The sequence below is a fragment of the Perognathus longimembris genome, chromosome 7 (assembly GCF_023159225.1).
Source record: "Perognathus longimembris pacificus isolate PPM17 chromosome 7, ASM2315922v1, whole genome shotgun sequence".
In the NCBI taxonomy this organism is placed as follows: domain Eukaryota; kingdom Metazoa; phylum Chordata; class Mammalia; order Rodentia; family Heteromyidae; genus Perognathus; species Perognathus longimembris.
The window spans coordinates 65,752,113-65,896,291 of NC_063167.1; the positions used below are offsets into that span (position 1 = coordinate 65,752,113).

Genomic DNA, 144,179 nt, shown 5'->3' on the forward strand with positions numbered 1-144,179 from the left:
TTTCAAAAGTTAATCAAAGCCGGGAAGTCCTAGAAGAATAGTTCGTAAGCATGCCTTACTAATGCCCATGTCTGTGTACTGGGCAGGAACCTGCCAGTCATCTGTGATAGTGGTTAGTAAGGGTGAGTTTGTCAAATGAGAGGATAGTTTAAAATCCCAACTCCCACATCTACTCAAAGCTCTGACTGGCAGTGAGAATTTTAAGCTGATACATCTATTCAGGAAAGAACGCTTGTAGACCTGAGATTGTGTCTTTATTGAGATCTGTTAAAGGCCTGCAAAGGTAATTTTTTTTAGGTCATCAGAGATCAGTTCCCCAGCCAGTCAGGAAAAAGTTTTACAAACTAGAATGTTAAAAGGCACAAATTTGTAAACCTGAAGTCACCTATCTGGGCTTCATATTAAAAGAGGGCAAGTGTTGGCTGTCAGATGCATGTAAAGAGAATGTGCTGAAAATCCCTGTGCCTAAGTCAGCCAGACAAGTCAGAGTTCCTGGGAACAGCAGGTTTTTGCCGGCTGTGGATACCTGGGTTCGCTGAGATGGCCAAGCTTCTATATGAAGTCACCAAAAACCTCCCAGAATTTCATTGGACTGAGCAGATGCAAAAAGCCTTTGAGGCAATCTAGAGAAGCCTTCTGGAAGCCCCTGCCTTAGGCCTACTTGACATGAATACCAAGAGAGGGGGCTACTGACAGCCGAAGGAAAGGCCATTAGAAACAAGCAGGAGATTTTAAGCCTCATCCGGGCCCTATGGGAACCAGCAAAGATTGCCATTATGCACTGTCAGGGTCATCAAAAGGGAGTTGATTCAGTGACTAGAGGGAATAATCTGGCCAACCAGGCAGCTAAGGAAGCAGCCCTTCAGCCCAGAGAAGTATTGACTCTAGTAGACCGAGAGCCACGAGCTTTGCCTCCTGTGCCCCAGTATTCCCAAGAAGACTTGGAGTGGATAAAGAAAATGCCCATGGCCCACAAACCCCTGGACAGAGAAGGAAACAATGACTGGTGGAAAATTTGTGAAGGGAAACTTATCTTGCCACAAGGGCTGGGTAAGGGGATCCTTAAGAGAATCCACCGAGCTTCTCACATGGGAACCCGAAGAATGCAGGACTTGCTCCGACACTCCAAAGTGAAAATTACAAAGGAGATCAACTTATTGAAAATATTGTTAAAAATCGTAAGGCCTTCCATTATTGGGAATAATTAGTACAGGTTTAGGCAAGTGATAGCAGAACATCACAAGGCCCAATAGCTATACCCTTATGAACACATAAGATGATGCTAAGTGAAATGAACTCCATGTTATGGAAACAATTGTTATATCACAGTTGTAACTACTTTCAACGTCCTATGTGTATGTGTAGTTTCTATTATTGATGATGTTCTTGTATCACCTTCCTGTGGTTGTACCTACACTATCTCTGTAATCTTATCTGAGTATATTGGAAACCGTGTTTACTGGTATTGGAAGTAGGAAATTCAAAGGGAATACCAAATTTGAGAGACACAGGGTAAAAAAAGAGAAACAACTACAAAAGCAATACTTGCAAAACTGTTTGGTGTAAGTGAACTGAACACCTGGGGGGGGGCGGGGCAGGGAAAGGGGAGGAGGGAGGGGGGCATGAGGGACAAGGTAACAAACAGTACAAGAAATGTATCCAATGCCTAACTTATGAAACTGTAACCTCTCTGTACATCAGTTTGATAATAAAAATTTGAATAAAAAAAAATTGTAAGGCCTGTCAGCTCACCAACGCCCCCAATCAACCAGTGACTAAAGGAGCTCGCCTCCATGGGGATAGGCCAGGCGTGTATTGGGGAGTAGATTTCACAGAAATTAAACCTGGAAAATTTGGATACAAATATTTGCTAGTCTTTGTAGACACCTTTTCAGGATGGGTTGAAACCTATCTAACAAAGCATGAGACTGAGAATGTAGTGGCTAAGAAGATCCTGGAAGAAAATCTACCCAGGTATGGCTTCCCATCCACCATTGGGTCGGGTCGGACAACGGACCAGGATTCGTCTCAAAAATAAGTCAGGGAATAGCCGCTGCACTGGGGATGGATTGGAAATTGCATTGTGCTTATAGATCCCAGAGTTCAGGACAGGTAGAGAGAATGAATAGGACTCTAAAAGAGACCTTAACTAAATTGCCTTAGAGACTGGCACAGACTGGGTGTCACTCCTTCCTTTTGCTCTGCTTAGAGTAAGAAATTCTCCCTATCAGCTTGGCTTTACTCCTTTTGAAATAATGTATGGGTACCCCCCACCCTTATCCCTAGCCTTCAGACTGAGTTGCTTGCTGATTTAGATGATGCTGAATTTTTGTGTAAACTCGATTATTTTCAGCTCGTGCACAAGAATATGTGGTCCCAACTTAAGGCATATGATTCTGCTTCTGTCCCTACCCCCCATTTATTCAGAACAGGGGACTGGGTGTTCGTCCAAAGGCATAACCCCAAATCCTTAGAACCATGGTGGAAGGGACCCTACATAGTGCTACTGACTACTCCCACTGCCCTCAAGGTAGACAGCATCGCCACTTGGGTCCATTGCTCCCACGCCAGGCTAGCTGACCCCTTTGTCCTGGACGACGACTACCGTGGTGGAACATGGAAGGTCTCCAAGCACCCAACTCAGCCGCTTTGCCTTCGCCTCAAGAAAAGAAAGTACTACTGAATATTGTTATAATTTTCTTTTTGCCTTATTTCCTTGCTACCCTGGCTAATGTTGATGTTATTTTGGCAGCTCACTCCAAAGTGGGGTGACCCCATTATTTTAGCAACTAGCAGGAGTCCTGTAAAGTCCCATGCAAGCAAGAAGGCATTGGTAGTTTTGGGCTTGCTCAGGAATACGGGTATATTTTCCAGTTTGGAGTAAAGCTCCTAAGGGACATCTGATTCTGCAGTCCCTTGGTAAAGTATAGGTTCCTGGGTAGGTAAGGTCAACGTCCCTCAGTCAGCCTGAAGAAGCTACAAAAGATGGATGATCTTCACCCATCAGCCCCCCTTTAAAACCAAGGGACCAGAGTTGTTTTAGGTTACTCCTTTGGGCCCTATTGGCCCATGCCTTATCTCTATATCATCCCCTAGACATGCAAGCCATTGAAATGGACAGAATGGAGCCATGATTGGCTCCCAAGGTACCAAAGAGAAAAGGGGGAAATGAAGTGCCAGACTTTGAGGTCAGGCCCCACTTTACCATGCGAACCCCACTTTACCATGTGAACCTGAGATAAGCAGGTCCTGTGAGCAAACCCAGGACAAGCTTATTAGGGCCCAGTCGGCCAAAAACTCTAACCACTGGGAATGCTTAACTCTAACTGCCCCCAGAATGCCGAGCCTTGAGCCAATCAGATTTGTACCTGTGTCCTAATCTTGCTTGAGCACCTAATTGTTGTAACTTTGTTTTTTGCCTTTAAAATCCCTGTGTAATCGCAGCTCCGGGCTCCCTCCTAACCTCTGCTGTGTCGGTGGGTAGGACGAGGCCTGAGTTGCAGCTCGCTTGAATAAAGCCTTTGCCTTGCTTTTGCATTTCAGAACGTCTGAGTCTTGGTGGCCTTCTTGGTGGTTGTTTTGCAACTTGGAACAACAGTAGGTTCCTGGTTAGGTAAGGTCAACACCCTCAGCCAGCCTGAAGTTACAGAAGATGAATATCTTTGCCCATCAGCAAAAGATGAGGCAGGATAAAGTAGGGAGCCCCCTTCTCCTCCTGCTGTACTCCCACTTGACCCTTCCTTCTCAAAGAAGCCTCAGGCACTAGATGTCCTTTTCCCCACTGAATTCTTTGGCAGGTAGGGAGTGGCTAAAGGTATCACCAGGGTCTTTTGGGGGGGTCTCTGGGCCACCAGAAAGTGCCCAATCAATTTGTCTAAGGTGCTAGCTTTTGTAGACACTTTTTCAGGGTGGACGGAAGCTTTCCCAACCAAGTGGAAACAGCACAAACAGTAGTGAAGAAGCTGCTAGAGGAGATAATTCCCAGGTTTGGACTCCCAGTAGCCATAGGCTCAGACAATAGCCCCTCTTTTCATCACTCAGGTAATGCAGCTAATAGGTAAATCATTGGGGATTATTTGGAAATTACATTGTGCCTATCACCCCCAAAGTTCAGGTCAGGTAGAGAGGAAAAGAGACCTTAACCAAATTAGCCCTTGAGACTGGTGAAAACTGGACAGCCCTCCTACACCATACTTTAAGGGCATTACACCTTATAAAATAATGTTCAGGAGGCCTCCTCCCTTATGCCCTAAGCTTGGTTCTGAAGCAATAGCTGAATTGTCTAACCAACATTTGCTAAAAGGCAACCAGGAAAATATTAGGAGATTTCACTAGTCAGGCCTTAGGATAAAATTCTTTAACCAGTCTATGCAGAAAGTTGCAGGCAAACCAGCAGAAGGTGTGACATTCTACTGGAGCCACTGGGAGATGCTGCTGCCTGTTGCTGCCACATCCCCTCCCATACCATTTGAGTTAAGATCAAAGACGGCCTGACAGTCATCTGGAGTCATCTATAAACTTCTCACTGCTCAAGTAGATTTGGACATCAGGGAATACATGCATCCATTGATAAGCTGAAAGCATGGGATGATATGAGTCGTTGTTTAACTGGTCCCCTTGGCTGACATTGTTAATAACCTCAGTAGCAGGACCTTTGATGTTGGTAATATTTATTTTAATGGTTGGTCCTTGTATTCTTAACAGGATCACTACATTTGTAAGAGATTGTGTCAGTATGGTACAGCTAATGATGCTCAGGTCTCAGTATCAGCCCCTGGACATGGAAGACATAGAAATGTAAGATAATGAGGCCATGATTGGCCCCCTCAGTAACCAGTAGAAGAGGAGGGAATGTAAGGGCTGACCTAAAAACTGGAGTAACTAAATATAAGTTTTAGTGTTAAAATTATAACAGTTTCTAAACTCTGGTGATGACTCCATGATAGAGGGCTGCACCCCCACCCGTGAGACTAGTTTCTTATAGTTTGACATTTAAAAATGTAGAGAGCACTTTTTCTATACCTCTATACCTGGGTAACAACCATGGTAACAGACAGTAAAAAATGATCTTAGTCATAGACTATAGAAATAGCCATAGTAGTAGTAGAAATGCCATGGTAACTGTTGGGTTGGTTTACTTATGATTGAGTACTGGATTGTTTTAGCCTGCTCAAGCTTGCTTAGTGGTAATGGGGAAACTGAAGGACGGAATGAAGAGTTAAAGTAAACCCCAATTTCAGGCAGCCCCCGTTTTGTCTGTTTAAACTATGAGCAAACCCAGGGCAAGCTTATTAGGGCCCAACCGGTCAAGAAGTCTAACCGCCTGGGAATGCTTAACTCTAACCGCCCCCAGAATGCCTCGAGCCCTGAGCCAATCAGATTTGTACCCGTATCCTAATCTTGCTTGTTTGAACACCTGATTGCTGTAACTTTGTTTTTTGTCTTGCTTGAACACCTATTAGCTGTAACTTTGTTTTTTGCCTTTATAAGCCCTGTGCAATCGCAGCTCGGGGCTTCCGCCTAACCTCTGCTGTGTCGGTGGGTAGGACGAGGCCCGGGCTGCGGCCCGCTTGAATAAAGCCTTGCCTTGCTTTTGCATTTTGGAATGTCTGGCTCTCGGTGGTCTTCTTGGTGGTCGTTTCGCAACTTGGCATAACAGAAACATGGTCGTAATTGTTAAAATAAAGTTGGTACTAGGTCAGCCTGACCACATATTCTGCTTCTGTAAACGGCTTGCTTAACCCATTTGTGACTTGCTCTACCCCCTGCATTAACCCCCTGCATTAATCCCCTGCATCAGCGCTATGTGACCACCTGTTGTCAATTCCTGATATTGAGGCCAATTCCTGATATCATAGCCAAAATACATTACTGAAAGCGTAGATAGCCAATAGAAATAGGACAAGACTTGCTTGCTAAATACCATCCAATCAAGTATCTGCCAAGTTGGAAATACCCTGCCCCTGTTGTAATCACAATAAAAACCCTGCCTATCTGAGGGTCGGGGCTCTCAATCCAGATCCACTGTGTCGGTGACAGTTGGGAGTCCAAGCTCGTGCTTGCAATAAAGACTCTCATGGGTTTGCATCAGTATCGGCTCCTTGGTGGTCTTTGGGGACCGGAAATCTGGCATAACAGTTCCAGAATAATGTAATATAGGTTATACTTGAAATTAGTATGAATTTAGTCTGGTTTGCTCTTAAATAACCAAAGTGTAATAGATCAGACTTTAAATCACTTTTATTTGCATCAAAAATATTTACAGGTGAGGTGACACATACTTTTAATTCCAGCACTCTGAAACAGTAGCAGAAACAGTGTGAATTGAGGCCAACCTGGACTGCGAAGGAAGACAGGACCTTAAACAGATTTTTTTTTTTTTTTTTTTGGTCAGTCCTGGGGCTTGAACTCAGGGCCTGAGCACTGCCCTTGGCTTTATTTTGCTCAAGGCTAGCACTCTACCAGTTGAGCCACAATGTCACTTCTGGCTTTTTCTATACATGTGGTGCTGAGGAATCGAACCCAGGGTTTCATGTATGCAAGGCAAGCACTCTACCACTAGGCCATATTACCAGCCCCTTAAACAATTTTTTAAATGAATTTATTAATATGAAAATACAGGCTAAACATTCCTAATCCGAAATCTTAAAGACAAAGTACTTCAAAATTGGAAACTTTTAGAATGCCAAAGTGACACTGCATGGAGAAAATTCCACATCAGAAGACTTTTTTTCTAACATAAAATTATTAAAATATTATATAATATTAACTTCAGGTATATAGAAAACAGAAATGAATATTTTCTTTAGACTTGTTTAGATTTTTTGTACTGTCTCCAGGATATCTTATTTATATGAAAATATATCAAAATTTGAAAAAGCCAAAATGTTAACTGTAATAGGTCAGATCTGGCCAGCCCCATCATTGACTGTGGAGGGCATCGGATTGACTTCAGCTCAGATTAGAGCAGAAGCCAACTCCATCTTCACAAAGATCTCCACCCTATCCACAGAAGTTCCCCTTTATTATGATAAGTTATGTAAATTGACCACCTGAGGCCTGGAAGGTTCAAGGGAACCTGAGCCCTCCCATGAGTAAGTGTATCCACCTGACCTCAGATCCATGCACCAATTCTAACTAGAATGATAGGTTGGTCCAAACAGATACTATGAGGCAGACTGTAACTCTATTGGCCACCTGCGTGTGGCCTAGCATACTCTGTAAGTGCTGCAGCCTCACTGGCCACCTGTGTGTGGCAAGTTTGATTGTGATGTTTGCCTTATAACCAGGCTGGAAGGCCACACCTGGGAGCAGTTCCAGCTCCTGAGTCTGGGCTGTAACCAAGGCCAGTCAGTTCGCTTTTTGTTTGCTTTTTACTTCCCCAATAAATCCATCTTTTTATCATCTTGTAGCTGGAGACTGTGTGGTGGACTCTTGAGGGAACCAGGAATCCCCTCCCTGGGGAGAGGGGATCCCCGTTTCATTGTAGCGAACCCCACTTCATTAACTACTTCTTGTTCCAAGCATTTTGGATAAAGGATGAACAATCTGCATATTTTTTTCATTTAATTGGTTATGAAATAAGTTAAAGGAAAGGTTAGGTTACTTCTTAAGATAACATTAAAGAGGTTGGGAATATGGCCTAGTGGTAAAGTGCTCGCCTTGTATACATGAAGCCCTGGGTTCGATTCCCCAGCACCACATATATAAAAAATAACCAGAAGTGGCACTGTGGCTCAAGTGGCAGAGTGCTAGCCTTGATCAAAAAGAAACCAGGGATAATGCTCAGGCCCTGAGTTCAATCCCCAGGACTGGCAGAAAAACAAGGGCTGGGAATATGGCCTAGTGGCAAGAGTGTCTGCCTCCTATACATGAAGCCCTGGGTTCGATTCCCCAGTACCACATATATAGAAAAGGGCCAGAAGTGGCAGAGTGCTAGCCTTCAGGAAAAAAAAAAGCCAGGGGACAGTGTGCAGGCCCTGAATCCAAGAGTATATGTAATAAAAAATATCGGGAAAAAAAGATAATTCATTGAGTGTTGTAGATGGTATTACCATGTCCTGAGAGTTTAAAATTCTGAGCACATAATCTCATATTAATTTTTATATTTCAAATTCATGTAAAATGCCTCTGTATCCTTCAAATGCACTTTTATATATTTATGGTTGTTTGTTTGTTTTGCCAGTCCTGGGGTTTGAACTTGGGGCCTGGGCACTGCCCTAAGCATCTTTGTGCTCAAGGCTAGCACTCTACCACTTGAGTCACAGCACCACTTCTGGCTTTTCTGAGTAGTTTATTGGAGGTAAGAGTCTCATGGACTATCCTGCCCAGTCTGGCTTCGAAGTGTTGTATCTCAGCTTCCTGAGTAGCTAGGATTACAGGCATGAGCTGCCAGTACCTAATTTATATTCATGTTTTATTTGCACAAAAGGATCTCTTTCCATAGTGTATTCAATTTTCTTCAAGTAACAGAGCTCAACATGTTCTTTGATTAGCTAATCTCATTTATTTATACTGGCTAATTATGGAAGAATTGGCTGTTTAGAACTCTTTGCTATTATTAAAAAATGCTGTCATGAACATCTTTGTTCATATTTATGGGCGATGATATAGATTATGTGTTATATATACTAGTAGATCCATGGCACGAAAGAACATGCTCACACTACATTTGTTTACTCTGTGAAATGGCCCTCCCCCTATTAATTTATATACTTACTCCTTCCCCCCCCCTTCTTTATTGTCAAAGTGAAGTACAGAGGGGTTACAGTTTCATATTTAAGGCAAGTGCATTTTTTATCCACCTTTTTACCTCCTCCCTCGTTTTTCCCCCATCTCTCCCCTCCCCACTTTTCTCCCCCCTCCCCACTTTTCTCCCCCCTATATATGTACTCTTAACCAATAACATTCCTAGAGTTTGTTTTCCCATCTTTGGACAGAATAGATTGAGCCATCTTCTCAATATTTTTTTTTTTTTTTTTTTTTTTGGCCAGTCCTGGGCCTTGGACTCAGGGCCTGAGCACTGTCCCTGGCTTCTTCCCGCTCAAGGCTAGCACTCTGCCACTTGAGCCACAGCGCCGCTTCTGGCCGTTTTCTGTATATGTGGTGCTGGGGAATCGAACCTAGGGCCTCGTGTATCCGAGGCAGGCACTCTTGCCACTAGGCTATATCCCCAGCCCCCATCTTCTCAATATTATTTTATACCTAAAACTAAGCTCTGATTAGAAGTCCAATGTGCCATCCATTGTACTACATAGTCTGGCTCTGATTAGAAATACCTATATTGGACAAAAGGAAGTGAATATAACATTTCTTTTACCTATTAATGATCTTTATTACACTGAACAGTTAGTTTACCCATACTGGTCATATGTAATGTGAACTTTTAGCAGCAGAAGTATTGCGAAAATAAATTCAGTCTCTCTTTTGTCGTTTCATATGCCTTGTTCCTCTTCTATTTTCCTCCTTAATGAGTAGTATCTGTTGCAACTTCCACTTTTTGGTTTACTGTCTTGATTTCCTCCTCTGGGTTCTGTTGGCTATTGTATTCTTAGCACCTATGACATTGACTGGTGTACAGTAGGCTTCCAATAACTAGTTGCCAAATAAATTAATTAAAAAGCAAAATAAAATGTATCAGTACATGAACAAAAGTGAGCAGAATTCTTTCCTCTAACCCTTCAGCCATACTTATGACCACAAGTTCTACTCCTTTTCCTAAATATAACCCCTGTTATCTACAAGTGTGCATTCTTCTCTACCTATTTTTGTGGATTTATCTATGAAGAATTGTAACAAAATTACATGTTTACAATAAAAGTGCAGAATAACATTATGCATTTATTTTACATAAGATTTGCTTAAGACCGGTGAATCTGGTCAAGATGTATACATAAACTGACTCATTGAATGAAATACTCTTTGCACAACTATTTAAAGATAAGTTAAAAATGTTAAAGATATTAGTCCAAATTTTTCTCCTCAAATTATATCATGTATTTGACATATATGTAATAATTTATGTGCATACCAAAATTTCTTCCTCATTCTTTTTACTTTAAAAGATAAGGCATCTCCTGGTTTCCATTAGATAAACCAAGGGTAAAACAAAACAAATCAGAAACTTCTACCATGTTACTGAGACATGAGAATTTCATTTAACTACTGCTCTGAGAATACACATAATTACTAAATCAAGTCAATTAACTGAGAAGTTCACCTGCTGACAAACAGCTTTCTTGGGATATAACAGAGTAAGCTACAGAAACAATCAGATTTTCTAATCAATATTAATTCCATTATATTATTAACTTACTAGTTTCCTTTATAGTTATGCAATATTTATGAAAATAGTATTAAAATTTTTCATTTGTGGCAAAAATTCTCAATGTTAAGGAATGAAATAATAATTATTTGGTCCATTTCTAGTGAAAATAAGGATCCTGTCTGAAGTACTATTATCATAATTCATTAATCATCTATTAAACGTATAAACATGACATTTCAGCTGAAATTTCAGAGGTCCATATTCTAAATGTCATAACTCCATATTCTGTATAAATCTTTTTTTTTTTTTTTTTTTTGCCAGTCCTGGGCCTTGGACTCAGGGCCTGAGCACTGTCCCTGGCTTCTTCCCGCTCAAGGCTAGCACTCTGCCACTTGAGCCACAGCGCCACTTCTGGCCGTTTTCTGTATATGTGGTGCTGGGGGATTGAACCCAGGGCCTCGTGTATCCGAGGCAGGCACGCTTGCCACTAGGCCATATCCCCAGCCCTCTGTATAAATCTTGATATGATGTCATAACACTGATTATACAGTATTTCCTGTAGCATTCTGCTTACCCATACATGAGAAAGCATGAAAACTGCTCAGGTTTCTAAAATTCCTCCCTTTGGAATGTTATTCTCCCAGAAAAGCACTCATTGTACTCATGTTCCATAGTTGGAAGTGACTTTTGGTTTTGGTTTTGTTTGTTTTTGCCGGTCCTGGGGCTTCAACTCAGGGCCTGGGCACTGTCCCAGAGCTTCTTTTGTTCAAGGCTAGCACTCTACCACTTGAGCCACAGCACCAATTCTGGCCTTTTCTGGTACTAAGGAATCGAACCCAGGGCTTAATGCATGCTAAGCACTCTACCACTAAGCCACATTCCCAGGTTGTCCCTGAGCTTCTTTCTTTTTTTTTTTGGCCAGTCCTGGGGCCTAAGCACTCAGGGCCTAAGCACTGTCCCTGGCTTTTTTTTTTTTTTTTCTCAAGGCTAGTACTCTGCCACTTGAGCCACAGCGCCACTTCTGGCCGTTTTCTGTATATGTGGTGCTGAGGAATTGAACCCAGGGCTTCATGTATGTTTAGGAGGCAAGCACTCTTGCCACTAGGCCATATCCCCAGCCCCCCTGAGCTTCTTTTGCTCATTTAGCACTCTACCCCTTGAGCCACTTCCGGCTTTTTCTGTTTATGTGGTACTGAGGAATCAAATCATGCATGCAAGGCAAGCACTCTACTACTAAGCCACATTCACAGCCCTTTCTGGTGCTAAAAAAAAAAAAAAAAAAAAAAAAAAAAAAGATCATTTTGAAGAATTCACAAAACTTCTCTGCTCAAAATTCGACGACTCTGTCTCACTCACATTCAAAACCAAATTTCCCACTATGATCTTCACGTTCCCACATGATCTGAGACTCCAGGTTTTTCTTGTTTTTTGTTTTCTCCTTAGCCTTATTTCCCACTACTCTTTTTTTTCCTTCATCACTCTGACCACCCTGATTTTCTGGCAAGATCCATGGAAACCAGGCAAGCCCCAAGTTGCTTCCTTTACCCTTGTTATTCCACCATCTTGGAAGGTTTTCCTCCAGCCTCCACATGACTATCTTAGATCTTTATAGTTATTTCACTTTTCAGCTACAGCACCATTTCCAGCTTTTTGGTGGTTAATTTGAAATAAGAGCCTCATGGACTTTCCTTCCCCGGGCTAGCTTCAAACTTCAATCTTCACATGTCAGTCTCTTGAATAGCTAGGATTCATTTTTAAATTAAAAAGTAATTAAATGTAATTAATTTATAATATGTTAATTAATATATAATAGTTTTCACACTAAAAATGATGGAAAAAATTCCTGAATTTGAGAACATTTGTAATAATCTGATTTTCCCTCATTATAAATCCTACAGAGTCTCATGATCGCTTTTCATATTTTAAAAAAGACCTCTGATGGTACTCTTTTTCTGCCTCAATTCTTGTTGTTATTCAGTTGATCTTTGATCTTTCATAAGTAATACATTCATCCATTAATAACAGAAAATTCCACTATATTTGCTTTAGTAAATGGTGTTTTATTTGTCTTATTCATTATAAAACCTAAGGGTAGATACAATGCTGCATTTTCTCTCAGGGTCCCAGTCTCCTTTCATTTTTCTGCTGTGTGCTCCTTACTACAAAAACTATCACAAGCTAGTTGCAATGTAAATGCAAGATAGCTCTTTCCTCCAGGCTCCTAGGAAGGAAGATGCAAAAGGTATTTTTAGAAAACTTCACCTTTTACCCTGTCCACAAAGGAATGTTCTCAGGCACTTAGGCAATAGACAGAGAAAAAAATTAGCTTAAATAGTAAGTAGACAAAGGATATGAACATAATTGTTATTATTATGATTGTGGGAGGGCTGTGTGTAGGCTGTGACTGACTGGGACTTGAACTCTGTACTTTGTCCTCTTTTTCTGCACAATGATGGTCCTTTATCACTTGAGCCATATCTCCAGTTTAGGAGATAAGGCTGTTTATTGGAGACAAAAGTCTTGGATGTATCTGCCTGTAAACTGAGATCTTGACATCTCAGCTTTCTGAGTAACTGGAATAACAGGTACTACTGTGTGACTTCATTATTATTCTTTGATTGCCAAATCATAGTTTTGGTTATAATCTTTTTCATCCATAAAAATGTTTCATCACAACTTGCTGAGCAAAGTCACTATCTTTTATTGTGTAGCATCATGTCATCCTTCCTACTTAACTGGAAATTTATGGTTATCTTTACTTTTGCCTACCTGTCTGTATTAGTCAAACTTCTCCAGAGAAACTGAACATACTATATAGGATGTGTGTGTGTGTGTATACATGTATATATATATATATATATATATATATATATATATATATATAAAATTTTATTTATTTATTTATTGCCAGTGCTGGGGCTTGAACTCAGGGCCTGAGCACTGTCCCTGGCTTCTTTTTGCTCAAGGCTAACACTCTACCACTTGAGCCACAGTGCCACTTCTGGCTTTTTCTATATATGTGGTGCTGAGGAATCGAACCCAGGGATTCATGTATATGAGGCAAGTACTCTACCACTAGGCCATATTCCCAGCCCCCAGATATATATATATATTTTTTAAATTAAATTTTATTGACAAGGTGATGTGCAAAGGGGATAGATACAGATACATAATAAGGTAGTGAGTACATTTCTTGTCATATTTGTTACACCCTCATTTTTCTGTCCCTTCCCTAGTTCAGGTAAGCATATATACAATATCCAGTGTACCAAAATCATATACAGTAACCACATAGAGTATGCCAAAGGAAATTCACCTAGAACATTAAACGTAACAATAGAATCCTCCTGTGTTCTTCTCTTGGAGTTCTTTTTGTTTATCCTCATCTTATATAATCATGAGTACACAGCTGTTGAGCTATTGTGATCCACTGTTAGGTCTATCCTAGACCTTTTTATGTTTGTTTATTAGTTGTTTGGTTTTAGATACATAATGTAAAGTCGCTGACCCAAACATGTGGAAATACCATTTGAAAAGAAGCTTGTTATTTTGCAGACCTTGTCTCTACTGTTTTCCCCCTCCCAACAGTCATACAGATATATAGATTTTTAAAGGACTTGTTTTAAGGTTTTGGATTATTTGTTATGAAAACTACAAAATCTATAGACTGAGCCAATGGTTTGGAGACCAGGAAGAACTGATGTAGCAGTTCAAGTCTGAGAGCAGTCTACTGCAAGGTTCTGTCTTGCCAGGTCAGCCTTTTGTTCTATTCAAGCCTTTTCCTTGTTAGGTAACACTGATTCACATTTTGAAGGATACTGTTTTACTCAAAATCTATGATTTACAGGGTTAGGATGTTAATCAGTCATAAAGTGCACACTTAGGCTCACAAATAAACAAAACCCTACCAAATTGAATGGTAACCCCATCCAACAACATCCTCACATAAACATTCAGAATAATGACTAATGACATATCTGAGTGCGACTGAAATTTCATTTATATTTCAACCCTCTCCAAAATGAAATACAAAACTAGCCATTATAGGATCTAAGATAAGTACGTTTTAAGTATCAGGAAATGACATATGCTAAAGAGGCTGGAGAGTCCAGGGATCAGTTGACAAACTGAAATGAGTTCTATGCCTACATCTTTGAGGTGGAATAAATGACTGGGAAAGATGAATCTGGAAGGGGAAGCAGACTCCACTTCATATAGTATTAAAAGTCCTAATGAGGAGAGTGGCCTTCATGTGAACAACAATGAGGGAAGTAAAAAAGAGTGTTAGTTACTTATGGTGTTTACTTACCCATTTCCTCTTCTCTTCATATGTTCAATCAAAGCAATTTGTATGGAGTTGTCCTGAGATTGGTCTAAACCATTTCACTAACCCTTTTATCCATGTGGTTGAGTTAGCTTCTAACAAAGTGTCTTCTTTTGTTGCATGTGTGCGCATAACTATATGATATTCAGAAGCTGCTTCAGCTATGTTGCTACCCTGAATGTGTGTGTGTAGGAGGAACTACTGACAATAATGCTGACACACAGAAAACAAATCTGTGAGATGAGGCTTGGTGACAGAATATAATCTGAATTCTTGATCAATAATTATAATAGAAACTATATCATTCCTAAAATGTTCAACTTAGACAGAAAGCTCTCTTTCATTCATTTTATACCCACATGTATGAGGCTTTCAGTAATTTATGACATAAATATTCTTAACTAATTTATGTATCATAACTTCATTTGCATTAGAAAAATATCATTTTATCTGTAGCGATCATGGATTGAACAGTGTGAGGCAGGAAGAAGTTAGAAGTTGAAACTTGGCACTGGCCTGCACCCTGGACAGGCTGAGGGCTGACATAACCAGAGGAAATGAAGCAAGCATGAGAACAGAGGCAGGTAAGTAGAGGTTTGTTGAAGAGACTTCAGGAAGACAAGTTCTGTGAGCTTCTGTTTGCCTTTTGCTGCAGCAGATGAGGTCATCTGCAATGATTCAATTGTGCTGCTGATGGTAGCTTTAGTTGTGGGAGAAGAAGAGATTAGATTTTTTTTTTTAAATTACAGAGTGGGAGAATATTAAGAAATGCTGTTTAAATTTAGAGACTGTGTGTGTGTGTAGTTTAGGATTAGGTCTAGTTTAGGTTAATGATGTAAATTCATAGCTGCTAGAATGTGTCCAGTAGTGCAATGCTTCAGCAATATTCAGCAACTGGGGCTCAGGGATCAACTTCAGAATCTCAGGGTTGTTTTCTCTTTGGGGCCAGGTAAGTGAGTTAGAAAAAGAGGATAGTAATTCAAGACTGCAAAATATCTTGGCTGAAGTGATGGATGATGAATTCTAAGCCAGTCAAAGAAAAGGCATACAATTGAGGGCTCTCTGGATTGCAGCAGTGATTGTGCCAATCTTTCACCTGTGTAAGAATCACCCAGAAGGGACAGATCTGGAAATTATCATTAAGTAGGTCTTAGGTAAGGAACAAACTTTTTTATTTTATAAAGCATCCTAGTTGATTTTGATATCAGAGCTATGGATCATTTTTTGAGTAGTAGGTTTGAAATTGTACTAAGTTTAAGAAAATGACATCTTAAAAAACAGATGAGGAGGAAGTTGAAGAGGAGGGAGGGAGGAAGGAAGAGAGGAACAAGGATGAGGAAGAGAAGGAAGAAAAAGAGGAAGAGGAGGAGGAGGAAGAGGAGGAGAGTGCAAGCAACAAGGATAGGTCATTACAGTATAAGATGATGAGTTTATTATCTCAAAAGTGAAACATCCTCAAGGTGTGTCCAAGAGAGTGGTTGCTGAGGTGGAGTGGAGGTATGTATTGACCCAAGGTGAAGATGTCAGGTTGTCTGTGATTGCCCATGTGGACCTTAAAGCCACCCCTAAATGATGATAGCATATGAAACCGAGGCAAAACCATGAGCAAGGTCCATTGGGAGGGACTAAAAATGCACACATAAACCAAAGACATAGGTCAGAAGGTTAACTTTTTACACAGTGAAGAAATAAAACTAGCTAGCATTATCTGTGTGGTTGTATTTTGCCAGCATTTTAATATTTCTTTTTCCTTTTTATAATGACTTAGAAATTGTACCACTGAGAGGTTGTCTATTCATTTAGCACAGTTCTTACCCATTACAGTATGTTTACTGTAATAAAATGATAATGGAAAGTATTATTATTTGTTCAAATTTTTTTATTATAAAGATACAGTTCATAAGTCAGGTAAAGAGTACATTTCTTTTTGGACAATGTCTCCCCTTCCCACACTTTCTCCCAGTTTTTCCCTCCCATCCCCACCCACAAGTTGTGAAGTTTTTTTTTTTAAGCACAGTGTCTAGTGAGTACCACCACTGTATTTGTGTTATTATCATTTTGTTCCACTACTAGGCTTGAACTAAGGGTCTTCTGCTATTGCAGAGGCTGGTGCTCTATCACTTGAGCTTCACTTCCTTGTTCAGGATTTTGTTGGTTACTTTGAGGTAAGAGTCTCATTTTTCTGCCACGCTGGTTTTGATTGGAGATCAAGTAATCCTCACATCTCAGCCTCCTGAAAAGCTAAAATTACAATCATGAGACACTGGCACACGGCTTATGGAAGGTCTTTTAATACCTTTCTAGCTTAAAAATTTGGTCTCCTGACTATGTTTAGGAATGGGATTAAATTTGGAAAATTTTAAATTGCTATTTAAATTCATCTCTACCAAAAATATGTTTTCTCCAGCAGGTGGTAGCACTAAATAACAATCTCAAACTAGTCATCAGTGGAACTATATTAACCTCTACCTCTCACATCATGACTTCTGTATGTTCCATGCTTTGATGATTTCTTCAGCAGCATCCAACGTGCTGTCTTTCTGGAAATAAAATAAATAATTGTAATCATTACATACTAACACAAGTTCATGATAAAGATTTAAATATACATGATAACCATACTAGTACTAAATTTAATTAATTAGTACTAAATTTAGATTTAAGTGAATATTATCTTAGATAAAGAAAAAATTTCAGTGTAAATGGAAATATAGAACCAAAAGGTGAGAGGAGAGTTTGTCAGATTAGCCATAATTATAGAAAAAATAAATACAGAAGTGCTTAAAATTGACAAAAAAAAAATTATCAGGCCAGGCCCCAGTGGCTCATGTCTATAATCCTAGCTACTCAGGAGGCTGAGATTTAAAGAACACAGTTCAAAGCCAGCCCCAGGCAGGGAAGTCCATAAGACTCTTATCTCCAATTAAATACCAAAAAGTTGGAAGTGGAGCTATGGTTCAAGTGATAGAATGATAGCCTTGAGTGAAAAAGCGAAGGGACAGAGCCCAGATCCTGAGTTCAAGCCCCAGTACACATCTACCCAGACCCACATCCCCCCAAACACAAAACAAATCCAAACAACAATCTATTCCACCCCTCCACACTTTGCCCTATTAATTCCTCCATCTCCCAAGAAAACTTCTCATAATAAAAATGTAAATATTATGCTTATACTTTCATTTCCTTATTCCTGAACTTCATATATTAATTAGTATACTTTGCTCTGAACCAAGAAATTTCAGTTCATTCTAAACATTACTTTAATAGGAGTTTTCCTAACAAAATTTCACTATAATTACTGAAAAAAAAAACATTATTGAAAAGGATAGACGTACCTATGGTTTACAGCTAAACCAAAGGGTAAGCACTGAAAAATCTAGCCTGTCTTTCTAATTTTTCTTCTGCTTTTCTATTTCTTTTTTTCTCCTTTCCCTCTCTACCAGAATTATTTGGCACAAAAGCCAATAGGGAGGGTTACAGGAAGTGGATATCTACTTAGGGAAACTGGAAGTCTAGGCAGCCTAGCATGGAATGCTGCAGCCAGAATGGGGTGGCAAGGGAGGGTGTTTGGTATGGGTAGCAAAAGATGATGGTGGCAGAACTGGGGATATTGACTGATAAAGAGAAGCACCATTCCAGATTGAAGGGGAAATAACAACTGGCCCAGACTGATGGAGTGGCAAGATTCTTGTCTAGACCTACTTGTTATATAAATGACAGGATGGGATCAGTGATCATTTGGGTTGGATCTGAGTACAGGATGGGATAGTAACTTATCAATGCTGACTTCGTGATGATGCCAACTTGGAGAAAAATGTCTTTGCCAATGGTGAATATATAATAACATACTTGGGGTAATAGGACATCATCAATAATTAGAATGACAATTCATTCTGAAGTAGTTTCTTTAAGGTTCTTGAAACATATTGAATGTGGTACTGGGGTTTGAACTTAAGGCTTTGCCCTTGTGCTCTACCATTTGAACCATGTCTCCAGATGTTGGGATCCAGCCTTTGGACTTGACAGGGGACTTGACGCCCTTCCCCCAGCCCTGGGGAATGTGGAAGCAGGCTACGGTTCTCTGGGTCTGGAACCAGAAGAACCGGCTTTGCACCCAGCCCCCAACTCTCTCGCCAGCCCAGGCGCCTCCCTGTCTCTCCCTGGCGCGGCGCTTTCGAGTGACTTTAGCTCATGAGGGGATCATGTGACAGGTTTACAGCCTATCAGTGTCCTGGCCGGTCAGCTTTCTCCCTTCTCTTGCTATCATTAGTCCTTGTCCCCGCCTTAATAAATCAGATAGCTCTTGAAGCTTCTCCGAGACTCGCTTATGCCTGGCTTTCTTCACCGGTAAGGAGGTGGGTAAGCGTTCTCGTTAGGCCTCCCGCACGTGAGGTCAGTACTGACTCCTCCGCCCCATCCTGCCTACCTGCCAGACGGGTGACCAGGAGAGAGGATGAGAAAAGGGAGTGGTGAGAAACTGAACTGAGCCTTGAACCCCACGCCAGGGAAGGCGACCCGAGCCCGACATCCAGATTTTCTATTCTGGGTTATTTTTCAGAGATGGTCTGACAATTTTTGTTTGGGCCAGCCTTGGGCCATAACTCTCTTGAGCCAACTGGCTAATGCCTTCAATCCCAGCTACTCAGGAGGGAGAGGCTAGGAGGACTGTGGACCAAGGTCAGCACAAGCAAAAGGCGTGAGATCCTATTTGAAAATAACCGGCAAAAAAAGGAATGAAAGGTGTGGCTCAAGTAGTAGAGCACAAGCCGAGCAAAGAAAGCTGAGTGAGCTTGATGCCATGATTTTAAATTCAAGTACCACCAGAAAAAAAAGGAAGAAAAAGAAAAAGCATGAGCCACCATGCTGTGTGCATAGAAACCATTGGGTCTTTGCTTATGCTCTACCACTAAAAGGGAGTTGGTTCATGTATTTCTTGAAATGTGTCAAGCCAGAACACTGAAGAATGATTAGTTGAAATCTTGCAATGTAGAAACAATGCTCCATTGAAGAACTTTCACTATAAGTCATTTAAACTATCCAAGAAAATCCATAGGGGAAAAGTCCTAGATGTAAAATTGTTGGCTCTAAAGGTATGCAAATTTACATTTGGATGGAAACTTTCAAACTAACCACAGTAGAAATTTTACACATATACCCTACACTCAAAGTGGGAGAGTGTGTTATAAAACTCTTTAGCTATTTTGGATGTTGCCTACCTATCTAATACATGAAATAAAATATTACTGCAGTTTTAATTTTCATTAATTTTATCGTGAGTTTGAGCATCTTTTCATAACTTTGACAGCTACTGAGGATTTTATGCATAGCATTGTAGGAGCTTTTTTGCCTTTGATAGTTTCATTGTATACTGAACTCAGCTGCTTTCTTTAGCTTTCCATTACTTTAGCCTTTCTTAGAGGTGCAGATAGGTGTGTTAGTTCTCTAAGAACTTTCGGCTGTTGGCGAAGCTGTCATCCACAATTGAGTGTTGATGTGGGAATCACAGGTTACACTGGTTCCCCTTGCCCTGCCCCTGGTAACATCTTTATCATTTTGTCTAGATGCCTGCAGAACTGTTTCTTTATATTTGAAGCCTAGTATCCCAGATATATCTCTGTTCCTCAACTTTTCTTGAGACAAGGTATTCCCCTGAACCAGAGCTTGAACTCAAAGCCGCTTGCTCTTGCTCAGCTTTTTCGCTTATGGCTGGTGCACTACCACTTGAGCCTCCAGCCAATCTTTGTGCTGGTTAGTTGGAGGTAGAGTCTTGCTGCCTTTTCTTCCTGGATTGGCTTTGACATTTGATCCTCCAGGTTTCAGCCTCCTGAGTATCTAGGATTACAGGCATATACCACTGACACCTAGTGTCATTGTGTCCTTTTAAAGATTCGGAGCTGGTTCCTTTTTGATTATGAAACACTGTTGGTTGAATTCCCTTGGCAAGCTTCCAATGTACACTGCTTCTGGGTATGAGTGTGTGATCTGCTGCCCATTTATGATTGAAGATAGATTTGCCTACTTCTATATATATGTGAAGCAGTGCTAGGAGACAGTAGACATGTTTCCAGGCTCACAGTACATTTTAATGCAACTAATGTAGAAGCTAGGCTTTTAGACTTTGTTCCCTACTAATTAATGGGCTGTCTCTAATTGAATATGTCCACAATGCTTCCACACAATGTTAGCCACAATATTACAGATGAATGAGGCAATCTACAGCTAACCTGTTTCCTTTCCACTCGCCTCACACAGGCTTAGATGACATGACTGTAGGCTTCTTCCTTATTTCCTCCCTCAGCAAATTCAGGTCATTGGCAGAACCTATTGTTTATGGTGGCAATGATTATGCAAAATGTGGGCTTAGTCTGTGATTTGAAGACAGAGAAGTAGAGTCCTTTGTAAGTACCTTCCCTCTATGGTCACCTGATCTCCCCGCACCCCTTTCTTCAGACACTGGGGCATTTGTGAGATATTCAGAATTAAACTTGGGAATTGTTTCTGAACAATTTCCAAGAAGAGAATAAAGGAGGGTTGTGTTTATTTTAACACTGCAATCCAGTGTTTCTTTGTTCTTCTTCTAATTCTGTTGATAGTCTCAAATAATATATTTGTAAACACGGTCCCTGACTTTTGGTAGCTCAAGTTATGATTCTTTACCTTACAATGGCACAAAACCAAAAGCTATTCAGTAGAAAACAAGCTTTGGCATTTGATGGAGTCCTAAGCTAGCTATATGTAGCAAGAGGATGTCTCCATGAGCCAGAGCTCCAGGCCAGTGATGTGAAAACGAGGCAGAACACGGTGCCAAAGTAGGCTGCGGTGCTAAGCTTACATTAGTGACATATGAAGTGTCTGTCCATCAGGCTTATCTGCCTTGGATTTTCAATTGGGTAATTACTCTGGATCTATATGCAAGTTGAACCCCTCCCCTATCCTCCGCTACACCTCAGGAATCTTTTGTCATAGCAATTATACATTTAATTTATTGAATTTCCATGGCTTCTTTTTAGGATTCTAATTCTTGGGTTAAATCATTATGATCATATTTTCCTTTAATTTTCTGAACATATTTCCAATACTTAATTGTTAATTTCTACCTTCAGGTCATCTTTAGATTGGTTTTGTTGAATACTTAAAAATGATTAGCCTCATTTTCTTGTGTTTTCACATCTCATAATTGATAATAATATTTTAGACATTGTTACTTTCTTGCTAAGGTGTCTGTCTGGCTTATGTTGTCTTCCCTCTAGGTACACTGAGTTTTCTTCTGCTACATGCACAACTTCATGACAATAGCCTAAATATTTAAAAAATGCATATAATTTTTTTTGCCAGTCCTGGGGCCTGAGTACTATCCCTGGCTTCTTTTTGCTCAAGGCTAGCACTCTACCACTTGAGCCACAGTGCCACTTCTGGCTTTTTCTGTATATGTGGTGCTGAGGAATCAAACCCAGGGCTTCATGTACACTAGACAAGCACTCTACCACTAGGCCACATTCTCAGCCCCCGCATATGATTTTTATAAAAAAAGAAATAAAAGGTGTTCATAAACTGGAAGGATATTATAAATGCATTTCTAAATGGAAAGGAGAACTTACTTTAATGAAGCAAAATCGCACAAACTTCTCAAACTGCGATTTTGTCTCTGAATTACAGAAAGCTGAAACAGGAATGGCAGATAGTTTCTGAAAAATAAAAGGAATGATATAATAGGAAAGGTACTTGTACTGGAAATGTTAATTTTGAAACCATGGAAATAAAATGTTTTCTCAAAATCCTCCCCCTCCCCCCACAGGTACAAGTAGGACAAACACCATCTAACAAAACTATAGTTAATATTCTTCAAAGCACATTGACAAGTTTATTGGATAAAACAATAAAATTCCTTTGGTAAAAGAATAGTTTCTTTGATATAAAATTATACTGCAAAATCCATCAATATTACCTTGTGTTTAGTCATCCATTTCACAAATTTATAGTCATAAGGTTCATTGCTCTTCATATCAGAGAGATCAGCATCTGAAACAATGATGGAAATTAGGTGCTTATAAACATGTGTGACATCTATGGCAACTCAAACATTTCTCCTGATTTGAACGGTTTAGTCTTGAGCCTTCTCAGAAGACACTCACAGAATGTGCAGGAGACCACTCCTGTTTGTGAGGTGCAATATGAGAAATTCATGGGTGAGATTTCTAGATGGCCTAAGGTGATGCCACACAGACAGCTGATCACACTGTCATTGTGCACCGCCTGCACATGAACAAGCCTTTCTACCCAGAAACACAAGTCTGCCATAGTAATTAAGGAAATAACAAAAAACTCTATTCATCACTAATATTTATATCTCCAAATAGATTATGAAGGTAAAGTATCCAGTTTACAACCTGTTGTATCTTCAACTCACTGATTATTTCCTAGCATGAAGAATGAAAAGCATAATTGCTAAATGAGTAAACTAATATTGTTCTTTGTTTATAAATAGAGAATGTGTAGATCGCTTGTTATACTTATTGTAGAGTATTCCATATATTAGGCTTCTATACATTGTACTGTTTTAAATTTTAATTTGGAAAGAATCTCTTTAATTCTATATTCTTATTCTTTTTATTATTTTTTTTTTTTTACTGATCTTTCTTTAAAGTCTGGGCATGATTATTTCTCTGTATTTTACATTGTTCTAATTTATTGATTTACACTCAGACCTTTCAGAATGCCCCAAACAACTAATTCTGATGAGTACTTTAATTCACATAAATCACAATATACAATTTACTTAGTATAGATTGAAGTAGATATTCTTTCCCTCCACCTCCCTCTGCCTCTTCCTTCCTCTTCGCATTTTTCTCTTCCTTCTCCTCATCCTTCTGTGTTTCATTATGTAGCTTCAGGTTGGTCTTGAACTTGCCTCTGCCTCCTCAGAGTTGAGTTCAAACAAGTGCCACCATGCATAAGTTTATATGTTAATTTTTTTATTCACTAATTTCTAGTGCTTTTTTCCCCTTAAAATTAATAATGTAAGAGGCTTGACAATGAAGAAAGTGTATTTTCAAGTCCTAATATGTTTTTTTTGTTTTTGTTTTTTTTGGCCAGTCCTGGGCCTTGGACTCAGGGCCTGAGCACTGTCCCTGGCTTCTTCCTGCTCAAGGCTAGCACTCTGCCACTTGAGCCACAGCGCCGCTTCTGGCCGTTTTCTGTATATGTGGTGCTGGGGAATCGAACCTAGGGCCTCGTGTATCTGAGGCAGGCACTCTTGCCACTAGGCTATATCCCCAGCCCCCTAATATGTTTTTTGATGAATTTTCTTCTAGTCTCTCCTGCTTTAAGGAGGACAAAATATTCCCATATAATAATACTAATTACATACCACCATCTCCCATTCATCTCTAGAGTTGAAATCTATTTCTTTCTCCTTCCTTCCTTCCTTCCTTCCTTCCTTCCTTCCTTCCTTCCTTCCTTCCTTCCTTTTTTCCTTCTTCTCCTTCTTTCTCTCCCTCCTTCCCTTCCCTATTGATTCTTAGCTTTTTTTTTTTTTAACCAGCCCTCTTACTACTTGAGCCACAGATTCACTTCTGGATGGGTTTGGGTGGTTCATTGGAAATAAGAATATCATAAATTTTCCTGCTAAGGCTGGCTTTGAGCCAAAATCCTTAATTCACAGCTATCTGAATAGCTAGGATTACCTGCATGAGCCACTGGCACTCAGCTGTATTTTTCTTAAAATTCTTGAGACACAGATTCTCAAGAAACTAAGCAAGGCCATTCTTTGTAGTTTAAGCCAAATGTACCAGCATATTTAAGTCATCTATGAAAATCCAAATTGGCTTTTGTATCCCCACTATCTCTTTCATACTTTTGAATCTCATAATCTTAGCAGAACAATAAGAATAACCTCCATATTTGTTACCCTGTCCTTATTTGTTGTCCTGTCCTGTATATGAATGTTTTTCTTCCAAGTCCTAGAATGAAGCATATTGGTCTGGAAAAGTGGCTAGCAGAAAACACACATTCACTGGTTAGAATGTGTACCTCTGAGTTCAAAGCCTAGTTCTATTCATCAGTTGATTAACTTGCATAAATTATTTGACTGTGTCTTTAATATTTCTCATCTATTAGAATGATAGCACTAATCTCATATGGCTTTCTGAAGAATATGGCATTTGTAAGGCTCTTCATATAATACCAGGTCATAAATGTTCAATAAATATTAACCATTGAGCCACTGTTATGGGTCATAAAGGTAAATAATCTCTATGAGGATTGTGGTTTACTTTTATTCTCAAGTTTTTTACCTAGTGAAAGTTCTTGTTTTTGTCTTTAGTAAAAGTGTGTGACTAAGCTTGATAGTCAATCTCACTGAACTGAGAGGCACTTAGAATAGTAAAGGACACATTTGAGTATGTCAGTAAGGGAATTTCTAGAGATGATTATGTCATGAGGGATGTGACCTAATGAATTAATCTCTTGATGGAATCAAAGTAGGATGATATTGTTCAGAGGAAGTGAAAATTAGGAGTTGGAGGCCTAGCTGGAAGAAGTAGGTTGCTTAAATGCTTTGTTTAGGTTCAATCTTGGTTTAGCCCTCTGTCTCCATTGTCTCCATTCTGCTTCCTGTCAGTCAGGAGGAGAAAAGCTCCTCCTATGCTTCTGCTGCCTTTTGGTCTGTTTTGCTATGGGCCCAGAAACACTGAGCCAAATAACTACCAACTCAATCACCTAAAACCTTGAGCCAAAATAAATTAATTCCCCCTCTAAGTTGTTTGTGTCAGGTATTTTGTCACAGTAATGAGAAAAGCTAATACAACAGGAGAGAACCAACCTCTAGTATCTTGAAGAGGTCATACAGTGCAATGTGTTGGAATAGGTTAGTCATTGACATTTTCCCTCATGCTGAAAGAGGACTTCAAAGAAGGGACATCTTTCCCTCATTAGCAGGAGAGTTTTCCTAATCAAAAGCCTTTCTCATCATATTTTAGCCAAACTACTTCAAAGATCTAGAACCTAAACTAGTATTGGTGGACTGAGTGAAGAATGAATGAGAAGCTAACGAAGAGCTTAGTGGAATAACCTGAGTTGTTATTACTGTCCTCTCAGTAACAATGTCATGATGTAATAAATCCTTTCTAGAATTTACTATCTAGAGAACTATGGGTCCAGACAAGAATTGTTTTTATCTAAGAATTAAGCAATTGATTCCATTTTTCTATTCCCATTGCTACCATGAGTCTTAAGTCTTCAGGGAAGGGGTAGGGAGGGAGGGACTGGGAAGAATGGTGAAAGGGGTAACATGGATCAGGAAGCATTATATTCAGATATGTTGAATGTAACTCCTTTGAATAACTCTTTAAAGAGAATAATAATAACAAAGTATCTCCAGTTAATACTAATTACAGCTGTGTAAACCTAGGTAACTAAGACACTGCTTCCTCCATCTCTTCTCTGACATCATTTTTTATTTATATACCATCATTTCCATATACGTACATTTTATATGAATAGATTTAAATTCCCCTTGGAAACATATGAAGCTTAAGCCATTATCCTTTAATAAACAAAAGAATTCACATGGAAAAATTTTGTGGATTTATGATTCAAAGGCAAAGATGTGATACAAACTGTGCGCTATCTCTTATCATCTTATAAAATGAGCTGCACACTTGGGCTCCATGTAGGAAAAACTGCATAAAACACACTAAGGGGATTCATACAAAGATGGAGCTTAGGTTTCTACCCAATAGAGCTTTCTGGCCATAGGCCTATAAGAGCCTCTGTTCACCACAGCCCATTTTTCTTTCAGAACAAATAAAGAAATGTATGAAAAGAAAGGCTTGCTTTGGTTTGAGCCAGCCTTCATGGAATGAAATCTTGTAATTTTACATTGGCTTGATAACCAAACTCACCAGAAGCTAGACTCTATTACACCAGAAACAAGGCTTAGGGCATCTCAGCACAGTTTTCAGATCTCTGCCTCCTCCATTCCTAGGACATACCTTATAATACAAGGTGGGAACCATCTCCCTGTAGGACAGCCAAAGACAACTTACTTGATTTGCCCAATAATCCCCATGCTCCTCGTGAACTGAGAAGCTATGCTACACTTATAAGCTCCTGGACTGTAACTCCACAGAGCCATGTCTGCTCATTCTAAAACCACTAATTACAACTCGCTGAGGTATATCTTCCCAGCACTAATAAAGGCTTTTAGCAAGGTTTCTTGTTTTCTCTTTAATTTCCCATTACTACTTGAGTGTGTATCCCACAAAGCTCCTTATTTCCTGACAGTCTTGCTAGGAGTGTGGCCTTTTCTTCTCTGGGATGCATAAATAATATGTGGGCTTTGTTATGCTGCCTCTGCTGACCTAATTGTCACAACCAAATCTGATTATCTTCCTAGATGCATAAATAATATGTGGGCTTTGTTATGCTGCCTCTGCTGACCTGATTGTCACAACCAAATTTGATTCTCTTCCTAGCCAGAGCTCTCCAAGCCAGAGGAGATCTCCAAGGGTGTCTGCCAGGATAAACAAATTTCCTGTGAGAGAGTATCAGGTCATAGGTCAGACACTTAGGCTGTAAGTACGCTGTTAACCAGGATAAGGAAATACTCCACACAAGGCACCAGGTAAATATCCATGACCACTTCCCCTGCAAACTGGCCAGTGCAGGGCTACAGCTTGCAGCTCTACAGAGAAACACTTCAGAACCAAATTATAGGAAAATCTCAACTCTTTACTTCCCTTGAAATTGATGAAGATGATAATAAAATATTGTAAGAGGTAGAAATTGCTAATGTCAAAAATGCCAGAATGTTAGAAAAGAATTCCTATTTAAGAAATGTATGGTCAAAAACAAAATTAGTGTTTTGTTATTAAAGGACTTTGTTTTACTTTGTCTAGATTGTTAGAAACTAGTATATAAATTAAAAAAACTTTAGGTTTTCAAGTTGAATGACATACAACATTATATTTCAGCAGATCTAATTTCTACCAATAAATGATGCTATATAATTTATTGTAACTAATAGCATTTTAAAAGAAAACAAGTTATATATAAACCATTGTCATGTTCTCAACTTTTCAACTTGACAGAACTACATCTATTAGTTCAGATATAGGAAATGTTCTGAGATAGAACTATTTTAAATTTAGCCATATTACTTCAGGCAAGTTATTTAAAGCTTTCTAAGCCTTGTCTGCACAATACCTGTACAAATGGGTGTCTGCATGCTTGGCATAGAGTAGAATTTTTTTTTTTTTTTTTTTTTGCCAGTCCTGGGCCTTGGACTCAGGGCCTGAGCACTGTCCCTGGCTTCTTCCCGCTCAAGGCTAGCACTCTGCCACGTGAGCCACAGCGCCGCTTCTGGCCGTTTTTTCTGTATATGTGGTGCTGGGGAATCGAACCTAGGGCCTCGTGTATCCGAGGCAGGCACTCTTGCCACTAGGCTATATCCCCAGCCCATAGAGTAGAATTTTGATACATGTTATTCTTCTTGTTTATTTTATTTCAATATATTTTAAAATGGAAAAGATTTCCTTATGGCTTCTGTATTCCTAGAAATCTTGTTCTTCTTAACAAAATATTTTATTTATTTTCATTATCTGAAAGTAGCTGTACAAAGGGTTTTAATTCAACATGACAGTTATGAGTACAATGTCATCCCTTTAATCACTCTCCTTGATCTCTTCCAATTCCACCCATACTGTCTATTAGCCACGCTTCATTTTTCCATATATATATATATTTATTATTTTTAGGATTGCAGTCTCTCATCCTTCCTTTCTTCATTCATCAAAGCAAAGGAAACTGAAGTTTTACTCAAGTGAAGAAAGGATATTTCATGTATTATCTCACATACAGAGGTTTAAATTATACACCAGATCAGAATGATGGCAGATTCTGTTTGATAGAATACCTTACACCATAACCATTTAACCACCATCACAGTTCAGGAAAAAGTCCTAAAGTAAAGGAAATTGTAGAAAAGGTTGACATTGTGGAAATCCATCCTTTTCTATTAGAGTATCAGAGAAAATACTCCTAAGGCTTTGACACCAAATATTTCCACATAATTCTACTACTATTTCACATGTATGTTTCTGTATATTTGAAAAAATAAAAAACTTTTACAAACCTAGTGAAGATACATCAGCAATGATAAAGTAGCCCCCATCGGGAACTATGGGCTTGAGGCCAACACTTTCAAGCAAATGCACCATCCGATCTCTTTTGACTTCCAATTCTTTGGGCAAAGAATTAAAGTAACACTCCGGGTCATCCATTCGCTTGATGTCAATCCAAAAAGCTTGAGCCAAGGCTTCCTGTACATTAACAGTGAAGAGTGAAGAAATGAAATAAGATGTTACTAATTTTCTAGTTTATTTATTTATAATAAATATAGGTCAACCATGAAAGATTACTGGGAAAGTGGCCTCTCAAGAAATTACAGTTAGATTCCTGTGAACCTATATTAAACTCTATACAACAATGAAGGAATCAGTTCCATGTAAATGATTACATTGAATATAGGAACTGATAATAAGCCATGAAAATCCAAACTGAAAAAGAACTGATAAATAAAGATGGCTTAATTAATAATAAAATATACTGTGGTTTTTTTTTTTCTGAGGTGAACAATGGGATGACTTGTTAAATCTAAGTTTGAAAAATGGTGAAGTAGCCAGTTTTTCCCCATTAGCAGGCAGGGTATGGTGGAAATGAAAGCTGACCCACCATGTAGAAGAGAAATGACTTCCCTCAGTACCCACAGAATATAAATTCTTGCTCTAGCCATTTATAACCCAGGAAGGCAGTTTAAGTGAAATAGGCTACAAGGTGTGGAGCACATGAGTTGCTCTTTCAGCATTCCTCAGGTAAGACAGAGAAGCCAGAAGAAAAACTGGGCACCCCCCCCCAAAAAAAAAGGTCAATATTATTAAGGGCACCTGACATTAAATCTCCTTAAATCCATATGGTGAAACTTTCATCCCCAATGTTATGGTATTAGGAAGGTAGAGTATTTGGGAGGTAATTAGCTCAGAACAGTAGAGTTCCCAGGAATGCTATTAGTGTTCATGTAAAAGATAGATAGCTCTCTGCTCCACCATGAAAAAGTGGATATCCATGAGGAAATAGGTTTTCCTGAGACAAAGACTCCATTAGAACCTTGATCTGGGACTTCACAGCCACTGGAAATAAGAAACAAGTTTCTTTTGTTTATGTGCTATCCATATGGTACTTTGTTACAGCAACCTGGATGGACTAAGACATAAAAGATTATGCAGGTGTCCCAGAAAGTAACAGGTTAGGAACATTAAACAAGTCAGAATCTCGACATCTGTAAGGAACAAAAAAATGGCACAATCAGAAGGGCAGAATCTTGGCAAACAACGAACAGGGATGACTTAAGAAATAATGGTACCAGTGCAAATGAGAAGAGCCAGGGAAATAATCAGGAGTTTGGAATACCTAAGGTATAAGCAAAGGGGTCTAGTTACCAAGTAATTGATTAGAAACAAGAGATGATGAGAACTAATGGAAAAAATTTATTTGCTCAATAAATACATACCAAATACCTATGTTAAGTCTGGCATTCAGATAAGAGATGAAAATAGAAAAGCAAACAAGATAGGCATTGTCCCTGTTTGCCTGGATCTTTCAATGAGCATTATACTGGAAGTGGGGGGCAGCGGTAAGACAGAAACAAATCAAAGGCAAAAACCAGGGTATAATTTATTCTTTCAGAAGAACTGATAGAAGACAATGTGGCTGATGAATAGCAGGAGACGCAGTATGACTACAGATGAGAAAGAGAAAACAGAGGCCAGGATCACAGAGAAATCTTTATGGCAAAATAATTTAGCAGTAAAACAATTAATATTGTTCCCCAAGACCAAGAAACCAGAGGTCAGTCTTCAAATAGAAGGCCAAACAGGGCACCTTGCTGAAATGAAGAAAGGGATGGCTCAGAAAAAGTGGTTTCAGTCTCACTTCTATCTCTGCCTTAGCAACTAGGGCATTCACTATACTGAAGGCATAGCCCTAAAAAATTTGAAGTGCAGAGATATAAATGTCCACTGAAGCTAAAATATTACTCTAGGCCACTCTATTCCCTAAAACCCTGTATTCAGTCTATCCACAAAGATTTTGCCTTAACCTTCAACATATATCGAGAATCCACTCACTCATCAACACTTCTGTCATCCTCATATTGGTTCAGCCCATTGGCATTTCTCTCCTGGACCTCTGTACAGGTTTCTTCACTTAATAAGAACAAGATATCATTGATAACACAAGGAAGACCATGCAATTCTTGTTATCAAAACTTTCCCATAACTTCCTATATCAATCTAACAGTGACCTACTTTGCCCAGCTGGATCTGCCTCCTAGCTAACTTTCTGACCTTTGCTCCTCCTACTCTTATCACCTGATCATCTCATTCCAGCCTCTGTGCTATTCAATGATATATACATGTTATCCGTACTATCTACTATGGACCTTTGCACTTAACTGCTATTTCAATTCACAAGGGTCTTCACTAGCTAAGTACATGAGCTAAACCTTCCAGCTGCTGCACAAATGTTATCTTCTTAGCAAGGCTTTCAAAGATTACCCTATCATATGTCCATCATATACCTCTCATTTTCCCTACTTTATTTTTCTCCTTTATATCTCTTTAACATCTGACATATTACATTAAAATATTTATTACTTGTGCTCCATACAAAGTGTATGCTGCATTAGTGCAGGCATGTTGTCTGCTATATTTCAGAGAGTTACTTCTGCCTTTCTAGTTTCTACCACTTTTCAAAGGCGCCATCAGATTATAATTTTTTTGTCAGTCCTGGGGCTTGAACTCGGGGCTTGAGCACTGCCCCTGGTTTCTTTTTGCTCAAGGCTAGCACTGTACCTCTTGGGCCACAGCTCCCCTTCTGGCTTTTTCTATATATGTGATGCTGAGGAATTGAACCCAGGGCATGTATACGAGGCAAGCACTCTACCACTAGACCATATCCAGCCCAGATTATACATTTTTCAGTGGATGAATCCATTCATTAGGTGAAGCCTCCACACTCCAACTATCTCTCAGCATAGATCTAGGGTAAATTCTCAAAAGACAGCTTGTTGTTTCATAGACCCAGAACATCTAATTTTGCTAAGTGGTGCCATTGTCTTCTAGAGAGTTTTTGAAGCACTTGGTTTTCCCACTAACAATTCATGCATATTCAAAGGTACAACCTGATATAAAACAAGCAATCCAAACCCCCAAACCAAACAATCTTGATAAGAGTCTTCTTCCAAGTTTCCAAATATGTTACAGAACTCTCTCAAGAAGCACATGACAGCATGAACTAAGTCGATTCAAATGTACAATAAAAAACTCCCCCTGTTACTAATAAACCAAGCTGTAACCTAAATTGCTAGAAAACCCACCTGTAAAGGAGTTGGACAAGTATAAACGGTGTTTTGTTGTACTGTCTGTAAATGCTTTATCAAATGATTAGGTCCAATGGACCAGCCAAGCTGGGAAAAGAAAAAAAAACAAAACAAAAGTAGTTAAAAAAATACAACCTAATTTAATAGTCCACAGAAAACTTGAGCACAGTTATGTAATTGTTAAATAAAGACAATTCAGAAATGTTCACACTATGAAAGCAGGACAGTGTGTGGACTCAGAAGCATTTCAACATTCTTCTTTTGGGGGGCAATGTTTCCAACTGGAGTCAGCAAGCTCAGCCTTTTCTCTTAAGATTCACTAACTGCTCTCTCTCTCTCTCTCTCTCTCTCTCTCTCTCTCTCTCTCTCTCTCTCTCTCTCTCTCTCTCTCTCTCACACACACTATGTAGCCCAGGCTGACCTTGGGCTCCTGATCCTCCTGCCTCAGCCTCAGAAGTGTTGGAGTTATAAGTGTGCACTATAGTTTTCTCCTACTGATACTCTGAAGGTGGAAGTAGCAGCATGGCGTGTTTGAATTACAGACACAAGTCACTCTGTATGAGAGCCAAAAGGATTCCTCCAGAGTTAAATCACATAGACTCAGAATCTCTAGGCCTCTTCACAACACTCTCAGAATCTCAACATGTTCAGTGGAAGTGAGGCTGGAAGATAATTAAGTTGCAGCCAAATGAATTGTTATTGTAATAAATGGCACAGAGGTTAAATGCTTTCTGAAGCTAGGCTACTTGCCGCCTTGAACTTAAAAGTCATGACATCTCAAGCATGATATTTTATTTTTCTATGTTTTAGTTCCATAATCTGTAAAGCAGGCAAAACAGTACCTAACCTTAGAAAATAGTTATGAGAAGGAAATGAATTTACACAGGTAGACATCTAGAGTCTGGCATATAGAGCCAGAATTTAGCTATTATGTTCTCCTTTTATACTAATAAGTAATAATCTGAAAACCCTTTGCAAAGGAAAGGTATCATTAGTTGATTACTTATTAAAAAAAACAACTATTGAAGGTTTCTTACTCCTGAATTACCAGGTCTTAAGAAGGATGAAGCTCAACATAAAAGCTGAATAGGTCAAGAAGTAACCGACGATTAAAAGCATGTATAAATGGAGCATGTATGCACATGAAACATGTAACATGGCAAAAGATAACACAGGTGTTCATTTTTAAGCCATTTGTTTCTTCCCCCTCTTTTGTGGTGAGGTGGGCGCTGACCATCAAACCCAATGCTTCTCACATGTTAAGTACCTGCCTTCCTACTGAGCCACATGCTCAGCAACCACCAGCTTCCAGCTCTCCTTACCTTCCAGCCAGTCACACTGAAAGTCTTCCCAGCACTGCCAATCATTACTGTTCTCTCCCACATACCTGGAAAAGTGGCTAAAACGGGACAAAAAAAGTGGAAGACATACACTTAAATAATTGTTTTCTAATCAATATACATGTAATACAATCTAAAAACATAACCCAAGTACAGAAATTAAAATAAAACAAGCATATTAATTGTACTATAGCTGTATTAGGTTAAGATACTAGAATTTTAAGCCCAAACTGAGCTGAAAATGTCACAATACTTTAAAATACTTCAGTAGTGTGCAAAAGTAATATGAAAATCAATTGAATAATTTTTTTTTGATTGGGAAAATTACTTCCAGGGGCAGCAGGGGCAGAGGCCCCAGCAGGCAGTGCTCTGGGCATTCAAATGGCATCCAGAGCCGAGCTCCAGCAGTGGCTGCTCTCGGAGCCTGTCCTGTGGGCTGGCTTTGGCTGTCCTGACTATTGTATAGCTCCTTCTATTCTGTTCATTTATTGAGTTTTTTTTTTAAACAAGTTATGCTTTCTAGAGCAGTGACTCTTACAGTGTGATCCCACACTAGTAAGATACCACTGGGGAATTCCTAAGAAAGGCAAATTGCACTCAGGGCCTTACTCCAGACCTACTGAATTAGCTAAACCAGAGGGGGTGGCCCAGCAATCAGTGTGTGCTTGGTTTACAACTTTGCTGAGCTGAAAAATCCTATGTTATGACTATACCCTTTTGTCATTGTTCACCTACCTTCCCCTTGACCCTACCTCCCATCTTTCCAGTGCCTGGTTCCTGTGTTTATTTTGTTGGGCTGTAGGTTAGCCTTTCCAAGGAATTTGAATTTTCCCCAAATATACTATACTTCAGTTAATGTTCCCTTGCATACTCACCCCGTATACATTTATAAATTAATTCATGCTTCCATATAAGAACACATGCATCCGTTGTCTCTTTGGAGTTGACACTTCACTTAACATCATTTTTTTTCCAAATCCTTTAATTGTTTTTGTTTGTTTGTTTTGTCAGTCATGGGGCTTGAACTCAGGGCCTGGGCGCTGTTCATGAGCAATTCTGCTCAAGGGAAGGGCTCTACCACTTTGAACCACAGCACCACTTCCAGTTTTCTGGAGGTTCATTGGCGATAAGTGTCTCACAGAATTTCCTGCCTGGGCTGGTTTTGGCATAAAATCCTCAGATCTCACTCTCCTGAGTTGCCAGGATTACAGGTGTCAGCCACCAATGCCCAGCCCATTGGCCATTTCATTGTTGTTCTAATCAGGTAATAAGTACATTTTCTTTTGCATAGTGTTGTCTGTTCCCTCTCTCCCATCTCTAACCATGAGATGTATAGTTCACTTTCGTCAATGTCCAGTGTGCTCTTTAATCGATATCCACTACTGACTTTAGTTATTTTTTAGATACAGTCTCACCTTCTGCTCTGACCAGCCAGCACTGTGATCCTCTACTTGTACTTCTCTTTGTTGCTGGGTAGATATGTGTGTGCCACTGATTGAAATGGAGTCTCAGAAACTTTATCACTGGGCTGGTTTGAACCTCAATCTCTTGATCTTGGTTTCCCACGTTGATATGATTATAGGTTTGAGTCACTGTGCCCAGCCAATACTGACTTTCTTACTCCTTATTTATTTATTTTGGTTCCAGTCCTGGGGCTTGAACTGGGCCTGGATGCTGTCCCTGAGCTTTTTTGCTCAAGGCTAGTGATCTACCACTTGAGCCACAGCTCCATTTCTAGCCTTTTGGTGGTTAATTGGAGGTAAGGGTCTCATGGACTTCCCTGCCCAGGGGCTGGCTTGGAATGACAATCCTAAGATCTCAACCTCCCGAGAAGCTAGGATTATAGGCATGAGACACTGGTTATAAAGTTCTTAAGATAAAATCTCACATCTTTTAACTTGTTTTCAGTGGCATAGCAGGGACTTTTGTTTTGTTCCAAGTGTTCATATCCAAATTGGGACAATAAATGCTCACCTCTGCAGGTCTGAGCATCTTTTTTCTTATAATAAGCTCATAGGAAGTAAAGTGTCTACCACTCTGTGAAGCAGCTAAAGAAAGTTCTAAAGCGATGCAAAATTAATTTCAGTTTACAGTAAACACCTACCATTATTTGTAGCTGAAGGAAAACTACATAAGTTATAAAGGTTAGACTTGCATTCTCTGTGGAACACAACAAAAACAGAAAAGATAAATGAAAATATTCAGAAGGATCATTTGTAAAGAAGAACATTATTTGATGTTATTACATCCTTTTTAGTTTTGAGATGTGTCCTTTTTCACAAAGGAACATGGCATCTGCTCCTCTTTTCCATCTAACCCAAGTCTGAATGGTGAACAATGAGGAATATATTAAAATAATGATATATACCCTGAATCAACAAGGTCTATCAGGAAAACGGCACTTAGAAACAAAGTCTTGAAAGTAGAATTACCCTGAGGAACTAATGCAGTTCTTGCATGTTTTCACCCTGTACCACAAATTAAACATCAAACACAGGTGTCACTCAACAAAATGTCAAATCTAATCATAGTACTTAAATGAAGAGCTAAGTGATTTGTCAGTGACTAATTTTAGCCATATAAAAGTAGATGCCTTCCCTCCCCCCCCCCCAAAATAAGCAGAATAGCTTACAATAGCTTACTAATTTGACAAATAACCATGTATTAGTAGATAGATGGGCAAGGAGAGAAAGTTTTCTTTTGTCGACTGAAATATCATTTTAGGAAATATAAGTTTCATATAAACTAAATATGATCTGGTTGAAAATGAAATATAATTTGAATTAAGAATCTGATCCAAGAGGAACATTTCATTAAAAAACAACCTTAGATAATGTTAAAATATGGAAAATGGGTATGTTCTTTCAATCATGGAGACAGAAAAGCACAAGAGATGATCACAGAGAACTATGCATGTGAAGGTCATTTGCACGCAAAACCCAAGGCAACCAGCCAGAAAAATAAAACAAAAAAAACAAACCCTAAGAAAAACTTTTTAGTTCTGATGATTTTAGAAAAACTACAACCATTATATTTTAAGTTGCAGTGACATCTAGAAAGCAATTGGCTTTTGTAGTTTTCAGCTATGACAGTTATGCCCCAGCAGCGCTAATGATTATTCACAGGTGACTGAGATTTCAGTAGAAATCAGATGGAAAGGAGAGCAATGACAGACGGGAGAGTGCAGCATGGTGTTGTTCGGCTGGCAACATGAACAGGCCACTAACTTCAGGATATGTGGCTAGATCTATAGTTTCATTGCATTAACATTAGAAAAGGGTCACCCAGCTTTGCAAATTGAGGAGCTGGCCTTTTGTGTCTTTCACTAATAGACCATTGTAGTTGAGAGACTTTTTCCTGTTTGCACCAGTACTGGAGCTTAGACTCAAGGCCTGGCCTCTGTTGCTTACCATTTTCCACTCAAGCCTGGCACTCTATTTGAGCCAAAATTCCACTTCTGGATTTTGGTGGTTAATTGGAAATAAGAGCTTCACAATCTTTCCTGCCCAGGCTGACTTCAAACTGTGATCCTCAGATCTCAACCTTCTGAGTAGTTAGGATTTCAGGCATGAGCCACAGGTGCTCAGCTGACAGACTTTCTTTTAATGCTAACAGACTAACTCATCTAAATTATTATCTAGTAAACTGTATTTTGGGTTTTTTAATGCTTGTTTTCACTTAATGGGATGTTATAATAGCTAAAAATAGTTCAGTTAAAATACGTCTTCCAAATCTTTAGCAAATAATTATACGCAACTTTGGAGAGTTTGTAATTCATACATTGAAACAATAAATTTTGTGATCACTTAAAATAATCATAATAATCTTTTGGAATACATATTGCTACATAGAAATTAATTTATCATGTTGGAGTAATTTTTTTGTTGTTAATGTTGGTTGTGGTGCTTAAACTCTGGTCCTGCTGCTGTACCTGAGCTCTTCAGCTCAGTGCTAGCACTCTACCACCACTTGAGCCACAGCGCTACTTCCTGGAGTAATTTTTAAATGGAACCTGAGATAGAGGAAATTTTCTTCCACAGTTTTCTTAAGTGTGGGGGTGATGGCTATCATTTATCTGACAGTGAATGTTAAGGATTATGAAAACAAATTATGATATTAATTTCTAATTGTCAGGTTCTTGTTAGGAAAAAAAAAAATCCCCAAGAGTTTCAGAATGGGAGTGCAAAGTGTGGGCCACTCCAGAAGACACTGATGTGCGAGATAACCCATAAACAATGGCAAAAATCCCAGGCAAAGACCCAGTGTTACCTACTGTCCCTACTATTTCTTTTCTGTTGCCTTAGCATTTTGGCAACTTGCTCAGTACCAACAGTCCCGAACCTGTCAGGAAAAGTGACATACCTAGGGCCTTATATCTCAAAGGATGGCAGGATTTGGGGTAAGAAGCCATAAATATAGGCAAAGGAATTCCTCTGCTGGGATCACAGTTTATAGCGCAATTCAGTATCTCTTCTAAATGTGTACTACTTGTCCTTCAAATGATTCTTTAACTCAGTCAACACCACTCATCCAATTTTAGATGTTCATGCAGGCAGATACTCATTACAAAGACTGTTTTAAAACTGCCTGGGGTCTTGTCTAATCAGTTGATATTCATGTGCCAAGCACATTTAGATGTGTGGACAGAGTAATAATGAGTACCTATTTTTATGTGCTTGTTTCCTGTATATACCAGCCACTCATAAACCTCGTCACTGATGCACAGTGTGTCATATTTGATACAAAGGTCCGCAATTAGTTGGAGCTCCTCTCTGGTATACACCTATACATATTCAAGGAAAGAACACAACCGATTACTAGTCAATATAGGAGAAAACAGTAAGACAAAGACGGTATAAAGAGGTAAGAGATTTGCTTACCTTGCCAAGGGGATTATGTGGAGTATTGAGTATAATGGCTTTGGTTTTCGAATTAAATTTACTTTCCAGTTCTTGAGGATCTAAGGTCCAATCAGAACTAGACCATTTCTTTCCAGCAACAGGTTTCTAAGCACAAAGAATGAAGATGTGATTTAAACAAAGTAATTAATGTTTGCTGGCTTACATAGAAGTTACCTAATAAGGAAAAAAATCAGAGATAGGCATGGCAAAAGTAACTAAATGAATGACTGGCAAAGACAGTGAGAAGAAAGAACATTAGTTCTAATGTGAGAATTCCTGAGGACTTAAGTCTCACACTTATACCTGTTGAATGGAAAAATGGACCCTGTCAACATAGTAGCTGTTAAAGCACTTCTCTTCCTTTCCTGGATCCAGCTACAAGTGGTTAACATGTGAGACAGCAAGGCTAATAGAAGGTTCTGTGGTTCATCTTAGTGCATTAATTCTAAGACTCACAAACTTCATCAAAGTAACTGATACTAAAAAAAAAATCCTCCAAGCATATGAATAGCAAACTTACAGATCTCAGGGGAATAAACACAGGAGTGGCTCCTGCCATCTTTATCATGGGCTCATAGCAGTCATAGTAAGGCACCATTATTATGACCTGAAATTAAAACAAAGAAAAATACAATCATCAATCATCAGCATGTTTCATGAATACTGTATACCTTGCACATGTGAAATACATGTTGAAAAGGGAAGGCCTGGCCTTCATGGAGTTAATGTGTGAGTATTAAAAACTCTGGGTATAAACTTGTCCTGGGATTCTAAGTTGGAGTCCCTGGTATCTTTGGAGGATCAGCTTGCAGTGGAGCACTCGAAATGATATGTGCACAGGGAGATTTATCTAGGAAAAGGGGCCATATCTCTAATCATATTCTCAAAAGGATGTCTTATTCAAAGCCATGAAGAATTTCCTTATATTTCAAGTTAGTAAATATAATACAGGATATAAATGATATAGTAGATAATGAGTGGAACAGGTCTGAAAGGAAAGCGAATGCCACTGTGCTCCCTGACTCAGTGATAGTTTATACAAATTATTTATCTTGAGAGCAAAAATATTTTCTTTTCAAGAGCATCATATAATAGGGACTGGATGCAGGAAGCCCAGTCTGGATGTGATTGCTCATGTCTGATATTCACAATTTCCCTCTAGTTACCTAATATCTGGAGCCTGTCTTTTTCCCATGTTGTCTGGAGGATCTTCTGTCTTTTTGCTCCTCTTTCTCTCTGTCACTCTTTCTGGGCTTTCAAGAGCGTGCTCAGTCCAGTCACTAGCCTATCTTCAACCTATCAGCTTGATCTAGCATTCCTAACTTTTTTTTCATTTCTAAAAGGAGAGTTTGGACAACTTATAACTATCATAAAAGAAACAATCATTCTTTTTACTTTTTCACGTGTGCCAGTACTGAGGCTTGAATCAGGGCCTCATGTTCTCACTAGGCTTTTCCTCTACTCACACCTGACATTTTACCACTTTGGCCACACCTCCACTTTTGGCTCCTTGTTAATTAATTGTAGATAAGTGTCTCTCTGATTTGTCTTCCTGGGCTGGCTTTGAATCATGATTCTTAGATCTCATCCTTCTGAGTAGCTAGAATTATAGGTGTCAGCTACTGACACTTGGGTCTTCCTACTTTTTTAAACGTAGAACATTTCATGAAAGGTTTATGCTATTTCTAGTCTTAACATTTATGATTTAAATGGCTGAGTCTACTGAATTTTACAATTTCCTTGTAACAGTGCTGTTTTTTTGAGTGTATAGTTCTCTATTTTTAACTTGTTCATTGGAAACATTCATATAATTGCTATCTCTAAAGGATATAGACATTTTCTTAATTTTTATTTTACTAAGTAGTTGCAGAAAGGAGAGTATAGACATTTTAGTGGATACACACATACACACAAACATATATAGAAAAAGCACCAGTGGCTTACATCTGTAATCCTAGGAGGGTGAGATCTAAGGATTGTGGTTCAAAGCCAACCACAGCAGAAAAGTCCATGAGGCTCTTATTGCCAATTAACCAGCAAAAAGCCAGAAGAGGTGTGATAGAGGGCCAGCCTTGAATGAAAAAGCCAAGTAAGAGCGAGAGGCTCTGAGTTCAACCCCCAGTACCAGAAAAAAGAAAAATTAGCTAAAGTGATCAAGGAAGACTGATTAGAGACAAGAAAACCAAGGGCTGTACCTTAGGATAGTCCAACAGAGCACAAAGGAGAAACCAATAAAAGAATAGTATCTTGGGTATATGACACAACACCTTCCATTAGTAGAGTGTCAGGATTAAGCGGCTACGCATGGAAGTATGACTGAATTTCTTAACTTGGGTCTTTAAATAGGCTATTGTCTGGCATGATTGTGGGAATTGCAGATGTAAAAATAATATACTGAGCACAAGATACTGCTTTCTGAAGAAATGCTACAGTGAAGAGAGCTCTGGGAGGGCTGAGGGAACAGGACAGATCAGGAGAAATATTCATGGTTCTGACTCAGCAGGAACTATTTTCTAGAGCTCTCCGGTACTGTTAGCTAAGTTGATTCCTTTGGTCATCATCATGAATTGTACATTCTCCATGACTGATTACACATAACATTCCTCTTAATTCATCTGCTAGTCTAGCTCTTCTCCTGCATTAAAGCTATCTTTTTAAAGTATCTTTTTCTCTAGAGGCACCTAATATCATAAAGTAGATCCTTGGTGATTTTTGAATAAATGAACAAGGTCAAGAAATATTAAAGTGGAGGTATAACGACAATGGAGACAGGTATTAAGAGTTGGTCATACATCATAGTACAAAATGGCTGAAATGATTTGATGTTACTGTTATATATCCTCACACTCCACTGTTCACATTTCACTGGACACAGAGCAACACTGACCCAATACTTGTTGATCGAGATTAAGGGTTATTTTAGCAACAAAAACAAAGAATTCTTTTTCTTCCTTATTGTTAGTCTATTACATTTGCCCTTTTCTCAGCAGGCTGGAAAAATGAAAAGAACAAAAAGTAACCAAACAAATGCATCTCCCAGATCTCATGACAAATGACAGAAGCCAAACCCAAGAGTGGTGGCCCCACTTATACCAAGTATAAGAGCAGCAAGGTCCAGCTGGTGGGGTTAGAAAGTGGAAGACTGGCAACTTCTGGGGGAATAACTTGGACTGCTAGAAACGCACACTATCTTCACCCGTTTTAGTTACATAGAAGTTTATCCACTTCTACATTTTGGCTTTACTGTATATATGATAGACTTCAGGAATAATTTAAAACAGAGAAAGGAAAGAACACAAAAATAAGTAAAACATTCAAAGGACAGTAAATGATGATAATACAGATATTACAATAATGTTAGTATGCTTACTTCATCTCCCTCATCAACCAGCCCTTGGATGGCATTAAAGAGAGATCCATATGCTCCTACTGTCACAAGGATTTCTTTATTTGGATCAATTTGCTTCTGATAACACTTTTCGTAGAGGCAGGACAGAGCTTTTACAAGTGAGGGATGACCCTGTTGGATTAACAAGAAAAACAAAAGCTTGAATTTGCTGATAGAACCAACATTGTTGAAGTGCTATGACTCTGAAATGTTAAGAATTGTTAAAATTTGGGATTAATGTATAGAGTTTTTCTTCTTCTTCTTCTTCTTCTTCTTCTTCTTCTTCTTCTTCTTCTTCTTCTTCTTCTTCTTCTTCTTCTTCCTCTTCTTCTTCTTTTTTTTTTTTTTGCCAGTCCTTGGGCTTGCACTCAGGGCTTAAGCACTGAGTTCTTTTTGCTCAAGGCTAGCACTCTACCACTCTTGAGCCACAGTGCCACTTCTGGCTTTTTTCTGTTTGTGTGGTGCTGAGGAATCAAACCCAGGGCTTCATGCATGCTAGGCAAGCACTCTATCACTAAGCCACATTCCCAGCCCGGAGTTTTTCTTTTTTAGAGTAGGATGGTTCGAATCAGGGTCTTCCGTCTACCACTTGAAGCCATATTTCCAGCCCTTTTAATGCTAGTTATTTTTCAGATAGGGTGGTATATTTTTTGCTTGAGGCTAGCCTCAGAGCAGGTGCCTCCTATCTCTGTCTCCCTGTGGCTGGGATTATAGGCGACCACCACTATATCAGAGATAGTTCTTAGCTGTTCAGATAGTTCTTTGATAGTTCAGAAATGGTTCTATGTTAGAGATTCTTTGAGCTAGTGCCTTACTAACTTTTTGACTGGGCCAGAATTTCCACCTCTCAAGTAATGGGAATTATAGCTGTGAACCCTAGCTTTGTATTTTTTTTTAAATAGTAATACTGCTGGTTTAGGGGCTTGAACTCTGGGACTAGGCACTGCTCCTGAGTCCCTTCCCCCACCCCCGCAGAATTAGTGCTCTATTACTTGAGCCACAACTCCACTTCCAGCTTTTTGGTGGTTAACTGGAGATAAGAGTCTCAGATTTTACTGCCTGGGCTGGCTTCAAATTGCAATCCTCAGATCTCAGCCTCTTGAGCAGTTAGGATTACAGATGTAAACCACCAGTACCCAGTAGCAGCACATTAAAAAAAAACCCAACAACTTTCCCTACTGTTAGAGAGGCTCCTACAAGAATTGTTATGAAGATTTGCTAATGATAAAAACTCTCCTAAGTAAAAGGTCTGAGAATACATAATTTCTAAGTGCTTGTTCTGTATAGAATGAACTTGAGTCATTCCAACATCACTGGGTGGGTCGGTGAAATAATTCATCCAGGATGGACCAGTGAATCTCTTAGAACCACATAGAAACCTAGTCACCCTTGGATACTTGGGCAACGCAGTTTTGGTTTTTGTTTTGAGTTTTGCCAGTCCTGGGCCTTAAACTCAGGGCCTGAGCTCTGTCCCTGGCTTCATTTTGCTCAAGGCTAGCACTCTACCACTTGAGCCACAGCGCCACTTCTGGCCGTTTTCTATATATATGGTGCTGGGGAATCGAACCTAGGGCTTCATGTATACGAGGCAAGCACTCTTGCCACTAGGCCATATTCCCAGCCCTCACTTTGGAACAGTAGTAAATAATGGTTCAAACGACTAGAAGTTATGGAAGTTCACCCTAGAAAGGTAAGGTCAAAGAGAGGAATTCTGGGTTTACCAGAAGTTAACTATAAGTTCACATAGAGACAACATGATATGAAATATACACACGTGCCTGCACATCCTGAGATACTCACAAAGCCTCTTGTGTATTGATTCAGGCTATCGACTAATGCAACTTTTGATAATTCTTCTTTCACATATGAAGGAGGCGATATATCTGGAAGCCCTTGGCCAAGATTCACCACAGAGGGATCTGCCGCCAACTTGGTAAATTCAGTCCTAAGAGTAAGAAAAACAATACTGATATTAGTAAGTATATGTTAATTACAAACTTTGTTTGGCATAGATTATGGTCTTACTACACAGTAGAAAAACATAACTTAGTTTTGCAGATTAACAAAACAAAACAAAAATAGCTGAGCACTGGTGGTTCATGCCTGTAATCTTAGTTACTTAGGAGGCTGAGATATAAGGATTACAGTTCAAAGACATCCTGTGCAGGAAAGTCAGTGAAATTCTTACCTCCAATTAACCACCAAAAAGGCAGAAGTAGAACTGTAGCTCAAGTGGTAGGGTACTAGCTGTGAGTAAAAATGCTCAAGGACAGTGCCCAGGCCTTGAATTCAAACTCTAGAACCAACACATACACACACACACACACACACACACACACACACAAAGACACATATACACACACACAGATCCAAGAAACAAAAACAAGAGTTCTCAACAACAAAAATCATTACCTACAAGGTAAATATACCTTGTGTAAATAGTAAAATGAAGACTAAATTAATGAACCTTATAATATTCTTTAAGAACCTTAATTCCAGGCCGGGAATGTGGCTTAGTGGTAGAGTGTCTAGCATGCATGAAGCCCTGGGTTCGATTCCTCAGCACCACATAAACAGAAAAATACAGGAGTAGCACTGTGGCTCAAGAGATAGAGTGCTAGCCTTGAGAAAAAAGAAGGCAGGGATAGTGCTCAGGACCTGAGTTCAAGCCCCGGGACTGGCAAAAAAAAAAAAACCCAAAACGAAACCAAAACAAAACAAAAGGACAACAAAACAAAACCTCAATTCCATGCTATATTTAACCATATACACATTTTCTCAATCATTCCCAACTATTGCTTAGTTCTCTTATTAGCTACGAGAGAAGATTACTAGTAAGAAAAATTTAGTAGGATAGAGGGTGCATGCTGGAGATCCTGTCTCAAAAAGAAGAATGTGGGAGGGAGGGAGGGAGGAAGCAAGGAAAGAACAAAGGAAGGAGAGAAGGAAGGAAAGAGAAGAAAAAGAGGCAAAGACATAGCTTAGAAAGAAAATAAAAATTAACAAAGAAGAAAGTGTTAAGCCACACAAACCAGATTTCTTTTTCCTCTCTGCTGTTATGTCCAGTGCCTAGCATCTTGGCATATTTGCTATATGAACAAATTCATGTGTGGCTGGCTAACTTCCTTCAATTTCTTTTTATTCTTTATTGTCAAACTGAAGTACAGAGGGGTTCAATTTCATTTTAATTGATGAATCAAATGAATGGTTTCACTTTTGAACTATGGGTGAGGCTAAAATTGTTCAATTAAGGATATAAAAATATGAAAGAAAAATGTCACCAAATTACTACCATTGGTTTTAAGACACTTACCACACATTGCTATCAATTCCTTCGATTCGTTTTGTATTTTTGAATTTCAAGGCCATTTTCTGAAAGATATAAATATTGAAAGAGTCATTTTAGTTTTTCAATCAAAACTTTGGAAAGGTCAGTTAATCAAAAGTCACTCTTCCATTTTCCATCATCACCATTGAAGAGTACGATAAATTACCTATTATTATCTATTAATGAATAGATTTTATCTATTAAATAATTCTATTGAATTCCTATGAAATAGAGAGAAGTTCTAGAATCCAATACAAAATATTGAGGGAGATCCATCTCCTCCCAATCCAAGGAATGCCTTTTTTTTTTTTCTTCAATTTTTAAAGTTTATTTATTGTGCTAGTGTTGGAGCTTGAACTCAGGTCCTTACTCTGTCTCTTGCTTTTTTTTTTTTATGCTCAGGTGGGTGTTCTACCACTTGAGTCACAACTCTATTTCCAGTTTTTGCTGATTAATTGGAGTAAGAGTTTCATGTACTTTTCTGACTATGTTGGTTTCAAAACAGAATCCTCAGATTTGGGCCTGTAGAGTAGCTAGGATTACAGGTGTGAGTTACTATGCCTGGCTCTTTCTTATGAACCTTAAGATCACATTCTTGTCTAAAGACAAAACTAGCACCCTAGAAAGCTAAGTTAAAGGACTGAAATATAATAAAAACAACACAATAACACCAACAAAACAGTCAGTTTAAGATGTATGGTGACCAATCCTCTGAAGATCATTTGATGAACACACTCAATCTTTTGTAAGTGAGCTCCTGGTAGGGCATGTGAGAGGAACTCATCAGGTGATTTAAAAGCCATTGGATACAGGGTTCCAACCAGTAATAGTTAACATTACAGAGTAGAGTATATGTCTTAATTACCCTGGTTAGTTATTTCCAACAGCTCTAAGCCCTCATTCCCCCTATGATGGCAGTGAGCTATTGGGAGGATTAAGATTACACAACTTTTCACAGATTCAAACCTAAATGGGCTCAGCCTCAGATCTGATCTCATATTCTCACTCTCCAGGCTACATTTAGAACTACCATCCTCTCCTAAGTTTCATTGTATAAGACTTGCTAACCTACTACTAGAATATAGACCAGTCATTTAGATCAGGTCTAGCCACATGAAGCAAGCTAAAGACTGTGGTAGAAAAAATATTAGAAGTTAAGATTGTCATACAGTGTACAATATTTTAGTTCTTTAAGTTCTAAAGTTACATCTATACTAATTTCTCAAAAGTCTTGAAATAGCTTTGAGCTCATCACTAACAAGCTGGTGAAAATAAGAAAAATGATTGACAGGTTTTATGCAGACTTTTGTAATAGAGTATTAAAGTAATTTGAATTCAATCTGGAAGATAATGATAATGGTTATTAAATACACCATTGTTCTCATTCTATTCCCAATAATGGGACTAAAAATGCCTTTCTCTATTTTTAATCTTTGAAACTCCTGTTGTAAATCACATGCAAAATCTCCAGAGGTTAAAGTGCCTTCTACAATGACATGTGATTAAGTCCCACCTCAACCTGATGTTACTCTACAGACTGCTTTTATAAGACAAAACCTCCCACATGATAGAGAAAAAGGCATTTTAACAAATGTCTAATAGCACTGAAATAATGTCAAGGGATTAGCCACCAATCAAAGTATAGATTTGTATACAAGTCAGCACAATGTACAGTAGATAATTTATGTACCAAATACAATTGCACTTAAAAGTTACATAGGCCAGGTTTCATCCCTTATGCTCCCACTAGACTACAGCATTTCTTTTTAGCATTCCTTGTATATAGTACTTTAAAAAAAATTCCTAGCTGCTCTGACAGCTTGCTTACTGGTGTGTGTGTGTGTGTGTGTGTGTATGTGTGTGTGTGTGTGTGTGTCAGTGTTAGGTTCTCAAGAAATTCAGAACCAACAGGATGTGTGAGAGATTATCTTTTTTTTTTTTTTTGCCAGTCTTGGGCATCGAACTCAGGCCTAGGTGCTGTCCCTGCGCCTCTTCTTTGTGCTCTACCAGTTGAGCCACAGTAGCACTTCCAGCTTTTTTGTTGTTGTTGTTGGAGATAAGAGTCTTATGGACTTTTGTGCCTGGGCTGGCTTTGAACTGTGATCCTCAGATATCAGCCTCCTGAATAGCTAGGATTACTGACACCTGACTAAGATTTCCTTTTAAGAAAGCAGCTCATGCCATTTTGAGGCAGGGAACTCTGAAATCTGCACGTTGCAGACTCAGGAAAGGGCTGAAGTTGCAACTCGAGTCTGAAGGCAGAATTCTCTTCTGGGGAAGTGGGGCTCTACCTAAGGTTGTCAACTAAATGATGCCATCCACATTGTGGAGAACAATGCACTTTCCTCAAAGTTTCCTCACTTAACTTTCAATCTCTTCTAAAAACACCTTCACAGCAATATCTAGGTTGGCATTTGAGACAATATTTGGGTGCTGTGACCTAGCCCAGTTGGTAGTTGAGTGGATTTCTGGGGTCTGTGGCCAAGTTCACATCATTGCAGTAATCAACATGTAATACCATGCCTAGACATAGTAAAATTTCCACAAACATTCTGGGTGAATGGATGAAGAATACCCATTCCTATTAGGAGGGAATTTTTGGTATTACTCAGATTAAGTTAGGTATTTTTGTCATTCAGCATAAATTATGGTGCAATAACAAAAATGTTAGATTTCCTTCTTGTCCAGATAGTACTTGTACTGAAGTTCAATTGCTGTTGTGCTCAATGTCATTGTCTCTATCTGGAAGACTATGATAAGAGAGAGAGAGAGAGAGAGAGAGAGAGAGAGAGAGAGAGAGAGAGAGAGCTCTTAAAAGTTTCTGCTTGGATACACATGTCCTTTTTTCATGCTTTATTGGCCAAGAAGATTTCACAGCCAGCCCCAGGAGAGGAATACCCAGGGGGAAGCAGTAAATACTTGTGAAAAAACTATGGCTGCAATGAAGTGGAGGTGGGTTGCAGATGTTGAAATTCTGACTCCCAGTACTCTGATGTTTTTAGATGAGGAAATTGGAAGGAAAATGTGGACACATGCACACACCAGGACAATGTTGTGTGTTGGCAAAGGCAGAAATTGGAGTAGAGCATTGCAAGACAAAGAACACAAAAAATTGCCAGGAAACCACTGGAAGAAATGGGAGAGTTCTGCCATAGATTCCTGATTACCTCTCAGGAGGAATCCATCCATCTCAAGCTTTTAGTCCTCCCACAAGCTATGAGGAAATGCATTTTTGTTGTTTAAGCCACCTAGTTTGTTAAAGCAACCCAGGGAAACCAATTGATTGGTAAAGTTTCACAAGACTCCCCACAAAGTGAAAATATACTCATATTCAGAAAGATGGAAATGATTGCCGTAGTCCCTACTTCTCCCAGAAAAGCCAGTACCAGGGAATGAAACAAACCTGGAATCCTATGGAACATTGGGTGTGAGCCCTGTATGTATAAAGGAACATTATAAGGTTTACATAATTTGTGGGCCAAGATAACTATGTGAGGTGACTTCTGTGAAGTAGACATAGTTTTATTACTGATATAAAACAACCACGAAAACCAACGCAGCTTAAACTTTAGCTTGAAGCTAAAGGATGCAGTTCTACAGATTGACCACAAGGTGGCGAGCCTGGCAAAGATAAGAAGCTTACTAACTCTTCAAAATGTTTACTTCAAACCTGCTGGAATATTACAAGTTTGGAAGAATGAAAATGACCCATGATCTTAGGAGGATAGTATATTAAAGTTTAAACCAAGTCTCACCAGGACTTGGTTGATAAGACCAGATGCAGGCAGATGGGATGGGACAGGTATGGAAAAAGTTATTCCCAAATTAAGGGCCGAAGCTGGGGAAATCAAGGCTGTTGACATCTATAAACCATAATCTATGAATGAAAGCCTTATACAAATAATCCGGGGCCACAACTCCCAAAATAGTAATTAGTAATAATAATAGAGAATGAGAGCAGGCTACATATATATCATGTACACACATACTTAAATGTGTATGTATCTACACACATGCATACCTACATGCATACATTTCAAAATCCACAGTGATGACATTCGTATTGTTTCATTCCTAGCTTTAGCATTTCCCACACTTCTTGTCTTGTTTTGTTTATAAACTGTAACAGTCTTTCTTTCTTGAGTCTTTTTCTCTGAGTTTCTTTTGTTTGCATGATCGAGTTTGGCTGCTTTGGCCATCTCTGATTTCTCAGGGCAGCACTGTGGCCTGGGCGGAAAGCACAGGCCTGCCTCAGCTTGCGTATGGGGAAGAGCCTCGTGCACATCAGGTACCCTGGAAGTTGCAGAAGTATCTGTGGACACAATCTCCATTATAAACAGTTTAGGTAAAAGGGATTTAGTAGATACTACATGTCATCATGAGATAGGGAGAGATGCACCCTAAGGTTCAAAGATAACCAAAAGCAAGAACTTGAAATGTACAGTGTTTTGCTTTAAATCTGTTTCTGTCTCTGCTTTTCTTCACATGAGACTAATCTCCATCCTGTCCTCTAACTTCACTATCATAAAGGGATGCACACAAGAAAAGCTAATGGCTGTCATTGCCTAACTTAAAAATCTATTAAGATATCATTCAGTGGAAATAATTCTAAATCATCGCCTCTCCAACCCTCCAGTTGTACTAGGGATTGAAGTCAGGAGTCCCGTGTTTTCCAGCCACTGACTTTACCACTTGAGCTCTGCCTCTAGTATTTTTTGTTGTTGTTTGCTTGTTTTTAGCTTATTTTTCAGATAGGGCCCCAGTCTGACATCCCTGGCTCTGTATCCCATATATTTTCAGTTGGGCCACAAAATACTTACAAACACCTATATATAAACATTTTTTGCGGGCTGGGGATATAGCCTAGTGGCAAGAGTGCCTGCCTCGGATACACGAGGCCCTAGGTTTGATTCCCCAGCACCACATATACAGAAAATGGCCAGAAGCGGTGCTGTGGCTCAAGTGGCAGAGTGCTAGCCTTGAGCGGGAAGAAGCCAGGGACAGTGCTCAGGCCCTGAGTCCAAGGCCCAGGACTGGCCAAAAAAAAAACAAAAACAAAAACATTTTTTGCAATTCAATAAAAAGATATTCTAATTTAAAATAGGCAAAAGATCTGAAAGCCTTTTCACAGAAAATGAAGAACTGATCCAAAGCAGTTTTTTTTAAACACTCAATACCATTAGTTACCAGAGAAATGAAATTTTAAACCATAGTGATACAGCATACACGGTATGGTTGTAGAGACCCAGTGTTGACAAGTGTGGGCCAGTGGAACACTACACAGCACTGAAGGGAACATCAAATGGTTTATCCATTTTTGGAAAAATGGCTTTCCACATAGGTAAAAATTAAGAAAATCTACTATATAACTAAGTCACTCCACTGTTATATGTCTACCCAAGAATATGAAAATTTATGTCTATAAATGGCTGGTACACAAATGTTCATAACAATCATAATCACAGAAGCCAAGACCTGGAAGCAATCTGAAGGTTCATCAACAGGTAAAGTATGGTCTATTCATATAAAGATATAGTATCCAAAGTTCAAAAGATAAGAGTATGGACACATCACACTACTTAAAATACGTGATTAGGGCTAGGAATATAGCCTAGTGGCAAAAGTGCTTGCCTCCTATACATGAAGACCTGGGCTCAATTCCTCAACACCACATATATAGAAAAGGCCAGAACTGGTGCTGTGGCTCAAGTGGCAGAGTGCTAGTCTTGAGCAAAAAGAAGCCAGGGACAGTGCTCAGGCCCTGAGTCCAAGGCCCAGGACCGGCCCCCCAAAAAGAGATAAAAAATAAAATAAAATAAAATAAAATACATGATCAAAAATAACACAAATAAGATGGTATGTATGACATAATCTCAAAATTATATAAAATATAAAAAAGTTCCAACTACCCTATACTGCTGAAGAAAAATAAAACTAATGAAGAATGAACTGCAAAGGAACACAAGGAGGCTGGTGTGTTGGTGTGTGCTTGTAATCCTAGCACTCAGGAAGTTGAGCATTGTGAGTTCCAGGCAAACCTCGGCTACATGGTAAGCTGCTGTACTAACTTACAAAAATAAAAGGAACCTGAAGAATGTTTTAGGATGGATATGCTCTGTATGTTGATTTGACAAGCATTTTATGGCATCAAATGATCAATTAAGTTTTAATTTTAAATGGATACAGTTTATTGCATCTTCCCCCCGCCCCCCTTATTTATTGTACAGCTTATTGCATCTCGACACAGCAGATTTTTAAAAGTTTCCAGGGTACTTTCAAAACATGCCCTCTTCCCCCCTCTGGATAAAACGCTCCTCAAACAAGCAGGCATAAACAACATCACCTCATAGGTTATGCATGTTTTTCCAGGTATGACTACAGACTAAAAAAAACAACAAAAAACAAAAAGACCTAGACAAATGACTGTCTTCTGCCACTAGATGGCAGAACAGAATAACAGAATGTGCCTGCAAATGGTGGAAGACCATTTAAGGAATGATGACTTAAAGACTCAAGCAGAAAGGCAGTTACAATAAAATCAGAAGTACGCATATTAACTGTAGTATTGAAGCAGGATATATTTACTTGATTTATTTTGTAGTTATTTTTTGCCAGATAATGTAGCTATTTTATAACCTGTGTTGACTGAACAAATGAATGAAAAGGAAGGAAAACAGACTCCCTCACAGGAATGGGGAATCTTTTTTTCCTGACATATGGGCCATACAAAATGACCAATACTAGCCCACAGCCTAGAGTATCAGTGCAAAGCTTACATACCTGTCCCCTCATGTATTAACTTATTTTGGATTCCAGATATGATTGGACATTCTCCATGCCTATAAATAATGAACATTTTAATTGGAAAACATGCATCGGATCAAGTAGGTATAGAATTTGTCTTTGAGTGAAGGTAAATAGGCATACACATTGCTACTGACAACAGAGCTTTGACTTCAACGTGTGGAAAAACCAGATTTTGCTTTAATTTACAATTCATTTCCTTTATTTCAGATAAATGGGTGCATTCTGACTTTCCCTCTGGACTCCTAAATTCGGGGCCCTCATATCATTTCAGTAAAGTCACAAATTTTAGCACATGTTTATTTTTATATATGCGCAAATCATGATTTAACCTTTTCCTTTATTCACTTTAAGAATTGGGTGACACATGCCTATAGTGCCAGTGGAGGCAGGAGGGCTGGGGACAGGACATTAGCCTGTGAGAAACTTGCCTTAAAAAAACAAAAATAAAAGGAGCCAGGTGTGGGCCAGGATAGCTCATGCTTGTAATCCTACCTATGCAAGAGGATGAGATCCAGAGGATTGTGGTTCAAAGCCTGCCTGGGCATCTCCACAATAACCAGCAAAAACCTATTTCAGGTATTAGAGTTCCAGACAAGCAAGTAAGCTGAGCAAGTGCAAGGCCCTGAGAAAGGAAGAAAGAAGAAAGAAGGCAGGGCAGGGCAGGAAAGGGAAGGGAAGGGAGGAAAAGGGAAGGGAAGACAGAAAGGGAATGTAGGAGGGTCATCAGAGAGATGGAGTGTGTGTATGTATGTGTGTGTGTGTGTGTGTGTGTGTGTGTGTGTGTGTGTGCATTTCTCTCACCCACATACACAGCTCTGGGCCATTTTGCCTTTCTTTCTAGGCACAGGCAATATGATTTGATTACAAGCTAAACAAACCAGCACAACACCTGGAAATGTGGATCTGAGGCTGAGACAGAAAGAGAGGTAAATCAAGATCAAAGTGGGCTTGAGAACAATTACTTCCTAAAAGCCATGCTCTGTACTCTGTAAAACATGCCTATCCCCGAATTAAAATTTACAAGACCATTTAGCTCAAAGAGCTCTCAAGCCAGATAGAGCTCTGTTCCAAATTAACATAAAAACAATTAGCATATGAAGTAAGCAGGATACTTGATATGGCTGAAAATGAATGCCTTCCCTGTGAAGTCTGTGTGGGTGAAATGTGGCAAATCCACTAGGGGAAAACACATAATATATGCAGTCAAATAAAAAGACACATAATATATGTACTTAAGCCTAGTGCACACTTAGAACATAGTGAGGATTCTCGCAGACACAATTAAGATAACTTTAAGTTACTTAACTTTGCACTAAACGGGGTTGAGTGGTGTTAGGTGTTGATTAAACACACAATAAATACTGTTTCCACATGTAAAAGTCTTCTTTAGGGAAGGACAGACTGAAGAAGAAGGAAAAATGTCTCCTTTGTTGTAAAACACATACTTTTTTGTGCTTCAGCTGCAAGTATTTAGACTTTAGAAGTTTCTTTTTCTATAAGAAATACTGGATTTGATTTGATTTTTTGTACAGGAAGAGAGTTTGAATTCAGTCGTGTGCTTGCTCGGCTGGTGCTCTACCACGTGAGCCATGCCTCCAGTCCTGCTTTTTGAAGGTGGAGGCTAGTGGATTTTTCTTCCTGGACCTGTCTGGAACAGATCCTCCAGATTTTGGTCTTCTGAATCGCTAGGATTATAGGCATGAGCCACCAGGGCCTGGATTAGACTTAATTAATTAGTTAGCCAATTAATTTATAGCAGCTTAAAGGTCTACAACAAAGTTGCACAGCAAGTATAGAGAAAACTACTTATGCTTTCAATGTCCACCTAAAGTCTGACCACTCATCATCAACATGTGACCCTTGAAAGAGACTAGCCATTTCCAATTTATTCATTCGGACTGCATTGTCTAGCTTGCTTTGTTTTCTTCTGTTCTATTAATTTATTGGCTGCCTATCCTCAAAACACCCTTCCTCCTTCTGTCACAACTCATTTGTTAAATCTTTCTTGCTACTCTCTTTTCTTCCATACCAATTGATTCATTGCATGCCTCTCTGGCTAGTCACCAGATTTCTTCCAGTTTCTCTGGTGAAAGTATCCATAATAATGATAGATTGACATCTAGTTTCTCCCAATGGTACAGCTAAGAATGCCATAAGACAAAATGTGAAGTCATCTACCAAAGACCACAACACTGTATTTTGAAAATACACTCATTCGTGGCTGTGTTTTGTGGGGACTGTAAAAGCCCCTGTAACCTCTACTACAGTAGAGCAAGCCTGAGTAACTTGAATTCATATTCCCATACCGTGGTCACTCATACTTGCCTCAGAAGAAACTGTTTTTAAAATTTCTTCTAAGGGACAATCATTATTACTTTTCCCCACTCTCTCTTTCCCTTGTCTTCAGAGTCTGGGTATAAAATAGGAAATGTAGAACAACTTTCATCTGAGTGTCTGTTGATTTCTCTTCCTGCTATATAAGCAGTATTTTTCCCCTTTGGCATTCAAAACATTATTTACTTAAAATTATAGAAATAATAAAGCTTTATAAAAAAGCGAGTAAAATGGAAAAGCATAGCTCATTCCATTCTACTCTCTTCCTCAGAAGCAAACTTCATAGTAGTTTTTCAGTGGTATTACGAATAGTGGATAAATAGAAGCTTCTGATAAAGTAGGTTTACAGTAAATAACCTAATTCTAAATTCCACCTTACAGACTTACCAATACTGCTCTAAAAACACTGACCTGTCTACTTTTGCATTTCCTCTGTTAATAGGAAGAAGAGTTATTTTAGCTTATCTATGAGATTATTAAAATGCAAAACCTCTCATGAACAGCAGGGATGTTTTTGATATGGTCCTTAAAATGATGCTACAGGTTTAGTTTTCCAATGAAACATGAAAGTGTGCCATAACTCAGTCATTCTCTTGCCGGGTGTGGAGAGGGCTAGTTCCCCCCTCCCCCGCCCAGTCCTGGGGTTTGGGACTCAGGGCCGGAGCACTGTCCCTGGCTTCTTTTTGCTCAAGGGTAGCATTCTACTTCTTGAGCCATAGCACCACTTCTGGCTTTTTCTGTTAATGTGGTACTGAGGAATCAAACCCAGGGCTTCATGCATGCTAGGCAAGCACTATACTGCTAAGCCATATTCTCAGGCCTAGGGCTAAATTTTTTTTAATCTCAAATAATATGCAAGTTTAATGCATTTTCAATGGTTTCTAAATAGGATATATCAAAATCACCTATAAAGTTTTTGAATTATAGGATCAGTAAGTCTTCAGATGGATTCCAGGCATGTCTAGTCTAACAAAGCTGCACCAGTGAAATAGTAATCACATTATTTTTCATTTTCTCTCTCTCTCTCTCACACACACACACATACACACGCACACACATATTACAGTTTTGTATGGTCACCTTTGGTGACTACTCTCATTTCCTTGGCTTCATTCAGCCAACTCCTGTGTATAGGAAAGGGAAAGGGACGGGGTAATTAATAACAGCGATAAATAAGAGACACAATTCAAGATACTTATGAAGTGACATTCATGACATTTACATGGAGAAGAAGTTGAACATCTTAAACCTACATAAAAGTTGAGAGGTGAGAATTATGTTGGCTAACATAGACTTACCAATCTTCTACTATTTCTGAATTTCAGAAATGGTGATTTGACATAACTCAAAACACTCATATGCATATTAGAGTTCATAATTATCAAGATATTGTCTCCAGTATCTTAATTCTCTCCTTTTTCTTTTCTAGTAAAAAGCCTTTTTCTATTAGAGTTACTGCTGTGTGTGTGTGTGTGTGTGTGTGCGTGCGTGCGCGTGAGCGCGCGCCTTAGGTCTTGAATTCAGGGCCTGGGTGCTGTCCCTGGGCTTTTTTCCTCAAGGATAGTGTTTTACCACTTGAGCCACAGCTCCACTTCTGGCTATCGTGGCAGTTAATTGGAGAAAAGAATCTAGTCTTTCCTGCCTGGGCTAGCAGCAAACTCACTCTTGCTGAATTTCCACAACAAGAAGCTGAAACTATGCTGATGCTAAGTTAATAGTATTAATAATGATAACAAATAAATTAATAAACAACTTGCTAAAACAAGTTAGATCCAATTGGCTTGATAAGAAAGTTCCCTCTGCTCAAATTGCGCAATGCTAGCACCGAGCAACAAAGCTCAAGGACAGCACACAAACCCTGAGTCCAAACCCCAGGATTGGCACCAAAGAAACACACAACCCTAATTAAGATTTTTTTTTTTTTTTGGCCAGTCCTGGGGCTTGGACACAGGGCCTGAGCACTGTCCCTGGCTTCTTTTTGCTCAAGGCTAGCACTCTGCCATTTGAGCCACAGCGCCACTTCTAGCCATTTTCTGTATATGTGGTGTTGGGGAATTGAACCCAGGGCCTCATGTATATGAAGCAGGCACTCTTGCCACTAGGCCATATCCCCAGCCCCCCCAATTAAGATTTATAACTTTGTCCCTAGATAACACTAAGAAGATTGGATTGAGTTCCTATGCAAGATCCATGGATGCTGCATTGTGGTTATGGGTCTCGAGCCTGTCTTCATCCCAGAGCAGTCCCTCCACATACCCTTCCACATGTTCCTCATGCTGCTCACATCTGTGAAGCCGACCAGTTACTGTCCTATGGCATGACCCATATTCTGGATTTGTTTGCTTTCCATGCTGACATTTTACCTGTTCCTCTGTATTTTCTATAAACTGAAAGTCATAGAACCTGCACTTTTAGTTACTATAATATCTTTCTTGAGTGAAGAAAAAAAAGAATGTAGACATTAGGGTGACTGTGGTATCTGGGTTTCCAAACTTTGACTTTGGGCAAGTTACTAGACTTATCTTTAACCTTTGCCTTCTTGTGTGTAAAATAGGAGTACAAAAATTCATGCAAAAGTTTATGGGTTTGGGGGGAGATAAAATAATCATGGATATATAATGCCCAGTATATTGTCTGAGCCATAGACAGGCAAGCAGTTGCTCAGTGAATGGTAGTCTGGTCAAGTATAAGACACATTACATAACAGATACACCCATTCCAATGAAGTACTCACTAAAAGCAACTGGAAAGTCAGGCTTTGTAGAATAAACAGGTAATCCCAGCACTTGAGGGGCTAAGGCAGCAGGATCACAAGTTTGAGACCAGCCGGGGCTACACAGTGAGCTCAAGTTCAGCATGAGCAACATATCAAGATCCTTTCGATATAACAGATGCTGGACATGCAATGGTGTGGTGCTTGCCTCTACCATGCAAAGCCCTGGATTCAACCCTTAGCATTGCAAAAATAAAGGTACCTGAGGGCAAGAAAGCTTCTTTAAAAAACAAAAAACTCAACATACTGGATGTTTGTCAGTTCGTGATAAGCAATACCTACAGCAGAAGTAGAGAATCCAAGGGATTTTGAAGATGAAATTGTCTTCAGAAATTTTACTTTATTGCCAAGGGAACAGAGTCTCCTTTGGGCGAAAAGCATGCTAGAGAATAAAGAGAAATCAGAAAAGAAAATAAATATATAAATATAATTAAACAAATATTATTATATTACCAGATACAGTTTGCTGATAAACCATGAGCTTCTATACACCATAAATACACAATTTTGATAATGGAACAAGATTCCTTTCTTCCCCCCTCCTTCTCTTCTTTCCTTTGAATATTATTTCTATTCTGTAATCTCTCAATACTGGAATCATTCTGATAAAGTTATACTTCTTTATCTTGTGAAATATGTATTGTGAAAGAATTCAACCAAATTATCACAATCAAAATGGAGTTGCTTGTGTCACCCCTAACAGAAAAAGTAAATAAAGCTGGAAGTTAAAAAAGAAGAGATTTACACTTGGTGTCTAATGGGAATTATATTACATAAGACAGAACCATAGCTTTCCCATACTCTACTACAACCTTACAAAAAGTACTTGTTTGATGACTCCAAAAGCAATACTTTGAAAACCATTTGGTGTAAACCAACTCAACAACTCATGGGGGGAGATGGAAAGGGGGAGGGGAGAGGGGGGAATGAGGGAGGAGGTAACAAACAGTAAAAGAAAGGTATCCAATGCCTAACATATGAAACTGTAACCTCTCTGTACATCACTTTGACAATAAAAATTTTTTAAAAAGACAGTATTTGTCAAGTTGTAATAACTCAGGGACAAATATTCATATAGTTCTAATCAATATTTTGTATAAAAACTCAACATATGTAATATGTTATATATTATATGTGTATATATGAATGCAATATGCTTGGAACCCAACAAATAAGAATAAATACAAGTTAAAATTTAAAAAAAAAGAAAAAGAAAATGAATGCAATACGAAAACAAGGCTTTTACCTACTTTTATCTAGTTAAGAGCAATAGATTTCAGTAAATACAATTTTAACTTCTAGCATCTTTAGTATAATGAACACATCAATGTAGGAACTACTCAAATTTCAGAATCCTGGATAATAGAAACCACTGAAAGCAGGTATGCATATATACGCATGTATACACAGGGTGTGGTGGCTCACACTTATAATCCCAGCTACTGAGACTAGAGGTTCATGAGTTCAAGTTCAGCTTGGTTATAAACCTGCAAGCACAGCTTATAACAACATGGCAAAAGTGCTTAGGAACAGGTTATTCAGTTGTTAGGAAAGGTGGATGACAAGTGCTCTGTAAACAGAGAGACTACATGGGTGAATCTTAAGTTATTCTTTTCAGAGGCAACTTTCCCTCAACAACTCCATTGACAGCTAGGGACCAATTTCAACTGATTCCAGTCACAGAACAGATAGGCATTTTGGGACTGCTTCTCTACTTGTAGGAACCAGTTACAAGTCACGAATAAGTACAGTTAGATCAAAGCAATGAAACTTCACAAAGCCAGCTAGGTGAAAACAACAATGTCCTGTGAAGATTTTTCCCGAGTTGGCTGTTCTCTTCAGTACCTATCGCTGCTGTGTCTGTGGATGGCATTTCTCCAACAGTTCATCCAACCTTAGCCAAGCAGATGAAATCTGTGTGTTCAAAGGAATGCTGAAGCTCATGATGAACCTTCCTAAGCTACCAAAACACCTCTGCTGCAGAAAGCTGTAAAGAATAACATAGGAGGCTGGGAATGTGGCCGAGTGGTAGAGTGCTGGCCCAGCATGTATGAAGTCCTGGGCTCAGTACCACATAAACAGAAAAAGCCAGAAGTGGTACTGTGGGTCAAGTAGTAGAGAGCTAACTTGAGTAAAAGAAGCTCAGGGACATTACCCAGGCTATGTGTTCAAACCGCAGGACTGGCTAATAATAATAATAATAATAATAATAATAATAATAATATGGGAGATGATCCTTAAAATGTAGAGAGCTCATTGATAGAGTGTATACGTAGCATGCTTGAAGCTGTGGGTCCAAACGTTCAGCATAAATCAAAGAACACAAAATCCTGCTCATCAATATAATGTATACTTAAATGACTTTTCCTATAAAGGCCTTCCCTAGCTAGGTAACCTATGTTTGCTGCATAATTAGCCTGTTATTATTTCTCTCTCTTTTTTTAAAGCTTTTTCCCCCCTTTATTGTCAAAGTGAAGTACAGAGGGGTTACAGTTTCATATGCCTATTATCATTTCTCTGCAGAATATTTTTGTGTATCAGTTACCCAATCTCTCATTGGGTAATCTATAAGCTTCATTAGGAGGGAGCTAGTGTGTCCTGCTTGCCACTGTATTCTCTGGCACACACAGTAAGCAGTCTATTAAGTAAGTGTTGAATGTTGAATAACTCACATTAAAAAAATAAAGAATGATTTAATGCTGGGCACTTGATGGCTCAAGCCTATAATGCTACTCAGGAGGCTGAGATCTAAGGGATATGGTTTAAAGCTAGGTGGGGCAGGAAAGTCCATGAGATTTTATCTTTGTTAACCAGCAGAAAGCTGGGCAGTGCATCTGTGGCTCAAGTGGCAGAGCACTAGTCTTGGGGGATGTGGGGAAAAAACAACAAAAAAAACATCACTTCAGGGACAGTGCTCAGGCCCAGAGTTCAAGCTCCAGATCAGGCACATACATGCATGTGCACATGCATACATATAATAATAATGATTTAAATGAGATATTTATGAAAATTCTCTTATAGAAGATTGACTTTTAAAAAAGTAAATAGTTGTCCCCTTATATTTTATGTCTTCAGGTCTAAGAACAAGTTTCCTTCCTTCCTTCCTTCCTTCCTTCCTTCCTTCCTTCCTTCCTTCCTTCCTTCCTTCCTTCCTTCCTTCCTTCCTTCCTTTTCTTCTGTCTTAGGGCTCGGACTCAGGGTCTGAGCACTGTCCCTGGCTTCTTTTTGCTCAAGGCTAGTACTCTACCTCTTGAGCCACAGCACCACTTTCAGCTTCTTCTGTTTATGTGGTGCTGAGGAATCGAACCCAGGGCTTCATGCATGCAAGGCAAGCACTCTACCACTAGGCCACATTCCCAGCCCCTAAGACCAAATTTTCTTAAATCCATATATACATATTCTTGTAGCACTAGCTATTCTGGAAAAGAGACTAAATAGATTAGGTGAAAGGAAGTCTTAAGGAAAAAAGAAAGCAGCTTGAACTATCATGAGTACTTCAGGATGATACTCTTTTTATCAAATAAATGTCAATTTAATTTAACTCAACATGATTTCCTAGGTATTTAAACAAACATTAAGTGGAATTCTTTTTTTGTATTGTTGATAAGTGAGAGAAACATGTTTTAGCTTCTTGAGATAAATGGACTGTCACGATACTCTTCTTTGGACAAGTCAGACTCACTGAACTTGATATAATCTATCATTTTTCCTTAAGACAAATGAATAAATGGTTCTCCACCTCTACAATGTTATCAATTTTTCTTAAACAGAAAAAAATCAATTCCTGCTAGAAGGCATTGTCAAGCTACTGGACAGTCATTTGTGGGCTTAAACTATAGCTCTGCAGGTTTGGTAAGCCAGGCCCTGTAGTCACCAGCCCATGTGCCCATCTTCTTAGGGAACAGCTACCAAAATGACTTGTGGCCACCTGGATCTCTCAAATCCCAAAGCTCTGCAGGCCTCTCCTATATGTATCCTATTTAGTTGGCTGCTAGAGAAAGCCATTTGAAGTAGTAGAACTGGTTTACCTAACAACTGATGGTCATCCTTTTATGTAGCATTCCATCACTGTGAAAGATAAATACCTGAAAAAAGTCTATTTAAAAAGAAAAACTTTTACTTTAGCTTATGGCTGAGGTTTTAGGCCAACGTCAGCTGGCTATATTTCTTTGGGCCTGGTGTCAGGCAGAATATCATGGCAGTAGGAAATTGTGGTAGACAAGGCTGCTCATCTCATGGCAGCCAGGGAGCAAAGAGAGAGAGAGAGAGAGAGAGAGAGAGAGAGAGAGAGAGAGAGAGAGAGAGAGAGAGAGAGAGAGAGAGAGAGAGAGAGAGACAGAGACAGAGAGAGAGACAGAGAGAGACAGAGGCACAGCAAACTATACTATTCAAAGTCATGCTTCAAGAGCTTTCAACTGCAGCTAGGCAGAGCTTTCAACTGCAACTAGGCAGAGCTTTCAACTGCGGCTAGGTAGGCCTTTAAACTTGATAGCACATGAAACTACGAAATTATCCACTGATACGATCAGAGACCTCATGATGCCATAATTTCACCATGCTATGAAACCTTTGAATACTGCTGCCTTGGACAAGTGACCCAATATTCAAACCACAAGAGACATCAATCTCAAACTGACCCCAGGATTCCAATTAAATTTTGTAGTCAGTACTGCTCTCTCACAGTCCAAATGATTATACCTTTTCCATACTCTAACCCAAGACCTTCCACCATTCTTCTCAGTCTATGCAGGTGACCCTGCTTCCTATCCCAGGGAAATCATTAAGTCACCAATAGCTCAACTCTAAAAGCCCAACCACAAAGTCCCTTCCACACCCCTCTGCCACTGCCATCTTACAATAAAGGAAAGGAGCCTGTTACAACAGCATCACCCCTCCACCTGCCCTGCCTCCAGATGCTCTCCATTGCTCCATGGCTTGGGTTATGAGTTTTCAACTCAATGATGAAGTGAGAGCAGGATGTATTTAACAGAAACTACTTGCCCTTTTTTGTGTTCCTAGGTTAAGGGTAAGTGATATGAGGCAGCAGCGACCAGCCACAGCTCCAAGCAGCCACACCACCAGGAAGAGACTCAACCCACACTCTACAGTGTATCGTGCTGTACAGTGTACAATGGCTGGTGGCGTTTTGACTTATCAGTACATAACTGCACTCAAAGTCAAATCGCATCTCATAACTCTACAGTGACCTATTTCAATTATTATTACCTTGTTTTCTATATTCAACTGTTTCCTTGTGCCCTTTCAAATTAAAAAAGAACACAGAGCAGGGCACTGATGACTCAGCCTCCTGAGATCTGAGGATTACAGTTCAAAGCCACTCTGGGCAGGAAAATTTGTAAGAATCTTATCTCCACTAAAGTACCAAAAAACCTGGACACGGAGCTGTGGCTCAAATGGTAGAGTGCTAGCCTTGAACAAAAGAAACTCAGTGGTAATGCTCCAGCCCTGAGTTCAAGTCTAAGACCAGCCCCACAAGAAACCAAAAACAAACAACTCTCCCATGGCTTATTTTCTTAGTTGTGTCCTTTCTCTCAATCTAGTGTACTCTGACTTCTGTAACATTACTTCCTCAAGCAGTTCTTGCCAAAGTTAGTTTTGACTACCAAGTTGTTAAGTCTGGTGGACATTTAGCAATTCTCACCTTCTTTCAGGCTGTGAAGTGTAAGAGATTGCTAGTCCAGCTCCCTTCCTCCCAGAAACATCATGCTCCCTTGGCTTCTGCCACATTATATTCCCTCTTTCTCCTTGTATCTCTCACCTATCCACCATTCAACACTCAGAGCCAGTCCCACTGTACTTCCTACACTTCACTCGGTTCCTGGGTAGCCTCCTACCCAGGAGGAAGGAACTGGGGAAAGTGGCACAATCTAAGAAAGAAATCAGAGTGGGCTGATAAGACCACTTGGGCCACAGCCCCACTTCTACCACTTCCAGCTTTTGGTGAGTAACTGGAAAAAAGAGTCTCACAGACTTTACTGTCCAGGCTGGTTTTGAACCTTGATCCTCAAATCTCAACCTCTTGAGTAGCTAGGATTACAGGTGTAAGGCACCATCAGTTAGCTGTTAATGCTCTTTTAAAGTTTTATTTTGTGGGTTTTTTTCCCCAAATGTTTGGTTCCTTCAAAAAACAAATCATTTAGCCCAAATCATTTAGTCTTTAATTTACTCTTTTTACATGACCTAGAGTAAACATGATTATAATAGTAAATGCCTCACACAGAGGCACTCCTGTCTGCCTTTTTTTTCCCTTTCTTTTTTAAAGCATGTGATGTATAAACTGAGAATGCGCAGGAATATGCATGCCTGGGCATGGGCTGATAGGCCTTTCTTATATGGAGGTGCATATTTTTCCTTTGAAGGCTCTTTGCTTTCTTTGTCGGGGAAGGTAATATTTTGTGAATTATTTCTAGTGTGCTCCTAACTTGCTTCAAGTCTCCTCACTTTCATGTCTAGGCTTTTTACTCACCAAGGGAAGAACCAATTGTGTTCAGTTCTACATTGAGAATCTTTGAAGCAAACCAGTTTTCTCCTGTGCATGAAGCAAAGGTATTTGATAAGAATTTTTTTTTTTTTTTTTGCCAGTCCTGGGGCTTGGACTTAGGCCTGAGCACTGTCCCTGGCTTCTTTTTGCTCAAGGCTAGCACTCTGCCACTTGAGCCACAGCACCCCCTCTGGCCATTTTCTGTATATGTGGTGCTGGGGAATTGAACCCAGGGCCTCATGTATAGGAGGCAAGCACTCTTGCCACTAGGCCATATCCCCAGCCCACTTGATAAGCATTTTCTAATGCAATTAGAATTATAGCGAACGTGCCTATATTCACTAATAAGCTACACAAACAGATACATTAGAATTTCAGGAAAAGTTGGAAAGAATCTGAAGTTATCTGCCTTTTAATGTTAATATTTTCACTGCATCCTTCTTGTTTTCCCCCAAAAGTAATGTTCTCTGATAAAAATCAGGCAACTATGAATCAGGGTGATACATTCAATGTAATAATGATGTAGTATATATAATGTTTACGTTATATACATTTATAATGGTTAAAAGGCATGCCTGACACATTTGAGGACAACTGGAAACTGAGAAGACTGGTGAATTGTTATAGGAAGGATCCAAAGCCCATAAAAACTATGAAACTGTGAAGAAATAAAATTAAAAACACTAGGAAATGGAAAGACCTCCCATGTTCACTGATTTTACAATTAATATTGTAAAAATGGCTGTACGACCAAAAGTGATCTAAGATGTAGTGCCTGTCCATCAAAATTTCTTTGTAATTCTTCACAAAACTGGAGTTTATATGGAAGCACAAAAGACACTGAATAATAGACTAAGCAACCTTGCTGGGGGTTGCAGTAACTGACTTCAAATTATACTTCAGAGACATAACATAGTATGGTAGTGGCACAAAACAGATAGACCAATGGAATAAAATTTAGAATTTGTTTCAGCTATCTGATTGCCAACAGTATTGCCCGAAAGAACACATTGGCGGGAAGACATCTTCAAGAAATGGTGTTGGGTAAACTAGATAGCCACAAATAGAAGACTAAAACTACATCTTTCTCTTTAACTGTTTACAAAACTCAAGTCAAAATGCATCAGACCTTAGCAAGTGATTGGTAACTTTGAAACTATTGGAGGATAATATAGAGAAAACACTTGAAGTTAGAGATAGAGGCAATGAATTTTCTGAATAATATCCCGATAGCTCAGGAAATATAAGCAAGAATTGACAAATAGGATTTCATCAAAGTAAAACGTCTTTTCACAGCAAAGGAAATAATTACCAGAGTGAATATTGCTTACAGAATGGGAGAACATCTACGTTAGCTGGCAAAGTGACTAATATCCAGAATACATAAAGAACTCAAACAGTCCGAGATGAAGATGGCGCCACCACAGTAGGGAGGCACCCCAACTCGCTCCAACTGAATAGCGAGCTGGGAACTCCAGCACCCAAAACCCCATCAAGAACCCAGCAAAACCAGCAGCCAGAAGCAGTAGAGAAATGCAGGATACAAAAAGGAACAAAAAAAGAAGAGCCTATAACCTGCATGAAGCCGGAGAATCTCCGGGGTACCCTACCCCCACTAGCCGATCCTGGCCCGAACAGGGCCAGGCTGGGAAAGGGGACCCGGCGAACGGCAGACTGACTGCCGAAAACCCACATCGGGAGTGCAGAGTCCAGACAGCAGGACTCCATGGACCCCAGGGGGAGCGCGGACCAAGACAGACGGCGGCGACGGGAAGTTCGGGAGTGCACGGCCATGATCGGACGTGAGCGGCGGGGGAACTGTATGGTGCAGAAGGGGAGAGCTGGGGCAGCCACCACGAATGTTCGCCACACCCCAGCACCCCACCCCCGAAGGGCCAATGGCGGCGTGGGACACACACACAATCCAGGACCAGTGAGTTCCCCATTGCCCCCTCCCCAAACTGGAGACCAGTTATCAGAGACCCAAACCCTACAAAGAAGCTAGAACTCCCTCCCTCCCCCCCCACCCCGAGGGAACAAAGAACCCCCAAATCAGGCGCCAAGGTCCCATCAGGCTCTGGGAAGACACAGGAGCTAGCAGGGGAAGGGCGAATCAGTGCCAAGGCAGCAGAGGAGCCTGAACTGGCTGCACCGGCCCTGCCCCCTTCCCTTGCCCGGGGACGGCAGGCATTGCAAGCCCCACCCGAGGTCCCCGGGCTTCGCGGACTTTTTCAACTAAAGTCACAGGTGCTGGTGGGCAATACCAGCCCAGCAGGGACACCTGGGCCTGATCACACCCCCACCTCGCAGCAGAGGCACAGTCTGAGGGTGCTAACCAGCGCCCAGATACTTGATCCCACTGGGGCCTACACATACCGCCCCACCCACAGTGTACTCACGGGAGGGCACAAGCACACCCCAACAACCTGGTGCTCACTCTGGTAGGGGTACCCTGCACAGGTAGGCAGAGCCTAAGCGGCAGCGCCCGCTGTAGTGGGCGCATTTCGCACAGGTGGGCGGAGCCCCCAGGCGGCAGCGCCCGCTCTGGTAGGTGTGCCCGCACAGGAGGGCAGAGCTCTCCTGAGGCCGTGCCCACTCAGTTTGGCACATTTCGCACAAGTGGGTGGGTCGCCCCTCAACAACACTCGCCCCGGAGCGGTCCACACAGAAGGGTGAACCGCCTGAGAGGTGAGCTCCTCTGACCAAGATACAGAGCGGAAAAAAGAACCAAAGAAGAGAAAAGCTTCCACCCCACGCTGAATAAGCAAACAGCAAACCCCCACCAGGGGCACGCTAGGGTCAGCACAACAGAGCGGCAGGACACTGTCCCACAGAGAAAGACACAGAACCTACCGGCCCCCAAGTGCAGGGAGAGTGACCACCCCAGCAACAACCGAGAAGGTCACCCTCACCCATTGGGCAGCAAGGTTTAACAGCCAAACCCAAACTGAGACCCAGGACACCAGGACACAAGGCTACCACTGACGGACCAGCGGGAACCAGCACAAAGCCAAACCAGGGAAGCCACCCACAGATCTCCAGATGCGCAAATCACAAAGAAATATAACACAGTTCATCAAAGGGCAAGCCAACTCGCCAGCTCCAAAAAGCAGCACGACTGAAGAGGAGATGGAGAATAAAAAAATCAACTTAGCAGAAATGATGGAAGCTTCAGAAACAAAATCAGAAAACAATTCCAGGAGTTTAGAGTGGAAGTCTTGAAGGACATCCAGGAAGCCAAGAAAGAAATGGAAGGAAAAATGGATACAGTGCAAACCTCCGTTAAAGAAGACCTTAACATCCTGAGAAGTGAAATGCATGAAAAAATAGATTTAAAATACAACTCTTTAAAGGAAGAAATTTCCACGATCAGAGCTGATCTGGCAACCATAAATAGCTCCTGACATCCATAAACTCTGCAATTGAATCCACAGCACAAAAAACTAACCATATGGAATCCAGAATCTCTCTCTTGGACGATGATGCAGCCGATAAGAACCAGAAAAATGGGCTGGGAATATGGCCTAGTGGCAAGAGAGCCTGCCTCGTATACATGAAGCCCTGGGTTCAGTTCCCCAGTACCACATATATGGAAAACGGCCAGAAGTGGCACTGTGGCTCAGGTGGCAGAGTGCTAGCCTTGAGCGGGAAGAAGCCAGGGATGGTGCTCAGGTCCTGAGTCCAAGGCCCAGGACTGGCAAAAAAACAAAAAAAAAGAACCAGAAAATTACCACACTCCAAGAAACGGTAAAGCTCCAGGGCAGACTAATCCAGGAGCTAGTGGACAAAGACAAGAGATATAATCTGCACATAATTGGAATAGAAGAAGGAGCCAAATACCAGAGCAGAGGGCTTCAACATATTTTCAATAAAGGTATTGCAGAAAACTTCCCCAATCTCACAAGGGACCCCATCCAGGTAACCAAAGCCTATAGGACACCTGGCAGACCAGAACCCAGAAAAGCCACGCCAAGGCACATAATATTCAAGACTTCAGATCTCAAGAATAAAGAGCAAATTTTGAGTGCAGCCAAAGCGAAGAAAGACATTTATTACAATGGGAAGAGGATCCGAATAACAGCAGACCTCTCCACACAAACCTACCACACGCAAAGAGAGTGGAAGAACACCATCCAAGTTCTACAGGCCAACAACTGCCAACCTAGAATAAAATATTCAGCAAAGCTGGAGTTCATATTCGAGGGGAAAATCAGATCTTTCCATAGCAAAGAGGATCTAAAGGAGTACGTGAATAAAAAACCAGCCCTACAGCGAATTCTAAGAGGGGAATCCAACCCAACAGAAACCGTACAGGACCTCCAGACAGAAACAGAAAGAAACTACAATAGCCAGAGCCCAACAGAAAGAGCAGCTCACTAAAGACAAGAAAAAAAAAAAAAAAGAGAGAGAAAAAACAGCCCAACAAGAAAATGGAAGGAGAAAAAACACTCTTATCCTTGATCTCTTTGAATATAAACAGTATAAACTCTCCGATAAAGAGGAGCAGACTGGCAGAATGGATCCACAAACAAAAAGTTGCCATCTATTATCTACAAGAGACCCACCTTACAGCAAGGGATAAAAACAGGCTCCGAATGAAAGGATGGAGCAAGATCTTCCAAGCAAACGCATCTACCAAAACGGCAGGAGTAGCCATCCTGATCTCAGACAAGCTGGACTTCTCATTAAAATCAACTCAAAAAGACAAAGAAGGTCACTACATTTAAATACAAGGAAAAATCCAGAATCAAGACATCACGGTGATAAATGTATACTCACCGAGCAAAAGAGGCCCTACCTATGTCAAGTAAATTCTCACAGAACTACAGAACAAGATAGACCCAAACACAACCATAGTGGGTGACTTTAATACCCCACTCTCTCCAAGAGACAGATCCAACACCAAGAGGCTTAGCAAGGGAGCTGAGGACCTAAGTAACACCATATCCCAAATGGATCTGACAGATCTATACAGAATCTTCCAACCTACAAAGACCCAATACACCTTCTTCTCAGCAGCCCATGGATCATACTCCAAAATAGAACATGTCATAACCCACACAAAGAACCTCAGCAAATACAAAAGGATTGATGTCATCCCATGTATTATATCTGACCACAGTGGATTAAAGGTAACCCTCAACAACAACGGTTACCACAGAGGCTATACACATTCTTGGAGGCTAAACCCCTCACTGTTATCCAACACTTGGGCCACAGACCAAATTAAAGATGAAATCAATGAATTCATAAGCTACAATGACAATGAAAATACATCACAAAGAAACCTATGGGACACAGCTGAGGCAGTACTGAGGGGCAAGATCATTGCCCTCAGCACTCACATTAAAAGAATGGAAGCGCAGAGCAGGTGAATAACCTCACAATGAAACTAAAACAACTGGAGAAACAAGAAATGACCGAACCTAAAATGACTAGGAGGAGAGAGATCACAAAGATTAAAGAAGAGATAAATCTGATTGAAAATAGAAAGACCATTCACCAAATACATAAGACTAAAAGCTGGTTCTTTGAGAAAATAAATAAAATTGACAGACTCCTTGCAAGACTTACAAAAAAAAGAAGAGACTCATATATGTAAAATCAAGGACTCTACCAGAAAAATTACAAGTACACACGATATTCAAACAATCATAAGAAACTATTTCAAGAACCTCTACTCACTAAAAAACAATAATTTTACAGAAATGGATCAATTCTTAGAGAATTATAAACTGCCCAAACTGAATCAAGAAGAAATAAATCAACTAAATAAACCAATAACTTACAGCGAGATACAGGGGGTAATCAAGAACCTCCCAACAAAGAAAAGCCCAGGCCCAGATGGATTCACCAATGAATTCTATAAAACCTTTAGTGAGGAGCTAATACCAATACTCCTCAAACTCTTCTGCAAAATAGAAACAGAGGGAGAAATCCCAAACTCATTCTACAAAGCTAATATCATACTCATTCCCAAACCAGGCAAAGACCCAACAAAAAAAGAGAACTACAGACCAATATCACTAATGAACACAGACGCAAAGCTCCTCAATAAAATATTAGCTAACAGGATCCAGAAACTGATCAAGAAAATTATACATCATGACCAAGTAGGCTTCATCCACAGTCACAAGGATGTTTCAATATCCGTAAATCAATCAATGTAATTCACCACATAAACAGATCTAAAATCAAGAATCACATTGTTATCTCAGTCAATGCCCAAAAAGCCTTTGATAAAATACAACATCCATACTTATTAAAAGCTCTGGAGAAAACAGGACTAGATGGAACATTCCTCAAAACAATAAAAGCCATATACAACAGACCAACTGCTAACATCATATTAAATGGAGAGAAACTTAAATCATTCCCCCTAAACTCAGAAACAAGACAAGGATGCCCACTCTCCCCACTTCTTTTCAACATAGTGCTGGAATCCCTAGCCATAGCAATAAGACAAGAGGAGGACATCAAAGGAATCCACATCGGCAAGGAAGAAATCAAGCTATCCCTATTTGCAGATGACATGATTTTATATCTGAAGAACTCAAAAAACTCAGTCCCCAATCTCCTACACCTAATAAACCATTTTGGCAAAGTAGCAGGATACAAAATCAATCCACAAAAAGTCAGCAGCTTTTCTGTACACCAGCAATGTACAAGCAGAAAAAGAAATTATGGAAACAATTCCATTTACAGTAGCCAAAAAAAGAATAAAGTACCTAGGGATCAACTTAACCAAGGACATGACAGACCTATTTAATGAGAACTATAGAAATCTAATAAGGGAAATCAAAGAAGACACAAGGAGATGGAAAGACCTCCCATGTTCATGAGTAGGCAGAATCAATATAGCGAAAATGGCCATATTGCCCACATTGTTATACAAATTCAATGCAATACCTATCAAAAGCCCAGTTACATTCTTCACTGAAATAGAGAAAACAATCCATAAATTCATATGGAAAAGCAAAAGACCTAGAATAGCCAAAGCAATTCTAGGCAAAAAAAGCAGTGCAGGAGGTATCACAATACCAGACTTCAAGCTCTACTATAGGGCCATCATAACAAAAACAGCCTGCTATTGGTATAAAAACAGACTGGAAGACCAATGGATTAGAATTGAAGATCCAGAAATAAAACCGCACTCTTACAGTCAGCTGATATTCAACAAAGGAGCTAAAGACATACAATGGAATAAACATAGCCTGTTCAACTACTGGTGCTGGGAGAACTGAGCAGCCATATGCAGAAAACTCAAAGTGGACCCAAGCCTATCACCATGCACCAAGATCAACTCAAAATGGATCAAGGACCTCAACATCAGACCTGAATCCTTGAAACTACTGAAGGACAGAGTAGGAAAGACACTAGAACTTATAGGCACAGGAAGGAACTTCCTGAATATAGTCCCAGGGGCACAACAAATAGGGGAGAGACTCGACAAATGGGCCTACTACAAATTAAAAAGTTTCTGCACAGCTAAGGACATAGCCACCAAAATAGAAAGACAGCTAACCATATGGGAAAGGATCTTTACCAGCACAGCAACAAAGGCCTAATATCTGTCATCTACAGAGAACTCAAAAAACTAAGCCCCGCCAAGCCCAATAAACCAATTAGGAAATGGGCAAAGGAGCTAAAGAGAGACTTCACAAGAGAAGAAATAAAAATGGCAAAGAAACATATGAGGAAATGTTCAACATCCCTGGTAGTAAAGGAAATGCAAATAAAAACAACCCTGAGATACCACCTCATTCCAGTTAGAATGGCCTATACTCTGAACTCAGGAAACAACAAATGCTAGAGGGGGTGCGGGGAAAGAGGAACCCTTCTCCATTGTTGGTGGGAGTGCAAATTAGTACAACCACTTTGGAGAACAGTATGGAGGTTTCTCAAAAAGCTCAATATAGGCCTACCCTATGACCCAGCCATACCACTCCTAGGCATCTATCCTGAACAGCAGGTCCCAAGATATCAAAAAGACATTTGCACTTCCATGTTTATCGCTGCACAATTCACAATAGCCAAAATATGGAAACAACCCAGATGCCCCTCCACAGATGAATGGATCCAAAAAATATGGTACCTATACACAATGGAATACTACATAGCGATTAGGAATGGTGAAATATTGTTATTCGCAGGGAAATGGTCAGACCTTGAACAAGTAATGTTGAGCGAGACAAGCCTAGAACACAGAAAACAAAGGGGCATGATCTCCCTGATATATGACTGTTAAGAAGGGATGATGGAGAGACAGTAGAGACCAGGTCTGTGAAACCAAAAACTGCTTGTCAAATGGTATTTCCCACAGGAATGGGTCAACGACCCAACATTATGTAACTAAAACCAAACAACTACTCAACATATAAAGGTCAAAAATTGACCTCTCAGTGGAATACAATAGCTCAAAAGCTATGTACGTTCATATAAGACTACTGTCGACATATTGTCTAATATTGACATTACATTTAAAGCCCTAGGTAAATTTTCTTTGGCGTAGGCCACGTGGCTACTGTATATGTTCTTGGTACGTTGTGTATCGTATATATGTCTACCTGACCTAGGAAAGGAAAAGAAAAACAGGGTGTAAGAAATCACAAGAAATGTACACACTGCCCTACTATGTAACTGTACACTTTTTTGCACAACACCTTGTCAAAAATTTGTTTAATTAATAAATAAATTTAAAAAAAAAGAAAGAAAAAAAGAAAAGAACAAACAGTCCAATCCAATGGTCAAATGAATTGAGCGGACCTCAAAAGTAAAAATGGCAAAAACTATTATTTTAATTCAGAAAATGGTCAACATCTTTAGTTTCAAAGACATGTAAACCAAATCACCTCAGTTTGAATGCTGAAGTTAGTATGGCGATTCATCAGAAAATTAAAAATGGAACTAATTACCTTATGTTCCCGCTACATTACTCTCAAGAGAGGGAATCAAAGTTAACATATATATGTGTATACACACATATACACATTTTCATATTGGTGTTTACTGGGCATTATTCAGAATGACCAAATTAATCTTGGACTTGGCCTAAGCGCTCATTAGAAATGAGTAGATACAGAAAAAGTAGTGCATATATACACAGTGGAGTTTTAGTGACTCAAAAAGAGCAAAATTATGTCATTTTTCAGAAAAATCGAACTGAACATTATTATATTAAGTGAAATCAGCCAACCTCAGAAAGACACAATTCTATTTTGTCTCATATGTGACACCTAAATAAAACAAGTAATAATAATAATAAATCATAAAAGCAAAAGGGAGTGTTTGGGAGAAAGAAGTGAAACCAGCAGAAGGGGACCAGAGAGGAAAAATGGGTGGTATATGAATGACAGAAGAATGTAGCAGTCAAATATAGGAAGGTCATAATAAAACCAGTTAAGGTGGACAATTAATAAGGTTTTAATGTTTAACGCTCTAGATTTAAATTTAAATGATCAATATCAGGCGTTCATTTTCATATATATGCATATATAGATATATGGAGTAGGCTGAAAAGGCTTTTGTTTGACAATTCCAGGAGGCTCAGGTTAACTGTAAACTAAAGCCAGATTACCACTATATAACTGCACAATGGGATAAGTACTTCATTCCATATTGATTAAAAGAATGACTAAGCAAGACTATGTTCACTTCATGCTCCTCCAGTTAGTCCACTTCTAGAATGCATGGTTACAACAGAGAGCATCTAAGAGGTGAACAAAATGCTGGCTGGAAAAGTAAGGTAAGAAGGAGACGCCTCAAAACCACGTTGTTAGGGAAAGTTTCTGCTAAAGTTAATCCTTAAAGTTAAGATTGAAGGGGGTCCATCCAGAAATTACTGAACTGATCAAGTGAAATGGGATTTTTGTAATGATCAGTGTCTCCAGAGGAAGACTATGGCTTCCTGGTGCAATCTGGGCACCTTATCATGGCATGCAATTCCTAAGACTTCTACTTGAGGTGAAATTTAACAGCTGGCCTGCAATGGGGTGGGGTGTCTGGTGTGGCGTGAGCTTGCTGCCCCACTTCTCTCCTCACGTCCACGTGTTGGATGAAGGAAGGACTTCTGTGTGTGGAGGCTCAGACCTGTAGCTTTCTTCTCAGGGGCGAGACTGGCTTGCTTTTGGTCCGTTAAAAACTTTGAACTCCACTAGGATTCACGTTTGAGACGAGTTAACAGCCTTTGTTTTCTTAGTCAAAAACGGATCATTTGTTTCTGAAGAACCTGGAATCCTTGTTCCCCTCAGATTGCTTTCTTTCTAAATCTCCAAATTGCAAAATCATCGACGACAAAAGGTGACAAGAGAGTGACTGGGGTACAGAGGCGCTGTCGGGGAGGCCAGTCCCCTAAGCCATTCTTTCTTTCCCGGGAATACCACGCGGATCCTGAGGCAGATCGGATGGTGATCCCTGCCATAGCGCGCCAGGACCGGGCTTTGGATCCGGCTGCAGTGGCCCCGTGGCTCCGGAGCCGGGGTCTGGGTTAGGAGGTGCATTTTACCTGCCTGGTCCCAGCCTGGCCTGGCGCGGCGGCGGCGGCTGCGGGCCTCATCGATGCCCCCGGTCCCCAGGGCGCAGGCAGCGCGGCGGGGTCCCAGGCCCACTCACCTTGCTGTCCAGCTGGAGTCCGGCCAGGCACTGAGCGCGGTGGGGGCCTTTTCGACTTGAGGAAAGGAACCCGGCCCAGTGTAAATGCGGGCCGCTGATTGGCTGTGAGGCCGGCTGGCTGCGAATTGGGTGCTTCGGGAGGCGGGCGGGGTGGGGGGGGGCGGCGGGTGGAGCGGGTCTGCATGAGGCTTGGGGATTGGTGGTGGACAGACCGGCGAGTGAAACACTGCCTGAAAACAGTGTGAGCCCTTTCAGGCCTGAGTTGGCTAAATTAGGGCAGGGAGAGAGCGGTGGATTTGTCGTGTTTGGGGCGAACTTGGAACAGAGGAAAAGATTGGTATGGAATTTAGACCCAGGGCCAGGATCGCCTATGGCGACTGACTGGGGTGATCCTGGGCTAGGTTTGGAGGGTGGGTACACTCTGGGTGGGCCCAGGGGCACAGACAGGGGGAAAGAGTTCCAGTTAGAATAATTTTGGGAGGGGCCCAAGAGACAGCAGACCAGGAGACTGAAGCTTGCAGATGTGTTTGTCTGCCAGGATGGGGTAGGGACTTGGGAGAGGGATTTACCTTCCAGGACAATCAAGCCAGTCTGGTGAAAGAACAGAGAATGAAAGGGAATGGAGGTCCTTGCCAGGAAAACAGATAACGTTTAGAAAAGAAAGACAAGAGAGGAAGAACACAATGGGCCACTCTTTAGGTAAGGATCGTGTTCCAAAAGGTGAGTTTTTGTTAAGTATCTTTTTTTTTTTTTTTTTTCATTTTCTTCCTCTTGTATTTTAAGAAGATTAGGTATGGTAGGAGGTAGGGTGACATGAGAATTGAGACCTCCAGAAATGAGCAAAACCAGTGTTAGATGGAGGAGCGTCCTGCAGATGGCAAGATGCGTTTGTTTCTCGTGTGTAGGCAAGACTATTTGCTATTTTTGGTCATTTCATTTATGATCACAGAACAACTTTACCTGATGTTGGTTTTGTTGAGATTGCTATGTTCCTTTGGTTTGCATCATCGAGTTTGGCTACTCTGGCCCACTTTGATATCTCAGGGCAGCACTGTGACCTGGGTGAAAAGCACAGGCCTGCCTCGGCCTGAGCATGGGGAAGAGCCCGGGCACCTCAGGCACCCTAGAAGTTCCAAAGTATCCATGGGATACAATCTCCATTATAAACAGCTCACCAGTGTTGATGTCATCGTGCGGGATACAGGCAGCAAGTGGTGGACGATAATAATGAATAGTCAGGAAGAATAAAACAGAGGCCAGTAGATATATAATAAATAAGTATGCATATAATAAAGATAGTGATGAATGATATATAATAAAAATAAATAAATGTATAATGATTTGAGGAAAGATTAAAAACCAGGCCAGTAGGTGAGTTCGTTGCTTTCTTAATTTCTTTCCTCTATCTATTTCACTCAACCCTGACCAGATGCTACCAGCTCACTAAAACTGTGTTTGGGGTGAAGGTGGTAGGTTTTTTCCTCTTACTCTCACCTCCCACTTCAGCCAATTAACTGACAAGTTGAGATAGGATTAAGACGTACAAAGGAGCTGTGTAATCATGAGAGTAGTAGTGTACGGTAAGTAGAGCAACTCCTTCCTAGGTCACAGATGTCTTTCTCTTAATTTCTTGGGTATTTAATTTCTTATATGTACACATATGTTTGCTTGTCTTAATGTCTATATTCCACACTAGACTGTTAGCTCCTTATGAGATAGACCACAACCATGCATCCAATCTTTGACAGAATACGTTATAGATACTCAGTCAGTGTCTATTAAGTGAATAAGTCCCTGTAGCCTAAGAAGTTGCTGTTTCATTTTTCAGTATTTGGATTCGAACTAAAGACTGATGAATGTTGGGTTTTATTTTTGTTTGCCTATTAGATGTATCAAAGACTAAAATATTTTGCTAAACATTTATGCAGATTATTAATTTTTGGTAGGTACATTCTACTTGGCCGGCCTGATTCTTGAGCTTGGACTTTGAGGAATTTCTGTTCTTTCATTGGTATCTCAATGTTTGATATGTTGCTTTGCTCCCTACATCAAAGGAACTTGTATTTCTTTTCACTAAAAAGAAAAAAAAGAAAAAACATACACAGCAGAATGAAAAGTAGCACCTTACAGATTAAACGAGAGAAGATATGCTTAACTAAGCTAAACTTTTTTACTAAAACAATATTAAAATTCAAAACATTTTTGACACTAAAGCAACCTGAGTGTTAGGCAGTGCAGCCTGTGTTGCAGCAACCAAATGAAGTCATTCCTTTTCCTTTCCTTGTTTTTATTGTTCCCAGGGACTCTCACACCTATTGTGTGCCTGGGAAGGGCAGAGTGGAGGGAATCTTTTGTTTTGTTTTGTTTTTGCCAGTCCTGGGGCTTGAACTCAGGGCCTGAGCACTGTCCCTGGCTTCTTTTTACACAAGGCTAGCACTCTATCACTTGAGCCACAAAGCCACTTGTGGCTTTTTCTGTTTATGTGGTGCTGAGGAATTGAAGCCAGGGTTTCGTGCATGCAAGGCAAGCACTCTACTGCTAAACCACATTCCCAGCCCCAGGAAGGAATCTTTATAGTTAATAAATTGATGCTAATGCACAGCAGGATTGGAAACAGCACAGCAATGCCTCCCTAAAGAAAGAGGGGATTCCGCCCCTCCCCCCACCTTGAAAACTATTATCAAGAAGGCACAAAACCAGAAGACAGAGGATTTGAAATTTAGCTGCACATTGATGCTCTAATCTAGGAAGCAAGGGGCTTAAATTTTGCTGGGTTTATTTTCTTCTTCTGAGAGTTTGAACTTAGTGACTTTTACTTGCTTGATTCATGCTGTATTACTTGAGCCATGCTTCTCTATCCTTGCTTTTTTCTGGCTTTTTTTTTTTCTTTTTGAGATGGAATTTAGCAGACTTTTCTGCCTGAGCTGGATTCAAAGTGAAGTCCTTCTGATCTCAGTTTCCTGAATAGCTAGGATACAGGCACAAGTCAACAGCACCCAGACCATTGATGGTTTTGAAGGCAGTATTATTCTTTCCTACCATAAACTTTTTTCAATTATTATTAATAATAATATCTTACTCCTTTGTAACAATGCCAGTTGAGAAAGAAAAGATAAAATGTATCTACATAAACATTCCATCTAGTGCTGTAGTCTTGCTTGGACCACTATGAAGTTCAAGTTCAAGTGAAGAGATACTGCATGGCAACATCCTAGTTAACTGTGAGAGGCTTTTGGCAGGGAAGGAGAGGAGGGAAAGGGAGGTGAGGGAATGGAACAGAAGGGGAAGGAAGCTCAAGGTAAAGAAATGCCCTAAAGAAATTAGGGGGGAAAAAAGCAGCAGGGCTTTTAGTGATGGTATTAACTACCTCTCTGCATTTTTTTCCCTGAGCAAATAATACTTTGAATTATCATGTGATTTTTTTCCAGGTTCCTAATATAGGCAGCTGATCCATATAATCTCACTTTGTAGCCCAGGCTGGTCTCTTGTGATCCTCTTGCTTTTGCCACCCAGGTGGGATTATAGACATATGCCATCATGCCTGGCCTTCAGGTGGTTTGTCTCAATGTAAACAATGTAAGGTGGCTCCCAGCCTTCATGTGGTTTGTCTAAATTTAAACAATGTAAGGTGGCTATACAGAACTTTGACCAGGGTTTCTGTAAAGTAGAGGTGTACAATCTATGGGTATCTATTTGGAAGACAATGTTTTACTGGAATACAGCCAATTGTCCATGGCTGTATTTGTGTTACAGGCAGAGTTGAGAAGAGTACACCTATAGCTTGCAAAGCTGTGAATAGTTGCTGTCTAGTTTTTCACATAAAAGCCAACCATTGTTATGAAAATTAAAATCTTTATTTTTAGTGCAAAACTGAGAAACAGAAAAGTCTTGTAGAAAATATGTAACAAGTTTAAAACGTCAACCACTTACTTTGGAATCTTAGCAATTAGAATATGAAATAATAAGAACAATATTTTATTGGTCACAATATATCAAAGCAAAGTCTCTCTGGAGAAATCAATAGAATTTTGAACTTTAGTAATAATAACTAGAAAAAGGCTGGCCTAATTAGGCTTTCCAATTACAAACAAACCATTAAATAGATCTTTTTTTTCCCTTTTTCTTCTGTTTTATTATTTATTGTAAAGGTGATGAACAGGGGGATTACAGTTACATTATTAGGATAATGAGTACATTTCTTTTTGTATGCTGTTTCCCCTCCCTCATTTTCTCCCGGTTTCTCCTCCCACTCCCCTCCCTCTTAACTATACTCATTAAAAAAATCTACTTTTGCAGGGCTGGAGGCACAGAGTACTTGCTTAGCAAGCACAAGACCCTGAGTTTGAATCTCAATACTGCATAAAAGGTAAAATACATCTTTCCAACTTATACGTTGCTAGGAATAAACTATATATGATTAATATTGTGTTACTGTTTACCCATTGTCAACTATCTAAACTGTCCCATTACAGTTATAATGTAGATGAACTGCCCAAGAAGAAAGAAGTCTTTATAATCAAACTCCTTCTTTTGCTAATGTGCTTCCCCCATCTTTTTGTGGAGACTGTATAGTCATTCCGTATTTCTGTATAATGTGGCTTACTTCAGTTTGGAAACTATCAGTGAGCATTATCTATAGCCAGTGTTTAGAAATCACATTTTCTCATAGATTGAGCACTCTTGATGTAACAGGGAACTGTATATGTTTAGGAAGAACTACCATGGCTTCCCTGGCATTTTGGACCCATGGATTGGGTTAGATTGGTGCCAACGATCTACCAAGGTTTCTACTTAAGACTTGGTTCAAGGTCTGCCTGCTGGTGGTCATTGTAGGCCTGTGTTTCTTTTGGATGATCTCATTGATACCCCTTGTATGGACACAGAGGTAAAATGTATTCTTGCACAATTTGCCATCTTTTAAAGAAGGTCAACATGCTTTCAGATATTGTTCTGAATGTTTTTACTGTTATGATAGGAGACCTACTTATTACTAAGTGAACTGACATATGTTTTAAATTCTAAACTGGCTTTATCTATGTCTTGAGATAAGTTGATTTTTAAAAAAATAATGTACTCTTGCCCTTCTCTCCAGCCTTGCATCACCTCGGCCACAGGCCAGCAGTTCCGTAATGAACTTTCTTTCCTGCCTGAATACCATGTGGCGTTCTCCTTTATCAGCTATTTATTTCAAAAACCTAACAGCTTCCAAGCATGATCCCAACCTCAGCTTCCTGAGTAGCTAAGTTAACCTTGCAGGCTAGAGAGCAAATCTTTGTTTTTTGGGTTTTTTTTTTTTTTTTGGTTTGTTTGTTTGTTTTTCAGTCCTGGGCCTTGGACTCAGGGCCTGAGCACTAACCCTGGCTTCTTTTTGCTCAATTCTAGCACTCTGCCACTTGAGCCACAGCATCATTTCTGGCTGTTTTCTATATATGTGGTGCTGGGGAATTGAACCCAGGGCTTCATGTATATGAGGAAAGCACTCTTGGCACTAGGCCATATTCCCATCCCTAGAGAGAAAATCTTGTCTAAGTAGACCCTGGGTCTTGGGGTGGCCAATCTAGAAAGGTGGGCTGATGCAAGGAGGTATTCACCTGATGCCAGGGCAGCAGACTGTACTCACTCCCAAGGTAGCAGGGCTTCTGAGCCACATCTGGGGGCATTTGTGCTGCCAAACATGGGGGTAGGTGCTCCTGGCATAAAGAAAGTGGAGGCACCAGATGGTGTTACCCATGACAAACACCCCAGAGGTGATCCCACCCCATTGTCCCAGAAAAGAAAAGAAATATCTGCGAGACAAGCAAAATGAAAGGATTAGTGTATGGTACAATAAAGAGTATGCCATTATCTGAAAAATGTCCAGGTATTGTCTGCCTAGTCAAGATAATTTTGCATATGCAAACTAATTATCATGGTCCTGATTCACAAAACAAAAAAGAAATAAAAAAAATAATGTACTCTTTAGGTCTTCAACTTATGACACATAAAGGCTTTGGTGCTGACAGCTTCTTCTGGAGATTCTGTATCTCGTTATGAAGCTGTCTGCTCTCTGATTGAAATCCCTCTTTTAGTATTCGGGCCTGTTCCTAAATTAAAAAAAAAAAAAAAGGAAGATCAATGGATAATTAAGCACCATGACATTAAATAAACGATATACTTTTTTTTTTTTTTTGCCAGTCCTGGGCCTTGGACTCAGGGCCTGAGTGCTGTCCCTGGCTTCCTTTTGCTCAAGGCTAGCACTCTTCCACTTGAGCCACAGCGCCACTTCTGGTCGTTTTTTATATATGTGGTGCTGGGGAATCGAACCCAGGGCTTCATGTACACGAGGCAAGCACTCTTGCCACTAGGCCATATTCCCAGCCCTAAACGATATACTTTTTATAATTACTTATTTATAGTACTTAATTTCGTAGTGACATTTTCTTTATTCTTAATTTTTATTACACTTCTTGGAAAGCTGGGCAATGTGATAACATCTTCTGAATGTCCTGTAGCTACAAAATTGTTCTCGCTGCACCTTCTAATATACTGATGAGCCTAAAATTACCAGTATTGATTTTTCCCCCCACTAATTGTATATAACCTGTGTGAGAAATCTTAGTCATATGTTTGGCTTCAAATCTTTTTTTTTTTTTTTTTTTGTTAGTTGTGGGGCTTGAACTCAGGGCTTGGGCACTGTCCCTGAGCTCTTCTGCTCAAGGCTAATGCTCTACTTTGAGCCACAGCTCTACTTCTGGTTTTTCACTAGTTCATTGGAGATGAAAGTCTCATGAGGACTTTTCTGCCTGGGCTGGCTTCAACCCATGATCCTCAGCTCTCAGCCTCCTGAGTAGCTAGGATTACAGGTGTGAGCCACCAGCATCCAGCTACTTCAGATTGCATCCATGTATCTTAGACTAGGAAATTTGCTCTAAGCCTCATGCCTTGGTCCCATGGGTGGGATAAGATAGAAAGGGCACTCGGAATTACAGAATGACAAGACTGAATTTCTGCACTTAACTCCCAACCAAGCACAAAGTGGGAGCAGGACATAGAAGACAGGTAGGAGTGGCAAACTATCATGGAGATTGAGAAGTTTTTCTCACAAAGATTTCCTTAGAGGTAGGTCATAGAAAGTATGACAGAAAAATTCCTTGTAGATTCTACCATGTGGTAAAAAAAAATAGCTTCAGATATGTAGCCAGCTCTATGGCCTTATAAAAGTTATTTATTCTTATCTAAATCTTTGTTTCTTCTCTTCCACAATAAAGATAAATTTCTTGCTTCAGGTAGTATTAAGCAAATGAAAAATTTTCATGTTTCAGAGCAGAGAATTCTATCCATAAAGGAAGTACTGAAAAAAAGTGGAGTTTGACATAATGGACCTAATTGCATTCACAGGAGAGCAGGCAAGGTCATTTGGGGTGTTTTAAGCTCTCCCTGTCACATTCAGTTTGTACAATAAAGAGAAAACAGAAAGAAACCTGAAGGTGGTACATTGAAATACCTGAAGTTTCAGAGCAATGGTCCTCTCTTGCTGTTCCACCAACTCTTTCCTTTCCCTCTCCATCTTCTTAGTCAACTGTTTCACATGCTCTTGATGACTCCTCTCACTCTGTTCTATCATCTGCTGATTTTTCCTTTGCATTTCCTCCAACATTTTTGCCGACGCTTGTGCAGCCTCAGCTTTCACACGTTCCACTGAAGAGGAAAAGGAAGAAAATGTAAAGGGTGCTGCCATGTTTCCTTTAACTTTTTCAGATCATTCTAGACCATCTAGTCTTGAGATGTGTTCCTCACCTTCAATCTCCTTTTCCTTTTCAGACAGAGTCTGGTCTGTTTGTAGGAGTGCATCACTCACATTTTGCTTAGACTGTAAGTACTGCTGCAGAATCTCTTCAGCCTTAAAGTCCAGAGAATATGGGATCAACATCAAAAAAGAGCCATCCATCCTGTCTCCCTAGCATTTCTTTCCTAATTGCTTCTTTTGTCCTTGATGTGTCAGATTTCCTGTCAAAGGAATGGTCATATGATCTAGCCTGCCTAGTTTGAGCAGTTAACAATGCCCTTTATAAGGATTCTGTACTAGGGAAAATGGCTTCTCTCTCCTTCAGACAGAGGGCTGTATGTGGAATTCCTGGTATGGTGTTCTGTATCTGGTAAGCATAGTGGAGGATGAAGCCCTCATGGAGAAAGATCAGAGAAAGAAGGAGGAAAGGAAAAGAGGAAAAGAGGTTAGGAAGATTGCTTAATGATAGACTGCTTTCCTAGCATGCATGAAGCCCTGGGTTCAGTTACTCAGTACCACATAAACAGAAAAAGCCCAAAGTGGCACTGTGGCTCAAGTGGTAGAGTGTTAGCCTTGAGCAAAAGCAGTTCAGGGACATCTCTTAGACCCCAAGTTCAAGCCCCAGGACAGGCACACACACACACACACAAAGGGAAGAGAAGTGTGGGGATGAGAAAAGTGATGGAGAGAGAGAGAGAGAGAGAGAGAGAGACAGAGACAGAGACAGAGACAGAGACAGATAATATATTTAATATCTCAGGTGCAGTTGTTGTTCAAAGCTACATAGAGCCCAAACTGATGACTTACTGTTGTGTAAGAGGTGCATCATTGAGTTTCTGTTCCATTCAAGATAAAATGTCCAGTTGTAGTAGTAGATAAAGAACAGTTTGTAACTCAAATTTTAAATGAGTAATTCAGATGAGTACCCAAGACATATCTAGTATAATAGACTTCCTGTGCATCTTATTGAGTGAAAAGTGAATGTTTATGTCCCATTGCTGTTTGTTTGAAGGAGGTATGTCAGTACCTTCCTAAGGAGACACAGATAAAACTTAGTTACCTGAACTCCCTTTCCAGGTTCCTCTTGGTACTTTTTCTTCAGTTCGTGTAACTGCTGAGTAAAGAAACGATAACCTCCAGGTTTAGAATAGGTTCCTTGTTTCACTTCTTCTTCTAGAGGGCTGAAAATTTCTTGAATTAAAGCTGAGCAACGATCTGCAGATGCTTTAATATTCTTTGTACAGAACTCATCTCGCTTTTTTTCCAGCTGAGCCTTTAAGTAAAAATAAGAAATAGAATAACAGGGAAAACATTAGATCGATCTCTGGTTTTCTTGAAACTCTTCTAAAAAAACCCAAAAGCTATGCTTCCTAGGAAAACAAAATATCTCCCTACTTTCTCCTGACCCAAATTAAAAAAAAGTAAAGACCTTTTCTCCTTGGAAATGAAGGTAAAATCAATAATGGGTAGCTATATACTATGGCTTAACCAGTAAATTGCTTTTTCACATTGGACCAATGATTGCACAGGATACAAATGTGACTTAATGAAAGCCTTCCTCAGATAGCTGAGACTAAATCTTTCTTTGCCTTTGGCTTGAATATTAAATCAGTCTGATAACAGTGGATGTCCCCAAGGATTGTTACTTATATGCATTTAATTTTATTAGGAGGAATATTAGTACTTTATTCATGAAAGGAGAAATGTCTCACAACTTTGAATTTATAATATTCTTTTTGATTTTTGTAATTATTAGTAGTGAAGCTTAAAGTCTAACATTAAATAAAAATGGTGAGACAAAGGACAAAGGATGAACTAATGCAACAGTGATACTTACAAGACAATATGTTGTAAACTAACTGTACTACTTGCGGGGGGGTTGTGGAGGAGGGAATGTAGATGAAAAATGAGGAAGGAGGTAACAAGTTTGACAAGAAATGAACTAATTACCTTATGTATGTAACTGTAACTCCTTTGTACATCATCTTGACAGTAAAATTAAATTAAAAAATCTAGCATTAATTTCCCTCCTGAAAATAAATACACATTTAATTTCCTCATAGAACTTTGCTTTCCAAAACCCAAATGTGTTATAAACTTGAAAGAAAAAATTACCGCCAATTCCTTTTGAAATGTTTGGTTAATATCTTTGAAGGAAGTTTTGATGAAGAATTCAATGGCCTCTTTCTCACAGACCCTGTGCAGGTCCAGCAGGTCCTGGAGGGTATCTGTGGGAAGCTGCACCTTTTGATTCATCTGCTGGACATAGTGAGCAATGGCCTTTTGCACTGCAGCTGAGTTCTCTATCTGGGCCAAGGCCAGGACTGCGTTCTCCATGCATGGTAGGTCCCCACCGCTGATGGCATTGATATAGGTCAGCACCAAGTTCTGGAGACCTATGTATAGAAATCAGGTGATAATGTCTCTTTTCCGCTGGAAGACATATCTCTGTCCTGTGCAATTCTGAATATGGCTCATATTTGCTACAGTGTCAATGTCCTCAGCATCACTTGGAAGTTTACTAGAGATGCACTGTCTCAGCCCCTGATCCAGACTCACTGAGTCAAGCTCCCCTAGTGATGGGTGTGGACATCAAAGGAGGAGAATGCCAAACCTAGACTATGTAAACCTGTTTCTGTTGAATGTTTGCATCCATCTTCACCAATCAAAACACCATTAGGCACCATATATTTATGTCTGAATCCTCTGCTTTGATTGTAGCCAGCAGTTGAGCAGTATTTATGTAACAATAGATGCTACTCCAATCACTAGGAGTCTTTCATTTGGCTTTTTATGTAAACAACTTTATCAAAGAGAACTTTTTATGTGTGATAGCACAGTGTACCAGCCACAGGTAGATAGGAGCTCTTGAAATACAACCATATCATCTTCTATTTAAATTTTATTCATGCTACATAAGTTATATTTAAATTTTCATAGTCACACACATTTGGTGGCTATCATATTAGTGACTACCAGTTCTGCTACTAGGGAAATTTGAAGCAATATTTTTCTTTCATCCTTTTCCTTTCCCATCAAGAAATTTGATTAACAAAATCTAGTAAAAAATGTTGCTACCACCTGAAATGTCACACACTGAGTATAGATTTGTGCTTTTCAAAGAGGATCTTAGTGGATGTGTTTTCATATTCCTTGTGGGCATAATAGTAAGCAGAGGGACTGGGGAGTGTACTCACGAGGGCCGTTAACCTGGATGCCTCCTGAAATTGTTTTTGTCTTAGAATGCTTGAAAATGTAGGAACAGAATTCTGCTACTTGTTTCACAAATTCGGAGTCCAGCTCATCATCATGTAGTGTCTCAAGCTTGCAAAGCTTTTTTCTGTGAGCTGGCCTATCGAAAATAAAGCATTTCTTCTTGGGGAAAAACTTGCGGATGCAGATCCGGGGCAGGTTAAAATTTTTTTCTTTGTGACCGGTACCTATAGGAAGGTTAAAGACAGGGGTTTGTGAACATTTTCTTGAGAAGGGCAGAACAGTGTATCTTTTAATTTTTAAGGACAAATAGCTTCTTTTCTAAATATTTATTTACTATCACATGAATGACCATTCATGGACAATATGTAAGTAAAGAATATTATTCCAATAAAACTTCTTTCCATAGATGGCCAGCAGGGTTGTGTTGGCCATCATTTATCTATGAACTATAATTTTCCAACACTTGGGCTATGATATTGTTAATGCTTTAATCTGTTTTCTTCCAATATACTTATTCATTGTACTCCATATTTTTTGCTTAAATACAGAACAACAATCCTTAGTAAGGAGATAAAATTAACCTAAATGTAGTAAGAGAAAGTGAGAGGGAAAGATACTTGACCCTAGAATGTGGATAGAAATAATTTAAAATCAAGTCTCCTCATTCAGATAGTAAGCATTAACATTCACGATAGCTAGCTGGAAGAAGTAGAAAACCTGTAAAGATAAGAAAACTGTGAATAGAACAGTAAAACCTACTCCTTTTTAGTTTTTTTGAGATCCTCATTACCAATTGTAAGTCCCTATTACCTGGCACTAGCTTTAGAGAATTCATCAGGTACTCATCTGCTGAGACAGATTTCCCATCAATGTCTAATTCCAGGGAGAAGTCTCTCAGAGTCCATACGAAGTCAGGGAAGAAGCTTATAAATTCAGCTGAGTCCTCCTCATTCTGCTCAGGTGAGGATTTTGCCCTGATTCTGTCTGTCAGCTCTGTCACATAGCTGAGTTATGACTTAAGGAAATCTGGCAAAAGAACATGGCTTCCCATTCCATATTAGACCAACATATTCACAAATTTTCATTTTGCTGTTGTTCTTAATGTAAATATTAATATGTTAGTAGATACCTGCATCCCACCCTTACCCCCTGTAGTTGAATGGTTTTTTTAAATAAAGTAATCAATTTATTTTTATGTTTTTAGATTTTCTGTTGAATTTGTTAGAATTCAGAACCAAGCAGCTGGTATATTCAGCAACATCTCTGCTCTGACTTTGCACTGTACTGTACCATAAGGAAAGGATACTGCAGCTGGTCCATGGCCTGCTGGTTGATGGTACCCATGCTGTTGTACACGAAGGTGCTGCTCAGAAGTATGGCCAAAGCAAAGATCCAGCTGTCATTCTGGTTGTCACCCTGGAAATCAGAGCATGTTTGAGTAGGAGTAAGTTTTGTTCTCATAATTCTTCTCAGAAGAACAGTGATAAAGGCAATTAATGGTAATTTAGTGGTACTGGCAATTAGAAATGTTTTCACTAATGACCCATGTAAGGAACTCAAATCCAAGTTCATAGGCCTTGAACCTTGAATCATTTATTAGTATTTTTGGTTTTCACTTATTCTCACTATTGGTTCTTATAATCACTTGCAGCTAACTACAAAATAGTCTAGGTTGGCAGACACTCTAAAGTCTTACATGCAATTTAAATGGAAAATTATCATTTATAACTCATATATATGACACATATAATATATACTTTGTGTGTGTGTGTGTGTGTGTATGTGTGTGTGTGTGTGTGTATGAGTGGTGGTCTCGAGGCATGAATTCTTTTGTTCAATGTTAGCATTCTACAATTTGAGCTACCGTTCCACTTCTTCCCTTTTGTGGACTAGCTTATTGGAGATAAAAATCTTATAGACTTTCCTTCCCCGGTTGGCTTTGAACCACAATCCTCAGATCTCTGCCTCCTGGGTAACTAAGATTACAGGTATGAGCCACCGGCAACCAGTATGTTTCCATATTTTTATATCAATGTTGACCCATAAAAGATTGGTAATACTAGTAGCTTTTATGAAGCTCCTGAGACATTATTTATCTTATTAAATATTTAAAGCAATACAACTATATCCACTTGACAGATCATAGAGTGAGACTAAAGGAAGTAAATTTGCTTAAGGCTACTAAGTTTGCAACAGTTTAAATTTAAACAGGTCACAAAATCTCAAACTGCAATTCTTTAACTCAAGTTATCAGCAGGAATAAGATCCATGACATTGAATGCATCTGTACTGCTTTTACATCTGGAGATTACTTGCTTAGTTTATAGCCTGTTAGCAGTTAGAATACTGTGCATTGGCCATCTTGTCCTACTAGAATTCTGTTTTAGGAATGTTTTCCTTGCCTCTAGTTGTTAATCTCAGTCTCATGACAGATTAGTAAAATAATGTCATATTATGGATAAATCCAAGCTCCTATTTAAGGAAAAGCTAGTTAATGTGAAAAATGTTCAGATATAAAAGCCTTAATCCAAAATTGAATTCTCAATCCTTACTTTCTCAACATCTCCCAGGCCCTCAGTATCAAGCAGAACTAGGGTGTGTTTTGGCTTTATGGGATGAGGCACACACCACATCCAGATTCCTTTGGTGTGGGACTGGACTGAGGCACCCAGAGAGAAGCCTGCAAAGCACAGAAGAGAGATTTAGCAGTTAGTAGTTTTGGAAATTGACATAAAATTTAATATAATGGGAACCATCTCTAGCTGTTGATTTTTTAACTAGAGAAATGATACCAAGTTATTCCACACATCACCGAGACGCAATCAATGAATTCAGCAAATATACTGCATACAAATTCAATATGAATAAATCACTTACATTTCTATATACTAATAGTGAATGATCTGAATAGAAAGTTAAAAACAATCCCATTTACAATAGTCCCAACAAAACGAACTATTTAAAGACTTAAATGGTAATAAACTAGTTAAAAACAGATTACTGTATTTAGATGGTAAATAACTTAGTGAAAGTTTCTTGTGTAAAATATTAAAAAGAAGTTCAAACATCACGTGGAAGGACAGAAGAAGAAGAGCTGTAATTGTTCAACACCTTGCTATCAGGCCAACTATCTATGCCAAATATTTACTGGAAGGAAAGTGGGGTGTATATGCAATTTCTTTCCCAGAGGAAAGAAATTTTGACACATGCCCTGACGTCAAAGAACCTTAAGAACATTATACTAAATTAAAGAAGTCAGTCACAAAAGGGAAATTTCATTCACATGACATTCCTAAAATGGCAAAATTCATAGAGAGGGAAAAATAGTTTGTTTAATGGTTATAAAATTTCTTTATGGATAGAGGTGAATAGCTGCATAAAAGGTTAAATTACTTAAGCAACAGAACTATATATTTAAAATAAGTGTAAGTTATATGTACATTACAATAGCAAAAACATCTCATCCCAGTGTAAATGCTGTTTTACCCTTAAAGAATAATAGAAATGTGCTGTTATTATATAAGTGTTAAAAAAGTCTTAGTTTATATTTAAGTTATTTTTATGTGGCCTTTTCTTTCTAGAAAAGGAACAAATTATGTTTTTATGAGAGAAACTAAGGCATAGTGGGGGAAAATTGGTGAACTGATTCAACTCCTGAGAGGAAAGTGAAGATCAAAGCCTAACTTTGAGCAGGGCAGGGGAGAGAACAGCTGTGAGAGCACTCAGGCAGCTGAGGCAGAAAGAACACAAGTTCAAGGCCAGCTTGGACTGCATTGAGAAAGACTCAAAAAATAGAAATAAACCCAAAGACTAAACAACAACAACAGCAGCAAAACCCAGTCAAACCTTACCTGAACCAACTGCCTCACCCTTGAGGTGTACTCTTATTTTCCTAATAAATCACTAGTGTCTCCTTACTCTTTTTTTGTGTGTGTGTGTGTGTGTGTGTGTGTGTGTGTGTGTGTGTGTGTGTGTTGTAGGGGTTGAACTCAGGACCTAAGGGCTGTCCCTCAGCCTCGTAGCATTCTACCACTTGAGCCACAGCATCACTTCCAATGTTTGAGTGGTTAATTGGAGATAAGAGTCTCATGGGGACTTTTCTGCCCAGGATGCCTTCGAACTACAGTACTCAGATCTCAGCCTCCTGTGTAGCTAGGATTACAGTTGTGAGCCAGTGGCACCTAGTTGTCTCCTTGCTCTTCATGGTTCCTTTACAGAATTCTAATCTTAGACATTATACCCAGGGATTGAAGAACATCTGACACACCCCAACAACCAGTTCCATGTTGGTGTTATGAATGGTGTCTGCTGAATGGGTAAGCCTTCTCTGTGTCCTCTCTATTAGCTAGAGAGCTTCTTCTAATTTGCTTTTCTTTCATAGAGGGGGATCATCTTTTTTATTTTTTATTTTTATTTTTTGCCAGTCCTGGGCCTTGGACTCAGGGCCTGAGCACTGTCCCTGGCTTCTTTTTGCTCAAGGCTAGCACTCTGCCACTTGAGTCACAGCGCCACTTCTGGCCATTTTCTGTATATGTGGTGCTGGGGAATTGAACCCAGGGCTTCATGTATACGAGGCAAGCGCTCTTGCCACTAGGCTATATCCCCAGCCCCAGATCATCTTTTTTTAAAATTAGTTTATTTATTGTCAAAATGATATACAAAGTAGTTACAGTTTCATACATAAGGCAGTGATTACATTTCTTTTCTTTTCTTTCTTTCTTCCCTCCCTCCTTCCCTCCCTCTCTCTGTCCCTTCCTTCCTTCCTTCCTTCCTTCCTTCCTTCCTTCCTTCCTTCCTTCCTTCCTTCCTTCCTTCCTTCCTTCCTTCCTTCCTTCCTTCCTTCCTTCTTTCCTTCTTTTCTTTCTTTCTTTTGCCAGTCCTGGGGCTTGGACTCAGAGCCTGAGCACTGTCCCTGGCTTCTTTTTGCTCAAGGCTAGCACTCTGCCACTTGATCCACAATGCCACTTCTGGCTGTTTTCTGTATATGTGGTGCTGGGGAATTGAACCCAGGGCTTCATGTATACAAGGTAGGCACTCTTGCCACTATGCCATATTCCCAGCCCCTACAGCATATAGTTTTGTAAGTATTGCTGTTGCATTGATTTGCCTTTTACCCATTGTCTCTTCACTTTCATGTTCCCTTTCCCTTCCCTATTTCTGATAAATGTATATAAATACTCAGGGTACCAAGCCTTTGCTCTATCTCCCTTCCCATCTAGCCGCTGTGGCAACTAAACCAAGACTAGGAAAGTCTTGGGGTTCTGACAGGTTCCCACACTTTTTGAGAACTCCTCGCCCTTCCTTTTTTATGTGTTGATACTTTGCATGTTTCATGGGATGCCTTTTCCACTTTGACTCAAATCCAAACAAAATCAGATTCCTTGATATTTGTCTCAGTAGTTATCTCCTCCAAGATTGAGAGGTAGAAATGAAGGGAATATATGGTGAAACTAAATTCCTGAACCTCCAACATGGGAGGCCTTGACATCCATCAAATGTGGGCCATTTAAAGAGACCATGGGATTTACAGAGACTTGATTAAAAGGAGTGACTAGAATCACCATGGTCCACATGGCCAATGGTCAGCCCAAGACAGAGGAAGATTGCAGAGCAGCTCAAACTCAGGGCTATGTCATGGGGACACATTCAGGACTTGGGAAGTGGAGGATGTTTCCCCTGGAGGTAGCTTTCTGTAGAGGAAGCCTATAATGGAACATACTCAAGCTCCCTGTGATAGGTTATTTTTTTTTCTTCCTCTCTCTTCCAGAAATTGGGAACACCTGGAGTCTCACCTATTGGTTGTATTTTACATCACTGGAAAGAATTCAACCCCAAGTCCTCCAGTAAAAGTGTCTTGCTTGCTTTATTACTTGTGGTAGATGTGATGTTATGGCCTACCAATGAATCTCTAGATATGAACAACATATATAATATGTATGGGTTGGTTACAAAATGCATTTTTATAAATTGCTACTGTGTAGAGAGGCAGTTTGATATTACTATTTTTCCACTAAGTCATCATTGAAATAAGTTCTTACTTGTCAAGCAAGTTATTTTCTCCTTTAAATATTTGTTCTTGGTTTTGTTTTGTTTTCCCTTGTAAAGCTGTGCAGCTCTTGTCTGCTGACATTCTGCAGAAGTACAACTTCTTAGAAAATAGCCTGAGCAATGTTTTGAGAAATACCTATAGCACAGTCAGAATTAAATTACAGAATGGGCTTGAGGTTGTCCCAGCCTTTGAACCACTTCTTAGTTGCTTAAATTTGGTTAAAAAGATCATTGACATTCATTGACTCTTGCCTGGCTCTATCTGTTACTTTTCTCAGCTTGGATCAGACCAATCTAACTTTGGAGGTCTCCTTCAAGAAGCTAGTGACCATTTAAGACACTTCATAGAGTGATCAACTGGAAATGTTTTCAGAGAAAGTTGCCCAGAGATAAGGTGATACTGACAGAATAATAGTGACATCAAAGTTATGTGTGGCAGTGCCAACCTATAATCTCTGCACTAGTAAGGCTGAAACAGCTTGGCTAGTTGGAGATATAAGATAGCTCTTCTATCTTTAGGGTTAAACAATGGTCTCTTTCAGTTGAATCCTTTGGCCACTGCAACATTTTCCTTCTCCTGTTCTAGTTTGAGCTTGCTCTGGAAAACTCCAAAGCCATACTGGCTGACACCCAAATTCTCTCAAGATTGAGAAATGTTTAAACAAGAGGGTTATGGTAGGTAGATATATAGAAGTATGTTTTTTCCAAACTGCAGTGACTTCTTACAAGGACTTGCAAAATTCTGGCTCCATTGTGTCTTCTTTATCTGAGCCATTATTTTCTCAGGTCTTCTTATATTCCCACAACAACAGAACACCAACTTTCTTATCCTGACTAGTCTCAGACTAGTCTTATATCCATGTCTGCTTAGTTATACAAACTCTGGCCCCAACTTCAAGTGCTGCAAACTGTCTCATGTGGACCTCTAATTTTTAACACTCTTATTAAATTTCTTGCCTCCATTCTACAGATTATCTTCTTGCCCTTGATGGTTGTTTCATCTCATAACAACGTTAATGCTACTGGCTCAGCAATGGGAGCGCTATACTCTTGGCAACCATCTTTTCTAAAACTTAACTGACTTTACACTTCCTGCCAGTTAGCAAGCCTCTGGAACCTGAATTTCCCTGTCCCTCTCTGAGCTCAGGGTCCATAATCCCAAAGAATTCAGGATCCTGAGCTTGCTTGATTTTTTTCTTTCTTTAAGTTTAGGTGCCAGTACCTGAGCTTGAACTCAGGTCCTAAGTGCTGTCCCTTAGCTTTTTTTTTCTTTGCTTTTTTATTCATTTCTTTATTGTCAAAGTGATGTACAGAGGGGTTACAGTTTCATACCTAAGGCAGTATGTACATTTCTTATCCAACTTGTTATCTCCTCCCTCATTTCCCTCCTTTCCCCTCCCCATTTCCCTCTCCCCATGAGTTATATAGTTTTATAAGTATTGCTATTGCATTGGTTTGTCTTTTTATCCTTTGTCTCTTGATTTTGGTATTCCCGTTCCCTTCCCTAGTTCCAATACACATATATACATTATCGAGGGTACCAAAATCAATTACAGTGATATCAGGGGTAAAACCTTCAACAAGTCATGAAAAAAAATCATACACTATGATCAAATTGGATTCATTCCAGGGATGCAAAGCTGGTTCAATATACACAAATCAATTAACGTAATTTACCACATCAGTAGTAGCAAGGTCAAGAATCACATGATTATTTCTTTAAACTTGGAAAATGCATTCGACAAAATCTGGCACACATTTATATAAAAGCTTTGGAGAAATTAGGATACCAGGGAACATTCCTGGATATAATAAAGGCTGTGTATGACAAACCTACAAGTAGCATTATACTTAATGGTGAAATGTTAAAGCCATTTCCTTTTAAATCAGGAGCAAGACAAAGATGTCTTCTCTCTCTACCCTCTTCAACATAGTACTAGAATTCCTAGCCAGAGCAATAAGGCAAGAGGCAAATATAAAGGGGATCCAAATAGGGAAAGATGAAGTTAAACTATCTCTCTTCATAGATAACATGATCCTGTATTTAAAGAATCCCCTAGCTTTCTTGCTCAAGGCTGCTGTTCAACCACTTGAACTACACTTGCAGCTGTGTGTGTGTGTGTGTGTGTGTGTGTGTGTGTGTGTGTGTGTATGTATGAGAGAGAGAGAGAGATTAATTGGAGGTACAAATTTCACTGACTTTCCCATCCTGGTTGGCTTGAATTGTGATCCTCAGATCTCAGCCAATGGAGTAGCTAGGTTTATAGGGGCAAGTCACAAGGGCCTGGCTGAATCCTGATCTCTGGAGCGGATAATGTTACCATAGGCAGCTAGGAAGACATCAGCAGGAATGCTGAAATGTTTCAGACTACAAATCTCCAGGATGGCCCACATCTTGAGCTAACAAGTAAGCTAATGGCCCTATAGTCCACTTCCCACCCCCCCCACACACACACCATGTAGTCAGTGTTAAACCAGAAAGGACAAAGAGGATTAAATAGGAAGGGGAAAAAAAAGGTCAAGTATACAATCATGAGTCCTTCCACACTGGAGCAGCTTCTGCACAGTGGCCAACCATTTAAGGAGGGCCACAAGGGGGAGGTTCTGACTTTATACACCTAGTAACTGCCACCTATTGAATAAAACTGTAATCCCCAATGCTCCCTTCACCCTTGGGAGCATACTGGGTATGTTTAGGCAGTCAACCCTTCCTTGAATCGATTGCTCCATCTACTCAGGTGTATTTGTTCTTTCCTTATAAATCACCCTCTATTGTCCTCAAAAAAAAAATCAGGATTCCAACTGTATGTGGAAAAATATCATTCAATATTCATTTCTATCTCTTACTTTCCTCTTTCCCATGCCCTTGCTGGATTCTGACAACATGACTGAACAGAGGGGATCAGCCAGGCTTTATAGGTAGCACTCACCTTTTTTCTTCCCAGCCAGTTTGTTCATCAGGTAGGATTTGCCTGTGCGGTAGAGGCCCACGATAGCTACCACCACCACAGGCTGTGAGATGGTTGATAGAATCCTCAGAGCTTCCTCATTAGTCATCAGTTTCCCTTCTGCATTCTTGATGAGGCACACAGGGGCTGGCATTTGCAACTCGGAGTCCATGTTGAGGGGTGTCAGTTGTCTGCAAGGAAGGGGGAAAGAATGAGAATTTCCATTCTGTTGTACTTAGATGGTGAATCATAAATTCTAGGCATTAGGAAAACTTGTATGTGTGTCAGTGAGTTAGGTAAGGGAGCAATATTTTAGGGAGTAATGGAAATATTATGAAAATAGTTCTTTAAAAAGCATTGCTATCTGGGGCTGGGGATATGGCCTAGTGGCAAAGGGTGCTTGCCTCGTATACATGAGGCCCTGTGTTCGATTCCCCAGCACCCCATATACAGAAAATGGCCAGGAGTGGCGCTGTGGCTCAAGTGGCAGAGTGCTAGCTTTGAACAAGAAGAAGCCAGGGACAGTGCTCAGGCCCTGAGTCCAAGCCCCAGGACTGGCCAAAAAAAACCAACAAAACAAAAAGCATTGCTATCGGGGGTTGGGAATGTGGCTTAATGGTAGAGTACTTGCCTAGCATGCATGATGCCCTGGGTTTGATTTCTCAGTACCACATAAACAGAAAAAGCCAGAAGTGGCACTGTGGCTCAAGAGGAAGAGTGCTAGCTAGCCTTAAGCAAAAAGAAGCCAGGGACAGTGCCCAGGCCCTGAGTTCAAGCCCAGGCCATGCAAAAAAAAAAAGAAAAAGCCTTGCTATCGAGGTGAGTTATAAACTTTCACCTGCTCTGAGAAGCAAGCATGCTATTCAATTTGTTGTAGAAATCTTACCTTTGGAATTCTTATTTTATGTTTTTTTTGTTTTTTTGGCCAGTTCTGGGCTTGGACTCAGGGCCTGAGCACTGTCCCTGGCTTCCTTTTACTCAAGGCTAGCACTCTGCCACTTGAGCCACAGTGCCACTTCTGGCCATTTTCTGTATATGTGGTGCTGGGGAATTGAACCCAGGGCCTCATGTATACGAGGCAAGCACTTTTGCCACTAGGCCATATCCCCAGCCCCTGGAATTCTTATTTTAAAAAACAAGGTGTGGTGCCCAGTGGCTCATGCCTATAATTCTAGCTATTCAGGAAGCTGAGATCTGAGGATGGCAGTTCAGAGACATTTGGGGCATGCAAGTCCATAAAACTCTTCATCTCTAATTAACCACTAAAAAGCCAGAAGTGGAGCTGGCTCAAGTAGCAGAGCACTAGCTTTTAACAAAAAAGCTCAGGGACTTGTGGTGGCAATGGGGGATTGGGGGGAATTGGAGACAGCATGGGAAGGGGTAACATTGTCCATAAAATTATGTACTCTATCTGACTTACATAACTGTAACCCCTCTGTAATCACCTGTATAATAATAAGGTTTTTTTTTAATTTAAAGTTTAGGAACAATGTCCAGGCCCTGAGAACAAGCCCCAGAACTGGCACCAAAAAAAAAATAAATAAATAAAAGAGGAAATTTACATGAGATCAAATAGAGGCCAGAATAGAATTTAGAGAACTTATTTTCCAATCCAGTAATTGGCAAGAAGGTAAATAAATATTGATTGTTTATTCATCATCTCTTCTAATAAATACAGACTCACAAAAATAAATGCTTTATTATTTGATGTGTACTCTTGGAATATTTTCCAGTAATTTAAAAATCTATTCCTCTCTCCCACCCAAAGAATATATGCTTATTTTGTTGCCTTACAGCTTCAGAGAACCTTCTGCACTGCCATTGGAGAAGTGAAAAAACCAACACAACTTAGTTTTTAAAAAATACATGAACTAGGTGGCTGGAATATGGCTTAATGGTAGAGTGCTTACCTTGCATGCATGAAGCCCTGGGTTCAATTCCTCAGTACCACATATACAGAAAACGGCCAGAAGTGGCACTGTGGCTCAAGTGATAGAGTGTTAGTCCAGCAAAAAGAAGCCAGGGACAGTGTGCAGGCACTGAGTCTAAGCCCCAGGACTGGCAAAAAAATAAAAATTAAAAAAAAAAGCATGAACCACGAGTTTTTATAATTAGAGCCCTTTCCTTGGAATGGCTCTGTGAAAACAAAGCAACATAAGAAACTTAAGATTCATTAGTTTCACAGAAAACCTAACTAAAATGAAGGTGTAAATGTACAATTGCGAATGCTAGATACTGCTAAAAATAACTATGACATGGGCATTACAAAATCAGGGAGCAAGCCAAGAGAGCTACAAAAGAAAGTGGTTCAAAGAAAATGTCTATATTTTTTGCCATGCACTTTCAGCCTTTCTCTTTTGGTTTTCTCTTTGGGAGAGGCATAGAAGGAAGAATAATGTGAGGGGAGGAAAAGAAGGAGTGGAGGGAAAAAGAGTATCAGAAGAAAGATGGCTTGAAGTGCTGCTAGACAATCAATGAGACTAGTCTCCTGCCAGGAATTCAGATGAGGAAGTTCCAGGAGGCAGGACAAGTTGTCCCAGGTCATGAGGAAGGCAAGGTAGACAGAGATGCTGCCCCTAGTACTGGCCCTGTACGAGATTCTTTTAGAGAAGACTTGTGACATGCTGGATCTTCAGATCCAGTGAATGGACACTGAGAATTGAATGCCTCTGCACCACTTCTAACAGAAGATCACTTTGACTACAAAGGATGTTGCGGTGAGCTTCAGGTTTTACTCTGGACTCCAGAATTGTGACTCATTATCCTTAGGATGATGATGGCACTTTATCCTGCCTCAGATCTCCCCAGGAAGTACCTTCAGTTTCTCAGCTGCAGCAGGACATAGCGAAGTGAACTCATCATTGACCCTCATCGCTATGTCCCTAGTTGATACAGACAATCTGAACAAGGAGAAAGCCATCCTGCTGCCTTTCACCCTATTGGCGAAGCCCATGTCTGCTGATGCCTAACACTAAGCAGGTACTTGCACTGATATAACCAAAGCAATATACTCAACACCAGCCCAGTATTGCCCAATGTCAACTCACCTTGTGTCCTACCCAGTTTCAGCTGCAGCCTTTTGTAGTCTTGGTAGTTTTTAAGTTGATGAACTGGTCTTTGTAAATATTTCTTATTTCTGGTCCAACCAAAAAATCCTAATTTTCCAGCTAGAGCTCCTTCAGTTATGGATCGAGAGCACTGTATGAAGAGAAGGCAGTGTTCCTACCTGAGCTTTGTCCTCAGAGTGGATGGAATGGCTTCTCCATTCTCTGTCACAGGGGCTGGCCTTTTATTTCCTCCTGAATGCCCTGTGGATTTTCTCCTGTGAACAAATCATAACAAGAACAGCAAGAGTTTAGAGGAATGTGAAACTGAAAGTGCTTACTTAGTCTGGGCTGTGAGCCAACAGATTTCCTGAGCTGGGCTGGTGGGAGGAGCTGGAAGTCTCAACCAGAACCTGCAAAAAGTTTGTTGGAAGTAATTGTTATGGGGTTTGAGGGACGGGATTCCCCATCCATCCAAGAATCCACCAATCAGAGACAGTCTCAAGTAAAAAGATGAATTTATTGGGGAAGTTCCAGATGGACCAGTCTCAAGTTTCAGAAAAACATATAACACAAAACAGGACAGAGACACAGACTTACTTCGGGATTTCTAGGTAACTCCTGCAGCCCACACATGCCCTTAACACTATCAGGAAACAGGCCAGAGGAGGAGGAAAGAACAAAAAGCGATACCAACAAACCAATTTAGCTCTGATGGAGAGCTGACTTGGGACGCCATGGGGACGAGAGAGGAGACAGGACACAGGACGTGAACATGGAGAGATGTGACATAGCTAAATGGTGCCTGAGCTGGCCTGACCCTAAATAGGGTCAGGTCAGGGGGCTAGGTCACAGGAAACTCCCATTCCCAAGCACTTGACTGACAGGTTCAGTAACCTATAGGCCATGTGCCCTCCCCTGTCTCTTGGGATTCAGGAACACCAGGCACACCCATCAGGCAAGATGCTACATAGTACAACTTGCCATGTGGCCAATGATAGCACTGGCCAGATCTGACCTCCATATTAAAGTATCATTATAAAAATTATCAAGAAGTGGTTGTACAGAAGGGTTTCGATTCAACATGTCTGTGAGTACAAATGTATCTTGATCAGTGCCACCTCTTTCATCATTCTCTCCTAATTCCACTCATCCCCTCCATTTACCTGGCTCTACTTTCACGTGTATATACTGAATGTTATGACTGTATTCACCCACCCTTCCCCTCTCCACTTGTCTGCCCTTCCTTACCTGACCACATCTCCCTATAATACATGTTTCAGCTTCCTGGTATCCATTTTGTAAAACTAAGTTGTTCAAGGAAGTTACACCATTATGTATATAACATACTTTATAGTTAATATATAACTAAAGCATATAGCATGTTTTAGTTAACATATTCTCATATGTATGCATTTGACCCTGTATACTTACATATATTTATAATTTAGATCTAATGAAAAAAATCTTTGAAACCATTTCCTCTTTTGCCTATAGATACAATCAAATTTTCCTCAATATTGGGGGAGGATCAGCACGAGCATCCTAGAATGAGGAGGAATCACTAAGAGTTTGAAGTCTGATTTCTGGAAATAATAGATCCATTTACAGTAGAGTCAGTTATGTCTTCAGAGATGCTAAAAGTGTGGGAGAGGGTATGTTAAAATTGAAAACAGGTATTTCTCATGATTTTATAGAAAACAAGCCACAGATAGACTTTATTGTCTTAAATCATAGCACTGTCATCAATCTGTATCCAAGCCATTTTGATTCGAAAACTACTTCTTGAATGACCTCACTGTTGCTTCTGTTTGCTGTGCAAATAATTGTAAAAAGATTGGATTTTATTTTTAGATCATTCAGCTTGATAAGTTACAGATGAAATGGAGTCTTGAGTAATCCTTCTGAATAAATGGTATTGTTTCTATTTTTCAATGGAAGGGGAGTTCAAAGGCTGGGTCTATGATTAGATATGGCTTGAACGTGGCCTCCAAATGTGCTTTTTCTTTATTTTAAACATTTTATTAACATGCATTAGTTATACAAGGGGAGGTTCACTGTGACGGTTTTATACATATGCACATACATACACATACATGTAATCTCACTTTCATCTAAAAGACATCAATATGTTTCTTGTGGCACTGTTTGGAGGGGTTGTTTTCTGTTTTAATTTTTACTTTTTACTGTTATTATAAGGTTGATATACAGAGGAGTTATGTTTGTGTTTTTGTAAGAAATGTCACATGTGCTTTTAAAAGGTAATTTCACCTCCCACTCCTGCCCCACTTCTCATTGTGCAACATCTCTGTCAGCCTTAAGAAGACTCCACCCACCATGCAACAAAGGAAACAGTATGCTTTCACAAGAGGCCAAATATGGGCCTACAGTTTCCAAAACTTAAAGCTACTTTTTCTCTATAAAATAGCAAATTTTACATATTAAAAACTAGTAACACCTATCTAAGAGAGGCTAAGTTTAAATTCATGAACCAATTCATGGATGGAGGATGAAATCAATGATGTCCTTGGACATGCTGCAGGAGCAAATTCTGGGCCTGTTTAACTAACTCCTGTGTCCTGAGTTCTTTGTAAGAAATGGAGCTGGTCATTAACTTGCGTACTTGGCAATGCCTGAGTGTCATGTAGGGCTCAGCATTGAGAGTGGCAGAGGTGTTGATGGGTTATTGTAGTAACATGAAATAAAGTGCCTTTATAGCAGACATTGTTCTAAGTACCTACAGGAATTTTAATTATGCAGTACTTATGATATAGTTGTTATCATCTGAATTTTACAGATCAGTAAATACAGCTTAATGATATTTGGTGTTTTATTTCTTTATTTTTTTTGGCCAGTCCTGGGCCTTGGACTCAGGGCCTGAGCACTGTCCCTGGCTTCCTTTTTGCTCAAGGCTAGCACTCTGCCACTTGAGCCACAGTGCCACTTCTGGCCGTTTTCTGTATATGTGGTGCTGGGGAATCGAACCCAGGGCCTCATGTATATGAGGCAAGCTCTCTCGCCACTAGGCCATATCCCCAGCCCTGTTTGGTGTGTTTTTAATAGCAGTTCTCAGCTCATAATGCTCTGATGTCTAGTTGGTTAGATATTTCCTCCAAGGATAAGTCAGAGAGTTAAAAGAAATTCAGATGGCTCTGTATTTTGCTAAAGTTGGATAAAGTTGCTACTAATACATGTCTCTTCTCGGTTTCTGTTTTTGAAATCTGTTTAGTTCTGCAAAAATTTAAGCTCTCTGGGCTTATCCATTTTTATTCACAAACAAAAGATTTCTGGTGTTAATTCGGGACAACTTGAAACAATTTTCAGTTTGGATGAACATCAGATTGAAAGTGAAAGCTAGCAAACTTAGTTTCTCAGAAACAGCTTTGGTGTTAGGAAAACAGGCCCTAGCACAATGCATTGACTTGAGAGAGCAGGTTTTTGTCATGTGCATGAAATGCTGCTTGAAATTTTTCTTGGAAGTTGTTGATTTTTTTCTTTATTGTCAAGATTAAGTACAAGATGTTTTTGTTTTTTTAATGCTGAATACAAGGAAGCTACATTTCCTCCCTTGCTTGTTGAATTAGTCTGTCTGTGTCCTGAAAATTTTCCAATAGTTACAGGTCAAAATACTTCACAATATAGTATTATGTTGAGTGATTTCAAAGATGTTCCAAATATTACAGTCCTACATACAGATAGATTGAGAACATAAAGTGTGGAATGAGTGTGTGTGTGTGTGTGTGTGTGTGTGTGTTTGTGTCCTAATATATGATATATCCTGACAATGTCTCACATGTGCTTGAGATAGAAGTATTCTGGTGTCAGAATGCAGAATACCTGAATACTGGTCTATCATGGTTCTCCTGTCATCTGTTTCTTTAGCAACTCTCTTTTCGGATATTTTGTTGTTAATAGTAGAATGTTAAACACACCTATTATCATAGTGTTGCTGACTATTTCTTTCAGTTATGCCAGTGTCAATGTGTGTTTTAGGATGTTTGTAGTTCTGATGTTGGGTGCATATTGATTTATAAGTAGCTTATTTGGAAGGTAAATTGGTCTCTGTTTTGATCTGTGGTGACAGCTTTTCACATAATGCCTGTGAGGTGGTCATTCTGCTTGTTTTGATGACCATTTCCCATCCTTTCACCTAGAACTTAGATACATTTGGAGAGTGAAGGCAGTTAGCATTCTGCAGGATCTTCTTTCTACTCAGCCAACAGATGTCTTTTAATGGAAGTATTTATTTACATTCAAATTACTAAGTGTACTCATTACCTTATATATGTAACCCCTTCTGTAATCACAGTGACAATAAAATTAAATTAGCAATTACTGATAAATACTTATTATTATAACTTACTATTGATTTTTTCTACCCCTGCCTATGGATTTCTTTTTGTTTGAAGTGTTTAATTACTGATAGGAAATGATTTACTATAGCTTGCTGTTGATTTTATATATATATATATATATGTATATATATATATGGGTTAGATTATTATAAAAAATAAAGTATACCATAATCTCACTTTGGAATTCTTTTTTTAAAATTTTTTATTAATTGAACATAAATTTTTTTACAAGGTGTTGTGCAAAGAGGGTGGAGTTACATAGTAGGGAAGTGTGTACATTTCTTGTGATATCTTACAACCTGTTTTTCCATCCCTTGTCTAGGTCAGGTAGACACATATGCAATATACAATGTATCAAGCACATATACAGTGTTCACAGACTTGGTCTCTACTGTCTCTCCGTCTCCCTTTGTTAACAGTCATATATCAGGGAGATCATGCCCCTTTGTTTTCTGTGTTCTAGGCTTGTCTCACTCAACATTATTTGTTCGAGTTCTGACCATTTCCCTGTGAATAACAATATTTCACCATTCCTAATCGCAATGTAGTATTCCATTGTGTATAAGTACCATATTTTTTGGATCCATTCGTCTGTGGAGGGGCATCTGGGTTGTTTCCATATTTTGGCTATTGTGAATTGTGCCGCGATAAACATGGAAGTACAAATGTCTTTTTGATATCTTGGGTTTTGCTGTTTAGGGTAGATGCCTAGGAGTGGTATGGCTGGGTCATAGGGTAGGTCTATATTGAGCTTTTTGAGAAACTTCCATACTGTTCTCCAAAGTGGTTGTACTAATTTGCACTCCCACCAACAATGGAGAAGGGTTCCTCTTTCCCCACAGCCCCTCCAGCATTTGTTGTTTCCTGAGTTCAGAGTATAGGCCATTCTAACTGGGGTGAGGTGGTATCTCAGGGTTGTTTTTATTTGCATTTCCTTTACTAGCAGGGATGTTGAGCATTTCCTCATGTGTTTCTTTGCCATTTTTATATCTTCTCTTGTGAAGTCTCTCTTTAGCTCTTTTTCCCATTTCCTAATAGGTTTATTGGGCTTGGAGGGGCTTAGTTTTTTGAGTTCTCTGTAGATGACCGATATCAGGCCTTTGTCTGTTGCTGTGCTGGTAAATATCCTTTCCCATATCATTGCCTGTATTTCTATTTTGGTGGCTATGACCTTAGCTGTGCAGAAACTTTTTAATTTGTAGTAGTCCCATTTGTTGAGTCTTTCCCCTATTTGTTGTGCCCCTGGGACTATATTCAGGAAGTTCCTTCCTGTGCCTATAAGTTCTAGTGTCTTTCCTACTCTGTCCTTCAGTAGTTTCAAGGATTCAGGTCTGATGTTGAGGTCCTTGATCCATTTTGAGTTGATCTTGGTGCATGGTGATAGGCTTGGGTCTACTTTGAGTTTTCTGCATATGGCTGCCCAGTTCTCCCAGCACCAGTAGTTGAAGAGGCTATGTTTATTCCATTGTATGTCTTTAGCTCCTTTGTCGAATATCAGTTGGCTGTAAGAGTGCGGTTTTATTTCTGGGTCTTCAATTCTAATCCACTGGTCTTCCGATCTGTTTTTATACCAATACCATGCTGTTTTTGTTATGATGGCCTTGTAGTAGAGCTTGAAATCTGGTATGGTGATACCTCCTGCACTATTTTTTTTTGCCTAGAATTGCTTTGGCTATTCTAGGTTTTTTGCTGTTCCATATGAATTTATGGATTGTTTTCTCTATTTCAGTGAAGAATGTAACTGGGCTTTTGATAGGTATTGCATTGAATTTGTATAACAATTTGGGCAATATGGCCATTTTCACTATATTGATTCTGCCTACCCATGAGCACGGGAGGTCTTTCCATCTCCTTGTGTCTTCTTTGATTTCCCTTATTAGATTTTTGTAGTTTTCATTGAATAGGTCCATCACGTCCTTGGTTAAGTTGATCCCTAGGTACTTTATTCTTTTTTTGGCTACTGTAAATGGAATTGTTTCCATAATTTCCTTTTCTGTTTGTCTATTGCTGGTGTACAGAAAAGCTGCTGACTTTTGTGGATTGATTTTGTATCCTGCTACTTTGCCAAATTGGTTTATTAGGTGTAGGAGTTTGGGTACTGAGATTTTTGGGTCCTTCAGATATAAGATCATGTCGTCTGCGAATAGGGATAACTTGATTTCTTCCTTGCTGGTGTGGATCCCTTTGATGTCCTCCTCTTGCCTTATTGCTATGGCTAGGGATTCCAGCACTATGTTGAAAAGAAGTGGGGAGAGTGGGCATCCTTGTCTTGTTCCTGAGTTTAGGGGGAATGATTTAAGTTTCTCTCCATTTAATATATTAGCAGTTGGTCTGTTGTATATGGCTTTTATTGTTTTGAGGAATGTTCCATCTATTCCTGTTCTCTCCAAAGCTTTTAATAGGTATGGATGTTGTATTTTGTCAAAGGCTTTTTGGGCATCGACTGAGATAACAATGTAATTCTTAGTTTTAGATTTGTTTCTGTGGTGAATTACGTTGATTGATTTACAGATGTTGAACCATCCTTGTGACTGAGGGATGAAGCCTACTTGGTCATGATGTATGATTTTCTTGATCAGTTTCTGGATCCTGTTAGCTAATATTTTATTGAGGAGCTTTGCATCTGTGTTCATTAGTGATATTGGTCTGTAGTTCTCTTTTTGCTGGGTCTTTGCCTGGTTTGGGAATGAGTATGATATTAGCTTCGTAGAATGAGTTTGGGATTTCTCCCTCTGTTTCTATTTCGCAGAAGAATTTGAGGAGTATTGGTATTAGCTCCTCACTAAAGGTTTTGTAGAATTCATTGGTGAATCCATCTGGGCCTGTGTGGGGACTGCTTTCTCTGCTCCGGCTCAAATGCTTATTTTCTCTCTTATTGCCCTCGTATCGCCTTCTCCCCCAACCCTCGGCCTGCAGGTCTGTCGGGGTGAGACGTAGGGGCGTCTCCGTCCTGGCGGGCGCGCGACCCGCGTGGCAATGTGACCGTTTTCCTACCTACGGACATAGACCACGGAGTCAGCTTCTGAGAGCGAACTAACTTTATTGAGAGAGGGACAAGGGTAGATGATCTGGGGAAGGAGGTTGGCCAGGATTCCCATAGGCCACGAGCTGTCAGGTGACCTCCAAGGGGCTGGTCACTTGACCTCCAAGGGGCTACGTCACTCTGAGCGCGCCAAACCAGGGCGGGGCTGGTAGGCGCCAGGCTGGCTGCCAGCTAAGTCGGGGGTCTCTCTACCCGACCGGTTTCTCCAGATTCCAATGTAGAGAGGATGGAAGGGCTGCATTCCCCAGCTGGGGGAGGTGCCTCAGGCCCCTTCCATCTAGGGGGGAAGATGGACCCCAACATCTGCCTCTTTTATATTTTTTTTTTCGAACAGCAGGAGGCGCCCTACTCGAGAGCGCGCCATGTCTTAGGTTGCCCCCCCCCCAAGGGGAGTCTTACCCGTCTTGGGCTAATGCCCTAGCTCTTCAGGCTGACCTTCCTGCCGGGCTGGCGGGCCCGATGAGAGGCCTTGGGGAGAGTGGGATTGGCACTCGAAAGAGAGCCCGATAATTTTTTCCGGTGCTGGCGGACCTTACTGAGCAGCAGGTCCTAGGGTTTGAGTGACGAGCCTCTCGGGGTTCTTATATGGCTAAGAGGCCAAAGGCCACTTGGTACCTAGACAGCTCTGGTCCATCGCTTACAACAAGAGACTCAATGTAAACATAAGGTAAATGGGAGCATAAAGCAGACATGAGCATAAGCAATCGTAATACAAGGCAAATGCAAACATGAGCAACTGTAACACATGAGTAATTACAACAAGGCACAAGGCAATGGAGGGTCTCTTATCGGGGTCAGTCCACGGAAAGCAGGAATTCTGGTCCAGTCTGGTGTCGCTCAAGGCAGCGCAGATGGCTCTTCCTTCCCTCGATGGTGAGGTAGAGGGGCAGGTTCAGGTCCTGGTGATGTGGCAGCCAGGATGCTGGTAACTTAACAACTGAGGTCAGTAAAACACTTCACAGTAAACATTGCAGCAAGGTGCCAATACCTTACTTATTATAAACATTTATAATAAAACATTAAAGTGTCCAAGTCCTTTAGCTCCTATTTCCCTCCAATGGGGACCCCCGAGATAAGCAGCAAAGGGGGGAGCAAAAGAGAGGGACAACCGTGCAAAATTTCCCTTTGGTCCTTGTGCAAGGCTGTGGGCCACACTGCCACAGCAAACGTTACTCCAAAGGGCGTCAGGCAGGGTCCAGGGAAGAAACAGGGCCAACACTGGGTCCAGGTCCATCGCTGGTGCAGGCAGGCTTTCCCGTTTCTCCTTAGAAAATTCCACCTCGATCTTTGCTTTCCTGAGAGGAAACAAGGGGAGACATCCCTCAAGGGCAGGTGCCCTTGGGTGGTCATTCTGTTGGACAATATTTTACATCTCTAGCTGGTATCCAGATTGGATTCTGTTCCCCAGTAGGGAAGACGCAGGCGAATCCCCTTCCTGCACTGATAATTGGGTCGGGTCCACGCCACGCCCCTGTCAGAGAATCCTTCCACCGGGCCTCCACTTTTAAGTAGGGTGTTTGGCTTGACCAGTGTCTCTGGAAAGCCGACAGAGGTTGGTCCTTAGAGAAATTTAAAATATTCAATGTAAACATCGCTGTCCTCAGCTGGTCCTGGGGGCTTCCCCCCCTTTTTGTTTTAATAATTGATCCTTCAGGGTCCTATTATGCCTCTCAATTATGGCTTGACCCTTTGGGTTATAAGGTATTCCAGTGGTATGTTTAATATTCCACATTTGGAAAAATGCCTGTAAAGGCTTACTGGTGAAACAAGGTCCATTATCTGTTTTAACCTGTAAAGGCAGTCCTAGGATAGCAAAACATTGTAAGAAGTGGCTTTCAGCATGCCGTGCTCTTTCACCGGTATGCAGAGAGGCCCAACATGCACCAGAGCAGGTGTCAATGGACATAAATATATATTTTAGCCTTCCAAAGGGAGCGTAGTGCGTCACATCAGTCTGCCAAATTAAGTTGGGTCTTAAACCTCTTAAATTTACACCTGGAGATTGTAAAGGAGGGGCTTGCACGAAAGGCATACATGATTTGCAAGTCCTTATAATCTTTTTTAAGTCTTTTATAGGAATTGAAGGAAATCTCTGATGTAACCCTCTCCAATTTAAGTGAGTACGCTCATGAAGCCCTTTGGCCATTTGGAGGTTTTGAGGTTGTACAATGGCTAGAGCTATGATGGTTCCATTAGTGGCCAGCTGGTCGGCCATACGATTACCTTGTGCCAGGTCCCCAGGCAGTCCTTGGTGTCCACGAAGGTGCTGTAAAAAAATAGGCTCACTCCGCTCTTTTAACAGAGACCTGACTTGGATCATCAGAGGAGTGATTGGGTTTCCATCCAACTTGATATGTGAACATACCAGGTTGGGTAGCAAGTTAACCACATATAGACTATCAGAGAACAAGTTCATTGGCTGTTTAACATGGGTCAGCGCCAAGGCGACTGCGTACAGCTCTTTAAACTGTGCAGAGCCAGTGACGGCTTCAAAGTAATGGGTGTTATCTTTCCCACCGGCAGGGGGCGAGGCGGAGCGCACCACTACGGCAGAGCCGGCTCGCCCACCATCTGTAAAGACATTGGCAGCCTTGACAAGAGGCTTGGTAGAGAAAAGCACAGGGGGTGTCCATTGTAGCCTGGAAAATGAGGTCACCCATCTTGAAGTGCCATAGTGGCAATCTATCTTACCCATAAAGCCCTCCAGGGCACTAGACACACGTGAATTATTTCTCCTGACCCATTCAAAATCTGACAACCGGTAGGGAATAGTTAGCACGTCAGGATCTCTTCCATAATGTCTCAGGGAAGTATCCCTGCCCTTAATTACCAAGTCAGCTAGCTGGTCCATCTGGGAATAAACTCTGGGAGCTCCTCCCACTGATGCGTGAACCCACTGAAGGGGCTCGCCTGATTGCGTAATTGCAGCTGAAGAAAGTTCGGATCCGGGGAGGATCCAAAGGCAGAGTGGGCACTTAGGCTTGTAGCGTGCCAGCTGTGCCTTATTTAAGGCCAATTGGATTTTCTGGAAGGCTGTTTGGAGTGATGGAGTTATTGTAATAACATCAGTGGGCGCCTTGCCCTTCAAAGAGTCATGGAGCGGTAACAGCTCCTCTGTAGGCAGTTGAAGCCAGGATCTTAGCCAATTAATTTCACCTAACAGTCTTTGCATCTCCACCAGGGTATAAGTTGCCTGGAAGGATAACTGGGGCTTGAGTGGGCATACAGAGTCTAGTTTAAGCTCTGCCCCCAAGATCTTGAAGGGGTATACTTTCTGAACCTTGTCACTGGCTATATGCAGCCCTCCTCTTTGAAGGAGTGTTCGGGCCTTGCTATAGGCCAAATCTAGCACATGGGGGTCTGCTGATCCAATAATAATGTTGTCCAATTAAATGCATATGGTCCGATCTGCTCCTGTATCAATTAAGAATCGTAACTTTTTTCCAAATATCACTATTACTGTCTCTGGCAATAGGGACTGCCCAGCAAGGGGCTTTAGGCTGTTTATTGCCTTGGTTGGTGGGGAATCTGAAAGTCAGGCCATAAAGCAGATGTTTTGTCCAGGGCGCGTTCGGCCTGCCTCTCTCAAGAACCGTCCTCCTGGACTCATGAAAATCTGTAGTTTCAAGGCCTCTGAATTTAAAAGTGGCCAGGCCAGTTTTTTTTTTTTTTTTTTTTTTTTTGCTGCGGGGCGCCGCCGCCGCAGAAAAGGGGCTCAGGGCTGCCGAAATCTGCATATGTATAGATTCAAGCTGAGCCTCACACGGGGGAGGGGTAGCAAGCCTGCGGCTGCTCTGTTCATCTCCTGTCTGCCGCGGCTTGGATTCCTGGGTACCGAACGAGATTTGGTCCCAGGGCTTTTTGGAATAGGCATCGGGGCCCACTCCAGATCAAAATTACCTCCGGCTTCCTTCTCCTGAATCCAGGGTTTCCCCGCCCGGGTCCCAAGAGAGGCAAGCCTTGAGAGTCTTAATGGCTCGCAGTGGGAGTTTTCCCCATTGTGCCGTATGTAATTCCCGCTCTAGTCGGTCCCAAGTTTCCCATGAGAGTGGGTTGGCTCCAGTTAGCCACGGGACCCTGTGGGTCAATTCCTCCCAAATTCGTATAGTGCAGGGCTCTGAGATATTAATCCCCGCGTTTTGGAGGGTGAACTTTAGGATCTTAGGGGGCGAATTGTTTCGCCGACTCTGGACTTGTCCCATCCTCTTACCTGGGGTGGGAGGATCGCGCGTCTCAGGATTTCCAACCTGTTTCCGTCAGGGCCGGTCGGGAGCCGGGCTTTCTTGCGTGGATTCGTGCAACCCACGAGGGCGCCACTCTGTGGGGACTGCTTTCTCTGCTCCGGCTCAAATGCTTATTTTCTCTCTTATTGACCTCGTATCGCCTTCTCCCCCAACCCTCGGCCTGCAGGTCTGTCGGGGTGAGACGTAGGGGCGTCTCCGTCCTGGCGGGCGCGCGACCTGCGTGGCAATGTGACCGTTTTCCTACCTACGGACATAGACCACGGAGTCAGCTTCTGAGAGCGAACTAACTTTATTGAGAGAGGGACAAGGGTAGATGATCTGGGGAAGGAGGTTGGCCAGGATTCCCATAGGCCACGAGCTGTCAGGTGACCTCCAAGGGGCTGGTCACTTGACCTCCAAGGGGCTACGTCACTCTGAGCGCGCCAAACCAGGGCGGGGCTGGTAGGCGCCAGGCTGGCTGCCAGCTAAGTCGGGGGTCTCTCTACCCGACCGGTTTCTCCAGATTCCAATGTAGAGAGGATGGAAGGGCTGCATTCCCCAGCTGGGGGAGGTGCCTCAGGCCCCTTCCATCTAGGGGGGAAGATGGACCCCAACAGGCCTGGGCTTTTCTTAGTAGGGAGGTTCTTGATTACCTCCTGTATCTCACCGTAAGTTATTGGTTTATTTAGTTGATTTATTTCTTCTTGTTTCAGTTTGGGCAGTTTGTACTTCTCTAAGAATTGATCAATTTCTGTAAAATTATTGTTTTTTAGTGAGTAGAGGTTTTGGAAATAGCTCCTTATGATTGTTTGAATATAGTGTGTACTTGTTGTAATTTTTCCGGTGGAGTCCCTGATTTTACGTATATGAGTCTCTTCTCTTCTTTTTTTTGTAAGTCTTGCAAGGGGTCTGTCAATTTTGTTTATTTTCTCAAAGAACCAGCTTTTAGTCTTATTTATTTGTTGAATGGTCTTTCTATTCTCAATCAGATTTATCTCTTCTTTAATCTTTGTGATCTCTCCCCTCCTAGTCGTTTTAGATTCTGTCATTTCTTGTTTCTCCAGTTGTTTTAGTTTCACCGTGAGGGTATTCACCTGCTCTGCTTCCATTCTTTTTTTTTTTTTTTTTTTTGGCCAGTCCTGGGCCTTGGGCTCAGGGTCTGAGCACTGTCCCTGGCTTCTTCCCGCTCAAGGCTAGCACTCCGCCACTTGAGCCACAGCGCCGCTTCTGGCCATTTTCTGTATATGTGGTGCTGGGGAATCGAACCTAGGGCCTCGTGTATCCGAGGCAGGCACTCTTGCCACTAGGCTATATCCCCAGCCCTGCTTCCATTCTTTTAATGTGGGTGCTGAGTGCAATGATCTTGCCCCTCAGTACTGCCTTAGCTGTGTCCCATAGGTTTCTTTGTGATGTGTTTTCATTGTCATTGTGGCTTATGAATTCATTGATTTCATCTTTAATTTGGTCTGTGGCCCAAGTGTTGGATAGCAGCGTGGGGTTTAGCCTCCAAGAGTGTGTATAGTGTCTGTGGTTTCCTTTGTTGTTGAGGGTTACCTTTAATCCACTGTGATCAGATATAATACATGGGATGACGTCAATACTTTTGTATTTGCTGAGGTTCTTTGTGTGGGCTATGACGTGGTCTATTTTGGAATATGATCCATGGGCTGCTGAAAAGAAGGTGTATTGGGTCTCTGTAGGGTGAAAGGTTCTATATAGGTCTGTTAGATCCATTTGGGAAATGGTGTTATTTAGGTCCTCAGCTCCCTTACTAATCCTCTGGGTGTTGGATCTGTCTCTTGGAGAGAGAGGAGGATTAAAGTCACCCACTATGACTGTGTTTGCGTCTATCTTGCTCTGTAATTCTTTGAGAATTTGCTTGACATATGTCGGGCCTCTTTTGTTCGGTGAGTATACATTTATCACCATGATTTCTTGATTCTGGATTTTTCCTTGTATTAATATGTAGTGTCCTTCTTTGTCTTTTTGAGTGGACTTTAAAGAGAAGTCCAGCTTGTCTGAGATCAGAATGGCTACACCTGCCATTTTGGTGGGTGCATTTGCTTGGTAGATCTTGCTGCATCCTTTCATTCGAAGCCTGTTTTTGTCCCTTGCTGTAAGGTGGGTCTCTTGTAGACAGCAGATGTCAACTTTTTGTTTGCGAATCCATTCTGCCAGTCTGCTCCTCTTTATCGGAGAGTTTAAGCCATTTATATTTAAAGAGATCAAGGATAAGGGTGTTTTTTCTCCTTCCATTTTCTTGTTGGGCTGTTTTTTCCTTTTTTTTTTTTTTCTTCTTGTCTTTAGTGAGCAGGTCTTTCTGCTGGACTTTGGCTATTGAAGTTTCTTTCTGATTCTGTCTGTGTGTCTTTTACGATCTCTGTAGGGTGGGGTTCACCTCTTAATATTCGCTGTAGGGCTGGTTTTTTTATTCACATACTCCTTTAGCTCCTCTTTGGTGTGGAAAGATCTGGTTCTCCCTTCGAATGTGAACTCCAATTTCGCTGGATATTTGATCCAAGGTTGTAAATTGTTATTCTGAAGTACTTGGATGGTGTTCTTCCACTCACTTCAAGCTTGGTAAGTTTGTGTGGATAAGTCGGATGTTATTCGAATCCTCTTCCCATTGAAAAAAGTTTCCTTCTTCGCTTTGGCTGAATTCAGAATTTGCTCTTTAATCTTGAGGTCTGTAGTCTTGAATATTATGTGCCTTGGGGTGGTTTTCCTGGGGTCTGGCCTGCCAGGTGTCCTATAGGCTTCGGTTACCTGGATGGGGTCCCCTGTGAGATTGGGGAAGTTTTCTGCAATAACTTTATTGAGAACATGATTAAGCCCTCTGTTCTGATATTCGGCTCCTTCTTCTATTCCAATTATGCGCAGATTATATCTCTTGTCTTTGTCCATTAGTTCCTGGATTAGTCTTCCCTGAAGCTTCACCTTTTCTTGGAGTGTGGTCATTTTCTGGTTATTGTCAGCTGCTTCATCGTCCAGGCGAGAGATTCTGGATTCTATATGGTCCACTCTTTGTGTTATGGTTTCAGTTGCGGAGTTTATGGATGTCAGAGAGCTATTTATGGTTGTCATATCAGCTCTGATCGTGGAAATTTCTTCCTTTAAAGAGTTGTATTTTAAATCTATTTTTTCATGCATTTCAATTCTCAGGATGTGGAGATTTTCTTTAAAGGCGGCTTGCATTGTATCCATTTTTGCTTCCATTTCTTTAAAGCAGGCTTGCATTGTATCCATTTTTGCTTCCATTTCTTTCTTGGCTTCCTGGGTGTCCTTCCAGATTTCCGCTCTAAACTCCTGGAATTGTTTTCTGATTTCATTTCTGACGCTTTCGATCATTCCTGTTAACATGGCCTCATTTGCTTTTTTAGTCTCCATCTCCTCTTCAGTCGTGCTGCTTTATGGAGCTGGCGAGTTGGCTTGTCCTTTGATGAACTGAGTTATGTTTCTTTGTGATTTGCGCATCTGGAGATCTGTGGATAGCTTCTCAGGCTTGGTTTGTAGCTCTTTCCTCCCTCCTATGTAGGTGTATCTACGGCAGCAGGTGCTGCCGCTGTGGCCCCGCCCACCAGTGCAGGGTACGCCTACCAGAGTGGGCGCTGTCGCCAGGGGCCCCGCCCTTCTGTGCGCTGTTGTCCACTACAACATGCACTTTAGTGGGATATGCCTCCCAGAATGAGTCCTGGGTTGTTGGGTTGTGCTTGCGCCCTCCCGCGAGTCCGTTGGGGGGGGCGGTATGTGTGGGGCCCAGTGGGATCGACTGTCCGGGTGTGGCTTGGCACCCTCAGACCTTGCCTCCACTGCAAGCGGGGGGATGTGATCAGGCTCAGGTGACCCTGCTGGGCTGGTATTGCCCACCAGCGCCTGTGATTTTAGTTGTAAGAGTCTGCGAGGTCCAGGAGCCTCGGGTGGGGCTTGCCCTGCCGGCCGTCCCCCGGCCCCTGTTGGGAAGGGGGCGGGGCCGGTTCTGCCAGTTCAGGAACCTGTGGGGGCTTGGGGCTGTTCCGCCCTTCCCCTGCTAAACTGGCTTCCCAGCGCCTGATGGGAGCTTCCCGCCTGATTTGGGGGTTCTTTGTTCCCTCAGGGGTGGGGAGGGGGAGGGAGGGAGATCTAGCTTCTTTGTCCGGCTTGGGTCTCTGATAGCTGGTCTCCCGTTGGGGGAAGGGATAATGGGGGACTCACTTTTGCTGCTTTGTGTGTGTGTCCCGCGCAGCTGTTGGCCCTTCAGGGGTTGGCGAAGTGTCGTGGTGGCTTCCCCGTTCCCTCTTTCTGCTGCGCTGGGTTCCCTTGTCCGAACCCGGTGTGGACCCGAACTTCTCGTCGCTGCCGGTGTGTGTCTTGGTCCGCCCCCTGCCTTGTGTCCGTGGGGTCTCCTGCTATATGAATTCTGCGCTCCTGGCAGCCTGTCTGCCGATCACCGGGTTCCCCTTTCCCAGCCTGGCCCTGTTTGGGCCAGGGTCGGCTGGTGGGGGGAGGGTGCCCCGGAGAATCTCCGGCTCCGTGTAGGTTTTCGGTTCTTCTTTTTTGCTCCTTTTTGTTTTCCTGCGTTTCTCCGCTGCTTCTGGATGCTGGTTTTGCTGGGTTCTTGATGGGGTGTTGGGTGTTGGAGTTCCCAGCTCGCTATTCAGTTGGTGCGAGTCGGGGTGCCTCCCTATTCTTTCGGCGCCACCTTTCTCCTCTGACTTTGGAATTCTTGAGAAAGAAATGGGTGAGTTTCTAAACAGACCGGGAATGCCTGTTGCAAAAAAATATACCTGTGACTACAAGAATTAAACCAAAATTCTTGAGAAAGAAACTGGTGTGTTTCTAAGCAGATCTGAAATGTCTGCTACAAAATTCACCTATGTCTACAAGAATTAAAAAGTATCAGCAGAAGCAGAAGCAAAATCAATGCAATATGCCTGGTCAGTTGCTTTGGTAATATTTTGTTGGCCAAAAATATTCTGAGTAGGAAGCAAACTGATTATGTGAGAGGAGAGATTAGAGCTCAAAAGGCAGAAATAATTTGTGCTGAGTTTATATGAAGAGGAAGGCTATAGTTCCCTTCAAAGTTTATGATGGGCAGATGAATCATAGAAGAAAAGATAACATCTGAGCTAGGCATATAGATCACTTCAAGATCCTGGGACCTGTCCTCAGCAACACAAGGGGAAAAAACAAGAAACAAGAGGTAAGTTCTCCTGTCCACATCTCCAACAAAATCTACTGCAATGCCATGTGAATTTTCTGCTTTCATGCCTTTAGGGATCAGAGTTACATCATGTGGTGTGTGCAGCTGTTCTCAGCATAAACTGCCATCTCTAAAACAGAAGGCCATCAACATGCTATCTGCAAACTGCAAATAAGCAGTTGGTGACCCGGTGTGTTCTTAGCTGACCCTAAAAAGGCACACATTCTTCACAGGGAAATGGTCTCTTATAAACCCTTCCTCCAAGTAACTGTGATACTAAGAAAGGTATTTTAAAATTATTTTTCTTAATACAAATAAAAAGTACATCAAGTTGTACATTAAATGTAACTATTGAGTTATAAAACTTTTGTAAAATGTGAGCCATTAAAAAGCACTTCGTGCTGGTGTAGCATCAGACAAATGGGAACAGGCAGGTGATACTGAGGTTTGGTGAGCTTGCAAAGCTTATGATCTGTGAGTAAAAGCTATCAATTGATTAACAGTTTATACTTATAATAACTTTACCACTGACAGCAAACTAGTACTAGAAATATACATGAATATGCATATCTTGATCTAATCAACTTGTATAAAATATACACAACATTATTTATAATAGTCATGAATGGGAATGAATTCTGTGATCAAGTGTGAGTACCCAAGCACTTTGCATTGAATACAGAGGACCACTGATGACTGGTAGAATGACAGACCACCCTCTACTGACAGAGTTGGTGTCCCAGCACTGACCTCTAGTGGTTACTTTGTATTTTCCCTGCCACATCCCTAAGGTTTAAGTCTTGCAAGTAGCAGAGGTGACATATTTTTCTTCAACCTCATTTAGTGGCCAGATCACTTATTCTGTTTCTTAAGATCCTCAGTTCCAACCACAGAAAACCTCAGGCAACAAAGAATGGAAAAACACGGGAGTTGTCTTTGAAGTGCATGACATTGTGGTATCTTATTCATGACACACTTATTCCAGGCATCCTTGTGCCCTAATCTCCACCCCTCACTCCCCCATGGTGAATTCCCTAAGATCTTCTAGGGGGTCAAAATCTCATTTGTCAAGCTTTAACATACCCCCTTCTGTTTTGACACCCTCCTAGATAAGTTGGAGTTCTATTACTAGAGCACTCTCAATGGTGCTCAATAGCAAAGGAAGTGCACTGGGATACAGGTGTTTACAGATGTCTTTCACAGCCTCTACGTTCATATATCAGCCACTAACTTGAGTTATTCAGGTGTATTATATTTGGGAAATTATGCCTAGAATACCTGGGCACTGCTTCTAGTGTGGGAAAATTAAACATTTTATATTTGAAATGGTTGTCCAGGTGACATGAAATCATAAAAATGCACTACCTTACCTCAAATTGCATGTCCTGTCAATGGAGAAAGCAGATCAATGAGTGTTTCCATCATTTACCTGTGACAGGATAGTGTCCCAGGGCTAGGTGAGGTCATTCTGGGACACTTACCATGACCTAATTTGCAGTCAGTGTGAAAGTGAACTTGGGCATTCTAGACAGAAATGTAACTGAAGTGATCAAGATAATTAATCTGTTGCTATGCTAGCATTCAACAACAAAACATTGCTAATACTGTTGTGTAGTGTTCAATGTAAAAGTTTTCTTTTACTATTCTGTAGTGTTCAATGTAAAACTTCTTAAGCTGGCCCCTGCTGTAAAGTTGTATTTACCCAACTTGCTTTGAATTTGTTTTGCTCTGCATTGATCACACATATAAACTCCCCCACCCCCAAAGAGTTTCATCCTGTTTTGCCACCTGGTTGTTAGATGGTCTCCAGTGAAGATCAAGAGGCCCTGACCTGTTGTGACTGACACCTCTTGGAAGTAACAAGCCCCTGTTGGAAGTAACAAGCCCCTGTAGGTAATACCTCTTGTAAGTAACAAGCCCCTATAGTTAAAAGCTAAAAGGAAAATTCCTGTCTTTTTGAGTATATAAGCAACTTCTGAGATGGCCTGGGACTGCATCTTGGGATCTTGAATTGAGATTTCTTGGTCAATAAAATATTTTTTAAAAATTTAATCTGAGGGGCTGGGGATATGGCCTAGTGGCAAGAGTGCTTGCCTCATATACATGAGGCCCTGGGTTCAATTCACCCGCACCACATATACAGAAAATGGCCAGAAGTGGTGCTGTGGCTCAAGTGGCAGAGAGCTAGCCTTGAGCAAAAAGAAGTCAGGGACAGTGCTCAGGCCCTGAGTCCAAGGCCCAGGACTGGCCTCCCCCACCCCAAGAAAAACCAAAACAAACAAAAATTTAATCTGAGTGTCTCATTGACTGTGGACCCCACAATGTAACCTTATACACAGCTGGAAACAAGCCTTCTGAACCTAACTACCGAATCTAAGGTATTACAAAAGCATGCCTGAGTATAGCAGATTTACCTGAGGATGGAGAGTTAAAAATTGTGCTTTTATAAAAACTCATTTGCATCTTCAGTTTTTGTTACCCCTGACTGATTAATGTAAACTGGCTCCCCTGTCTTTTAATTTTTTAAGTTGGTGAATATCAATTGTACATAATGACAAATTTCCTTGTGACATTTTGATATGCCAGGCCGACGACCCCCCCCCCCCCAAAAAAAACCACCAAGGAGCCAATCACATGCAAGGCCAAGAGAGTCTTTTAATTAAGCTTGAGCTGGTCCCACAACCTTCCATGGCAGCAGCCATTCAGCTGTGTGCCCTGCGTCTTTGTTCAGCAGGGTTTTTATTGACAATAGGGTAGGGGGAGTGATAACCATGACAATGGATTTGTGATTGGTGGGGTTTCCTGGGCTTACAGTTGACTGGCTGGTTAGTTAGCAGGCAAGCTCTGTCTCTGGCTCATTGGCTAGGGGTGTGCTCCTTTCTCATAAGGGCAGAGACTTTTTAGCTTAGTGGTTGTGGGATAGGGAAATCCAGCCATATTAGGCCAGGGGTGGGGGGTGGGGGGGAGGGGTGGGGGGCGGGGCAGGGGGCACTATTGTTTACTGGGAGAGGGAATCTTCCCAGGCCTCTGAGCAAGGGGTGTTGGGGAGATAGTGGAGATGGAGTCAGCTTCTGCCCTCTTTTGCTGGCCAGATGTGACCACCATATCACATTCCCCCCCCCCCCCTTTTTGTTTTGGTACATAGAAATCAAATCATTGATTTCTTTTGGAGAGCTTAATCTTAACTGAATTCAACCCTTGCCTTATTTTATAGAATCATTAAGTGATTCCACCTACAGGCTTCTGGGATGAGACAAAGGCCAGTCCAATGATGGGACTGCTGCTCTTAAGCTTGTACTCAGAAAGAAACTGGTTATCTGTAAGGCCCACCCCCAGGAGGGCTGCAGGTATTTTCACCTGTTTAAATCTCCATCCAGTTACCTAGGTAACTGGTACACTTGGAGGCAGTTACCTCCCTTTCTCTGAGGTCACACCCTAATCCATCTGACTCACTCTAATACACTTGGACACACCTCTCACCTCAGGCATTGCCTGGAAGTGACTCTCTAGCCTATCATAGATGCTTTGGATTTAGCAGCAGGCAATCAGTTCCATGGAATTGTCTACTTGAAAATCTCATACAATATCCAATTTTTTCTTTTTTTTATTAATTAAATTTTGTTGATAAGGTGTTGTGCAAAAGGGGTACAGTTACATAATAGGGCAGTGAGTACATTTCTTACACTCTCGTTTTTCTTTCCCTTCCTTAGACCATGTAGGCATATATACAATATCCAGTGTACCAAAATCATATACAGTAGCCACGTGGTGTACGTCACAGGAAATTTACTAGAACTTTAAATATAATTTCAACAATAGAGTTTGCTTACCCTTGTCTTATATGACCATATATACATAGCTGTTGAGCTATTGTGATCCACTGAGAGGTCAATTTTAGACCTTTTTATGTTTAGTAGTTGTTTGGTTTTAGATACATAATGTGAGGTCGCTGACCCAAACCTGTGGAAATACCATTTGACAAAAAGGTTTTTGTTTCGCAGACCTGGTCTCTACTGTCCCCCCCATCCCACCCTAACAGTCATATATCAAGGAGACCATGCCCCTTTGTTCTCTGTGTTCTAGGCTTATCTTGCTCAACATTATTTGTTCAAGTTCTGACCATTTCCCTGTGGATACCAATATTTTATCATTTCTAGTCGCTGTGTAGTATTCCATTGTGTATAGGTGCCACATTTTTTGGATCCATTCATCTGTAGAGGGGCATCTGGTTTGTTTCCATATTTTGCTATTGTGAATTGTGCAGCAATAAACATGGAGGTACAGATGTCTTTTTGATATCCTGAGACCTGTTGTTCAGGATAGATGCCTAGGAGTGGTATAGCTGGGTCATAGGGTAGGTCTATGTTGAGCTTTTTGAGGAACCTGCATACTGTTCTCCAAAGTGGTCACACTAATTTGCACTCCCACCAACAGTGGAGAAGGGTTCCTCTTTCCCCACATCCCCTCCAGCATTTGTTGTTGCCTGAGTTCAGAGTGTAGGCCATTCTAACTGGGAGGTGGTATCTCAGGGTTGTTTTTATTTGCATTTCCTTTACTGCCAGGGGTGTTGAACATTTCCTCATATTTTTCTTTGCCATTTTTATCTCTTCTCCTGTGAAGTCTCTCTTTAGCTCCTTTGCCCATTTAATAATTGGTTTACTGGGTTTGGAGGGGTTAGTTTTTTGAGTTCTCTGTAGATGATGGATATTAGGCCTTTGTCTGTTGCTGTGCTGGTAAAGATCCTTTCCCATATGGTTGGCAGTCTTTCCAGTTTAGTGGCCAATTTCTTTAGCTGTGCAGAAACTTTATATATTGTAGTAGTCCGATTTTTCGAGTTGATTTGCGGATGTTGAACCATCCTTGCGTCTGTGGGATGAAGCCTACTTGGTCATGATGTATAATTTTCTTGATCAGTTTATGCATCCTGTTAGCTAATATTTTGTTGAGGAGCTTTGCATCTGTGTTCATTAGTGATAGTGGTCTGTAATTCTCCTTTTTTGTTGGGCCTTTGCCTGGTTTGGGGATGAGTATGATATTAGCTTCATAGAATGTGTTTGGGATTTCTCCCTCTGTTTCTATTTCACGGAAGCGTTTGAGGAGTATTGGTATTTGCTCCTCACTGAAGGTTTTATAGAATTCATTGGTGAATCCGCCTGGGCCTTGGCTTTTCTTTGTTGTGAGGCTCTAAATTACCTCCTGTATTTCACTGTAAGTCATTGGTTTATTTAGTTGATTTATTTCTTCTTGATTCAGTTTGGACAGTTTATACTTCTCTAGGAATTAATCTATTTCTGTGAAATTTTCATTCTTTAATGAGTACGGGTTCTGGAAATAGTTCCTTATGATAGTTTGAATATCGTGTGTATTTTTTGTAATTTTTCTGGTGGAGTCCCTAATTTTACGGATATGAGTCTCTTCTCTTCTTTTTTGTGTAAGTCTTGCAAGGGGTCTGTCAATTTTATTTATTTTTCTCAAAGAACCAGCTTTTAGTTTTATTTATTTGTTGAATGGTCTTTCTATTCTCAATCAGACTTATCTCTTCTTTAATCTTTGTGATCTCTCTCTTCCTAGTTATTTTAGATTCAATATTTTCTTGTTTCTCCAGATGTTTTAGCTGCATCATGAGGTTATTTACCTGTTATAATTCCATTCTTTTAATGTGTGCGCTGAGGGCAATGAGCTTGCCCCTCAGCACTGCCTTAGCTGTATCCCAGGGGTTTCTTTGTGATGTATATTCATTGTCGTGTGGCTTATGAACTCATTAATTTCGTCCTTAATTTGCTCTGTGACCCAAGGTAACAGTGAGGGGTTTAGCCTCCAAGTGTTTTTGTAGTCTCTGTAGTATCCTTTGTTATTGAGGGTTACCTTGATTCCACTGTGTTCAGATAAAATACATGGGATAATGTCAGTACTCTTGTATTTGCTGAGGTTCCTTGTGTGGACTATGACATGATGTATTTTGGAGTATGTTCCATGGGCTGCTGAGAAGAATGTCTATTGGGTCTCTGTAGGGTGAAAAATCTGTACAGATCTGTCAGATCTATGTGGGATATGGTGTTACTTAGGTCTTTGGCTCCCTTGCTAATCCTCTGTGTGTTGGTTCTGTCTCTTGGAGAGAGTGGAGTATTAAAATCTCCCACTATGTTTATATTTGGGTCTATCTTGTTCTGTGTTTCTGAAAGAATTTGTTTGACAAAGTTAGGGCCTCTTTTGTTCGATGAGTATAAATTTATCACCGTGATATCTTGATTCTGGATTTTTCCATGTATTAAAATGTAGTGCCCTTGTTTATCTTTTTGAACTGATTTTAATGAGAATCTAGGTTGTCTGAAATCAGGATGCCTACACCCCTGCCATTTTGGTGAGTGCGTTTGCTTGGAAGATATTACTCCATCCTTTCATTGGGAGCCTGTTTTTGTCCCTTGCTGTAAGATGGTCTCTTGAAGACAACAGATAGCAATTTTTTGTTTACACATCCACTCTGTCAGTCTGCTCTTCTTTATTGGAGAATTTATACCATTTATATTCAAAGAGATCCTGGATTGGTGTGGTTTATTCCCTTTCATTTTCCTGTTAGGCTGTGTTTCCTCTCCCTTCTTTCTTGTCTTTATTGATCTGCTCTTCCTGTTGGGCTCTGGCTATTGCAGTTTATTTCTGTTTCTGTCTGGGGGTCCTGTACGTTTTCTGTTGGGTGGGGTTTCCCTCTTAGAATTCGCTGTAAGGCTGGTTTTTTATTCACACAATCCTTTAGTTCTTCTTTGCTATGGAAAGATCTGGTTTTGCCCTCAAAGGTAAATTCTAATTTTGCTGGTATCTATTTCTGGGTTGGGAGTTATTGGCCTGGAGAACTTGGATTGTGTTTTTCCAGGTTCTTCATGCGTTGTACGTTTGTGTGGAGAGGTCTGCCATGATTCTGATCTTTTTTTCCATTGTAATATGGTTCTTTCTTCATTTTGGTTGCATTCAAAATTTGCTCCTTATTGTTGAAATCTGAGGCCTTGATTATAATGTGTCTGGGGGAGGATCTTCTAGGGTCCATTCTGCCAGGTGACTTATATGCTTCTGTTATTTGGGTCAGGTTTTCCCTTTTGAGATTGGGGAAAATCTCTGTAATAATTCTATTGAATATGTGTTGTATATCTCTGCTCTGGTACTCCTCTCCTTCATCTATTCCAATTATATGCAGATTATATCTCTTCTCCCTGTCCACTAGCTCCTGGATTAGTCCGCCCTGGAGTTTGACAGTTTCTTGGAGTGTGGTAGTCTTCTGGTCCTTATCAGCTGAATCATCATCCAAAAGAGAGACTTGAGATTCAAGATGATCAATTCTTTGTGATGTGGCTTCGAGTGTGGTTTGCATCCAGGTGAATGAGCTTTTTATGGTTGCCAGATCAGCTCTCATTGTGGTAATTTCTTCTTTTTATGAGTTGTGTTTTGAATCTATTTTTTTCATGCATTTCATTTCTCAGGATGTTAAGGTCTTTAACAGAGGAGTAGACTGTTTCTATTTTTGCTTCCATTTCTTTCTTGACTTCCTGAAGGTCCTTCAAGACTTCCATTCTAAACTCGTGGAATTGTTTCCTGAATTCGTTCCTGGGGCTTTCGATAATTTCTGCTATCTTAGCCTCAGTTGGTCTTATATTCTCCATCTCCTCTTGGGTCATACTACTTTTTGGAGCTGGCGAGTTGGCTTGACCTTTCATAAAATTAGTAATATTTCTTTGTGATTTACGCATCTGGAGGTTTTGCACTTTCAGTGGCCTGTAGGTGGCGGCCTTGGTTTGGCTTTGTGCTGGTTCCCACTGGTCTGTCAGCAGGGACTTGTTTGTATCCTGGCTCCGGGTTTGAGTTTGGCTGTTGAACCTTACTGCCCTATGGGTGAGCACTACCGCCTCGTTTGTTTCTGAGGTGGTTACCCTCACCACAGTTAGGGGTGGGTAGGTTCTGTGTCTTTCTCTGCAGGACTGTTCTCTGCCACTGTGTTGTGCTCACCCTTGTGGCACCTGTTAGGGGTTCGTGGGTCACTGATTCAGCATGACATGGAGACGTTTCTCTTCTTTGATTCTTTCCCCTCTAGTTGCTATGGGTCAAGAGAGCTCAACTCTCAGATTGAGAATTGCCGCTGAGGGGTAGCTGGCCCATCTGTGCAGTGTGTGTCAGAGCAGGTGTTCCTGTTGAGGGGTGGCCCACCCACCTGTGCAGAGAGCGCCTATCAGAGCAGGCGTCACCACTGAGGAGCAGCTTGCCCACTTGTGCGCTCCTGTGGGGGAGTGAATGTGAGACCCTCCTGCTGGAGGGCTAGCACACTGACACATGCTGGCCATCTTGGCGGCATGTACGTGTGAGATCTTGTGCTTCTTTTGGGAGCATGCTGTCCCGGATTGTTGGAGGGTGCTTGTGCCCTCTCGTGAATCTACTGTGGGGTTGGTATGTGTGGTCCCAAGCAGGTTCAAGTCTCTGGGTGTGGGTTGGTGCCCACGGACCCTCTGTGCCTCCATTGTGCGGGAGGCATTTGCTCGGACACAGGTGACCCTGCTGGGCTGGTATTGCACACCAGCCAGCCTATGACTATTGTTCAAAAAGTCTGTGCATACCAGGGTGCCTCAGGTGGCGTTCAAATGCCTACCAGACGCAGGTCCCTGCTGGGGGGGCTGGTGCGGACAGATTCAGGCTCCTCAGCTGGGGTTTTGGGGGACTCTGGCCTAAGGTGTCTCCCAGCCACTTTGTTGGGCACTGCTTTGCCGCTGCTAGCTCCTTTGTCCTCTCAGGAACTGTAGGGTCCTAGAGCCACCAGATATGGGGCTCTTTTTGTTCCCTCTGGGCAGGGAAGGGAAGGGAGGGAGCTCTAGTTTCTTTGTCCCCTTGTGATGGGCTCTACATGAGGTTTTGTGTCTCTTCCAGAGCTGATCTCCCATTGGGGGAAGGGACAATGGGGAACTTACCGGTACTGGATTGTGTGTGTGTCCCGCGCTGCTGTGGGCTTTTCCGAGCTGGGGTGTGGTGATCGATCCTTTGGCGGGGGCGGTCTCAGCTCTCCCCATCCACAGTGCCCAGCTCCCCAGCCATTCGGTCCTGCGCCCCCATCTGCCTCGGTGGTCCGGTATGCGTGTAGTCTGGGGCCTGTGGACCTCCTGCTGCCTCGTCTCTGTACTCATGGAAAAACTTTTCTGTTGTTGCTTCTGTGGTCACTAATGATCTGTGGTCCCATTTGCTGGCACGGGGCCGCTTTCCAGGCTTGGCCTGTTTCGGGCCGGGGTGGGGAGGGTACCCTGGAGATTTTCTGGCTCTGTGCAGATTATAGGCTTTTCTTTCTTTGCTCTTTTTCATTTCCTGTGTTTCTTTATTTGTTCTGATTGTGGGGTTTGCTGGTCTCTAGATGGGACATTGGGTGTTGTGAGTTCCCAGCTCACTATTTGGTTGGAGCGAGTTGGGGGTGCCTCCCTATTGTGATGGCACCATCTTCCTCCTCGTGTTCAAGCTTTTACTTGAGCATTATTAAATGATAAAGGTATAAAAGTATTCTTAATGATTTTTATTTTTTTTCTTATTTATTGTCAAAATGATGTACAGAGTGGTTACAGTTACATATGTTAGGCCTTTGAGACATTTCTTGTACTGTTTGTTACCTCCTCAATCATACTTATTGATTTTTATCAACCTATTCTATAATCTAGGTTAAATGATGATTAACCCAGACTTTTACTAGGGCACATCTAGGATGAGAACACTGTGCTTATTGCAAGAAAAATGGACATTCGAATAGGGAATGTCCAAGGAGGAGAAAGATGGAAAAATGACAGGTTAAATAAGCACATTGGACCCCAGGAAACTGTGTTCATTTCTCCTAAGAAACTTGATGAGGAGCTAGGGGCTCTAAAATGCAACTTTGTTGAAATGAAAGAGAGGCTAGCAGAGCAGACACATAAGTGGCGTGTCAGAGAAGAAGAGGCCAAGAAACGTGAGCTGGAAAACAACAGGCTCTAGAAGGAAATTGCCACACTTCAGAATGAGTTGAAGGACACAGGTGGTCTGATGAGGAATGCTGGGCAAACAGAAAGAGCACTAGGCAAAAAAACAGAGGAGCAAAATAAATGGCCGAAAGATGGGTCCCAAAAAACCCCTGAAGTGAAGAATGAGAAAGAAAAGCTACTAGAGGAAAAGGCCCAAAAGACTACCGAGATTCTTGCCATATGAAGTCTAATACAGAAGCGGCAGATCATCATCGCCCAGTTCCAGAGGCAACAGTAAGTGCTGTCACAGCAGTATAAAGGTCAGATGCACGAGCATTTTCAGCAGCAACAGGAGATGCTGGCCATGAAACATCACCAAGAGCACAAGCTGGAGCAACAGCCCCATGAGCAGAAAGTGCATCAGGTCAAGAACAAGGAGAAGGGCAAAGGGATGGATGTGGCCACAGAGCTGCCTTTAGTAGTTGGACAGTCAAAGGGACTCTTCAGTGCCGCTGGCAGGATACTATCAGGCAAAGGATGCCTTTGAGAAGAAGGTTGGGATGATGAAAGCAAGGCTGGGAGAAAAAATGGAAGAAGTCTCCAAGTTCCAGACTGAGGTTCAGAGCATTAAGTAGGCATTAAAGAAATTAATGTCCCCTGAAGTTCAGGGAAACAATCAGGCTAACCAAGCAACTTAGGAGGCCATCCTGAAGGCAGTGGGGCCACTAGATCCACTAGTCATTAGGATTAAAGAAAGAGGAATGACAAACAGTAGTAGCAAGTGTGCAAGTGTGGAGAAGGAACTTGTGAAAAATGGTCACAGGCTCAAGCCTTCTTTGTCTATATTTAAATTGCTCTGGGCCACTGCCTCAAACTGTCTCGACAACCAGTGAGTTAAATGCTGGAAAGAGGAACATGTGAAGAGGGCATGTGTATGAGGAACCTCATGTAGTGACTTTACGGAAATGAATTTCAGGGAGGTAAAGCCTGGAAAGTATGGGTATCAGTATCTGTTAGTACTAGTGGACAATTTATCAAGCTGGGCAGAGGAATTCCCGACAAATACTGAAACCACTCAGGTCGCAGTTAAATAACTAGTTCACGAAATAATGCCTTGATTTGGCTTATCCATAGCAGTGGGGTGTGACAATTGCCAGGCCTTCACCACCCAAGATACTCAATTATTAGCTAAGGCCCTAAGAATAAACTAGAATTTATATCAGAGTTCAGAACAGCTGGAAAGAATGACTAGGATCTTAAAGGAAACTTTAATTACACAGAATGGCTAGGACTGGGCAAGCCCCTCCCCTTTGCACTGCTTCAAGACAGATACATCTCTTATGTTAAAGGATTCACTCCCTTGTGAAATAATTCATGGGATACTACCCTCTTTGCTTCCTAAACTTGGAGAAGCTATATTAACAGAAATGTCTAACTATAACCTGGTATAGTCACTGCAGGTTAGGCAAGGTGTTCTTTCACATGGCTGACCTTTGGTGGCCGAGGCCCACTGGCTCCCCTGAGAAAAACTCCACCCACGCTTTGTTCGTGGACAGCTAGATTGGGTAAAAGGGCATCATGCTCCTGAATTGGAGCCCAAGTGACAAGGACCTTACTCCGCAGTGCCAACGACACCATCAGTTATTGAAGATACAGGAAAATATCAGGCATCCATCACTCTCATGTGAAAAAGGCAGGGGGACAATATCCAACAGAGGGCTCATGATAGACTCTTCAGGGATATTCAGAAATTCCCCTAAAGATAGTCTTACCAGGTGTTAATTAATGTGGTCAACAGGGACAGGATTCTTTGTTATGGTTACCCCTCCTTGTTCTCACTGTTATTGTAGATTTTCTGCCCAGACCTTTGTACAGGCAGCCTGTTCCTATCTGCTGGATTTGCTGTACCTTTCCTGTTTGATTGGGGAGGGAGAGCTCTGGCCCCCAAAGAGAATCAGTTCAGTGATTTGATTGGACATGGAAACCAGTGGGGAATGTGATCACCAGCTTGAGGGGGCGGGGCCTCAGAGCCATTGGAACAAGCTGTGGGGGTCTATTTATTGGCCACAATCGTTGTGTGAGGGAAGCCAGCAAAGGTACATGTAAAACTGAGCACCTATCCAGCTAAAGCAAGTCCCAGTCTTGCCCACAAGCACCCTGTACAGATTTAGATGCTGATAGGGCTGCAGGAGCGGCTGTCATCAGGACTCCACCCATTCTGACTGGATAGCAAGATTCTGGTCACACCCTCTAATATTTCACACTTCTCTCTGACCAATGGGTTGCCAGACTTGGGGCCACTCCCACATCCTCTGCTGCCTAGTAGTACTGGTGTTCCCTCTGTTGGCTTACATCACTCCCAGCCATTGAGGGAGGTAGAGGTGGCTGAGTGGTGACTGTGAGAATCAGAGTTAGTTAGGAGTTACAGTAGGAAATAGACATTGTTAGTGATTGTAGAGGTGATTTCAGACCGCCTGGAAATGTGGCCCCTCTGTCTTCCCTGCTCCGAGGTCTGAACAAAACAGACAAAATGAACCAGCTGTAGGAAATCAACTATGGCAAGAATACCAGCAGAAATGCCCTGCAAGAGGACCTGCACAACTCAACACAAACAAGAAAACTATAAAGAGCTGTCTGGGGATGGTCTACCAACTGAGGATCCTGCCAAAGACCACACCTCCCCGGAGCCTCCCCTGCCTTCGTGCAGCCTCAGAGCTGCCAGGGTCGAGAGTCTCACAGGTCCCAATAACACCGAGGATATGCAGAGGTGCTACCAACACTGGTGCTTGCCCTGGGCTCCAGCAAGTTAAGAAACCAACAGCTCTCCCGTGTGATCAAACAACTGAAGAAAGAAAAGAAACACCTGCAGCATGAACAACCAAAAGAGAATTGGAAAAGAGTCCGTGAGCAAGAAGCACTGAAACAGAGTTGGAAATCCACAAGCGAACCATACAGATGTTAGTTTCAAAAGCACAAAATTTACACTCTGCCCTGGCCCACATGCGGCAGGTGGCCAAAGTGAGGAAAATGGAGCATGAAGGTCTCAGCAGCCATCTGCAGCCTGCAGCTGCACGTTGGAGTGCTAGAGAGGACATTGTCCACAGACACCACCCAGCAGGATGACACTAAAAAGAAGAATATCCAGCACATCAAAGACCAGGAAAAGAGCAGGAGTTGTGATTTGGAGGAAATCAACAGTGATTTGCAGAGGAAGCTGGAAGTGCTCTGGACCTAGAAGGTCAACATAAAGAACAGAATTGACAAGCTTCAACAAGCACTAGAGGAGCAGGAAGTGCTCAAAAGGCAAGCGGACAACCTCAGAAGGCTCGTGAAGTACCTGAGGAGGGAGAGGGACATGTGGGAAGAGATGGTCGAGCAGCAATTCGATGAGATGAAGCAACTAAGAGAGGAGAGAGAACAAGGGGAGAGGCAGGTGTAGGAAGTGGAGGTAAACCTGGAGGAAGTTAGAAAACAACTGGCAGAGCTGTGGTCCCCTGCAGGGCTCACTCAGGCTGAGCAGTAGCTGCAGGCCCAGGCCTTCCAGATGCAGAAAGAGTTAAAGGACCTGAAGCAACAGCTTCACATTCAGGTGCAGGAAAAACACAGCCTCCGTCTCCAGAACCTGGAGTGGCTGTGGAGACAGGAGAAAAAGACCGAAGAACCCATTCCTCGGCATGCCGAGGATCAGCACAAGGTAACTGAGACAGCGAGATGCACACATGTGCAGGACAAAGAGATCCAAGATCAGCTGGTGCAGCTGCAGGATGCTTTCCACAGGCTGAGCGGTGAGAAGGAGGAGCTTGCCAGTGTCCTAAGCTCAGAGCATCACCTGAAGAAACATCTGCAGGAGAAGCTGGAGCAGAAAGATAAGGATTTGCACAAATGGAAAGACGTGGCTGAGATATCGAGCCAAGCAGCTCAGGAGCTGCAGGAGCTACATGACCAGTACTGGACCCAGCTGCAGAAAACCAGAGCTACCTGTGATCAGCACACAGCCTCTAATCAGCAGCTGAGCTCACAGAAGGAGGCCCTGCAGCAGCACCTGCAGAGGCAGACCCAGCTGCTGGCGCAGCTGAAACAGGAGCAACTACAGAGCAAGTTGCTGGCCCAGACGGAAAGGGAACAGTTACAGGACACTCTGAAGTGCCTAGAAGCAGCAAGGCAACAGAAGGAGCAACTGCAGGCCCAGCTGAGCTTCATGGCTTTCCCTCCAAAAGTGAGCAATGGGGAAGAAAGGGGGCGAGGAGGCAACGCCACTCGGCATGACCGTCCCTGACGATGTGGACAGCCCTCAAGTCATGAGGGATTTTTTGTTTGTTTGTTTGTTTTTGGCCAGTCCTGGGGCTTGGACTCAGGGCCTGAGCCCTGTCCCTGGCTTCTTTTTGCTCAAGGCTAGCATTCTGCCACTTGAGCCACAGCGCCCCTTCTGGCCATTTTCTGTATATGTGGTGCTGGGGAATCGAACCCAGGGCCTCATGTATACGAGGCAAGCGCTCTTGCCACTAGGCCATATCGCAGCCCCAATGAGGGATTTTTACCAGAAAGCACTATCAGCTGCTGAATCTAGAAAGTTAAAAGTCAGCCAGTAGCTGCAGGAGCAGCAGGCCTGCTGCACGTGCCTAGTCAACCTGGGAGCCCAGTGCCAGACCAAGCTGGAGCAACAGGCCCTCTTCCCCAGGACGAGGACCCATGGCCTGTTTGGGAAGAGGAAGCGGGACACACAGGTGCCCAAGAGGGAGCTGCAAATTTACTTCATCCCAGACCTGCCTGACATGGTGGACTTCCAGAGTCAAGTGGATGGCCTATAACAGCGATGCAGCTGGCTGTCAGAGCACACCAACGCTATCAAAGAGTCCATCGTTGCCTGTAACGAGCAGATGGAAGTCCTGGAGACTCTGTATCATGAGAAAGATGAGCATGTCCACCTGCTGTCCCAGGAGAAGAAGAAGAAGCAGGAGCCAAAGGAGTTGCTGTTGCGTCTTGCAGGTGAAGGGATGCAGTGACAGGACAAGATGCAGGTAGATACCGAGCCCCCTGCTGCAGACACCACTTCAGACTTGGCAGGCCCCATGAAGATTGAATCTAGCGAGTAGCAGGTTGGTTTTGAAGACGTCCAACTGGAAGATGATGTGGAACCTTTGACAGTAGAGGCTGAGGTGCTGTGCTCCCTAGAGGATTCCAACACACAGCTTGGGGTTTGGGCAATGAACACCCCATCCCGTTCTGGTCCAAACTGAAAAAAATGATGAATTTGAGATAATTACTCTCTCAAGAAGGACCCGAACAATCAGAAGTTCTATCGGACAATTTTCCCTCTCCCTGTCCCCTGTGGTCACAAGCTCAATTAACGCAGCTGAGTTTGAAGAGTGAAAGGCCTGCCATCACAGGCAGATGAATGGCTCAAATGCTGACTAGAGACACTAAATCCTCTGTCTTTGTGTCTAGAACACAACAGATGCTGAATTACATTACATTTCTTACTGAAGGGGAAAAATGGATGATTGGGACAAGAAGCAGGATTGAGACTTTCTTCCTTATCAATGATACTTCATTGTTCCCATAGATTCAAATGACTTGGATGTCATAACAGAGAAATGATCTGTGTGGGTGTTCTATTTTGAGCACTTACTGTATAGACTATTCAAAATGGATTATATTACAAATCCTTATAAGATAGTTTAAGAGAAGAATATGATTGTGCAATTTTTGTTTCAATCATTAAATGGAAAATTGGAAGCTTTAAGATGTTTTCATTGGCCCAAAGAAACATGGAATCTATGGTCTCCCTTATTGGGAATAATTAGTACAGGTTTAGGCAAGTCATAGCAGAGCATTACAAGGCCCAATAGCTATACCCTTATGAACACATAAGATGATGCTAAGTGAAATGAACTCCATGTTATGGAAACAATTGTTATATCACAGTTGTAACTACTTTCAACGTCCTATGTGTATCTGTAGCTTCTATTATTGATGATGTTCTTGTATCACATTCCTGTGCTTGTACCTACACTATCTCTGTAATCTTATCTGAGTATATTGGATACCGTGTTTACTGGTATTGGAAGTAGGAAATTCAAAGGGAATACCAAATTTGAGAGACACATGGTAAAAAAAGAGAAACAACTACAAAAGCAATACTTGCAAAACTGTTTGGTGTAAGTGAACTGAACACCTGGGTGGGGGGGAAAGGGAAAGGGGGGGAAGGAGGGGGTTATGGGGGACAAGGTAACAAACAGTACAAGAAATGTATCCAATGGCTAACGTATGAAACTGTAACCTATCTGTACATCAGTTTGATAATAAAAAATTGAAAAAAAAAAAGATGTTTTCATTGGGAGGAAGAGTAGAAGACTGCAAAATCTATTCTACTCTTTCAGGAAGAGACTGTTACTTTGAAAGCAAAACCAGGATGATAACTAATAATAAGAGGAAGTATATGAATAAATTAGAAATCTGAAATTTGTAACACATAGTCAATTTCTCTGCATGTGTATATATATATATATTTTTTTTTTGGCCAGTCCTGGGCCTTGGACTCAGGGCCTGAGCACTGTCCCTGGCTTCTTCCCGCTCAAGGCTAGCACTCAGCCACTTGAGCCACAGCGCCGCTTCTGGCCATTTTCTGTATATGTTGTGCTGGGGAATCGAACCTAGGGCCTCGTGTATCCGAGGCAGGCACTCTTGCCACTAGGCTATATCCCCAGCCCTGCATGTGTATATTTTTAAAGACAATAAATCATTTGGCTTTATCAATTTTGCTCCCTGTGATTATTTCTGCACAACTGTGTCCTCAGAAATTCTTCTGCATTGTAAGGAAAGCATCTTTTTATAACAATTTCTTTAGAAAAGACTTTTGCAACATTTTTTTAAATGTCACAATGCTAGAATAATGTGTCAGCTAAAGAAAATTGTAGAAAATAATGTTCTTGCTTTCATTTTGAATTTGAATATATAACTTTAAAGAAACAATCCTTTTTTGCTTTAAAATATTCAGGGGAGGGGCTGGAAATATGGCCTGGTCGCAAGCATGCTTGCCTTATACACGTGAAGACCTAGGTTCGATTCCTCAGCATCCCACACAGAGAAAAAATGCTGGAAGTGTTGCTGTGGTTCAAGTGGTAGAGTGCTACCCTTGAGCAAAAAGCAGCCAAGGACAGGCAGGCTCTGGCCTGAGTTCAAGCCCTAGGACCTACAAAAAAAAAATCAAACCAACAAACCTGAAAAACAATATTCAGGTGAAAGTTAATATTAAAGATCAAAATATAGGTGTATCCTTGGCAGAAAAAGTGAATGGAAAAGTTTCTGATATAACAGAGTGGTTGTTCAAGCAAATAACAAAAAACATGGATTACTTATTATTCAAGGCACAAAATTTTAAAAATCTTCTCACTTAGTCTTTCATTCACAGAGATAAGTTTTTTGTATAGCCCTTATATTAAATAAAGGCTAACAGGACTGTATAAGTATCAGATATTATCTACCATGCTGAAGGTAGTTTAGGCACTCAAAATTATAGTCTCTCTGCAGGTATATGTTTAAAAGACAGAAATCAAATAATGGGGAGCTGTGCAAAGAATGCATACACCTTTGTAGAATAGCTACTATTTCTTTTAAGTACTGATGTATAATTTTATTCTACTCTGCATCAATGCCATACATACTAAACTTTTGTTTGGGTCATAATAAATCATCATATTTCACATTTTAATATTAATAACAAAGACATATATGATCAATTCCTGAGTCAAAGAGAACCTATTGCGAATAATACATTACAATAGCATAGAAACATAAAGTGACCGTTGACAAGTGGTATGGTAGAACAGTGATACAATCTGAACGTAAGGAAATTTGTGATCCATAACACAGAATCCTGCACATCATTCTTGCATGGACTGGCTGTTAGAATAAATATCAGTAGTAAAAAACTAGACCAAGAAGTTACCTGCAGCAAGGGAACACTGGATTTCATTTAAGAAATGGAAGCCTCGGGGCTGGGGATATGGCCTAGTGGCAAGAGAGCTTGCCTCGTATACATGAGGCCCTGGGTTCGATTCCCCAGCACCACATATACAGAAAACGGCCAGAAGTGGTGCTGTGGCTCAAGTGGCAGAGTGCTAGCCTTGAGCAAAAGGAAGCCAGGGACAGTGCTCAGGCCCTGAGTCCAAGGCCCAGGACTGGCCAAAAAAAAAAAAAAAAAAAAAAAAAAGAAATGGAAGCCTGGACTCTAGTGAACCTTCAGGACATACAAGAAAGGGTCACTTACAAAAATGCCAATCTTCTCGGAAGATAACCCGGTTGAATTTGAGACAGAGAAAGTTCATGATGCCGTTAATCTATGGATCTCATCCGCGGAAAAGTGGAGATCGTGCAGCCACCCGATCCTGCCTTCAGTGCTTGGCGCTGGTTCACAAATGCACAGGAGGACTTTATAGAGTTTTCTAGATTTCTTTTCAAACACTCAGAAAGAAGAACTGGTGAAATGTATCCTCCTTTGCCATTGCATTCCAGAGCAGGTGCTGAGAGAACAAATTCAGCATCAAATCTTTCATTATCAATTGCTAATTTCTCCAATTGGCTTCTCCAAATTGTATCTTCTGTTTTATTGAAGAACATCAACTTTATCTTCCTGGGACTGGATATGTTAGTCAAAGCATAATTCAGAATTTTAACCATTGGTGTGAAGCCCGTTCCCGCTGCCAATAAAAAGAGATCTTCTCCTTCCTGCAGTTTGGATATTTTCTTTTCTTTTTTTTTTTTTTTTTTGGCCAGTCCTGGGTCTTGGACTTAGGGCCTGAGCACTGTCCCTGGCTTCTTTTTGCTCAAGGCTAGCACTCTGCCACTTGATCCAAAGTGCCACTTCTGGCCATTTTCTATATATGTGGTGCTGGGGAATTGAACCCAGGGCCTCATGTATATGAGACAAGCACTCTTGCCACTAGGCCATATCCCCAGCCCCAGTTTGGATATTTTAAAAGTGCCCTCAGGACTGCTTACAGAAACCAAACCTCCCATCTGAAGATGATCAAGCTGTCATGTGAAGAGTCTGGAAGGAGAAATTGGATCCAAAAGTCCATGTATTTATTGTTAGGAAGAAGGGGATCTTTGAACTGCGAGACGGAGGAGTCAGATGCTGGTGTGTATGGCCTTACTATTGGTGTGGCGACCGTTAGCCTGGGGTAGACATGGGGCCCGGCCGGTACCTGCAGATGGGCGCCTGCAGGCCGCACCCCACAGAAGAGCTTCGTGTCCTGTCAGGAGCAACTGCTGCCTTGGAAACCAGGCGGCCCTTCCTGTAGGGCAGACCTGCATCTCAACTTGGAATAAATGAATTACGCTGCTCCAGGGGATGGCCAGGGCACTTCCACGAGGGACTGTCCCTTTTCTTAAGGATCATCGCTGTTTTCCCCATGTTCTCCACAACCCGCACAGAAAAGTCTTCCTGAGCCTCAGGGCTTAGTCGGATATGGATAAGACCACATAGTCCTTACTGATTGTATCTGCTTTAGAGGAACCACCCTGATGATCAATGACCACTGATTCTAAACTGATATCCTGCTGAGCATATATGACGACAGTGAGGAAAGAGTCTGATTGGAACCAGTGAGAGCTTGGAGAAGCGGGACTCTCCGTTGCCAGGCGGATCTGTCAACGGCCTCTTCGGAAGCAAACCTTTCGTGGCAGTGGGCTTCACTGCTATGCTGCCAACCAGGCATTCCTTCAGCATGGATTTCGAATTGACCCAACGGTGAACCCGCTGGAAAAGATCAGTCCCACCTGCTCCTGCAGCTCTCACGCGTTCATGTTCTCCACCAGGGTGATATTCCGGGTATGAGCTGACATTATAACAGGCCCTCTTAGATCCAACAATCCTCTTTCTTGGGGTGTTGCTTCAGTTCTTCTTCAGCGACTTCAACCAGCTTCCTTTTCAAGCCCGTGAGGTCTTTTCCACTTGTGACCGGTCGCATCGAATCCGTTAGACTTTTGCCTTGCTCTAAAGGGACCGTGCTGTGGCCCCCAGAGGTGGCACGCTGCTGCTGGGAGCTGGGGCCTGGGACGGACAGGACGTTGAGCGTCCTGGAGCCCGGCCCGACCCTGCCTGGGGTCCTCACCGAGCACAGGCCAAGCCCGGACCCACTTCCCACTTCCGGAGTCCATAACTACTATTAATGAGTCTAATCAAGTGAAAGAAGACCATAGCTATGGAGGATGAGTGGATAGTTTTGAGTCCTAATTTAATCAAATGATATGAGCACCTACCATACAAGGAGGTACCTGAAGAAGAGTTTGTACCCACCAGGAATTGGAGTTAGTTTTCTGATTTCTATTTCCTTCAAACTTTCTCAGTGAAGGTACTAAGAAGAGAAGATGTGGTCAAGAGTAAAAGAACCAGAAATGAACTTTTAACCAAGGTGATTTCTAACCGGTATGCAACACGTAGCATGTTCAAGCTTTTACTTGAGCATTATTAAATGATAAAGGTGCAGAAGAATTCTTGAGTTTTTTTTTTAATTTATTGTCAAAGTGATGTACAGAGTGGTTACAGTTTCGTACGTTAGGCCTTGGGGACATTTATTGTACTGTTTATTACCTCTCCCTCAATCTTATTGATTTTTAATCAACCTATTCTCTAACCTAGGTTAAATGATGATTAACCCAATAAGACTGAGTCTCATTGTGCCCTTTAGCAGGTTGATGCTATGTATAGAATATATTTCTCTCCTCTTATGGGAAAAATGGGAAATGTTTATTCTCAGATCCCCCTTTAGGAATATTTTCCTGTCTAGATGACACCACAGAGAAAGGAGAAAGGCTGCTTTCATTCAACTGGCTCCTATTTCTCAAGGCTTACTCCATTCCATGCTCATATTGAATCAGACATCACCAGATGCAGTGGTACAAACACAACCACAGTACACGTGACCTTAGAATCTGAAGCAGATATGATAATCAAGTGTAAACCATGTCGAAAGACAATGAGAGACACAAAGGTGCTCTCAGATAACAGAGCCGACACCAAACAGCTGGTTAGAATGATACACTAAAAAACTCTACAGACTTGTTTGGTATTCAGAAAAGCAGAGAAATTTAAAGGAAAAACATCTTCCTCACAGTTTAGTATTTCTTCCTTTTGAATTAATTTATGTATTGTCAAAGTGATGTACAAAGGGGTTACAGTTTCAGACATAAAGCAGTGAGTAAATTTTTCCTCAAACTTGGTAGCTACTGGCTCATTTCTCTCCCTCCTTTCCCCCTCCCAACGTGCTTCGCCCATGAGTTGTACAGTTGGACTATGGAATATAATTTTGAAGTATTGCTGTTGCACTGGGTCATCTTTCACTCTTTGTCTCTCCATTAGGATGTTCCCCTTCCCTTCCCTAGTTCCAATAAACACGTATACAGTACCCAGGGTACGGAAATCAGTAACCGTGACCTCAGGGGTAAAAACCTGGGGAAGAAAAGAGAAAGTGGCACAATTTTAGATGGTACATTGAACATAACGACGACACTGGTAAACCACTTATTTCCATAACTTGGGCTTCATTTTACTTAGTATCATCTTATGTGTATATACTTAGCTATTGAGTTATTGTGCTTTTATGCTATGACTATTCTAGACATGTACTAATTATTCCCGATGAGGGAAACCATATTTCTTATCCATACATTTTAATGTAGAATTTGTTTAGAGTTGAGGCAAGAGAGTAATGCATGGACAAAACCAAGGAGAAAGAGATACAGGATAGGAATATGTGGGACCCTGTTCTGTAGATGAGAAGTAATTGAGCAGTGTACCATGGGGGAAACTATGGAAATCAAAGATTTTCACATCAGTCTGAGGGCCATGTTTTGCAAGAATGTGTGAGCCCAAGAATGGAGACAGGAAGATTACTGAGGAGATAGCTGGGATCCTGCATGGCATTGGGATTAGTGTTGGTAGAAGAGACAAGAGGAGGGACACTCCTCAGGCCCTGAGTCCAAGCCCCAGGACTGGCAATAAAAAAAATAACCACAAGAAACTGGAAAAAGAGAAGATATTGGAAAAATTCAACAAAGTAAACTAATTACAATTCAGAACAAGGGACTTACAAGGAGAAATGAGATTTCCACTCAAGTCAGTGAGTGAAAGATTACACCACCAAAGTACACTGCAAGAGGGCTGCAAGATCAACACTGGATTTTTTTTTTTTGAACTCTATAGAGCCTCTGGCACCTGTGTGTAAAATTATTGCTTGTAGTGAAATGAGACTGACTGAGAAATGGATTATTTTTGGTTAACATGATAAGAGCCCAAGTACATTTTTGTTTTCAAAGTGCAACAAAAATATAGAGATGAATGTCTCATTCTAGCATTCACCTTTCCATCAGTTCATGTACCTCTAGACCTGGCCTTCTTTTTTTTTTTTTGGCCAGTCCTGGGCCTTGGACTCAGGGCCTGAGCACTGTCCCTGGCTTCTTCCCGCTCAAGGCTAGCACTCTGCCACTTGAGCCACAGCGCCGCTTCTGGCCGTTTTCTGTATATGTGATGCTGGGGAATCGAACCTAGGGCCTCGTGTATCCGAGGCAGGCACTCTTGCTGCTAGGCTATATCCCCAGCCCTAGACCTGGCCTTCTTGATGGCTCTCTATTTCTTTACCAAAACCAGAACAGTGCTTTTCTCTAGAGAATATTTTCTATAGAAACTAAAATAATAAAATCCGGACATCAAAATTTACATGAAAATTTTTAGGTGACTGCGAACATATGAGATCTCTTAGATGCCTCAAATGAAGCTTGGAAAATAGCAAAAACAAAATTACCATTTTAAACTATATTATGAAGTAATAAACTTTGGTCTAAGTTAAATATTTCTAAAGCCCCTGGGGGGAAAATAGGTCGGGTAGAATGCAGTCAAGAAAGCAATGAATAAATATCCTACAAAACTGAGAAGAATAAGGGGAAATGTGGGTAGGAAGGGATGGGAAGGAATGATTAATGGGGTGAATATGATCAAGATGTTATATCCATAAACTGCTTTGTTCAACTGCAACTCCTATGGATAGCTACTTAAAAATGACAAAAATATTTACCCCCAAAATAGCCATTTAGGAAGTTGTACCTTTAGCTGGGCATCAGTAGCTCATAGCTGTAATTCTAGCTACTCAGGAGGCTGAAATCTGAAGATCACAGTTGGAAGCCAACCCAGGCAGAAAGGTCTCCATAAGACTCTTAGCTCCGGGGGGGGGGGGGGGGGAGAGGGGTATGAGGGAAAAGGTAACAAACAGTACAAGAAATGTATCCAACACCTAATGTATGAAACTGTAACCTCTCTGTACATCAGTTTGATAATAAAAATTTGAAAAAAGAAAAAAAAAAGACTCTTAGCTCCAATTTACCACTCAAAACCTGGAAGCAGGAGCTGGGAATGTGGCTTAGTGGTAGAGGGCTTGCCTAGCATGCATGAAGCCCTGGCTTCGATTCCTCAGCACAACATAAACAGGAAAAAACAGCCAGATGTGGCGCTGTGGCTCAAGAGGTAGAAGACTAGACTTGAACAAAAAGAAGCCAGGGACAGTGCTCAGGCCCTGAGTCCAAGCCCAGGAATGGCAAAAACAAAAACAAAAACAAAAACAAAAAACAAAAAACAACTGGAAGTGGCACTCTGTCTCAAAGTGGTAGAGCTCTAGCTTTGGGCAAAACACTCAGGGACAGCACCCAAGCCCTGAGTTCAAGTCCCATAACTGTCCCCTACTCGCACCTCAAAAAACAAAGAAAATGGAAGTTGTACTTTTATAGACCAACCCTTAAAGAGAAGCAAACAAATGTAATTGGGATTTAAGTTTTGGATCTAACTTAATTGCTCACACCTCGAGGTAAGCTACTAATTGTTGGCATGCGTGTGATGCCATTTTAATAACTTGCTGGTTCCACTAGTGCTTGTCCAGCAGTGAGCAAACCCTTTATGTTTCTTGATTCACTATGTCATACCTACTACTGAGCACATGTAATCAATAAAGTTTAACATTAAGAGACAGCCCACCCACCTCTCTATGAGCTTCACCTGAAGATTAGTTTAAAGGACGCATGATATGTATTTTTCAGGAGGAATGAAAGAACCGGAGAACTTGCTTCTCCTGACTGCCTGCTTTGGCTGGGGAAAATGTGAGTTATAGGACATTATTGCAGTTCCTTCTCCACTAAACCATGGGAAGAATGGAAAATAGAGGGGAAATACAGTTTGATAATTTACCTCTTTATGCTCTTCAAGGAAGAAGTTCAGATTGTTTATGGCCAACTGTGGATCTGTGCATCATCAAAGAGTACCTACTACTGCATGACAAGGTCCAAAGTCAGTCTTCTGACTCCATCTTGTCTCTTTATTTGCCTTTCCAACAAGAGAGGATACCACAAGAAAGTGTTTACTGGATGTTGGATCATTGAGCTTAAACTTCCCAGCCTAAACTCTGATTAACTTTAAATGAAGTCTTCCAAAAGATAGCTTCTAAGTTGTGACTGTGATTTAAATTACAAGAAATACTTTGTGGCTGAATCTGTAACGTAATCAGCTATTGCTGAATTGGAAAATTCCCAATCTGTAAGTATGTTGCAATCGCTTTGATGTTTACTGTATTTCTCTGTGTCAAATGCAAGATGGTGAAGACTTTCATCTTTCCACTTTTCTTATTATTTGTGACTCATAGGTTTGGGTGGAAAGTATTTTAGCAGAAATTTTTGGAAAAAGTATTTAATGTTGGAATGTTCACTATACTGGTTGTCATATAGTAATTTATTAAACAAAATAATTTTAATTATGAAATGCTTATACATGTTACAATTATTTTTCTATGTAAAATTACTTTTCTAAAAACCATAATGAAAATATTTCTCATTCTCTTCTGATAATTACTTTGATAAATGTCATTTTCAATAAAAGTAGTAAAGTAAATGTTTACTAAAATGGTTAACACATATTCTTATTTTCAGCTACTACTATGGGTCTTCTTTCATCTAAAACCTACAGTAAATTATAATAATGTATTTTATAACTGAATTCCACCTGCATTTCCAAAAAACAACACTTTTTTTGAGGTATAATGGCACAACCCAGTTTTTAATACAACCACCAATCTTCACAAAAGAATTTTAATACTTTGTGCCTGGGCTAGCAGCATGTTGCGCTGTTACATTCCTATACATACATGAGCATTTTTATCAAAGTACAATGTAACGTAAGCAATTGCCTATACAAGGTAAATAGACACACTTTACGTAATTTTCTTCTTGAACCATTTTGCTGCATAGTAAATTGCAATTACACGTCAGTACAATGTTACTGATTTATAGAATACACTTTGAACTGTGAGGTATGGTGACTCCCTGTGAAAGAGAGCTTAACAAAAACAACACTTTTGATCTAATATATTTTCTTTCTTTGAATACATCATAGGATCATTTAATAATTAAATGTGTACCACTTATAATTAAGCAGAATTAATGTAACAAGAAAACTTCATTTTAATTTTTTAGCTTTATGCTTTACTCAAACTCAGAGAGCAAAAGTGTTCTCTCTCTCCCTCTCTTTTTCCCTTTCTCTCTGTCTCTCTCAAATGAAGCGAATGGGGTAAGATATATATATATATATATATATATATATATATATATATATATATAGTTATTTTTTAGTTGGATCAAACTTGAGATTACCATAAAAAATTAAGCCAGATCAGACAATTACTTCATATTTTGTTATTCAATTGTGAAATCAAAACTAAAAAGACTATGAAATCTGGGCACCTGTGGCTCATGCCTGTAATCCAAGCTACTCAAGAGGCTGAAATCTGGGGATCAAGATTTGAAGCTAGCCCTGGCAAGAAAGTTCATAATAATCAACCACCAAAAGCTGAACTAGGGGCTGGGAATATGGCCTAGTGGCAAGAGTGCTTGCCTCTTATACAAGAGGCCCTGGGTTTGATTCCTCAGCACCACATATACAGAAAATGGCCAGAAGTGGCGCTGTGGCTCAAGTGGCAGAGTGCTAGCCTTGAGCAAAAAAGAAGCCAGGGACAGTGCTCAGGCTCTGAGTTCAAGGCCCAGGACTGGCCAAAATATAGCTGAAATAGAGCTATGACTCAAGTGGTACAGTACCAGCCCTGAGAGAAAAAGCTAAAGGACAGCCTCTATAAAAACAGTGCACAGACTCTTGGAAAACAATGGGATTCAGTGGAGAGAAGCATGAAATCAATAAAGCTTCTTGATTTTCTACTTTACTTGAGAGGATGTATATACTCAAAGAACATTAGAGTCATGAATGAATACCTAATGAAAATCCATTAATCTATAATCAAAAAAATTCTGAGAGTTGAATTTGAAAATAGTAATATATTAGATAAATGGCTGTGCTTTACAGAATAATATTAAAGGTTTAACAATAAACTGACGGTATATTAGCAATTACAAAACAAAACCAAAAAAAAGATCCAATGTCAAAGTAACAGAAGGGTGACATCTTTGACAAACTTTGTAACCTTGATACCCCTTCATCAGATTATTATTTTCATTACCGATACCTTTAGCAAAATATGTATTTTTTCACATTTTTATTATCAAACTGATGTACAGAGAGGTTACAGTTTCATACGTTAGGCATTGGATACATTTCTTGCACTGTTTGTTACCTCGTCCCTCATTCCCCCTCCCTCCTCCCCCTTCCCTTTCCCTCCATGAGGTGTTCAGTTCACTTACACCAAACCGTTTTACAAGTATTGCTTTTGTAGTTGTTTGTCTTTTTTTACCCTGTGTCTCTCGATTTTGGTATTCCCTTTCAATTTCCTACTTCCAATACCAGTATACACAGTTTCCAATATACTCAGATAAGATTACAGAGATAGTGTAGATACAACCACAGGAAGGTGATATAATAACATCAACAGTAGTAGAAACTACAGATACACATGGGATGTTGAAAGTAGTTACAACTGTGATATAACAATTGTTTCCTTAACATGGAGTTCATTTTACTTAGCATCATCTTATGTGATCATAAGGGTATAGCTATTGGGCTCTTGTGATCCTCTGCTGTGACTTGCCTAAACCTGTGCTAATTATTCCCAATAAGGGAGACCATAGAGTCCATGTGTCTTTGGGTCTGGCTCACTTCACTTAGTATAATTTTTTCCAAGTCCTTCCATTTCCTTACAAATGGGGCAATGTCATTCTTTCTGATAGAGGCATAAAATTCCATTGTGTATATGTACCACATTTTCCTGATCCATTCGTCTACTGAGGGGCATCTGGGTTGGTTCCAGATTCTAGCTATGACAAATTACGCTGCGATGAACATTGTTGTGCTGGTGGCTTTACTGTGATTGTTTGTGGTTTTTTGGATAGATACCCAAAAGTGGGGCTGCTGAGTCATAGGGGAGTTTTATATTTAGCCTTCTGAGGAATCTCCATACTGCTTGCCAGAGTGGCTGAACCAGTTTACATTCCCACCAACAATGAAGTAGGGTTCCCTTTTGGCCACATCCCCTCCAACAATTGTTATTATTAGTTTTCTTGATATATGACATTCTTACTGGGGTGAGATGGAAACTCAATGTTGTTTTGATTTGCATTTCTTTTATGGACAGTGATGCAGAGCACTGCAAATATGTATTTTATGCCTATTTTCAAAGAGGTACTTCCTTAGGCCAAAGACGGAATTTCAAACACTCTGTGAGTAGAACAGAAAGAAATTAAAATACATTGAGAAATAAATATGGGTCAGTTAACTTTATGATACTGTCAGACAATAAATAAGGCAATTAAATTACAAACAAGAAAGGACTAAACCAGGTTTTGTATGCACTTGTAATTCTGTCAACTGGGAAGCTCTTGCAGTATGGTTGGGAAAGGAAGAATAGAAAGATCAAAAGGAGGAGGAGAAAGGTTTTTATATGGATTGTAGGCCTAAAGATTCCACTCAAAGATCGAACTAGATTCTATCTATCTCAATAGTAAGAATTACAAATTTAATATGCTTTGTACAGTTGCAAATATCAACAAATCATTAAGAAATCTATGAAATGAACACAAAAAATGCAGGGAAGTGACTTTGGGGAAGAAAAAAGAGAGAGAGTCGATTCCCGGGAGTAAATAAGAGCCTCTGAAAATTCGAGTGAGGTTTATTTTCTCTAAGTATGTATTTTATTGTTCTCTATACTGAGCGGTTACTTTTTACTTGAATGTATGACATGACATATTTCACCATAATTACTACCCACATGATAGCAGGTACATAGGTGTGGAGACCTAAAGAGACATCATGAAAGAAGAGATGTGCGGTCTGCCATATGTGTCAAATAACAGCACCTATTCTCTCTCTCTCTCCTATAGGGTTTGAAATCCAGGCCTGGGTGCTGTCACTGAGCTCTTCTGCTCAAGTGTAGAGCTCTACCATGTGAGCCACAGCACCACTAACAGCACCTATTCTCACTTGACATTTTTGGAAGAAATAGACCACATCTGGCAGAGTGCATTGATGGCATTCCTTAGACTATATAGTGTCCCCCAATGATGTCCGAGACTCTTTCAAACCAGTTTTTCCTTGTGCCCGCTCAATCTCGTTGGATACCAAAGATCAAGGTAGGGAGGCACTTAAGAATTATCACCAAAGTGTGTTAGTCAGGACAGGCGCAACAGCCTTGAAGCCAAGTAATTTATCTAAGGTGATTGAGACTGTACAACTTCCCAGTGAGTTCCCTGCTGCTCTTCTTGAATGACCCTGGAGGTCTATAGGACGTATACACCTATAGATCCTGAGGCCCCAGAGAACCAGAGAGCCCACAACATAGCCTTCTTTACCCAGTTGATCCCAGATATTGGAAAAAAGCTTCTAAGGTTAGAAGGGTTTGAAGGAAAGGTTATGTGATCTGCCTAGTGGGTGTTTGATAACAGACACCCTAGAGGAAAAGCAGATTGAAAGGAGGTTCAAGTTTTCACAGCACCAATATGACAGGCACCAGGAATCCCTCAACATAGCTCATCTGCAAAGCCTCGATTTGGCTTACCCATAGCACTGGGGTGCGACAATAGCCAGGCCTTCACCACCCAAGATACTCAATTATTAGCTAAGGCCCTAAGAATAAACTGGAATTTATATCAGAGTTCAGAATGGCTGGAAAGACTGCATAGGATCTTTAAGGAAACTTCAGTTACAGAGACTGGCTAGGACTGGGCAAGCCCCTCCCCTTTGCACTGCTTCAAGCCAACTACACCTCTGTTAGAGGATTCACTCCCTTGTGAAATAATTCATGGGATACTACCCTCTTTGCTTCCTAAACTTGGGGAAGCTATATTAACAGAAATGTCTAACTCTAACCTGGTACAGTCACTGCAAGTTAGGCAAGGTGTTCTTTCACATGGCTGACCTTTGGTGGCCGAGGCCCACTGGCCCCCCTTAGAAAAACTCCACCCACGCTTTGTTCTCTGGACAGCTAGATTGGGTAAAAGGGCATCATGCTCCTGAATTGGAGCCCAAGTGACAAGGACCTTACTCCGCAGTGCCAACGACACCATCAGTTATTGAAGATACAGGAAAATATCAGGCATCCATCACTCTCATGTGAAAAAGGCAGTGGGACAATATCCAACAGATGGCTCATGATGGACTCTTCAGAGATATTCAGAAATTCCCCTAAAGATAAGTCTTACCAGGTGTTAATTAATGTGGTCAACAGGGACAGGATTCTTTGTTATAGTTACCCCTCCTTGGTGGGTTATTGTAGCTTTTCTGCCCAGACCTTTGTACAGGCAGCCTGTTCTTATCTGCTGGATTTGCTGTACCTTTCCTGTTTGATTGGGGAGGGAGAACTCTGGCCCCCAAAAAGAATCAAATCAATGATTTGATTGGACATGGAAGCCAGTGGGGAATGTGATCACCAGCTTGAGGGGGCGGGGCCTCAGAGCCATTGGAGCAAGCTGTGGGGGTCTATTTATTGGCCACAATTGTTGTGTGAGGGAAGCCAGCAAAGGTACATGTAAAACTGAGCACCTATCCAGCTAAAGCAAGTCCCAGTCTTGCCCACAAGCACCCTGTACAGATTTAGATGTTGATAGGGCTGCAGGAGCGGCTGTCATCAGGACTCCACCCATTCTGCCTGGATCACAAGATTCTGGCCACACCCTCTATTATTTCACACTTCTCTCTGACCAATGGGATGCCAGACTTGGGGCCACTCCCACATCCTCTGCTGCCTAGTAGCACTGGTGTTCCCTCTGTTGGCTTACATCACTCCCAGCCATTGAGGGAGGTAGAGGTGGCTGAGTGGTGACTGTGAGAATCAGAGTGAGTTAGGAGTTACAGTAGTAAATAGACATTGTTGGTGATTGTAGAGGTGATTTCAGACCGCCTGGGAATGTGGCCCCTCTGTCTTCCC

At 41.0% G+C, this 144,179-nt stretch overlaps 2 protein-coding genes, 1 long non-coding RNA gene and 1 pseudogene across 5 annotated transcripts; 1 reads left to right on the top strand and 3 right to left on the bottom strand.

Annotated features, from left to right (window-relative positions):
• Positions 1-16,614: 16,614 nt before the first annotated feature.
• On the bottom strand, positions 16,615-74,120 carry Kyat3 (kynurenine aminotransferase 3). 3 transcript variants are annotated; one of them, XM_048351719.1, is made up of 14 exons: positions 73,903-73,919; positions 57,179-57,278; positions 44,968-45,026; positions 43,455-43,599; positions 41,637-41,786; positions 38,787-38,873; positions 38,246-38,371; positions 38,028-38,148; positions 33,348-33,424; positions 32,023-32,112; positions 28,723-28,909; positions 22,537-22,610; positions 22,190-22,276; positions 16,615-17,131 (listed from the first exon to the last, which is right to left on the bottom strand). In XM_048351719.1, the coding sequence occupies exons 2-14, from the start codon at positions 57,275-57,277 to the stop codon at positions 17,069-17,071; spliced, it is 1,365 nt and encodes a 454-aa protein (XP_048207676.1). In that variant the 5' UTR covers position 57,278; positions 73,903-73,919; the 3' UTR covers positions 16,615-17,068. The 3 variants fall into 3 exon arrangements, with proteins under 3 accessions (XP_048207676.1, XP_048207674.1, XP_048207675.1); XM_048351717.1 differs by lacking the exon at positions 73,903-73,919 and adding an exon at positions 74,010-74,120 and having other exon boundaries at positions 16,616-17,131; XM_048351718.1 differs by lacking the exon at positions 73,903-73,919 and adding an exon at positions 60,925-60,973 and having other exon boundaries at positions 16,616-17,131.
• Positions 74,121-79,948: 5,828 nt separating this feature from the next.
• On the bottom strand, positions 79,949-97,440 carry LOC125355375 (guanylate-binding protein 1-like). The gene is made up of 11 exons (XM_048351716.1): positions 97,213-97,440; positions 93,969-94,177; positions 87,543-87,670; positions 86,297-86,406; positions 85,801-85,994; positions 84,972-85,214; positions 83,890-84,170; positions 82,835-83,047; positions 81,786-81,888; positions 81,493-81,686; positions 79,949-80,092 (listed from the first exon to the last, which is right to left on the bottom strand). The coding sequence occupies exons 2-11, from the start codon at positions 94,156-94,158 to the stop codon at positions 79,976-79,978; spliced, it is 1,773 nt and encodes a 590-aa protein (XP_048207673.1). The 5' UTR covers positions 94,159-94,177; positions 97,213-97,440; the 3' UTR covers positions 79,949-79,975.
• LOC125355378 lies at positions 81,809-86,315 on the top strand. Its single transcript, XR_007211653.1, has 3 exons — positions 81,809-81,860; positions 85,874-85,950; positions 86,195-86,315. It is a non-coding gene; the product is annotated as an uncharacterized LOC125355378 (long non-coding RNA).
• A 34,566-nt stretch (positions 97,441-132,006) lies between the features above and the next one.
• LOC125355718 lies at positions 132,007-143,319 on the bottom strand (annotated as a pseudogene).
• Between the last annotated feature and the right edge of the window lie 860 nt (positions 143,320-144,179).

What these genes read in the sequence shown, in the direction of transcription:
- Kyat3 (XM_048351719.1), bottom strand. Translation starts at nt 57,277, where the DNA reads ATGCTTTTCGCCCAAAGGAGACTCTGTTCCCTTGGCAATAAAGTAAAA. An exon ending in CACATAATCCCCTTGGCAAG is followed by an intron (nt 38,149 to 38,245) that starts GTAAGCAAATCT and finishes GAATATGTATAG; the next exon opens with GTGTATACCAGAGAGGAGCT. An exon ending in AATGGATGACTAAACACAAG is followed by an intron (nt 22,277 to 22,536) that starts GTAATATTGATG and finishes TTTATTTTTCAG; the next exon opens with AAACTATCTGCCATTCCTGT.
- LOC125355375 (XM_048351716.1), bottom strand. Translation starts at nt 94,158, where the DNA reads ATGGACTCCGAGTTGCAAATGCCAGCCCCTGTGTGCCTCATCAAGAAT. An exon ending in TTCTCTAAAGCTAGTGCCAG is followed by an intron (nt 85,215 to 85,800) that starts GTAATAGGGACT and finishes ACCTTCCTATAG; the next exon opens with GTACCGGTCACAAAGAAAAA. An exon ending in CATTTCAAAAGGAATTGGCG is followed by an intron (nt 83,048 to 83,889) that starts GTAATTTTTTCT and finishes TTTTACTTAAAG; the next exon opens with GCTCAGCTGGAAAAAAAGCG.